Source organism: Barbus barbus, assembly GCF_936440315.1.
Source record: "Barbus barbus genome assembly, chromosome: 4".
Lineage (NCBI taxonomy): Eukaryota > Metazoa > Chordata > Actinopteri > Cypriniformes > Cyprinidae > Barbus > Barbus barbus.
The window spans coordinates 26,248,523-26,373,746 of NC_136732.1; the positions used below are offsets into that span (position 1 = coordinate 26,248,523).

Genomic DNA, 125,224 nt, shown 5'->3' on the forward strand with positions numbered 1-125,224 from the left:
AATCCAAGATATTCATCTACATCAGGAGATGGTGGTTCTGGAACTAGATGTCTTGGACTATGCAACGCAGCTCCCAGATCAGGTTCATTTTTACTTTTTCTGTGTTATTCCAATTCTTCATATCTGACTGGACTTTCATCCCCACATTTCAGCAGTGCAACATAATGTTTAACTCACCTGGTACTACTAATATCTATTCTTGGTACTAATAATATCTATTCCTGAGGCAATTTTGTGGATATAGATTTGCACCAACAAGTGCTCCAGTGAAATCTAAGGTAGAATTACGGAGTATACTGTATGATCCTAATTAAATGCCATTTACAGATGAAAAAATATACACAACCTGCATAACTTAAATTCTGTTATAGGTCTGTATTGTGTATATTTGTCAACAGATAGGGGGTACTGTTTTTGCTTGTTTTTAGTTAATTAGATCATAACAATGATGTGAGCCAGTAGCTAGTGTTATGATATATTAAGCATCTTTTGTTTCTGCTACACAGTAAGAACTGGTCCACACTGATCAGATAATGCTCAATAAAGTACTTTTGACATATTGTAAATAGCACAGGTGTGTAAAAGGATTACCATTATTTTAAGGAATATGCTTTGAATCCTTACATTCACTTATACATTGAAAGTCTTTCTCTCGCTCTCTCTTTTAATATTTTTCTTCTGTTTTCGGTAAAATTCACAATATAAACAATAATATAATATAAGAATAGGACTTTACAATTCCCTTTTTATCTTAATCCTAATCCTTATTCCTAATATACCTATTCCGTCCTATTGGTCTATACCAGGGGTCACCAGACACGGTCCTGGAGGGCCGGTGTCCTGCAGAGTTTAGCTCCAACCCTAATCAAACACACCAGGAGCAGCTAATCAAGGTCTTACTAGGTATACTTGAAACTTCCAGGGAGGTGTGTTAAGGCAAGTTGGAGCTAAACTCAAGTTTCATCAAGTTTGGTGACCCCTGGTCTATACAAATGAATTATATGGGGACACCTACAGGCAATGGCTGAAAAATTATAAGGTAGGACCGGTGTTGTACCCATTTTTGACTCCCTGCCAAATTATTACCCTCCTTGTTGAAATCGCTACCTGATTGCCTAAAGGCTCGGGTATACTTCACTTTCCGCATTCCATTCCGTCTCGCACACAGCAGGGGCGGATCTAGAAAATATTTTTTTTGGGTGGCAAAGGGGTGGCATGGGGTCTATGAGGGGTGGCAACCCCATGCATAGTTTTTGGGGATTTATTGTCTGACATGCACAGTTGTGTTCACAAATATTGCCTTACCATTAAGTAATCAGCTATACTGTTTAAAATGAAAAATAAATAACAACATTTCAATATCCATCATGGCACGAAGTCAATAGAATATAAAGTGAATATAAAAACTTCAACTGGTTATAAATGTTTCTGAGCTTGTATCATTAAAGACGTGGTTCTATTAATATTATATAGGCTACTTAGATGGTATAAATCATGTTTCAGAGCAAATTTAAGAGCAAGTTTCAGAGTAACACGTTTGAATTTCCTAACATTATAAATAAATACAATAATATCACAGCACTGAAACTGGATCAGTTTTGAAAACAATGTTTGATTTTCTGTTATTACCAGAGGTGGGAATGTCTGTAATCACCCAGAACACACTATCAATAGTCTAGCAACACCCCAGCAACTGCATAGCAAGAGCCTAGCAACCACCCAGAATATCCTAGCAACCAACTAGCAACACTTTAGCAAACATCTTGAACATCTAACTGACCAAACTATTTATGTTTCTTAAACAAGACTTTAAGACAAGCCAGCATAAATTTGTCTTTCAAACTTTTCAATCTAGTTATTAGAGGTATTCTTAAATGCTTACACACAATTCAAATACACAGAAGACTTTCCTGCCCAGTGAACACTCATGAGATCAATAACACTTAACAAAAAACTCTTATTAGGATTCAGGAATTACTTTTGCAGCTCAATGTCTATTACAGTATAGGCTACAACATAAATTAAATTACAGATAACAATAATAATTCAGTAATTATCTTTTGGGAACAGATCATTTTCATTTTACAATTGTAAAGTAATCTTGCATTAGATGAAAAACACTATAAAAGCTCAAATACCAAAGAATTGTATATGAACTTGGTATGCACCACAATACAGTACAGGAAAAAAAAAGAAAGAAAATTCAGCACCCTCTGCACATTTGGTCAAATTTCATTACAGTATACAGTACTATAGCAGTTTCCTGGTCTCCTGACACAAGCCTATCTCTAGTCATTTCTCAGTTCTGCAAATATGCAGTACACATAAAAAATGGCACACACTTGAAGGTGTACAACATGTGCTACAGTTTACTATACATATGGAATAGTGAAATTTCCATCATCTAATGTACTGGTACTGTACTGTAATTATACTGTACGTATAAAACCCATAGGTTATATTATTCTCTCATGTTGTTAGGATGCAGAGATTCTGATTGGTGTCATCAGATTTATTTTCACAGAAAATTTTAATGGTTTACACTACAAATACCATTACAAACATTACAAACCATCAGCATTTAACCATTAAAAAAATGGTTTTCTGTAGTGTGTTTTGGGACATATTCCATGTGTAAGTAAAGGCATTTTGCACCTTTATAAATTGTTATTTGGTCTATAATGGGCGATGGGCAAAGTAGCCTAATACGGTAATCTATTAACTACGCATAAAAGCCATATAAAAGTACCAGATATGGGTGTCATGCCATAAAATACTTTTAATACGACTGACTTTGTATTTAATGTGAATTTAATAAAAACATGGTACGTTACTAATTATCCTATAATACTTGCATTGAACAAAAAGAGAGCAAAGAACGTTTAAATTATCAAAGAACATATTCACTTCAGTCCAGTGAGTTCAAGCACTCTCAAAAACTGTCGTCATAATCTCTAAAGCTGTTTACACTGTGAAATTAATATATTACTTACATTCGCACATCTTCACTTTGTTGTTTCTGATGAGAGAATGGCTGTGTTCGAAATGGCATACTTGCTTACTGCTCACTGCCCAATACACAGAACATACTGCCTACTATTTTTTAAAGAATAGTGTATGAAACAGTATACAATAAGCAACAAATAATTCCGAGTAGTCTGCTTAATTGTCACATGACAAACACAAGCATTAATTCAGCACAGATGTCAAGGTTGTTACCTTACAAACAAATGTGCTAACTATTCTTTTCACAAAGGCTTGTTAATAAGGCTTCATATTAGTAAACAATGCTATATTGCCAAATTGAACTCATTTCATAATTGAAGAACTTTACATAGGCTATTGGGCTGAACTGAAGGAGCTGTCTTTAACTGAACAATGATATTTTTGGCAGGTACACTAATTTGAAAAAGTTATATATTCTAGTTGCACTAAGTGCAAAAAATAATGAATTCTGTTTACACTAAAATAGCAGCATTTTCTTTAGCAACAGTCGTGCAAATAGTAGTTAGGTGGCAGATATTTAGCCTATACTTCAATACTGTAGTACATTATACTACAGTGCTGAAGTCGTGGCCCAATGGTTAGAGAGTCGGACTCGTAATCCAAAGGTTGCAGGTTCGAGTCTCGGGCCGGCAGGGATTGTAGGTGGGGGGAGTGAATGTCCAGCACTCTCTCCACCCTCAATACCACGACTGAGGTGCCCTTGAGCAAGGCCGAACCCCCAACTGCTCCCGGGGCGCCACAGCATAAATGGCTGCCCACTGCTCCGGGTGTGTGTTCACAGTGTGTGTGTGTGTTCACAGTGTGTGTGTGTGTGTGTGTGTGTGTGTTCACTGCTGTGTGTGTGCACTTTGGATGGGTTAAATGCAGAGCACAAATTCCGAGTATGGGTCACCATACTTGGCAGTATGTCACTTCACTTAAAATAGTATGCAATAACATATTGAGTAAAAATTATCATAAATTTTATTTGATGAACGAACGCCACTGAATAAAAATAAATAACTGAATAAATAGCTAATAATAACGCGAACTGAATAAAAATAAATAACTACCTCACACTGGAGGTCAACAGGTTAAACAAGTAGATTTGTTAAAATATGCTTTGAAATGAGCAGCAGAAAATATATAACAATAAAATAATTTAAATTATTTAAATAATTGAAATAAATTAATTGAGCAGCTCATTACCATTTTTCTTGGGATAGTTCACCCAAAAATTTTAATTTTATTTTTAGATTGGATTAGATTAGATTCAACTTTATTGTCATTGCACATGTAAGGTACAAGGCAATGAAATGCAGTTAGCATCTAACCAGAAGTGCAATAAGCAGTAAGTGCAGGATATACTGTTTCTAAAATATGTTACAAATGTACAATAAATATACAGATAAGGCAGTACTATGGACATGATTTACAGATTGTTAAATACTATCAGCATGATATACAGATGGGTGTACTATGAACATAATATACAGATGGATATGTAATAAGAGTATGTACACTATATTGAGTACACAATATGTACACTATATTGTATATACACTATGTTGAGCAGCTGGCTGTCTGGTGCAGTCTTAACAACCTGGAGCTTAACACGCTCAAAACTGTGGAGATGATAGTGGACTTCAGGAGGAACCCCCCTGCTCTCCCCCCACTCACCATCATGAACAGCACTGTGACTGCAGTGGAGTCATTCAGATTCCTGGGAACCACCATCTCCCAGGACCTGAAGTGGGACAATTACATTGACTCTATTGCGAAAAAGGCCCAGCAGAGGCTGTATTTCCTCCGCCAGCTAAGGAAGTTCAACTTGCCTCAGGAGCTGCTGAAACAGGGCAGAATTCAGTAAGGAGACAGCTGTAAGGAAAAAACTGTTCCTGAGTCTGTTGGTACTTGTCCGGAGGCTACTGAAGCGCCTCCCGGAAGGCAGGAGGTTAAACAGTCTATGGTCAGGGTGAAAGGAGTCCTTAAGAATGCTGCGAGCTCTACGTAGACAGCGTTTTCTCTGGACACTTTCAATAGCAGGAAGTGGTGTCCCTGTGATGCGTTGGGCAGTTTTCACCACCCTCTGCAGTGCCTTGCGGTCAGCAACTGTGCAGTTCCCATACCAGACTGTGATACAACTGGTCAGGATGTTCTCGATGGCACACCGGTAGAAGTTCACCTGGATGGCAGAAGATAACTGGTTCTTCTTCAGTGTCCTAAGGAAAGAAGAGGCGCTGGTGAGCCTTCTTGACCAGGCTGGAGGTGTTTGTGGTCCAAGACAGGTCCTCCGAGATACGGGTTCCCAGGATCTTGAAGCTGGAGACACGTTCAACAACCATCCTGTTAATGTGGATGGGGTCAAGCGTGCTTCCTTTCTTCTTCCTGAAGTCCACAATAAGATACTTTGTCTAACTGGTGTTAAGGAGCAGGTTGTTGTCAGAGCACCATGCGGCCAAGTGCTGTACCTCCTCCCTGTAGGCAGTCTCATCGTTGTCTCTGATGAGGCCAATCACCGTGGTGTCATCTGCAAACTTAATGATGGATTTGGATCCATGCACAGGTCTGCAGTCATGGGTGTAGAGGGAGTAGAGGAATGGGTTCAGCACACAGCCCTGTGGTACGCCGGTGTTGAGTGTGATGGTGGTGGAGCAGGTGTGGCCTGACATGCTGAGGTCTGTTGGTCAGAAAGTCCATAATCCAGTTGCAAAGGGAGGTGTTAATTCCAAGGTCTCCAAGTTTAGTTGTCAGTTTGGAGGGAATGACAGTGTTGAATGCTGAGCTGAAGTCAACAAACAACATTCGTACATATGTGTTGTTATTGTCCAAGTGTGTGAGTGTACCAAGTGCAGCACTGTACATACTGCATCCTCCGTGCTCCTATTGCTACGGTAGGCAATTTGGTGTGGGTCCAGTGAGGGTGGGAGGCAGTTCTTGAGGTGTGCCAGGACCAGTTGCTCAAAGCACTTCATAACAATGGGTGTGAGTGCTAGCGGGCGGTAGTCATTCAGGCACGTCGGGGAGGAGTGTTTCGGCACTGGCACAATGGATGTGGATGACTTAAAGCATGTTGGCACAGTTGCTTGGGTGAGGGACAGATTGAAAATGTCTGTGAAGACCCCCTGCGAGCTGCTGAGCACACATCCAGGAATGCCGTCAGGGCCAGCAGCCTTGCGTGCGTTGATCCGACTCAGTGCTGTGTAGACATCTGTGGAGGTGAGTTTGAGGGTTTGATGGTCTGCTGAGAGTGTGATCTTGGTGGCCGTCTCCTTATTGTGACTGTCAAAGCGAGCATAAAAGTCATTTAGCTCATTAAGGAAGGAGACGTCTGTGACCGTCAGGGTGGAGTTGCATGGCTTGTAGTCACTGATGACCTGGATGCCCTGCCACATGCGTCGGGGGTCAGAGTTGGAAAAATGTTCCTCTACCTTTAGCTTGTAGCAGTGCTTGGCCTTCTTGATGCCCCTCTTCAGGTTAGCCCTGGATTTGCTGTAGGCCTGAGCGTCATCTAATCTGAAAGTTTTGTGAAACTGTTGCGGGCTTTCAGCAGGAGCCGCACCTCCTTGTTCATCCATGGCTTCTGATTAGGGTACGTTGTGATCTGTTTCTCTGTTGTAACACTGTCAATGGTGGTGTTGATATAATCCAGTACAGAGGTGGTGTAGATATCAATGTCCGTGTGAGAGCCACTGGCAGCCTGAGAAGCAAACATACTCCAGTCCGTGTGTTGAAACTTATCCCATCGGCCACACTTTGATGGTTCTCACTGATGGCTTCACACGGCTGATGAGGGGTGAATACTTAGAGGTCAGAAACAAAGAAAGGTGATCTGACTGTCCCAGGTGGGGGAGGGGAGTCACGATGTAAGCTCCAGCAATGTTTGTGTAAACATGATCCAAAGTTTTGTCTCCTCTAGTGTGGCAGGAGACATGCTGATGGAATTTGGGGAGCACTGTCTTTAAGTTGAAGTGATTAAAATCATCTACAACAATAAATGCAACCTCCGGGTGTGCAGTCTGTTGTGTACTAATGGCCGCATGCAGTTTGTTCATAGCAAGCTTGGCATTAGCATCCAGGAGGATATATGCTGCAGTTATAATGGTGGAAGTAAACTTTGATGTTTATCTGCTTACACCAAGGACATCCAAGATGTAGGTGACTTTGTTTCTTCAGTAGAACACAAAGATTTTTAACTCAAACCGTTGCAGTCTGTCATATAATTGCAGTCAATGGGACTCATTAAAAAACATACACAGACAAAACCAAATTAAACCCTGCGGCTCGTGACGATATCAGTGTGGCGGATCATGGGTAAAACCCCCCGATATAAATACTGTTCAGTTTCTTGCACAAACCGATCGTTTCGTGTCTTCAGACGTCACGAGCGGGAGGGTTTAATTTGGCTTTGTTGGTGTATGTTTTTTTTTTTCTCTCAAAGCCGTGAGTCCCATTGACTGCCATTATATGACTGACGGACTGCAACGGTTTGAGTTAAAAATCTTTGTTTGTGTTCTACTGAAGAAACAAAGTCACCTAAAGCTTGGATGCCCTTGGGGTAAGCAGATAAACGTCAAATTTTAATTTTTGGGTGAACTATCCCTTTAATGTGACAAATACGTCACATCAAAATTCCACCTACTTTTATAAGGTTAATAGCCCAATGTGACATATGTCACCACAATATATTTGTAACTTGTTTTATATCAATTTGTTCAAGAAATGTATTAAAATGAGGTTAAGAATAATCTAAGATATTTCATTAAAATATTAGAATTGTTGCATGGGTTGAAACATACCTTTAGTAACAAAAATAAGCGTTTTAAAAATTGCTGACACTGCAACATTTGCTAACCAGACAGGACACCATTTTGGAAATGTTGCCATGGCAACAAAAATGCACACATTGTCACATGACTGAACCTGGGTGTTCATTATGTGTCACTTAGGGACTTCCTGAGTTGAAAGAGAGGGACAATGCTTTAAAAAGACCTTTCCAGATAATCAGTGTTTGTGACACCCGCGTCACCGTGGGTTCTTATTTAAAGTACAATTTATGTCCTACAAATGATATTGTTTTAGATACACAGTGATAGTTTGTAGTTTGTAGTTTACATGTATATGTATATACGTACATATACAAGTGTAACATTAATAATTACTATTCCCTGCCTCCAGTTCACTCACGCGTTTGAAGATGAAACTTCACATGGAGCGCGTTGCGTTCTGGGAAACAGTATCTTCAGATACATACATCAAATTTCAGCAAATGTAGCAGATAATCCGGGGATTCTATGCATACAGAAAATGTACATACTATTCACAGTATTCACACAGCATTCTGCAATAAATTAGGAGTTGTATGATAGTATGACATTCGGAACACAGCTTCTGTACTGATTTCAGTATACTTGAGTATTTAGCAGATTCTGGCAAATATAGTTGGTCATCCGGGTCTTTCATGCATACAGAAAATTTGCATACTATGCGCAGCATGCATACTGCAGAAAGTATCCACTATATCTTTCTCTCAGCCACTATCTCTCTCTCTTTCTCTCTCTCTAGCACACATACACACACAGTGATGTTTTTCTTTTTATGTACATATAGTTTACAGGAGAAACTGCTCATTTGACCCAAAATTGTTTGCTGTAATACGATTCCAAATTTAACAAGCTTGCCCAGCAACTGTGTCCAGTTTTTCAGAGTATCTGATGTCCAGCAGGAGGCAGCAATAGTTCTGTTCAGAGTCCACATGGCAATACATGTACTTGCCTCTGAGTCAACCAATCACAGAACCTGAACCTGAAACAACAAATGATTTAGAGGTGATTTAAAACGCATTTCAATAGTTATTTCATGTACTCAGATGAATATTAAAATTAGTAACATTGCTATGGCAATTTTCTATGCATTGCCTGAAAAGCTTGTTCTCATGGTTTCATGGCAATTCTGAAAACCACATTTTTAAACTATTACAATGCACAAATTTTAAGAGAAAGATGATTTAAGTTAATTGACATTACTGCACAAATATTATGATTTTATGAATTACACTGTATAAAATGTCTTCGCAGGAGTGGAGAGCTATAAGGCGACAACAAGACCAAGAGTACGAACAATCACTGAGAGCTGATCAGGAAAAGGTACGTCTTTTAACATTCTTTACAAGTGTTTCCATGTGTAAAATGTAAGCCAAAATATTATTGATAGATGCCAATTCACCTGTTGGCAGGATCAGAGGACAGAAGAAATAACTCAATATGAAGAGAGGCGCTTAAAGGTGCTTTGTATTTTTTCAACTTGCCTCTACTCAGGAAGGTGCTTCTTTTTAAAGTCTCGAGCACATACCAAAGTATTTTTTTTTCCAAACAACATTTGTCTGTGTCACAGATAATAGAGGAAAGACTTATGAGGACAAATGAAGAGCCAGCTGATGGCATACCATTGAAATTTACTTTCCCAGATGGCACAATGAAAATTAGACGGTTCCAAGTATTTGATCAAATGCAGGTAAAGCTGTTGAATAATTCAATATCAGTGTTACAATGTTAATGTTATGTTAAAAACTTATTGCCTTGTTTTATTGGACTCCACACCTAGACCTGAAATATCCCTTACATATACACAATCCAGTTAAGATGGTTGAAAAACAATGATTGAACAATGAAACAAGATTGCAATGTATCAGTGTTTCAAATTACAAAACACTGCATGTAAGACATGTCTGTGTTGTCCCTAAATTGTTACATCTTACAACAACAACAACAAAATCTTACTATGTCCATTGCGAGCTTTATGCCCACAAGAGACAGAATCTGCTTTCATTTTTTAAATGCACATATCTACAGAAAGTTGTTAATGGTTTACAGTATGATAGGGTATATGATGACCTTAAGTGTAGTACACTTAAATTGTATGCTGCATAAAATTAAGATTTTATGTATTTTAGGTCCTGTTTGACTTTGTGGGAACACATTCATCAGCCACAGAGTATTTTTATATAAGGGAAGCTACATCAGCAGTTTCAATATCCAGCACAGTTCCTGGGACTCTTCTGGATCATTACTTGACTTCCCCATTGAACATCCATGTTCGATGGATGGACATGTAGGATGTACAGGTAAACAAATTCCTATATGATCATTTAATAGTCAGACTTGATGACATAGCCTACCTTTTTTCAGGACTTTAGGAAATACTAACAAGTTATGTCTTAAATTATTTACCATAATATTTTCAGTGAAAGCATGAGGGCTTTTCAGAGAATGGTACATGTAACGTCTTTCCAAGGGAATAAAAAAATAAACACTCATCTCCCATAAATGCCAATGTAATCTTTTATATTTATTTTTCAGGCCATCTTCCACCAGCAAAATCCAGTTCTTTTGCCAGGTCCAGAAGAATTTGAGGCTTGTGAGGTTCGAGATGACCTTGAAATAATGGAGTCTATGATTTCAAATGAAATTCACAGTGAGGTTGACTTAGAAATCATGGATTCTGGTTCTCAAGAAGAAGTGTACACGATTAGCAGTGAAACTGCCTCAGAAATAATGGATCCTGGACCAGAAATATACACCAACTACATTAACATAATGCCAGAAAATGATTTACCTGAGCCAGATGACCAAGAACAGCAAGATGGTTCTGAAGTCATGTAAGTAGATATATTTTGAAACTGTTGCTTTGTTTAATTTTACGTGACCTCCTAGTTGTATTTGAAAAAAAATATTTTGATTAGTTGTTTACTTAATGGCTGACTGCTGTGTGATGGCATTGTCAGGTATTTGGAGGACCTTGTCTCTTCTGCAGAGGAGATACTTTTGGAGCTTGGGCAACAAATAAACTACAACTTAAGCTGCAGATTCAACATTAATCGAAAAAAAATGTTTTAGATGGTGCATTTGGACGAAAATCCTATGATCCCTTCAGGAGAATTTCTGTCCGATTTTCTGATGAATGTGGAAACTTTGAAGAGGCTGTGGATTTGGGAGGCCCAAGGAGGGAGTTCCTTAGTTTGCTCATGGAAGAAATTGAAAAATTTGCAATACTTGCAGGCCCAGATGGACGAAAAAACCTTGCTCTTGACTCAGTTGGTGCGTCCTTTAATTTGATCTTTGTCAATCACACAAAAATTAATTTCAGTAACTTAGAGACACCAATTCATATCTTTTTAAGTTAATTTTGAACAAAGGTAACCTGTTGTGGTTTATCCCCTTTTCACATTGTAATAATAATTGTCAATTTTCCACTTCAGCGGTCAGAGAAGACAGATACTATCTTGTTGGAAAAACTGTAGCTGTCAGCATGGTTCACGGGGGACCATCCCCAGGATTCTTTTCGTCCACTTTATTTGAATGCATCAGTAATGGACAAGTCTCACCCACCATAGAAGATGTGAATGACTTGGACTTGCAAGCAAAAATCAAAAAGGTAATTTTTGTATATTTATAAAAATATTTATACACTCAACTGCAAACTATTTTATAAAAATGTTTCGACTTTATTTAAAATGTCACTATTTCCATAGTAATGGATTAAAAAAATGTGTGCATGGATTTTTTTCCCAGATTTCACATGCTGCAACCATGGAGGAGTTATGTGAGGCAACAGAGTGTATGAGTGAATACCTGGCAAATGCAGGATGCCTTCGAGCTGTAAAATGCCTAAAAGACAAAGATCTGCTTTTACAAGACATCCTACAGTTCCAAGTCGTGAACAGACTCCATGGTCCACTTGAACGGTAAGAATGATATACAGGTCCTTCTCAAAAAGACTGCCGGCTGGTAAGACTGCCGACCTGACTGCTGTCCAGAAGGCCATCATTGACACCCTCAAGCAAGAGGGTAAGACACAGAAAGAAATTTCTGAACGAATAGGCTGTTCCCAGAGTGCTGTATCAAGGCACCTCAGTGGGAAGTCTGTGGGAAGGAAAAAGTGTGGCAGAAAACGCAGCACAACGAGAAGAGGTGACCGGACCCTGAGGAAGATTGTGGAGAAGGACCGATTCCAGACCTTGGGGGACCTGCGGAAGCAGTGGACTGAGTCTGGAGTAGAAACATCCAGAGCCACCGTGTACAGGCGTGTGCAGGAAATGGGCTACAGGTGCCGCATTCCCCAGGTCAAGCCACTTTTGAACCAGAAACAGCGGCAGAAGCGCCTGACCTGGGCTACAGAGAAGCAGCACTGGACTGTTGCTCAGTGGTCCAAAGTACTTTTTTCGGATGAAAGCAAATTTTGCATGTCATTCGGAAATCAAGGTGCCATAGTCTGGAGGAAGACTGGGGAGAGGGAAATGTCAAAATGCCTGAAGTCCAGTGTCAAGTACCCACAGTCAGTGATGCTGGTGTTGGTCCACTGTGTTTTATCAAGGGCAGGGTCAATGCAGCTAGCTATCAGGAGATTTTGGAGCACTTCATGCTTCCATCTGCTGAAAAGCTTTATGGAGATGATTTCATTTTTCAGCACGACCTGGCACCTGCTCACAGTGCCAAAACCACTGGTAAATGGTTTACTGACCATGGTATTACTGTGCTCAATTGGCCTGCCAACTCTCCTGACCTGAACCCCATAGAGAATCTGTGGGATATTGTGAAGAGAAAGTTGAGAGACGCAAGACCCAACACTCTGAGCTTAAGACCGCTATCGAAGCATCCTGGGCCTCCATAACACCTCAGCAGTGCCACAGGCTGATTGCCTCCATGCCACGCCGCATTGAAGCAGTCATTTCTGCAAAAGGATTCCCGACCAAGTATTGAGTGCATAACTGAACATAATTATTTGAAGGTTGACTTTTTTTTTGTATTAAAAACACTTTTCTTTTATTGGTCGGATGAAATATGCTAATTTTTTGAGATAGGAATTTTGGGTTTTCATGAGCTGTATGCCAAAATCATCAATATTAAAACAATAAAAGGCTTGAACTACTTCAGTTGTGTGTAATGAATCTAAAATATATGAAAGTCTAATGTTTATCAGTACATTACAGAAAATAATGAACTTTATCACAATATGCTAATTTTTTGAGAAGGAGCTGTATGACTACATGAAGAATAGTCCATTCTATTTGGTCAATTACACCTTTAAAGGGATAGTTTACCCAAAAATCTAAATTCTGTCATGTACTCACCATTAAGTTGCTCTAGACCTGTATGCGTTTCTTTCTTTTGATGAACACAAAAGATGATATTTTAAAGAATGGGTAACCAGACAGTTGTTTAGTCCCTATTGACTTCAATCTGCTTGTTAAGTGGTGACATAAGAAGTGCTGTTTCCGGGTCCAAGCCTCAACTCGCTTCACTTGAGAATACTACCTCAGCAGCCGTTTATGAGCACTGTTTATTAATATTAAACATTTAAGCTAAACGTTTTCAAACTTACAGTGTATACTACAGTCTCCATGCTCACAGCGTCCCAAACACAAATAATTTTTATATTTATATTTTCATTGTCTGGCTATCTGGGATTTCGGTATGGAGTTGAAGGTTAGGATTATAATGTGTTGGTAGTATTATATCACATTGTGAGTGTATATTAGCACCTTTTGTTGTTTTCTCGTGGTATCTGATGGAGCGTTTGGACACGGAAGCGGTGACGCATGACGTCAGGCTTAACAAGCAGATAGTATGAGTATAAGTTGTTGTGTTCAGCAGAAGAAAGAAATGCATACAGGTCTGGAGCTACATAAGGGTAAGTAAATGATAACAATGTTATTTTTGGGACAACTATCCCTTTAAGTCTGATATTTTTTGATAACAGTTGCATATTTAAAGGTGCCATAGAATGAAAAACTTTACCCTGGCATATTTAAATAATAACAGTTCTGTACATGGAAATGACATACAGTGAGCCTCAAACACCATAGTTTTCTCCTTCATATGTAAATCTCGTGATTAAAAAAGACCACTGAAAAACAGGCGAATCAGAACATAACACCGACTGTGACGCAACAGTCGGGATCACTACGCCCCCAACATTTGCATAAACCCGCCCTTGTTCTAAGCCGGCCGACCCATCAGAAGCTCTGCAGGTATTGTAAATAAACAAGCGCGGACAACAGCGAAAATAACAAAATTAATGTTATGTTCCAGGCCGTGCAGGGGGTGTGAAGTGCAGGGATGGGTTGGTGTCTGTATTCAGAAAGGCACAGAAAGCAAATAACGCGAGCCACTAAAGGGACATGGTTAGCTCCTTGCTAGCGGTAGCCTGTTACAGTACCTACGATTTCACTCTCAGTAAGGAGAGATGAGGATGATGGCGAATGACTTACAGATCCTGAGCACCACTGACAAGCATCTGATCTTGTGAAATGTGTGGTAAGTACTGTTGCTCCATAATGTAGCTGCTAAACATAGTTTGTGTGATCGCGTCTCTTGAAAGGGAAACTATAACGCGATCGATGGATTCTTCAAAAGCAGTTTCAATGCCTCGCATATTAATAACGGCTCCCTGATGCCCGCGTTTTATATACAGTATAATTACCCGACGATATAACTGCGAGAGAAAGTATTTAAATATATATTTTCCTCCCTGTGCTTCCTTCTTGCTGATGAGCCGTACTGTGAAACAGCCAATCAGAGCAGAGCTCATTATTATTCATGATCCTGCCAAATAAGCCAATAACAGACCGTTTCATTCTAGGGAGAAATCCTAGGGTTGTAAATGCACATGTAAAATCGTTTCTGGAGATTTTTTGCCCTTACCTAAGCCACATACCTTCTGTGTAGATATCAGAGAACAATTTAAAATGCTGTATCAATGCATTCTATGGCACCTTTAAACAGTAAGGCAGAGCTCTAAATAACTATTACTACTTTTTATTACTTAATACTATCCATACTACTTGTGCTTGTACTTGTATTTACTATTTAGGAGTGAGAGTGGTATGGGCAGTATGCCATTCCAAATTTAGTGGAAGTAATTTCATTTTTATGTAGCTATTGTATTCTTCCTTTTTTTCCTTTTTTTTTGTAAATGTGCTCTTGTTCTCTCATGTCATTACAGTCCTTAGTTAGTGTTAGGGTTAAGAAGCTAATAGATAAATAAACATGAAATATTGTTTGAGGTTGAAATAATATCATATATTTTGTTTGTCAAAAACACTTTTAACACTTTTTCTACCAAATTTTGTAGCATTTGAAGTTTTTTTTTTTTTTTTTTTTTTTTTTTTTTTTTGTTCTTGAAGGCTCAAGGAGGGCCCGAGGACGCTAGGATTGTTGGCGGCTGTTGTTAAACATAAAGAAGCCTTCAGACCCCTTTTTTGCAGCCCACATCAGCCACTTACTGCAGATGCCCTTGATCGGTTGTTTGATATTCGCTACTCCATTGCTGGAAGTAACAAGCGGGCAGAAGAAAACACTACAGTCGCCTTCTGGAGGGACTACCTTCTAGATGCAGAAGGCAAGTAATTTGACTCATTGGTATGTTGGTGGTTTCCTGTGTAATAGGAACTGTAAACACTTAAAACTGTATGCACCGTTTACACACACACAAAAAAGGATTCGCTTAATTACTTTGGCTTGATATCTTTAGTAATTAGACATTAAAATAAGCTTGAAAATTGAAAACATGCCATCCAACAGGACAGTAATTCCTCTTGTGTTTTTTTTTGTGCTAAAGCAGGGATGTCCAAACTTGGTCCCGGAGGGCCACTGTCCTGCAGAGTTTAGCTCTAACTTGCCCCAACACACCTGCCTGGAAGTTTGAAACACAGAGGTTGTCAACTCTGGCCCTCAAGATCCACTTTCCTGTAGGGTTCGATCTGGATCATATTCACCTGCCTGTAACTTTCTAGCAATCCTAAGGACATTAATTAGCTTGTTCGGGTATGTTTGATTAGGGTTGGAGCAAAACTCTGCAGGAAAGGGGACCTCAAGGGTCAGAGTTAAGAACCACTGTTCTAGCATGCTTAGTAATACCTTGATAAGTTGGTTCAGGTGTGTTTAATTAGGGTAGGAGCTAAAAGGTGTGTTAGACTTCATGCGGCGCTGCGCAGACCGATCAACTTGAAGCAGTGCATGCTGGTTATAAATTTTGTCCGACTTGAGACAATGCCGATGCCAAGTCACTGACATGAGCATCAAAGTACCGCAAGAGTGTTTTGAGAGTAGCCGGCTAAGTCAGTCAGCACAGTTTCTCCAGACCAACTGCAGGTGCTCTGATGACAACACAGCTGCTTTAGAATTCACCACGTTCACCACATGACAACGATGACATGTGTTTTGGGTTTATTCTAACATCTTCAATTGCAATAATGCACACAAATCTGTTTTTAGAATAGTAAAAGCTTTTTTACTGTTGTCGCAATGTTATTGAGTTGTAATCATCATAAAACACTGATAAAAGCATATATACCCCCACTTTATTGGTATTTAAATAGTATGTTTATACTGAATTTTACTCTTGAACAGACTTTCATTCAGTGAGTGACAGTCGTTGGTAAATTTCATTGCAGCACATTTGATATTTCAATTTCAAGTTTGCAATGCCTTCTGTGGCTCTCAAAACCTCTTCCTGTTGCTCCTGGCTAAGATCAACACTGGGTTGTTGGACGTTAACAGCAGGGAACTGGTCATCCAATTCAAGTGGGAAGCTGTGAATTCCATGTTGTGCCAGAAGTGCCTCTATATTGTGCTCTCTGAATGGATCATCACCAAATACATGGTTGATAGAGGTGCTATCTACTCCCATGTTTGTCAGCATCCCATCTGTCCAGATCTGAGAGGGTGTTCGGTTATTTTCTGTCCTTAGACGGTGATGATTCCATGCTTCACGAAACTTGCTCAGTCTACTTTGTATTTCAGGTAAGTACACAAGCTGAAGAGAAACCTTGTGAATGTCATTTTCAGAATCTAGGGTGCCACTGTCTTCAAGGCTGTAGAATTCATTGTAGAAACTGTGCAAAACATGCAGGAAAACATCCCTCCAAAGATGCTTGATCCTCTGATTGTGCACAGACTCCCCTGTGATGTGGGTTCTGTGCTCTACACCATGAACAAGATTCATGAACAATGCCACTTGTGTGTTTTCTCCACCATGATCTGACCGCACTCTGGCTGGAAGTCCATAAACACATGTGGCTTTTAAAAACTGTGAGCACTGTGGCAGCTTTGTTGTCTGTATTACAGTTTAAGTATGTTATCAGGCGAGAATATCCATCTATTGCTCCATGAATGACTAATCCCCATCTGGAAAAAAATAAAAACATGCACCAGAAAGTTATTTTGCAAGTAAAGAAATTTACAAAGCATTGAATAAATAAAACAAAACAATTTGTAATTTTTATATTTTTAGTTTAGGTCCAGCTTGCCTCAACACACCTGTAATGTCTAATGTTGTGTTAGTGTTGTAATGTTTAATTATAATACTGTTAAACAATACTAGGGAACCGGCAAGGGTGGGGGTTAGACAAATTAGAAGAAAAACAGCAAGGAGGAGTTAGTTAATTTGGGGTGGACTTATGATAAGAACATTATAACACCTTTTGTAAGTTTTTAGCATGCTTACCAAGACCTTGATTTGCTGGTTCAGGTATGTTTAATTAGGTATTAGTTAATACATGCAGAACAGTGCAGCTAACATGTTCTTTATTTTACAGATGACACATTCAATGCATGACAACTGTTTTACAGTTGAAATGTTGAACTACCTACAGTAATATCCAGCACTTAAGTTGTTACTGTACAAAGCACAGTAAACTATTTCTATAAAATATTGCACTACTGCTATTTTGCATAGAATACATTGTTCTATCAATACTTTGCACACTCATCCAGCTGTATTTATTTATTACCACTGTTCTCATGTTTCTGCTGTTCATAATGTGTATATATATAATCTGTAATCTATATAATCTACATTGCTCTGTTCATAATGTACATACAATCCCTACATTGCATTCCTATTTATATTCTGTATCTGCTCAATACTGTATATAGCAATTCCACTGTATATTCTGTAAATCATATCTTCACTTACTCTGCACTTATATGTATATAAAACACTATATTCTTGCACTTCTGGTTAGATGCTAACTGCATTTCATTAGCTCTGTACTTGTACTCTGCATAAATGACAATAAAGTTGAATCTAATCTAATCTAATCACTAGAAGGCGCGAGAGTACCACTCCCTCTAGTGGTACGCAGAGGAATCACTAAAATAAATTAAGGTTAAAACAATACATTGGAATTTAATCTTTATTTGAATAAAGTTGCTATTACATTTAAATACAGTACAGTTTTTATTTAACTTTTAGGTAAAACACATTTTAATCTAATTACGTTTTTTATTTATTTACCTGTATGTAAGCACAGTGCAGTGTTAATGTTCAAACATTGTGCAGAGCTGTAGCTAAATAGTTTGGTCTATTACTCTATATATTTTAATGTCATTATGGTTGTACTTGGACAGCCAAATATTTTCTGAGGTGGTACTTTGTTTAAAAAGTTTGAGAACCACTGATTTACACGATTCATGTGATTCCTAGCTGAATGTGACAAGAAGCTGAATGTGACAACTGCTCTGCATTTTCAACATATTTGGCAAACAAATAAAAGTGCATGAGTGCATATTTTAAATTATTATTTGCAAATCAGTTAAAACGATCACTCCCCAACTATAATTAGACCTAGAATTTATTTATTTGCTTGCTTTCTTTAATTTATTAATTAACAAAAAAGCCAGTCACACCAGAACATGGGGTTTAACAAAATTGTAAATACCTGATAAGGCGCATATTCCCATCCATGTGCCACAGACTGTTTGGATATGGCACATAATATGTTCTTCTGGCCACAGCAGCACTCCATCTACGTGCAGCAGCTGCTGGGTCAATGTTACTTAACATCACTCTCACTCTGTGTCGTGTTACCAGCAATCCCTCGGCTCGCAGTAATGCTCTCATCATCTGTGATATGGTATGCAAACAATGACAAAGAATTTGATTAAAAGTATTATAATTTAAGAACTTCAGTCTTAACATAAAAAAAATAAATAAAATAAAAAACTCACCAAATAAAAAGCATTTTTATAATTTACTCACTTTTATAACACACTCTGCAAACCGGTAGTTATGAATTCAAATTTATTTTATGTTTGTATTTGCATGTTCATAATTCCCAGTTGGTTTTATAAGATATAAAGAATATTGTTAACACCGTTTAAAAAAAATCAGTGGCTACAAAGTTCATATTTACAGTAATTTAATGTTTGTAGAACAAAACTTGAAATGAATAGGCTAAATGAAGTACAATGACAATTAAATTAAAATAAATTTATATTTAAAATGTAATTATCATATAGATGTTAAAAATTAAAAAAAGAAAAAAAAAAATTACCTCATTTCCAGATCTAGGATAGAGTCTATGAAGTCGTCTAACGTGCCTTTCCAACTCGTCGTCAGTCAGTGAACTTGATTGCCTAATTGACATCCCCAATGCTTTTGTCCTCTTATATAGAAATGATGCAGAACATCCCAAAAGTCGAGCCATGCGCTTGATGGTGTAGCCCTGTGCCATAAAGAATTCCAACTGCTGTCTCGTCACTGTGATTTTGGGTCTCCCTCGCCGACCTATTAATATACACAGAACCATTATACAAGTGCAATGGTTTCCTCAACTATATATTGGTTGAGATAAATCGGTTTCCTCAAGTATACATTGGTTTGTATATATATCGTTTTCTTCAAGTATGTTATGGTTTAGACATTGGTTGGCTCCGGTATACATTGGTTTGTTCAACTGTATATTGGCTTACATCGGTTTACTTAAGCTTATATAGGTTTTTTCAATTATATATTGGTTTATATACATCGGTTTCCTCAACTATGTATATATTGGTTTCTTCAAGAATATATTGGTTTGTATATATATTGTTTTTTTCAAGTACATATTGGTTTGGATACATCGGTTTTCTCAGCGATGTATTGGATTGTATACGTTGGTTTCTTCAAGTATATATTGGTTTATTCAAGTATATATTGATCTGTATATATTGGTTTCTTCAAGTATATTGGTTTGGATACATCGGTTTTCTCAACGATGTATTGGTTTGTATACGTTGGTTTCTTCAAGTGTATATATTGGTTTATTCAAGTATATATTGGTTTGGATACATCGGTTTTCTCAACGATGTATCGGTTTGTATACGTTGGTTTCTTCAAGTATTGGTTTAGATACATCGGTTTCTTCAATGTTGTTCATTTATACATTGGTTTGTCGAAATACATGCTGTTGGTTCAAATATGTATTGGTAAAGACACATTGGTTTATATAATATATTATTATTATATTATATTATATAAATAATATTATTTTATTAGTTTAAAGGAGTACCGTATAACTAAAAGAGTGTATAAAGTGCATATAATTTGTTGAAGCAATTAAATTAATATACACTCCTTTAAATATTTATTCATGGAAATTGCATTTCCTATATTGATTTCTTTATTACTCATGTGAAATTGTGGGAGTAGTTTATAGACTGATTTAGTCGTACACAGTAATAAAATAACAACACATAGACACGAGAAGTAGATGTTTAATAAAAACATTTTTGATCAGACCTTTTGATTTTGATTATAATTAAAGCATCAGCATATTTTGACAGTTTCTTAAAAAAAAAAAAAATGCACATACTAGTGATGGTTTTGTGCATTCATGACCAAAAAACAAATGATAATGAAATTATGACAATTAAATTATATCTGTTAAAAAAATATTTTTGGAGGATCTTTTCTGACTATTTGAGATGAGCATTGTAGGTGGCGAGGAGGGGGAAGATGGCACAACTGGATATGCCTACTGGAATAATTTGAGCAAACAGTTATGGTGTCACGTTAATGTTCTGGCTGTTTCATTATCATGGACTTTTAGACTGTTATTTTCAGTCACCTGTGTTCCTTTGTTCAGTTTCCCACAACTTATTACTATTATGGAAATTAATTTTATCATCACATGTGTTTGTCATTATTTCCCTCATTTGCTTTGAATTTAAGTTCCCCTTTTTCATTCAGTTGCTATCTGGTATATGTGTTTAGACACTCTGTTACGTTGCCTTCTTGCATTTGGATTACCTCAGCTTTTTTTTATTAAATAACTTTTTTTTTTTTTTGGAGAAACCTGTTTGAACATTTTTCATCATCTTCATCTGAACCAAACCGTGACATATGGTGGGATAGTCTTAAAAAACTATATATCCAAAATATAAGTAATAGAATTGACAATTCAAGGAAATAAAATAAATTATATTTTTAAGCAATTGAGGAAGTTATGATAATTTATATTTTTGTGCAAATACAAGCAAATAGGGTGATCACAGACAAAGCTTAAGCTAGTCCTAGACTAAAGTGCATGTTCGAGCTGTTTTAACTGAAAGCAACTTGCACTGACATATCTTACAATATCTCACTGCCATTGCTTTGTCTCAAGATTCACATTTTTTTTCTAAGACACATTTATAAAAGCTACTTAAATGTCCTAACTGAACTAAGAACCAATCCTGGCTTAATCTAAGCCTTGTCTGTGAAACCGGGCCCTTATGTCATACCAGGCCTGCAGGCAACAAGAAGCTAAATGGTTTAAGTGGAGATGTTGCATATCAGTTTTATAAAAAGCAGCATTATGCCAAAGATAAATGTAAAATTGTATGGCCAGGTACTGTATTTAGATACCTTGGAATTGTGGATAAACTCAAGGTTAACTTTTGGGATGCATGTTCAAGAGCAATTACATTAAAAAAAAAAAAAAAAAATGGATAAATGTTTTAAGATGTTTGGCAGATGTTGAGTTGGGTGCCAGTGAATTGTCTTTGAAACAAATATGTAATACAATAACTATGTCAGTTCTGTGCTGTTTAATTTTTTTTCTTTAGTTCATATCTTTGGAGCAGTAAAGCCTTAAGATATTAGGGTTAGAAACTCTGTTTGGACTGCAAAGAAAGATCCTTAGAATTAGGTACAGATAGTAAATTTAGTCCCTGTGTTACTTTACCAAATACCCCATGTACTGTGTGTTTAGTTGATTTTCAAGTGCATGATAAACTTAAGAATGACACATTTGACCCGTATTGATTTTTGAGTTTTCGTAAATATCAGTTTGTGACTTTTTTGACACATTTGTTGTGCAATGTGCATACAGAAATTTTATACGTTCTTACTGTTTGTGGGTCAATTTGAGCTATTCAAAAGCAACTGTACAGACCCAAAATACAAAACACTTCTGTGCTGTATGTCAGAGCTCTTCAACTGTAGTCCTGAAGTGACAGTGTCTTGCTTAGTTTAAAAACTTTTTATTTTCAAAGTGAAAATAAAAAGTTGTTTACCTGTCTGTCCCACGTTTTGAGCATAGACTTGAAAAGGACTTTTCCAACTTAATTGTTAAAAAATCTTGAATACTTCAGAGCACAGCCTTACGTTTGGTATCTTTTTTAAAGGGAACACTTCACAGATTATTGTAGTAGTACAAGTTTATGAAAATTTAAAATATATATAAAAATATATTTTTAGATTTTATATGAAAATATATATTTTGCAAAACATGTTAAACTTTGAAACATATCACTTACTTTCTCTCTTAAGAAAACCAAAGCTAAATATCTGAACAAGTTCTGTGACAAATTTTTGGTTGATAAAAAACTTTCAGTAAGGTTTTTTGTGCGCAGTACCAAACTTTTTCACTAGATGACATCCAGACTCCACCGGTGACTCTTCGATTTCCATATATGGTTTGAATGATCTGAACCATATATTTCCATATACTTTTCAAAATATTTATGAAGTAGACATCCTATTTAGAAGTATTTTGGGCAGTAATGTTAATATTTGGTTTGAATTCAATCTCTAAAATGCATATAAAAAACACAGAAAGAGTCAGAGTGCATCACAAATGAAGAATCTATCGCTATTTATCTATTGCTCTGTCATTTCTTTTGAAAATCAGTCACTAAATATGACAATTACAGACTGAAAGCTTTGAAATGCTATATAGTTTGTCAAGATTACTTTAGGTTTAGACTAAGACATAGTTTTAAATATATAATGGCAAGTGTCCCACAAGTGTCGGAGAGGGGCAGTCTTAAAAATAGTGGTTAAAAATATTTTTATAAATCATAAATACAGATATTTATTCTTTGTAATGTGTGAAAAGTATTGATATTAAAAGTTAATTGTTTTGTACCTGATTGTATGTTGTTGTTGTTTTTTCCATAGTGTGATTTTTGGGGAATTGTATTGAATCCAATTAGGGTCAGTTTGACCCAGACCATAATAAGTGTAACCAGAAATCAAACAGTGCACAAGGGTTAAAAGGTAATAACGTACAGTGTCACTGTATTTACAGTTGATTTATTTTGTTGTATTTAGTGGAGTTAATAGCAATTCTAATAGCCTTAGAGTGGCAAAAGTGGCAAAATGTTACCTATACAACTGACTTATTTTCAGCATTTATAAGCATCTTTAGTGGAGAATCACATCAAGAAAATGCGTAATATTATTTTTGTTTACTCTGCTGAGGCTTAATTTTTCAAAAGTTGCCAGCCAGCATCAGCATTTTTGATAATTTTCACAAAACTCTTAGGCCCCCAGAGTATTATTTTTTTTGGTTCAATATCTGAACATACAATATATCAAAATAAAGAACAGAGCCTCGGATGGGGAAGCGACATGTCATAAATGTCGGTAAAATCTTGTCAATGGCGGGGAAAGAGTAAATGTAAATGATAATATCGTGATTATAATCTAATCATAATATCCACACTCCAGTCCAGTTGGTGGCGATAATCCACGGTGAACAAATTAATCAGCTGCCTCAAGCCCCGCGAGGTTCGAACACGTGGTCATTCCTCAGAAATGCAAGAATGGTAGACAGGGCGATATCAATTACAGAGGCTATTTTGTGCAATGAAGAGCTAATTATTACACTGGCTCATGCAATAAGTCGACAAAATAATGTCGAAAGAGAGGTTGACTCTCTCCTTAGACACAGACATGTTTCTCCAACGTATACAAACCAATACATCGCTGAGAAAACCGGTGTATCCAAACCAATACATACTTGACGAAACCAACGTATACAAACCAATACATCGTTGAGAAAACCGATGTATCCAAACCAATATAGACTTGACGAAACCAACGTATACAAACCAATACATCGCTGAGAAAACTGATGTATCCAAACCAATACATACTTGACGAAACCAACGTATACAAACCAATACATCGCTGAGAAAACCGATGTATCCAAACCAATAGACTTAACGAAACCAACATATACAAACCAATATAGACTTGACGAAACCAATGTATCCAAACCAATACATCGCTGAGAAAACCGATGTATCCAAACCAATACATCGTTGAGAAAACCGATGTATCCAAACCAATACATCGTTGAGAAAACCGATGTATCCAAACCAATATGTACTTGAAAAAACCAATATATATACAAACCAATATATACTTGAATAAACCAATATATAATAACCAATACATAGTTGAGGAAACCGATGTATCTAAACCAATATATAATTGAAAAAACCTATATAAGCTTAAGTAAACCGATGTATCTAAGCCGATATACAGTTGAACAAACCAATGTATACCGGAGCCAACCAATGTATCTAAACCATAACATACTTGAAGAAAACGATATATATACAAACCAATGTATACTTGAAGAAACCAGTGTATACTTGAGGAAACCGATTTATCTCAACCAATATATAGTTGAGGAAACCATTGCATATTTGAGGAGCCCAATGTTTACTTGAACAAACCAACGTATACAGGAGCAAACCCACGTGCATGTGATCAGACCGATGTATCTAAACCAATATATGTCTGGTTATACCAATGTATTATAAACGAACGTGTTTGTCATTAAACCATACATTCAACCAGAGAACCAATCCATATTAACACAATACACATTAATTATTTCCTGAACGGCTTGCCATAAGTAACCCTCAGCGGGGAGCTTGAACTTCTTGTGCTGATGCTGTCATATGCCTGTTGACCATATCGATTGATTCATGCTTGTAGCTGAACCGCTATATATCAGGGTTGTCGCAGTCGATTATATTGGTAATCGATTATACAATGATGAATCCAGCATTGTGAGTTTGTGAACGTTTATAATAAAAACACATGCGGCAGAGATCACATAAATGCGTGAGGGATTGTATGAATAGGCTTTGTTAATTAATAAAAGTAGATTTAAACTAGGCAGTAGCGCCGATTATGCAATCCAGTGCCAATCGCGCGTCACCTTTTTTTTTTTTTACCTATATGAGCATGCGCATTAGCTGGGCAGCAAAAAATACAGCGTTTTTTTTAGCTTAAGGAACTCAATGCTCTCAAATTTTACACCTGATTTATGCGTATTTTACATATATACTACACATAGGCTACATTGTATTTATTTAAACGTAATATTGATTGATTTTTAATATTGAAACATTTTGATCTCCATCTACTAGTATGTCTATGCAGAAACACACACAGGCTGCCTGGCTACTGCGCTTATAACATTTCTAAACACCTTTTAAAGGGTTATGGCTTCTTCTTACAACACCACAGAAATAGTTCACCCAGATACTAACCATGTCTTTTGAAGTCGGTGTGACTTACTTTCATCTGTGGAACATAAAAGGAGATAATTATAGCAGAATGTCCCAATTCAGTTTCCTTGCATGGAAGTGAACGGTGTAAACATTCTTCAAAATCCCATTTTACGTTTCTTGAAAGAAAGAAATTGAGTTTGTAATGACATGATAATGAGTGAATGTGAATTTTCATTTATTTTTTCTAAACTATTGCTTTGAAACCGTCTTCGACCTCACTGATTTGACTGTTTTTGAAGCTGCTGCAAATGATCTGGACGAGCTCACAGAGACTGTGACATCTTATATCAGTTTCTGTGAGGATATGTGCATTCCTAACAGGACTCATCTAATCTACAACAATGACAAACCATGGTTCACTGCAAAACAGCTCTGTCAGGCCAAAGAAGATGCTTACAGAAAGGGGGATAAAGTCTTGTATAAACAGGCCAAATACACACTGGAAAAGGAGATCAGAGTGGCAAAGAGGAATTATTCTGACAAGCTAAGGAAAAAATTATCTTCCAGTGATCCTGCTTCAGTGTGGATAGGAATGAAGGATATCACCAGTTACAAGACACCATCCCCCAGCACTCTGGAGAATCAACACCTGGCAGACGACTTGAACAAGTTTTATTGTCATTTTGAAAAATCACACCACACCCGCCCTGAACACCTCTCCACACAACCATTAACACCTCCAGCAACCCCTCTCTCCCCCACACCTACAATTAGGGATGCAACGATTATAGATTTTGGTGGTACGATTATTGTCTGATGAATAATCACGGTTTTACGATTATGACGATTATTATGCATTTATTAATTTCCTAACATTTAATAATGTATAAAATCACATGAACACTCTTTAGATGTTAAAGTGTTATTTATTACTGGCTTTTGAAACAGAAATAACACAGTAACCAACAATACAGCACAAAATAATAATAAACAAAAGACAAACAAAAGTCCATCTCTCCCATTAGAATTAAAAAAGGTGACCACTGCTTGTAAACATCCATGACAGTATTTCTCTTTTGAAAATAAGAAATGGAAATAGATCACAAAAGTATTTAATGTTTTCAGTTTGTACATTCTTTACATTTCTTTTGGACCTGGGGTAGAGAATTTGGAAACATGGTGAAAAAACAAATCTAGTTGGTTTTTACTTATGAATAATACTACAACAGGGATAGTAAATACATTTAATGAAGTATTATTAATATACAACTAATATTAACTTTATTTATCCCACAGGGGAAACTGTTACTAATGATGGAAATAAAGTGAAATATTATTGTAATCAACTGTCATCCATACGTATTCATTTTAATAATCTTTATAATAACTCATATTATTTTACATGTAGCCTGAGAAAATCATGTGTATTGTTTTGGTTTGTGAGATCGGAGATTCATTCAGGAGGACACAAACGTCTTGAGAACGCTGCCCGTGACTTTTATTAATTAAATAAATTAAATAGCCTACAGGCTGTTTCTCAATATGCGTTCTTCAGCGATCTTGTGTACTTGTGTTCTCGTTCTACGTCATCATTAACCGCCGAAGTTCAGTTCCAATTCTCAAGAACGCAAGTACAGAGGATGCATGAAAGTGCCCGGATATGTTCTTGAAATTGAGGATGCATCGAGTGCAGACTTGAGAGAATCGAGCCGTTAGAAATCCCAGAAAACGCTGTGGGCGGCCGGTGTACGGAAGCCTGTAAGCTTTAACTCGCTCTCGCAAATACTTGACGGCTCTTGAAGTTGAAAGTAAACATTTATCGTTTTGTTTTGGTTAATTTTAATAAAGTTATAAGACCCGGAGAAAGTCTGTATTTTTATTGGCATATTAAAATGAATCTTAACAATAAAACATATAACGCTGTAAAATAAAACACAATACAATTAAGTAATATATAGTAATATATATATATATAATAGTATGAAATGTTTTAATAAATTGACATTTTGTAATATTGTTCATTGGCCGCTGCTTATGCTGAGACTATGCGGTCAGTTAAGCAAGAACGCAGTACATCTCAATTCTCATAAGTGTGCGTTCTGTGTTCTCGCGTCCTTCCGAGTTCGTTCTTCCAAGGAAGCTTGGCAAGACCGGTCTCCACGAGAACGCAAGTCCGTTCTTTGCGTTCTTGGAAACAGCCTTCACACAGGCAACTGTCACTTCTCTCTCCTTCTCTCGAATAATTAATTAAAGTAGCTAAATATAATATAATTAATTAATTCAAATAAATGTGATCTTACCGCACTATTTAATCTCTTTCTGGTCTGAAGCGGGCAGAATGCTGAGCTAACGAGCCGTAGCTTCGCGTCAGGTGGTTCTTGCCTTCATGTCGTGCATTAAAATCATTCAATGGACAGCTAGCCGTGCATTATCCCTTATGTATTCGCTCTTTAGCATTAGTTTTTTTACGGCAATATTTAAATGACTTCTTGGTGTACCAAAATGGTCCCACACTATCGACAGACATTTCTCTGGTGGAAATAAAGCTTTGCTGTTTAGTCCCTCTGTCACTAATCTAATGCGTGTAGTAGCCTTCGTGTCTCTGATAAGCACGTAATTTTAAGATGGTGCACCACTAGTGTGACTTTGTTTTCATTTTGCACAAGCTGCAACAGTTCAGCTCCGTGCAACAGAAACACTCGGTTTTGTGGAACCTTTACGATTAATTAACCGTGACGTTTTAAAGCGCGGTTAATAGCGGAACCGGTTAATCGCTGCATTCCTACCTACAATTCAAATCAGCGAAGAAGATGTGTGCCAGGTCTTCAGGAAGAACAAAAGAAGGAAAGCACCAGGCCCAGACGGTGTGTCACCAGCCTGCAATATCTTCCAGATCTTCAATAGATCACTGGAGCTGTGTGAAGTCCCCTCATGCTTCAAACACTCCACCATCATCCCAGTCCCAAAGAAACCCAAAATTACTGGACTTAATGACTACAGACCTGTGGCCCTAATGTCTGTAGCCATGAAATCATTTGACTGGTTTTGGCTCATCTGAAGGACATCACTGGACCCTTACTAGACCCCCTGCAGTTTGCCTACAGAGCAAACAGGTCTGTGTATGATGCTGTCAACATGGGACTGCACTTCATCCTGCAGCATCTGGACAGACCAGGGACTAATGTGAGGATCCTGTTTGTGGACTTCAGCTCCGCTTTTAACACCATCATCACGGAAACCCTTCAAAATAAACTAACCCAGCTCTCCGTCCCCACCTCCGTCTGCCAGTGGATCAACAGCTTCCTGACAGACAGACTGCAGTTAGTAAAGCTTGGTAAATTCACATCCAGCACTCGAACCATCAGCACTGGAGCTCCTCAGGGCTGCGTTCTCTCCCCACTGCTCTTCTCCCTCTACACCAACGACTGCACATCTAAAGACCCCTCTGTCAAGCTCCTGAAGTTCACAGACGACACCACACTGATCGGCCTCATCCAGGACGGTGATAAGTCTGCTTACAGACAGGAGGTTAAGGAGCTGGCTGTCTGGTGCAGTTTCAACAACCTGGAGCTCAACACGCTCAAAACTGTGGAGATGATAGTGGACTTAAGGAGAAACCCCCCTGCTCTCCCCCCACTCACCATCATGAACAGCACTGTGACTGCAGTGGAGTCATTCAGATTCCTGGGCACCACCATCTCCCAGGACCTGAAGTGGGATATTCACAGACTCCATTGTCAGGAAGGCCCATCAGAGGTTGTACTTTCTTCGCCAGCTGAGGAAGTTCAACCTGCCACAGGAGCTGCTGAAACAGTTCTACTCCGCCATCACTGAATCCATCCTCTGCACTTCAATAACTGTCTGGTTCAGCTCAGCTACCAAATCTGACCTCAGAAGACTACAGAGGGTAGTCCGGACTGCTGAGCGAATCATTGGTACAACCCTCCCCACTCTCCAAGACCTGTACTTATCCAGAGTGAGAAAAAGGGCTGGTAAAATCACTCTGGACCCCTCACATCCAGCACACTCCCTCTTTGAACTGTTACTGTCTGGGCGACGCTACAGAGCTCTGTGCACCAGAACGACCAGACACAGGAACAGTTTCTTCCCTCAGGCAATCCATCTCATGAACACTCAACAATAAACGTGGAGCACACAACTATAATACACTATCCATTCACCACACTCACTAATTTTATTTTTATTCTCTCATTTCTAATTTGCACATACTTGACCTGTACATACTAGTTGTCTGTATTATATATTGTGTTTTTGCTGCTTTGTACATTGCCTATTTGGTTATTTGTTGTTATTCTTTTATTATCTGTGTCCTGTTGCTGTCTTTCTGTTGCACTGCAGAGCTTCTGTCACTACAACAAATTCCTTGTATGTGTAAACATACTTGGCCAATAAAGCTCATTCTCATTCTCTTGCGGTTTAGCCTATTCTTTAAAGTCGCTTTAAAAAATTTTCAACTTATGTTGCAAAATTCTTCTCTACCGCAGAAGAAATGGATCATTTTTGCTTCCAGAGCTGTTGTGAAGTTTTGTGTTGTGAAGTCCATGTTAAATATATTTTCTCTTGGTTGACTGTCTTTTCCTGTGTTAAGGGAGTCAGAGGAAACTGTTAAATGCACAACAGCAAGTGAGATGGACAGAAATGCAACCCAGAACGGCGTAGTTTAATGCTGGAGCGGGGGATACAGTGTTAAGGTCACAGAGATCACCTGTGAGTAGTGATGCCCACCAGCTAACAGCATCCAGAGCAGCTTACCTGCTCTGCGCCCACTACGCTTGCTGCTAGTGGTCGCCCACGCACACACATCATACCTACAGTACATGCAGTGAAATCCTGCAATTTGCTGTCTTCTTTGTGAGTTTGTGCATTTTGTGAGAGAGGTTCCTCAAGACTGGAACCTCAGAAACCTATTGATGTAGTTTCTTTGTAAAATGTATTTGATTTTCAAGCACATCCATCATTGCAAAATCTTTCCTTTTTTTGTCAGCAGAGCAAAATGAATTCAACAAGATTAAACACTGCCACCTGCTGTTGGAATATATGTGGTTCATTTAAAAAATAAAAATTCTGTTTTGTTCCAAACATAGAGTAAATGTCTTTCTATTGTGGAACATAAAAGAAGATATTTTAAGGAATGTATCTGGTTTTTGTGTCTACAATAAAAGCCAGTGGTCACCAAAATTGTTCTTCTAAATATCTTCCTTTTGTGGTTTATTAAATCATACAGGTTTGGAATTGCGTTCTTTACTTTAAATTACTATTTTTATAGAGATTTTTGATAAACTGGTTGTTACTACAGTTGTTACAATCCACATCGAGATGAATATGATACATTCAGTACTCTTGAGATATAGGCCTACTGGCCCTAAAAATATGTTGCTGTAACCTTTTCTAGTGTCTGATCTCTGTAATGCTCTGGAGTTAAATGGAATAATGTTAGTCTTTTTCCCTAGGCTTGCTATGGAGATGTGTTTGAATGAATGAATGATGCATTTATATAGCGCATTTATTGTGTATTGCCGTACACCCAAAGCGCTTTACAATCATGTGGGGGGTCTCTCCTCAACCACCACCAGTGTGCAGCATCCACTTGGATGATGCGACGGCAGCCACAGTACAACGGCGCCAGTGCGCTCACCACACACCAGCTACAGGTGGAGATGAGAGAGTGATAGAGCCAATCACGTGGATGGGGATTATTAGGAGGCCATGATTGATAAGGGCCAGAGGAGGGAATTTGGCCAGGACACCGGGGTTACACCCCTACTCTTTACGAGAAGTGCCATGGGATTTTTAGTGACCACAGAGAGTCAGGACCTCGGTTTAACGTCTCATCCGAAAGACGGTTTACATAATGATAAATATAGGTTGATCACATCCTTTAAAACACTTGGGATTTCGGTTCTGCTAATGAAGAGCATAAATATGCAAAAAATCTTAATAGAATAAGGCAATTAGAATTTTGTTCATTCAGCTATTTTATGCGTCCATTACAGTACTTGTTTTTAAATACTTTTTCTCAACTCTCTGTAAATCATTGTCTAAATTGTTTTATGGTCAGCATAATCTAATGTAATATGGATGCAACTAAATAAAAAGCTAAACCCCAAACCAGACAATAATATGTCTGGAACTAATATAATGTGCTTATCCACGGAATGAAACAAAGCACTACTGAGGTTAAATGGATTCTGCTACAGAAGGGGTCAAGTCTGAAGGGCTTCATATTAGAGTCGGATTACTTGAAGATCCAGAACTTGATTTTACAAAGTTTTTAAACTTTTTTTATATCAAGGGGAAAAAAAAATTGAGTTTTCCCGATTTTGTACATTTCACATCTAATTATGACGGTGATTGCAATATGAAACTGTTTCAGCATTACAAATAATGTAAGTCACCATACAGACAACCCAAATAGGGACCTGAACTAGTATTCAGCATTTTAATATTAAAAACAAAGTTAAAAAAAAAAAAGAAAAAAAAATTACTTTAAAATTTAAACTCAAAGCCAAATCCATAAACCACTAGACAAATGAAAAAGAACAATGTTTAAAACAGACATAGAAATCACTTTATTGAGGGAATACCTTCCAACAATACAAAAACACAATAATCCAGAGGCTTAATGTAATGCCATTCCATGTAGATATCTGCTGTGTGCTCAATCTGTTGCAATGGAAAATCATGAGTACTAGCATGCCTTTTTTTTTTTTTAAAAGTACATTACAAAAAAAACTAGGATGAGAGAGAGAGAAAAAACAAACAAAAAACAAAACAAAAAAAACTACAGCCCACATACTACTCAACTAAAACTGTGAAAGGATGAAACAGATATACCATAAAATAATCGTGCCATAGGTAGATAAAACATGGTAAGTGATGTCAAATAACCTTGCACTTCGGCTTTTCGCAAATGATTGGTGACTGCAGGATGCGTCACATTTTATTCAATATTTGCACACTTTACAATGATAAAACAGCTTTTTAATGGCCATAAAGCTTGAGAGAATTCAAGTGGGCTTGTAACATCAGGGTTAAACGTGTGCCTGACTGAATGAGTGTATAACGCCAACTAAAATTCTGCTGTCCTTCCAAAACATTTCACTGAAGAACATTCAGGGAGGGGGGAAAAAAGCAATCATGTTTCCCTGTTCTCACTCACTGACTGGCGGGTCATTGGATTACAAATCCTAGAGGACAAATGACTTTATACAGAGTGAAGTGAAACTTTGTAAATGAACATGAAGATTAGGAGCTGGGGTTATTGTGGCTGGGTGGGCAGCCGCTCTTCAGGGGTGTCCGATGCCTGGGGTTCTGCTGGGGGTCCAGAGCTGCTCTCAGACGGAGCAGTGCTGTCGCTGGTGCCCTCATCTGTAGCGCCCTCTGCAGGCTCAGGTTGGGCCAGTTTGTCTCCTGCTGCAGCTGGGGTGCCTTGCTCAGCCTCCTGAGATCCTTCAGAAGGTTCAGCCAGAGACTCTGCAGAACAGACAGTTAAAATTCTTTTACTGTATTTTTGTTGAATATTCAAAGTTAGAGAACATAATGGTGCAGGTCTGACCCGTCTCCATAGGGGTGGGCTTGTCTTCTCCATCCTTGGCCTCGCTGGCAGAGGTTTGTTCAGGGTTGGCATTGGCCTGGGCGCCGGCGGCAGGCTGCTGCTCTTCTTGAGCGGCTCTTTCCACCTGCTCTGCTGCTTCCCGCTCCCTCTCCTCCGCCCTCCGGCGAGCCGCCTCCTCTGCAGCAGCCATTTCGGCTGCCAGCTTCTCCATGTCCACCTCCACTTTCAGACTGCACAGCTACACAAACCGCACATCAATCACTGGCAGTGCATTTGGCATTTGAGCTCAGGCTAAACACAAAGGCTATTAGTTCAGCGATCAAACTGAATTTCACACCCGTTTGAGCTCGTTATTGAAAGAGTCTGTGCTCTCCAGGAACCTCCTCTTCTTCTCCTGGTGCCGGTCCTCAATTTGAAGCAGCTCTGCTTCAAGCTTCCTCTGTTTGGAAGTCAAGGTACGATGATTAAACTATGTGTCTTGAGTTTTATGTCTTGTGTGTTTAACATGGCCAACATACCTGGTGCACCATGAGGGACTGGACTTGGCGTTTGAGGACCTGCATGCGAGCAGTGGTCACCACCGAGCGAACATCAGGCACCACAACCTCGCTTAGGATGTCACTGATGAGCCGGTGGTTCCTCTGGAAACGAGCTGCCGCTATATGCTTCATGGAGAACCCGTCGTCATAGTCTGCAGAGACATTTCATATTTGAAAGCAAGCAATTCCCGCACACTATCGTAACTTGCAAAAAAGTAATATTTATTAATTAACACAACGTTTCGGTCACACGACCTTCATCAGGAGTATACAAATGTTCAAATTCATCTCTTTTAAGATGAACACATGACCACTTAAAGCTCCATCTGTAAACAATTAAGCTCATTAGGAGTATAGATGAACATCACATCGTAAACAGTTACAAATTATGATAGTTACAAAAACCAACAAAGATCCCACTACAAATTCACAAGATCATCTAAAATACATAACACGTTGTCTTCAAAAAGCATCAAATTATTACACCAACCAGTCAAAACTCCATAACCACTCAAACTCATTATAAATTCATAATAGAAACGGCACATCATTCAAAACAATTACACCACTATAACATTACATTAAATGGTGCTTCATCGTTCATACCCATAGGTGATAAAGTTTGAAGGGTATAAATCCAAAACAATTCACGTCTCTGTAGAAGTAATTCAATGTCTCCACCCCTAGGTGGCAAAGTTACTTTCTCAATCCCACAAAAACGTAAAGAGGTAACATCGTGATTCAAATTTAAAAAATGTGCCGCAACTGGATAATTCATATCTTTTCTTCTGATCGAACTCTTATGTTCACTAATTCTTTGTTTCAATTGACGTGACGTTTTTCCCACATTGCCTATACCACAAGGACAACGGATCAAGTACACAACATGAGTGGAAACACAAGTAATCACAGATTTGATGTTATATTTTTTACCAGTTCTAGGATGACAAAAAAATGATGTTTTAAAAGTATTATTACACTGAGCACAATTCCCACACCGATAATTGCCCTTCTGTATAGGACTAAGTAAACTCTGAGATGCACGAGAACTGGCGCTCTGAAAACGAGCATGTACCAAGCTATCTTTTAAATTCCTGGCGCGTTTATATACAATCAAAGGAGGATATCTAAAAATATCCTTCAACTCCGAATCAGAAGACAATAAATGCCAGTGTTTTTTAAAAATTGATTTTATCATGTAAGACTTAGGTGAGTATGTTGTAATACAAGCAAAGGAGTACTTTCTTGTTTTCATTATCTTCTTTTTTAGCAATTCAGACCGTGTCTTTTTAAAAGCTGTATTATATCCATCTTCGACCCAGTCCAAAGGATAACCTCTGTTCAAAAAATTATTTTTCATGATTTTCGATTTCTCAATAAAATCGGAATCAGAATCCTCCTCAATCACAAACACAAGATAGTGTGCGGGAATTGCTTGTCTGTTGAGGCGATCCACCTGGTTGGTCGTTTGTCCTACGCATTAGTTTGATCACTAATATTTGAAAGCAAGCAATGGAGAACACAACCAGCGTGCTTTCTCTCAAATGCACAAGTTTCAGAACTTCCTTTTACAATTTAGTGCCATTCAGATAATTACTTCAACAGGAGGCTTGTAAAAGAAAATCTGAATGGCTTAACCATTACAAACTCAAGAATTGATATGCTTGATATTTAGATATTTAAACCCCTGGCATTTGCAGAGAGCAATTAAAAAGAAGTTGCTGCCATTATAATTGCCCATTTTGACTAAATTGTGCTCTGCATTTAACCCATCCAAGTGTACACACAAAGCAGTGAGTAGTGAACAAACACACACACCGTGAACACACACCCAGCGCAATGGGCAGCCATTTATGGTGCGGCACCCGGAAACTGGAACCCGTGACCTTTGGGTTACAAGTCTGACTCTCTATATGTAAGACTTTTTAATAGAGATCGACCGATATATATTAATATTACAGTCATTAATGCACAAATTAGATGCATTACATAAATGCCTGATATATAGTTTATGCAACTTGGCTCTAAGAAATATGATAAATAAGATACTCTGTCAAGCCCTGTCCCTATAAAGATATAACTTTGCCTGAAATAACACAGTCATGAATTAGCACATGGTGGAAATAAAAGCGCTGAATTGAATTCTCTCTCTCTGTGGTCTATTAGTCTCGTGAAGTCGGAGTCACGTAGATAATCCGTCAAGTCCTCTCCCAATAAAGACGTAACTTTGCACAAATTAAATGATACAGCCAAGAAATGCTCAGCACGGCCACTGCATGTAACTTAACAAGATTCACTTTTTTGAAGCACCCTAAATTGTATTAACACTTACTATATAAACATTATTTAGTTTATAAACATCTAAATTAATACAACTCTATGGGAATTCTCTGCAATCGTTCGCAATTTGAGTAGCCTATAGTTCTGTGTAAATGCATAGATAAACCGCGCTGTCAGCAGCATAATTTAGAGCATGCCAGTTGAGAAATGCAATAAAATACAATGCTTGTTATATTCCAATATTCCAGAGAATATTATTCCGTGAATTAACATTATCCAGTTAATTATTCTTCACTCTTTAGCCTATTAAACAGCTTATAAACCTACTAAAACTGTAGTAAAAAATGAAGTTGATATGACTCCTGTTCTTTATTTATTTTCTCCATTTGAAAACATTAGCCATACTACGTTTATTTTGCTTACTGCTAATATTAGTGTTGCTGCTAAAGCTTTTTATTGTTGTAATACGAAGATTAAATTTAACATGACAGGGCTCTAGACTGCGACCAAAATGGTAATTTTTTGCGAGTTAAAATTTGACGTGGTCGCATTTGTTCGAGTGCCTGATCTATGCTGCTCTTCATATAGCGCGCGCTGCCAGCCGCAGCACATTATAGCAGGAGTCAGATTTCACTGATCACGTGAAGAGAGGTGCTCTCAGCGCGAGCGCTTCGTGGGTTGAGCCTGGTTTATACTCGGCGCGTCAGCACGAGCGCGAAGGTGCGCGTCGCGGACGGAGCGCAACGGAGGATTTTGTTTTCAAACTAAAGTAAAGGACCGCTGCTTAAACCAGAGAAGGTGAACATGCTGGTATTCTTGTAGAAAAAAACATGCAAGTCCTGTCAGCGACAGCCAGTTTAGTTTTACTTTTCTTTGTTTTCGTTTTGAGAAGCTTGTTATCTTTGCTGTTTACCTCACGTTATGCTATGTAGGCTTTCCTTAATTAAAAAAAAATATGAATATTTATTTGCTTCCTCAGAGTTTGCTAAACATTCTGTAATATACTAGGTATACAGTACAGCATGTGTTGTGTCCTGTGCCATGCCTCGTCTTATTCGTTTTTGTTGATAAATGTTACGTAAGATAGTTTGTCATTGTCAACGTACTGTTTTATTGTTGTTGTGCTTTTTAATTAAGAATAACAATGAATCCATCTTTTGTTTTAGTCTTAAAACGTGAAAGGTGTATAGATATAAACAAAACACAATGATCTTTTCTTGTAAAATGTGACACCAAGATCGCAAATTTGAAAGTGAAAGCGCACGAGAAAAGGAATTCCTGATCACAAAATTTAAATCACAAATAATAGTTGAATGTTGAACACTTTCGTTACCATATAACTATAAACTATGATAAAAGTTCATCAGCATACATTGATTAATCAAATGTGCAAAAACAAAAAACAAATTGCAAACAAATGATGTGCTCCTGAGACCAACTGAGAAAGTTAGTCGCAAAAGTGAGATCAGTGGGAAGAATGAGTCTAGAGCCCTGCATGAAAGAATGCTAATTCTCAAAACATGTTTTTGTTAAGATGACTGAAAGAAGGAAAAACCAAAGTGAAGTATGGACTTACTTCACGCAGTCATTTATTTACTTTATAACAGTAAATAAATATCGGTTCTGCATATCGGTTATCGGGCACATAAGCATGCAAATAATTGGTATCGGTATCGCTTATAAAAAAGCAATATCGGTCGATCACTACTTTTTAATTTAACGAAATTAATAATACTGAATAAAAAAAAACAAGCAATAAAATAACCACACTTTTACTGAGAGTAATGAAATAAAACTGGACAGAAATAATATTAATATCGGTAACACTTTACAATAAGTTTCATTAGCTAACATTAGTTAACTATAGTTAACATGAACAAAACTTCTTCAGCATTTATTAATCTTCGTTCATGTTAATTTCAACATTTACTAGTGCATTATAATCAACAGTCGTGCTTGTTAACGGTTAATGCACTCCGAATTAACATTAACAATGAACAACTTTATTGTCATTAACTAACATCAAGAAAGATTAATAAATACTGTCATAAATGTATTATTCATTGTTTGTTCATGTTAGTTAATACATTAACTAAAGGAACCTTAATATTTTATTTTTATTCAGAGGGTAGTGTTATTTTAGCAGTGTTGCCATTACAGTAGCGCTATTGCAAACAGTAACAAATATACTACATAGAAATTTCCTGTCAGCCCGTTATTTGAGCAGACTTTACGTTTCTGGTGAGCGGTACACGAGCAGAACGCAAAGAGCAGAACTTTGAACGGTGCGTCACACCACACAGTGATTAGCAGAGTGAAACCTGAGCACTGCTGGGCGCCTATACATACACATTTATATATATATATATATATATATATATATATATATATATATATATATATATATATATATATATATATATATATATATATATATATACACACACACACACACATATATATAAATAAAATAGGCTAGATAATAATATAATATATATGTGCTGTAAATCGATAACACAACTATTAACTAATTAAATCGCACATTTTTCTGAAATTAATCGCGATTAATCCCAACTAACATTAAAGTTTTTAAAGCTGCAGTCCGTAACTTTTTTTGGTTAAAAATGATCCGAAATCAAAATTTAAGAAATGACATAATCTGCCAGTGTTCAAAACTATCACCTTACTTTAGCCCGATTCACAACGGTTTGCTTATAATACTGTTTTCTAATTTGAGTGGTACGGGTAGGTTTCCGTGGGAAATTCGAGCATGGCACTGCGTCATTACATCACGTCTGTAAACAAAGACGTTTTCCCGGCTAGCAGGCAATCGCACATGAGGATCCTGCAGGTGCCGGATCATTTATAGTCTTCTCACAGCAGCTAGAATAATTAAATTTATCATTTTGATGGCGGATTGTAATCCAGAAAGGATTGCGTTTATGAAACATGTGAATGAAATTAAATTATATTCCAGTTTTAATTGAGCTTCTGATTACAGATAGCCAATGTGGGATTACACAAGTTTTTGTATTTTAAATAGAACCAGTTTGAAGGAAGATTAATTTGCTATTTTAATTTGTTAAAATAATTTCTTAATATGAATTTTGAATGGTAAAACAATTAGATATTAGACTGTACAGAAATTTAAATCTACACACTAATGCACACTATACTCATTCACGCAATGCTGATGTTGTTAACATTAATAATTTGAGAACAAAGTATAACAATGATAATACTTTGCACAGTTAGATGTGATATGAGATAACTGATCTTTAGATTTAAATCACCGTTGGTAGCACAATTTATTGTAATGCTTTTTTCCTCAGTTGGTCAGAACAAACGCGTGGCAGGCTTGTTACTTGTTCAGATGAAAATATAGATTGACAATTCTGATTTGGGTCATATATATTCATATATCATAGGCTAGAATCTGTGATTGCGAAGTACAGTAAATATCCACACATCCGCGTTGGAGCTGGGCCGGAACACCGGATCACAGCCCCGTGCACAAAAGATAATTACGCAAAAAACTGCAATTCCAGGTTTTCAAACATAGAGGGCAACAAAGAGGTAAAGGTTACAGACTGCAGCTTTAAATAATATATTTTTATATAGCAATAATTTCACATTCAATCTTCAAATTAATGTACAAACAACAGAGACAGTATATTTTTTAATATTTGGTTAATGGCATCTTTTTTTTTTTTATGTCTGAAGGCCAGTGTCACTGATGCCAATACTGATTTCTCTATAATAGAGGCATTTGCGACTGAAAACTATTGTGTTCTCATATGAAAAAATATTTAGGAGCACCAGTGCAACAGATCTAATCAGCATATTTGTGTTTGTGCTGAGGGAGCTTTAAAGGTTTCTAACGTACTTGCGTGTTTTTGCAGCATTGAGTAATGTTTCACAGATGTATTCTCTCGTTATATAAAAAAAAAAAAAAAAAAAGGTGTAGACAGTGTAAACAAGAGATCCATTGTGCAGTGTAAGGAGCTTCGTTGATTATAATGGAGTTTTGTGAGATCGCGATGAAGATGAGCGCCAGCTTTTAATGATTATTAAGGGAGTTTGCAAATGTGATATTGATTTAATACAACAGTTCATTAAACAAGAAGTTCATATTAAGTGACTTATATTGTCTGACTACAACACTATTGCCTTATTTTGCTCTATTTCATCAACGAAAACAGTTTCAAACAAAGTCCCAGCCAAGCCGCTGCGCATCTCCATTCAAACACAGCGGTGTTTCGTTTATGAATGAACTGCGTTTTTAAACAATCTAGTGAGTCAATGATTCAATTACCCATTCATAAAGACAGTCACATACTTCATTCCTGAATGAATCGGCTGTTCGAACGAATCAATTAAATTAATAATTCAGTGATAAAATCAGTGACATACCATCACCTACTGGCAGTTTTAGTTTAATTTTTAAAGTATCTTTTCTGTTATTTAAATCATTTAATATTTCTACATTCACAATTGTATATTTAAAACATTAACCTCAACATGAATTTATTAATTTAATTGCACTTATGCAACCTCTGAGCCTCATTAAACATCTGAAAATACACCAACAAGCCACTTGTGTGTTCTTCTGTGCCACCTCTGTAAAAATTTATTTCTTAAATACTGATTTCATTTAATTGGTATCTTATTCTACTTGTTTTAATTAGAAGTGATAAAAAGCGTATTAATATATTTTTTTGAATGACATAAAAGATGACATACTTTTAATAAAATTAGAAAAATGCCATTACAAAGGCAAAAACAAAATTCCCTGTAAATCACCAAGGAGTCAAATATCACCTCGTAATGGGAAGGTTAAATTTATCTGAATTTTTGATTTGAAGGTGCTCCTAAATTAACTAACTAACTAACTTAGATATATATATATATATATATATATATATATATATCTTGTATTTCTGGCCATTTTTCTCTTTTGGCAGATATATACCAAAAATTTGGAGTATCCCTACTGTTTAAAATAGACAATGGTCCTTTTTCTGCCTTTTTCAAAATTGTGTGGCTGCACCTTTACACTTAAAAAGGATTCTGCAAAAATACCACTTTCAAATAGCAATTGGCCTTTTTTCCCTATTAGCCACAATAGCTCTTAAATATGAAATACTTTGAAATTCAACATTTTTAGACCATGTTGAGTGCTCATATTAAAGTAATAATCAAGTTAATAATCAAATTATGTTCTTGCCAACCAGAGGCGCCATTAAGATGTCAATCTCACCATCAGGGTCCTCAGCAGGTTGGATGCTCATATAGGGCTCGCCTTTGTCTAGGCGTGACTGTCTCTGCCGGCTCTCTTCTTCTAGAGCAGCTTCCGCACGGTTCTTAGCGTTGACGTACGCCAGGTAGGCCGGAGAGTTGTGGTAGGCTTTCAGAGAGTCATTATACTCGATCTGTGGGGAGAGAAATTGCTTAGCGCTTGACTTCACGGGAACCTCACTGAAGGAGAGAAAAAAAAAAAAAAAAAAAAGTGAAAGAAACAAACCTTCTCGGCTTCGTATTCATTTAAATAGTCCTGTTTTTCCTCATCAGTGAGGTCCCTCCACATGCCACCAATGATCTTCCCAATCTCCCACAGCTTCAGGTCAGGATTAGAGGCTTTAACTTGGTCCCAAACCTAAGAAGATACAAGTGTCAGTTCAGAGTCGACAGAGCAGTCTGGATTCCCGGACGGAGAGGGTTGCATTTTCCCAAAAAGGATAGAGCACCAATTTTTGCCTTTTCTATGCAAAACTAAAGCACGAATGCAGGACAGGAGAGAAAAATAATTGATCTGAACATGTAAATTATCAAAATGAGTCATCTTATGGATTCAAATTGCATTAACAAACCTAACTGCTTTACGTTGATCTTATAAAACACTTTTTGCTCACAAAGGAAAAGGAGCATATAGTTTATGTTCTAAAAACAACAGATGTCAGTTTCCAAGCCATGTTGAAGAGAAAAAAGCAATGAAGCAATGTTGGGGTCTACCATCTGAAGGGGCAGAATCAGACCACTGACTTCCCCTCAGACTTCGAGCTGATTGCAGAAGCGCTCTCCTCAATTTACAAGCAGTAAAAGCAGACACCGTGGGTGTCTTACCTTCCTGCTTACCTTCCGGCTATACCGCATGTAGGGCATCAGCGGCTTGTCGGGCGGTTTGGGCGGCTTAGGAACGGTGATCCCTGAGGAGTTCTGTGGGAGAAGAAAAGAAGCCCACATGGACTGTTAGAGATCACAAAGGGCACACGCGGTCATCACAGAAAACAGTGAACTGTCATAATGGAGCACTATGGAGAGAAAGAGACAGGAGGCAAAAAGCACGACTGAAAGAAACGATGACAGTGTGAAGCGCTTCGCAAAGGGGGTGGGAGACGTACCTATATGGCAAACCAAATACAGCACATTAACATTACGCTGACAAGGCCATGCATTAAGCTCTTTTACTGTCTTTTACGCCTGAAAATGATTCTGCAGAGGTTTGGATGAAACCAGCCAACAGCTAAAATGCCTCAAGCTTGCTAAGAAGCCGTGCCAAGTTTCTGCGTTTGGCACGGGCATCTAAAGCCATGCGAGCGGATGGCCGGTAGCTCTTCTGCATGATGAGGTGATAGGATGGCCGACGGGGGAACAGTTCTGAGATGCAATCACTCTACTGCGTCAATCACATCCATCCAGACATCAGAGTGAGTGCTTCACAGAAGCATGAAGATTATGGAAGCTACTCGTTGAGAGCTACAAAACTACCCAAGACTAGACTCTACTACCCAACAGACACCTTCAACTATGATGTGAGACTTTACAGTGTAACTGTGCGTTCACACCACCGCCGGTGAGAGCGTCAAAGTGGCCGGAAGTCATTCATTTTCAACGTGAGCCGGTGGCGAGCTCCGGCGTGAGCGTCGAGGAGAGTTGAAGTCAGGTCAACTTTATGGTAATGAGCTATGACGTGGTTGGGCGGCAACCAATCGGAATGTAGAAGTCCTCCACTTGAAGGGTTCCAGAGAACGCAGTCCTGTAAACTTTGGTTCCGACCACATTAGTTCCTAAGCATTTTCACGCTAGAACCCTTGTTTTTCAGCGGAAATGCAATTCATTTCCTCAAAACACCGATTTCACCAATTGCATTTAGACTACACTTCAACCAGGACAGTTTGGATTGCAGGCTGCACACAAATTAATGTTAATTAAAGACCTATAGGCTAGTAAACGTCTCCTATAAACTGCATGTTGAAATTAGACTAACTTAGCACTTAACCATGAACACAAAAACGCCACACAAATGGCTTTTACTGGTTTATTTTGTTAGCAAACATGTAACTATAATTAAGTTCGTTCCATCGATCAATTTCTTACTTTCACAATTAAAATATTTCATGAGGTTAACTTATACCCTGCTTGTGGTCAGTCTGCACAAGATCAACCTGCTTGTTTCCCTTGCGGCTCCTTTAAATACAAGACCATGCGCTCGATCGTCAGAGCATCAACGAATCTTTCTACAGTGTCGCTGGCAGGGCGGCCAGAGCGAACTTTGACGCTCTCGCCGGCGGCGGTGTGAACGCACAGTAAGAGCAAAGCATTTCACTCTATTTCATATTCAGGCCGTATAAGTTAGCTTTAGCGTCCTCTCGTTTGGGCTTTTAGTCCCTCGGCTATCGCTAGGGCCCTAGTTGGCACCGGTCCTACCATTACCCTGTTGTTCCCGCCGGGGTTCCCTCCCAGCCTGTAGTTGTTGTAGGCCAGATGGCTGTATGGGTTGTACCCCACAAACCCAGGGGTGGTGGGCATTTGCTGATGGAGACAAATGAGACAAAACACGAATGAGAAATGACACAAACAAGGGAGGAAGGGACAAAAAAAAATGAAAAGGAGAACCTGCTTTCGTTTTCTGTCATGATTTGCATAAAACATGCAAAAAGCAGCAATCTTTGATAGCAGCACAACCCTGGCATTATTCTACATCCATTTGTAGCAAAGCCACAGGCACTATGGGTGGTGGTGGTGGGACGTAATGAGGTGCTAGAAGGCTGTGTTAACTTTAGGGATTCAGATCGGGAGTATTTGAGCCAAATCTCTCAGTGGCGTGTGACCTGAATAATCAGTCTTAAAACTGACAAAAATAACAGTTCTGGGACACTAAAAGTAATTAATTGGGATCTGGATCAAATATTTCAACCGTAAGGGACTCAACATTTCCAAGGATGCGTGCGGAGCGAAGCATCGATGCTAAATCACTGCGAACGGTTCTCTGTATCTATTTTGATGAATAATGATTAAATAATGTGTGAAAGCATAAAAGGAGGCTCACACACTTAACGCTCCAAACAGTGTTTAACAAATATCCAGGAAGGTTTAACATCTCATGAGTCTATAAAGTTAAGGCTGCAGAACATATCTAAATAAAATCGAATTGTGATATGACAAAAATATATATAAGAATAAAATTCTCAAAGCCTGCGATTTAATAAAATGAACACGTGCTGCGGGTTTCAGAGTGAAGCACGGCACTGTTCATTTACACGCATGCGGCTCATGATACAGTCACAGAAAAGACACTCTTGCTGAAACACCATATCATGGGCTGCATGTGTACATGTAAACATTATACCACGCTTCACTCTGAGCATGTGGAAGTAGCGCATGTGTTTATTTGCAAGGAAACCACCAAAATAAAAGCTTAGTTAAAATTTTAAAATTAAAACAAATAGTATTATAAATTCATAAAAGATTTGCATTAAATATTAGATTTTTGTCCTTAACTACAATACTAATGTTATAATAAATTTCTTAAAATACTTTTAAAATTACAACAAAAATAATTAATCACATTGAATGGATCAAGAACAGTGGGAATGTGGCTTATGAAAAGATAGGTAAAGAATACAGCCAAATGTGAACACCCACATTTTTTGATGTTTTCCCCAAATCAGTCAGCTCCAAAAGGAAGGTTCACACACAAAGTCAGATAAAAAGTAATTTTCCAACATTTTTGTGTTATATGCATATTCACTTGACAAAATCCACAATCATTCTAGAATAATCAACTCTTTATTTTTAACCCAATCTAGAATTTTTTTCATAATCACAGAAAAACTAAATATTGAATTTTTCCCCCAACATCATGCAGCCCTTATGGTTATTCATTAAACACATTCAGAGCCTATAGTAAGCTGCATCCTTCCGGATTGACAGAGCCTCATAATAGCACTTTCTGCGTAAAAATTCATAGCAAAAGCCACCACAAGTGATACTGTCCTTCCCACAATCCTCTCCTCTCATCTCTAAGAAACCTACGGTACATGTTTGTGTGATGGAGGTGAGGAGCCATATGGATGATTGGCATGTTCAGTTTACTTACGGTTGTGGGGGCTGGGGCGGGGGCTGGGGCATAGGGTGGCCGCTCTGTGTGAGAGAGATGGGGGGGGGGGGGGAGGGGGAGTTAATAATTTTTTTTCCAAACTCGATCAAAAATTAATAATCAGCGGTAAAGCCTACTTATTCGTCACATCGGCATCAGTTCAATGTATATAAAACAAGTAACACCAGAAATGTTATTGTCAATTACATCAAGATAAGCACACCCATATTTACAGATTAATTAGAGAAAGTGGTAATATCAAATAAATCAATGGTAAAGCATCTTTAGTAAAGTCATTTCTGAAGATCTGATGGGTGAGCTTCAATGGGGTCTAAACCAACTAAGTGGTCCAATCAATCAGTTGAAATGTGCTCTTACTTGACATCTTGTTTGTAGGATTGAGGATATCAGGCTATCCCCATCATTTGGCTCTGCAATAGGGCAAAAACTTATTAGACGAATAGGCATGCTTTTCAATAGGTGCAAAAAAACCATAACTTGATCAAGCTGCAAACACCATTATTTCAACCTGCTTTGTGAACGTTTAACAATAAACCCACCTGTTTAGCATTAAATGTGACATTCGAGACAATGTTTGATTGAACTGGCCAGAGTTTGTATACTTGTTATTAATAACAATAATATGTGGATTTAAAGAGAAGTACATGAGAAATTGTGTTTATGGATCTCAGGCCTGTACTCAATGCGGATAATGGCGCACACAATGAGGCGAGAGAGCTTGTAGCTCGCCAAGAGGTTTATTTAAAGATACATGTATTAAAATGACAGCTGCATGGCGAAAACAACAAATAGTGGTTATTAGCACGGAATATAATGTAGAGGTGTTGTACTTAGCGAGCTATAAGCATCCCGAGCACATGAATGCCAGTCGGTGAAGATGCTAGCATGCAAAATATCAATGAATGAAACTGGCTAACGCTAGCCGAATAACATAACAGTGAGATATCATATGAAATACAATTTATCTTCGCATTTCAGGCAGAACATGGGTTTTAAATTTTAAATTGAAAAATATTTAAATTGCGTTTGGTGTTTTCAAAAGCTTTTAATATTTTACAAACAACCCGTTGTCATCGAAACAGCATTAACTAGCGGGCTAACGTTATAAAGTTAACAACTAAGAGCCGGGCAACCGTTTAAGTTATTAAAATCAACATACGTGTCAAAGAACTGGGTATGTTTGATATATTATTACATATTACAACACGGATAAAAAGTTGTTTGTGGAAACTAATAATTCGGAATAAAATACACAAGGATAGCGAGCACTCACCCCCAGCTCCTTTGTTCCCTCAATAGTGCTCCGCCAGGATGTGACGCATTTTGAGCTGCACCGGACCTGATTCTGCAGCACATTTCTGTCCCCTAGTGGCCATAAACTAATACTGTACTGTCCACACGCCAGGAGGAGAGAGAGATTGTGGTCTCCAAATGTAAAACCACCCCATTCTATCTGATTTAGCAACAATATCCAAGTATAAAAACTGCCCAACATACTGTTCAAATGTACTTTATTCAGCAACGATGCGTTAAAATGATCAAGGCAATGGCTGCTAAATATTCAGAGGTGCCATCACCTGAATGAATCACATTTTAAAACAATGTAATTATTTACTTATACGTTTGAAAACAATGTGACACATTAAAAATAGAAAACAGATCTTGTAAATTGTTATGTTTTACTGATTTTTTTTTAATTGACCAAATACGTGCAGCCTTGATGAGCATAAGAGACTTGTTTCAAAAACATAAAAATCTTAGAGACCCTATTTTGTGCTGTAGTGTATATCAACAAAAACCTTTTATCATATTTATTGGAAAAAACTATTTGCCAGATTTTAAAATAGTTTTCTTTTAAATTTCTCTTTTCAGTGTGTTAAATAACTATAAAATCACCGCTAAATTTTTTTAGTATAAATATTTAAATCTAGCATGATGCATAAGTTTATATTTTAAATTATATATTCGTATTTATGATACATTTAGATGTAAAAGATTACATTGAATGATAACCATAAGAACTGAGACATTTGAAAAAAAATGCACTATTTATTTAAATGCTTATTATTTCGTTAAATCCAACAAAATATAGCAGTTTTTGATGCTAAATCTGACCAGATTTGTGTTTTCTGCAACACATTCTTTTACACATTCACCATCCTATAAATATTCATATCATCAATCCATCATATAATCCAACTGAAAGCTTGAGCACCATATCAACAGTTTTATAATATTATTCAACAGACTGAATTATTCATTAATTGTATTGACAATCCACTGGCTTCAACTTGATACCCATGTCTACGTGATACCCACGATTCAAAAACACAATTAAAAAAGTAAAGAGAAACATTCACCATGACCACTTCAAAGATTTATTGGGCAGATATCACTCAATTCATTTAGAACTGTAAACACTTACGTAAAGAAGGCAACATGCTCCGAATAGTCCAAGATATAGGCTTGAAATCCTTTCGTTTGCCTTGTGTCAAAGTAAAGTTTAAATCCCTGTGCATAGAGCAAAGGTAGTTTTCCATTCTCTGCAACAAGTCTTGATTGCACCTGCTGTTCAGATGCAAAGAACGAGAGCAGACAGTACTTCAAGACCCAGTGTCACTGAGAACCAGATTGAATAGTCTAAGCAACTGCTTTCAATGTCTTTGATATATGTTGTTAGAAACATATAAACATGTATAAAAGTAATTATATATATTTTTTTTTATTGAAGAGTCCTCTATTAAATCCGTTTTCTTCAACTTCAATTGTATTGTATCCCATTTTCCTGTCTGTTGGCCATATTCTTCAGTTGTTCCCAGATTGTTGTAGTAACTAATCCACGTCAAGCTGTTATTTCAGAAGCCATTCATTCACTGAAAATAGAAGTAGAGAATGTGCTGTCAGATAACTTTCTTTGTGAAGCACAACACTTTTTCATAAAGACAAATGTGTCATTTCCATCTGTTTCAAGAGCAATAATCGTAAGTGTCTAATTAGAGCGCTCAGCTTTATTGCGTGCAGCATGCATGCAGCAGTGCATTCGTGACACAAAGCTTGCGTATGTTATTGATGGGAAGTGTGACACAGACCTCTGTATTGGGGCCTCAGCACACGGTTGTTAGGACAGTCCCGTCTCTGACTGAAGTTGATGTTGGTGCGAATGCAGCGCTGGTGCAGTGGCTGCGTCGGCCGCATGTTGTCACCCATACTGAGGAAGATGTGAGAGGGCTGGTTTTGGCTGAGGAGACGAAGGGACTGCATCTGAAAATATAATATAATATACGATTTTTGAAAATATTAAATCACATTTTTTTTCAGCTTTTCTTCAGAAAAGATGCTTTAAATTGCTCAAAAGTGACAGTAAAAACATTTATAATGTTACTAAATATTTATATTTCAAATATACGCTCTTCTTTTGAAATATCTCTAAGAATGATGAAAAAAAACCTCATGATTTCTGAGGGATCATGTGACACTGAAGAATGGAGTAATGATGCTGAAAATTCAGCTTTGCTATCACAGGAATACATTTTAAAATATAAGAAAAAAAGAAAACAGTTTAAAGTTGTAACTTTTAAATTGTAATCATTTTTGGGAAAACTATTTTAATATTTTAAAGAGTTTTCAGCATTTCACCTCTATCTGTGAGATGTAAATTGGCTTATTCATTAATATCCAGGTTGCTGTCTCAAGGCACGGTGGAATAGTTATTGATCCTTCATATGTGATAAAACGGGAGGTTTCAGGATACAGCTCCTCAATATCGAGCCCCATCAGTAAGTATGCATCATCTGAAAAGATATGAAACAGTCAGTGGGATGAGGTGAATCACACACACTTACAATAAAGTATTCAACAGCTTTGATCGACATTCCTACAGTACAATACAGGATATTATTATTATTAATTTATTTATGTTCTGATGGCAATGCTGAGAGAAATAAAATATCACTTCTTATCCAAGACCACCAGGTGGTAATACAAAGCCAAGTTTGTTTTTCTAATCTTTTTTCATTACGAGTTATGAAGGCCTTTGCAGAAGCAATATTTCACACTCAGACTGTGGAAAGAGCTCCCAAGGCCACTGACATTAAGAAAGACGTGGGTATTTTGCAGACACTTACGTTTATATGTAATCCTCATAATGGTCTCTCTGTTCAGCATGCGGTTTAGAAATACATTTGTAGGCTCTGAAATCTGAAGAGTCAAATTTCAAAGAAAACATTACTTAAAGCCTGACATCTGCAGCTTTTCTGATGAAAAAGCAGAGTTTCATAAAACATGGTTTTGTTCAAGGCATTAATCACAAATGACATGACCGTTAACTTACTGCTGCGATATTTCATTACGACTTCACCATATCACAAGTATAATCAATAATAGTCTAGTAGAATTTATTCTAGGGGCATCTGGACGTGTTTTTTCCATGTACTGAAGATGAATGGCTTTCATCCATGTGCCTTCATTAGCAGCAGAATGCTGGAGGTTCCCCGTCAACACGATCACTGCGATCTGGGATGAAAGTGAACGGGGAGGCTGCAATATGGCAACACCTTCATCTGAACTGTGGCAGTTCTGCCCCAATTTACACAGTAGTCACAATTCACAGAGTCAGAGAGGCGACTCCTGCTGCGATCCATCATGCTGTGTGATGAGGTTAAATGCCAAGGATTCACCACCATTATCTCACTTTAGTGGTTAATCAACAAAAATCAAGACCAAAAATTAAGTCATTTACCAAATTGTCATTTAAGACCTCTTGAAATCTAAAATCTGCCATTATTTTAATATAGTAATTTACATACCTTATAAAGTATATTAAATGTCCTGGAACTCTCAGGAACACAAGTAATTCCAGAGCAGCTCTGAATATTGCATTTTATTTTTAGTTCAAATAGGCCTGTTTTGAAAAAAATGGATTAGTGGTAAATTCAATCCCATTCTCGCCTTTCCCAGCATGCACTGGGGCATGAATAATTAATATGGATTGACCATTTGCCAGTTTTATTTACACTGTTATTTGCAATCATGTGTGTGAAGCCAAACAGTTCAAGACATCAAGCACTTTCAAATCTTCATTACCTGTACATGTCTCATAGAAAATATAATATTGAACAATTTATGCAAGAAATTAAATATATTTCATAGAGCTTTTTTTTATTTAAACTTAAATAATATTTCTTTTATTTTTAAGAGTTAACATAGGAAAAGTACGTACATCTTAGGTCTTTTTTTTCCCACATCTACAAATATTTCTTTTTTACACAGCACCTTGCAAGCACACAATGCACACACATGAGATATTGCAATATTGATGATTAAGAATGAAGATATAACTTTGAATAAATCAAAAATCTTTTTGTGGTTATATTGCATCCTGGCTGTCAGTATTATTATTATTTATTTATTTTTCTAGTCTGGAATGCACATTTTTGCCCAACAGAATTCTCTCAGAAATGCATTTTATTCATTTTGCACCCATCAAAAATATGACTCTTATTTGTCATCAAGTAAACTTTGTTTTAAATCATTTAGATTCATATAAATAATTTAATTGTTATGTGGAATTGCTTAAAAAGGAATTGTTTGTTTCCTTCAAGAAACATAAGCAGCATTGATGCATAATGAATGTAGATGATATGAAACAACTGATGCAGAATGCTGCAGTCTTATTATTTTTTTTGTATTACTCGTTATTGAAGTATCTAGATTTTCAGAACTGAGCAAAAATTGAGTAAAAAATAATCAAGTATTAAGTCAAAAGTTTCAAGTATTTATTTACAGTTTGTAAGATGTAAAATGAAGAACATTAAAGGTGCCATAGAATGAAAAACTGTCTTTACCTTGGCATAGTTGAATAGTAACAGTTCTGTACATGGAAATGACATACCATGAGCCTCAAACACCATAGTTTCCTCCTCCTTATGTAAATCTCATGAATAAAAAAAGACCACTGAAAAACAGGCGAATCAGAACATAACACCGACTGTCACGCAACAGTCGGGATCACTACGCCCTTAACATTTGCATAAACCCGCCCTTGTTCTAGGCCAGCCACGAGCCAAACCATCACAAGTTCTGCAGGTATTGTAAATAAACAAACGCGGACAACAGCGAAAATGGCAGACCATGGAAATAAATGTTATGTTCCAGGCTGTGCAGGGGATGTGAAGTGCAGGGATGAGTTGGTGTCTTTATTCAGAAAGGCACGGAAAGCAAATAACGCGTTCTACTAAATTAACGCGAGCCACTAAAGGGACATGGTTAGCTCCTTGCTAGCTGTAGCCTGTTACACTGCAGTACATAAGGGTTCACTTACCACATAAACAGAGTAAAGAGAGATGAGGATGATGGCGAATGATTTACAGACCCTGAGCACCACCGACAAGCATCTGATCTTGTGTGGCAAGTACTGTCGCTCCATAGTATAAACAGAGTTCAGGCTCTCGCGTATCTTGAAAGTGAAACTACAACGCGATCGACCAATCGTTCAAAAACAGTTTCAATGCCTCGCATATTAATAGAAAGTATTGAGAGAAAGTATTTAAATATATATTTTCCTCCCTGTGTTTCCTTCTTGCTGTGAGTTACTGAAATGAGCTGCACTATGAAACAGCCAATCAGAGCAGAGCTCATTATTATTCATGACCCTGCCAAATAAGCCAATAACACCGTTTCATTCTAGGGAGAAATCCTACGATTGTAAATGGACATGTAAAATCGTTTCTGGAGATTTTTTGAGAACAATTTAAAATACTGTATCAATGCATTCTATGGCACCTTTAATATATTTTATAATGCTTAAAAAAACGATTTCACTCTAAAAAAAAAAATGCTGGGTTAAATACAACCCACCGCTGGGTAAAATATGGACAACCCCAGCGATTGGGTTGTTTTCAACCAACAGTTGGGTTAAATGTTTAACCCAACCTTCTGGTAGGGCTGGGCGATTAATCGAAAAGTAATCGAAATCGACATTCAGAACCTATAATCAATAAAAAAAATTCCAGGTTGATTATTTTTAGATTACTTTCCCTTTAAAACACTACCGCGTGTGGAGTCACGTGACCCCGCTCCCTTACATTACGTTATTCCGCCAACATGTCGAGCATGAAGAGCTTAATCACTGAGCAACAAGAGCAGCTTGTACCAAAGAAAAACGCAGTCTCTGTCATTTGGACACATTTTGGCTTCAGTAAGGATGACATCGAACAAAATTAAGTCAGATGTAGACACTGTAGAAAAACGTCCAAAGGTAACACCACCAATTTGTTTCAACACTTGGAGCACAATCACGTTACTGAATATGAACAAGAGTTATTTTATTTAGAAGAGATACTGCTTATTTTCTACTTTTAATAAGAAAAACATTGAAAATAATTTATTTTGTTTCCAAAAGTGCAAGTTATTTATTTTTACTTTTTTTATAAGAACAAAGTGACTGTTCGTTTTAGGCAATGCGTGCTTTAATTTCAGTTGTTTAACATTGATGTTCAATAAATAATCATAGATAGTAGATAGTGTGTGTTTCCTTCAATTATTTTAAAATCAAGTAATGCACCCTTCATTCAAAAATCTCTCACTTGTAATATGTGAGCATATTTACTGTACAAAACTTGTCAGTGAACTATGAGGGCAAAAAAATTAAAAATAAATAAAATAATCGTTCATTAATCGTAATCGAGTTAAAATGTTCAATTAATCGAGATTTTGGTTTTAGGCCAAATCGCCCAGCCCTACCTTCTGGACATTAATCCAACTGCAGGGTCAAAACAACCCAATCACTGGGTTTGTTAGTATTTTACCCAGCATTTTTAATTAACTGTTAATTCGTGCACATTCATATCTGACTGGACATGAACTTCTGATCTCTTAAGTCTATATAATCGTTGCTAAAGATTAATGCAGTATAAGGCTAATTAATGAATTATCACCTCTCCATTGTATAAATTTGAAGCAGCTGAGACTACTAACCTTCATGAAGATAGAAACAACTGCTATTCCATTAGGACTCCGGACGGCATCACTGTAATTTAAATACAAATCCTGATTATAATGGATGAGCTGCACCTGTGAAAAGAAAAAAAGAAGTGTGACTTCCAGTAAAAAAAACAACAACAAAAAAAAACCCTGGATAACAAACACCTGCTGTGAATAGGGGCCAAAACATTGTGATTGTATATCTGGCTGTGCTATACTTTACAAAAAACGCCGTAATGCATAAAACATGCCCATACATTATATGTCTATGACTGCATATAACTCCATTATGTCAGCTTGTAATCTCACGCGACACTGTAATGAGGGTCGGTACATTAATCCGTATAAATATTTTGCTGTGTGTTGTGTATAAATTGTTAATGAATTCTTAATGGGAACATTACGAAGCTCCTTTATGCTCCTCCATCCTGCTTTATCGTTCTTATAGCGCAGCTCAATGAAAGCAGAGAGACGGAAGCCAGGAAAGCTGCTGCTTAATTTTCAGTGGCTCAAAATTGCATTGGAACTCATTAGAAAATATGCTTCAGTCATCAGTTATAATGAGCTTGCTTGTCAGCTTCAAAATTAAGTTGTTGGAAAGCTGCTACCCATATAACCTCATTTGGATTAGGAAAATGAAGTGAAGCTGCTGACTTCAGTGAAATCAGAGGTGAGGATCAGAGAGGGCCAGACATCTTTGCTCTACAATAAGGTAAAGTGTAAACTCATTAAAATGACTTGATATTTCTGGCACAGACTGGTGGTCTTGACAGTTTGAAAGCTGGATCTTATAGTACATTAAGAATTGTTTACTGTTTCAGTATGAGGGAGTCTCAACAACAAAGAAAATAAACAGTAGATTAAATCGTTTAAATTTATAAAAAAAAAAAAAAAAACCTGGTATAAACACACACTTTTTTACACTTTTAAAGAAGTCTCTAAAGGCACGTTCACACCCAGCACAATAACTATAAAGAAAATGATAAAGATATATTCTAAAAATTGTTCTCAATATTAAAGGTTCCATGAAATTAAAATTGAATTTTTTTGGGTGTTAGTATCATTGTTATTGAATATATTCCTATTTGAATTCTACACAGAATGCTGTCAAATGCGGCTTTACGGAGCTCAACGGCTCTGAACGGCTTTAGCCCAAGCTGTGATATAAACAAATGTTATTGGCTATATTAAAAAAGGTTGGGGCCGCCCTGTCTTCCTGTATCAGTTAAAATGACGTCAACACATAGAATAACGAATAACGCTGCGTGTTTCAAAGCATTTGAGGCCACCTTTAAAGAATAGCATAGTCCACACCACAACTATAACGATAAAGGCACAGAGAAACGATATCGTTGGAATCACTTCCAATTTGAGAAAAATTACTTTAAAGTTTTTTTATTTGTCCAGCCAAATTAATTATAGGTAGGACACTGGAAATTTGGCAATTAGATGTTTTAGTAATGAAAGTGATCTACATTAAAAAAGTGTGAGCTCAAACTTGATTTTTACCCCTATTTTGAAGTTACTGCAAAAAGTGAGAAGCCACACCAAGGCAAAAGGCAGTAACTTCCACATTATCAATATTTGTTTGCTGATCACCATTTACAAAATCGTTACAGTAACACCTGTATAAAATCAACTGATCATGGGCTATTGATTTTATCGGGTTACAAGAAAAGGTAGGATATGGATTTAATTGCGAACTGTTAGTAGGCTACTGATTTTATAATTGATCATGCTACATGCTACATGCTACGGCATTCGAGGCCACATACGTCCAACTAGAAGTGACAGCCTGGTGAATAATATGCATTACAAAAAGTAAAAAAAAAATCTTTAAAGGTTATTCACGATTATGTATTGCTGCCAAGGCATCTAGTCTTTACAGTGCTATGTTATATGGAGCTGTTTGGTAGATCGCGATCAATCTAATTCGTTTGTCTACACCGTAATTTAAATGCGGCATACAGTAAAAAAAAAAAAAAAAAGGCAGAACACTGTATAACTCCAAGCCGTAACCGTAACTTCATTTTGACGTGCAGTTAAACAAAGGCGTAACTCAATTTGAGCGTTCCAAACAAAGTGAAAGAGCTGTAACTGGTGTTATACAGTGTTCTGCCTTGGTTTCCCCTGGGCTTTTTGAAGTTACGGTTGAGACCACCCATTATTTTCTTGGAAAAACAACGAAATTGACTCAAGATACTTATTCACATGATAAAGGATGTCTTGAATGTCCCAAAAATATCAATAACTAATTTTCGACCAAAATCGAAGTTACGGTCTTTTGCCTTTGCACGGCAGTATTGTTATCTTTATAGTTATCGTTCTTGATGTGAACAGGGCTTTATGCTCTCCAAGGCTTTTGGCTGCGTAAAAGTTTTGTGGAACATTATAACCTTTATCATAATAATTGTCTTTACTGTCACTTTTTTTAACGATTGAATTTTTCGCCTTTACCACGATAGGACAGATCATAACTGACAGGAAGCAAACTGGGAGAGGGATAGGGGCGGGATTGGGAAAGGTCCTCACGTCAGGATTCAAACTCGGGATGCCTGTAGCGCCATGTATGTCGACGCACTGCCCACAAGGCTATTGGCGCTGATTTTGCAGTCAATTTTGATAAATTTAATTAGTGCTGTCAAACGATTAATCGCAATGAATCATATCCAAAATAAAAGTTTTTGTTTACATAATATTGTGTATATTTATTATCTATATATAAATATATAAACAAAACAGACCCAGATCATTACGATCGAGTCAGTTAGAAATACCAAGGGTTCACACAAAACAAGGGGAGTCCGTTTTTAGCTATTATGCCGCCCGTAGTTGGAACCAGCTTCCAGAAGAGATCAGATGTGCTAAAACATTAGCCACATTTAAATCCAGACTCAAAACTAATCTGTTTAGCTGTGCATTTATTGAATGAGCACTGTGCTACGTCCAAACTAATTGCACTGTATTTTATGTATAATCATTACTCTTAACTGTTTTAAATGAATTTTAAATTTTTTTTATATAATTTCCTTGTTTTTATTGTTGTGATTATTATTATTTTTTTTTTTATTCCTTTTTTATTGTTGTGATTATGATTTTTTTTAAATGACTATTTCACTTCCTTTTATGTAAAGCACTTTGAATTACCACTGTGTATGAAATGTGCTATATAAATAAACTTGCCTTGCCTATAAATACACACACACATCATATATTTTGAAAATATTTACATGTATATATTTATATTCATATAATTTATTTAATATATAAATATATTTAATATATAAACGTAAAAATTTTCTTAAATATATACATGCATTTGTGTGTATTTATATATTCATAATAAATATACACAGTACACACACATATATTATGTAAACAAAAACTTTTATTTTGGATGCAATTAATCGCGATTAATCATTTGACAGCACTCAATTTAATGCATCTTTGTTGAATAAAAAATCTTAATGACCTCAAATTTGTTTATAAAATAACAATAATAATAATACAATTTCTGTTCAACAATTTCATTCTTATTCATTATATGACCAGGATAGTTGCCCTTACATTTTTGACTGTCACTACAAAAACAATTTTTTGAAAAGAAATGACATGCTCATCATATAAGTAATATATTCAAGTCTGCGTGTATGCGTGACTGTATGCGTGCATTGCATTTTTAATATAAGTGTTAATAGTGGAATAGATTCAGACAATCAAAGAGAGTCAAAAACTAGGCTCCACAAAAGCACCTGTGTGATGAATGGGGTTTTTCCTCACTATAAAAATTCCAGCACAAGACCAATTTATATCCGACTGTGCAATCTGGAAGATGACCCATTGGTTTACAGTTTTATTTAGTCCCTTCTTAAAGCACAATCACGTCTTAAGATAAGAATTTCCATAATCCTGACTTTGGCCTTTAATCCTGAATAAAAAGACTTTATTAATGCAAACTCAGTGACACTGTACAATGCACACATTTTGTGGGAAATCGTGAATTTATCAGTGAAAGTTGCAACAGTTGACTTGGCACTGGAATATTTCTCTCTGATCTCCTCAAATAAGATCTCAGTGTGGTCTTTGTCTAACTCTGTTTCATGTAGCCCAAGGAAAATGGTCTCAGGAAAGTAGATTTTTTATTTCTGGTGCAAAACTGATGCGATAAAAGGGATTAACTTCAGAATTTTGCTTATTTCATTAACTTCAGTGCCAGCACTTCAAGGGTTTGTCGCCCCATCCAGGCCTTTGAAGGAAGACAGGTTTAACTGAATCCCACAGAAGTGATGCATTTCCAGGCTTTATGTTGCCTCACCTCTCCAGGGAAGGCCTGGCCGTTGAGCAGGTGCTCGGAGCCCCGACTGTCCTCGGCGCCAAAATGAAGCCGGATCTCTTCCAGCCTGTAGCTGTAGCTCAGCGGCCCGCCAGAGATGTTCACCAGGTGTGACTTGTCTGGGCGCAGGGACACATGTCGGCCCGTGTTATACATCGTTCCACTGACCTGAAAAACAAACCTACACTGTAAACAAGCTGTAAAGAAAACAGATTATTGGAGTATGTTTCAAAAGAAAAGAAAAAAGTTTCAAACCTTGCACCAAATTAGCTTACAGATCAGATATTTTCTGCGATTCTCATTTCTGACCTTTCATGATAAAGTCATATTAAGTGATTCCATGTTTAAAGTGAGTACATTTATTATCCTATCCATATGAAGTTTTCATATGGATAGGCTAAAAGGCATTATACCCGCTGTTGGACATTGTGCCTCTCACACAGGAAATTCCTGGAAAAACAGGCACGAATGTAATAAACAGACTGTTTGATTCTGACGGACTGAGGTTTTTCCAGGTAAACCTGGTTGTCAGGTGCAACTGCAGAGGTAGGAGTTATGAAGCGAATGCATCGAAGCTGAAAAACGAAAACCTATAAATGGAAAACAACACCTGGAATGCTTTGTCTTTACTTTGTGATAACGTTGCTGCTTAGGATTTCTAATTGAGACCAAAATGTGTCTTGTTAAGGCATCCCAGCAATCAGAACATCTTTGTAAACAGCTGTGAGAGCATTCAAGAATGTATTCTAATGGGAGATTTCAAATTAGTTGAATATAGTTGGCTCATTTGTGATCTGGAGACAGTTTAAGAACTGCTGATCCCTCAGGAACATGAGAATGAGCAATACATTTAGCCTGACGTCTCATCTGGATAAATTCTTAGCAAGAGGTAATTACGATCACTTTGAACTGTAGCCCTGAAATAATTCAGAATAAAATGGCAACTTGGGCTGAACTACAGTACAAGGGGTGACACCCATTATTCACAGCATTAATCACAACTGTCCACCAAAACTCAAAAGACTATGGAAGCCTATTTCCAACTCAAAGAAAGGAAAATGTGATGTCAACCTTTTTCCTCATGACTGTGATTTTATTTCACACACTGTCAGAAAAATTTGAAAAAGTGCAAAAATTGTACCTTTAGGGGTACAACAGCTTGTCAGTGGGGCAGTACCTTCAAAGTAGTAATATGTTCTCTTACGGTATTGTTATGCACCCTTTAGGGGTAAAGCAAGTAGAAAGGTGTCTCTTTGAGGGTACTGACCCAGTGACAAGCTGTTATACCCCTTAAAGGCACAATTTTTGCCATTTGTTTCTGAGAGTGTGACTTAATATTTGACATTTGTGGCTGATGTTTTTTATTTCAATGTTATCTCTTATAACTGCAATTTTATATCTCACCAGTGTTATTTTTGTATTACTTATTTCAAATTTTATAAATATGTACAAAATATTTTAAATGGGCTTTTATATATGACCAGTTTTTAATTTTTGCATTTATAATTTGATTTAGTCATTTTCATAATTTTTGTTATTTTTATATTTCTATTTAGCTTTAATTTGTAGTTATGTCAGTTTTAGTTTTAGTAATTTTTAACACTTCAACTCAAATTTACTTTGTTTCAGTTGGAAAGGAAACATTTCTAATTTGAACATTTATATTTTATTTCAGCTTTACTTCGGTGTACAAAAACTTTCTTTAATACTTTAGTACAATAACAACACTGTATCTCACAGTTGCAATTCACAATGTCACTTTATTTCATATTTTAACCTATACCTCACATTCCCTGAACTCAAGAGATATGAGCAAGAACGAGTAAATCCGATATTTCAATTCAGTAACTTAAGAATGAATAAATGAATGCTTGCAGGTCACATATATAGCTAGTCCATCTAAAAGAGACCATACACTTTTCCATTACAGCCTTGATTTTCCATGTATAAATTCCATTATTAAACAGCCCTCCGGTAAGCAATGGAAAAGGCAACCAATCAAACGGACAACCAATCAACCAATCAAACGGACTTGAATTCATGGAGAACATTTAGGTCTCCAATGGAATTTTCTCTAGGAATAACATGCAACTCCCCACCTAAGAGTGCAGAGTCATAACAAGCTCAAAGGAGAAATGCATACATAAATGTAATTGGGTCTCCTGAAAATAAGAGCAGAAAAACCTCCAGAGGAAAACAGCAGTACACTTTTATTTCTGGCTCCAGACTAAGTCTAGGGTACTTCTGTATTATTGAGCGAAGATGAACTACGCTATATCATCCATAACCACAACCTCTTGGAGCTTCACTGGAGAATTCTTCACTGACAGCCCCTGTCAGCACAGATGGTGAGCCTGCCTAATCTCCCCCAGCAGATGCACAGCAGCATTAATCATAAAACAGGATGTTAAATGAGGAATTAACTCCTTCCTTTCCCTCTCGCTCTGTGGAATAAATCCCCCTTAGTGCTCAAGATCTGTATGGCAACAACCCCCGAATTCCTTCAGAGGTCAGAGCAATATCTGATGTACCCCAACCATCGATAAACAAACACTGGATTTGTTTTTGGCAAATGAGTTTAGTCACACTAATCTGCTGACTGACTGCAGGTGCACCTTATTGAAAGTAAATGGCAAGCAATTTTGCACGCCGGAGAGAATTAGCAATCTCATTACAGCACCGTTGTAACAAACTAACAGTCGTGGAGCATTAGCCGTCTTCAAATTTGGAAAGCTTCACTGTTGTGCTTGGCAAAAATAATTGAGGAGCCGCTTCATTGGCCAACAGAGGTGTATAAGAAAGTTATCCAATGAATTAAGACTCAACAAACCAAACAAGCTGTTTAAACAACGGCCACAGAAGTAAATACAGAATGTGATTAGATTTGACAAATGGACCGTTAAGCTGGCGTTACGCTGTGTGACCCAATCTTGTCAAAATCCTAGTGAATTATGGGACAGTGGTCTAAAGTGAACAACGTGTGACTGTCCATCTTCTACCAGTACGAATAATGTGAAAAATAGCTATTTTATGACCTAAAACAGAAATTATAAAAAGGATTATGATGCAACAGTCAATCATATTCTGTGATATTTTAAGAAAGAGCTTTATCCTTTCCAGTACTTACCTTACGTTGCCCTGCATTGAGCCGTAGTGGATTGAGGAAGGGGTCAAAAATCATTCGACTGGTTTCGATGTTGACTGGCGACTGTCTCTTCCCAATCGCGCACAGGTTCCAGGCAGTGTTAACTAGTCCCCAGAAAGATGGCACTAGCAAAATATAAACATAAAAAGTGAAGTTCAGAGCATTAGCTTGAATTTTCAGCCGTAGACTGTTGCATTTGCCGTTTTGTAATATGCTTGGATATGCTTGGGATTATCTCAAATTGCTCATCCCAAATTTCCTCTGTAAACCCCATCCATGGTGTGATGTTATTTTTGAGTTTGGATCTAGTGGTTGATATCCTTTGAGACAACCTTTTGACTAGCAATCAATTTTAACACTTAATTACCAGGCGCAGCGCCGGTTCTCTTTTGAAAACGAGGTCATTATCGTGCATCCAAATGAAAGAAGTGCATATTAATGCGATTCGCTTCGCAAAAACAAACTCATGAAAAAAAAAGAAACAGATGGAATTAGTCACATTAGCCACACAGCCAAAGGACATACTTGACCTTATATGATTAATTTATTCTCGGAGATGTTGCACAGTCCTAGAACAGTAAACAACTTTATTGCTGATTGGAATGACTTTTATTAGTGCATTGAACCTCAAACTTCATTTATCTTATTTAAAATCAACATGACAGATTAAGGGAGGAGCCCAACACCTGTGGTTTAAAGGGATAGTTCAGCTAAAAATGAGATTTTTGTCATCATTTACCCTCACCCTCATGTCATTCCAAACCTGTATAACTTTCTTTATTTTGTGAGACACAATGTTTCGTAGAATGTTGGAAGACAAACAACATTGGAGACCACTGAATTCAATTGTTTGGACAAAAACAAGCAAACAAAAGACATTTCCCAAAATATATTCCACAGAAGAATCGGTCATACAGGTTTGAAGCAACATGAAGGTGAGTAAATTACAGATTTTTGGGTGAACAATTTAACAGGAACATCTAGCATGAGTGACCGGAGTCCGAAAGCAGATGATATTGTGACCCTGACCTCCACACTAGCCACGTCATTCTCATTAGTTCGCCAAGAGCTCGGATGCTTCAATGTAAAGACAGTATCACCTTTTGTACCCATAGAATGAGATTAAAAACAGATTTATCCAGCATGAGCAAGTGATCCCCTGGCCTGATTTTCCTCTCATTATGTCCAGCTCTGTGGGAGTGAAACCGGACTGGTCTATGTGATGTGTTGCCGTATTAAATCAGAAAGAGCGAAAACACATTAGATACAAAGATTATGCTATACGAGGAAGCTGTGGAATAACACAAGCTCTTTTCCTTCGAATGCATGAAAGCTATTTACGCTGTATTTGTATTTATTTTCAGCATCTCTTTGTACAGTGACCTAAATAAATGATTGTTTCCAAGCCCGCGATCTAACTAAGGTGTCTGGCATCCTAACAGCTACTGAGTTCATTACGTCGAGTCGGTTTTTATTTTTTCACTTCTAAAATGTCTCTCTCAGTGCTTTCTTAATGTCAAGGACAGACAGAATATGCAACTGCTTATAAAACTGAGGGAGGAACGAGTAAGACATTTGTGCTTATTTAGAAGTAGGCTCAGCTCAGCCTATAATTCAAAATGTAAGATATCAAAATCCTGAAGTTGTCAGACACTAGTAATATCATGGATAGGAGAAATACAAAAACCGTAAATATGAACATACTCATATTTCAAAGGGGGGTTTGCACCAAAAACATTTTTTTAAATCTAATGATTTCCACGCTCTCTGATGCACCGATATTAAAATCCTGGGTGATTTGATAAGCTGATAATGGATGCCAACTGCCTATGTATTTCTGCTAAAATCTCAGTGAGATTCCAATAGTATTCTCCCATAGCAAACTGTGGTATAGCAAACTCTGTCATATTTCTATTAACTGCACATAACAATAACTAATAATATAACAACTAATTATATATAATAAGCTATTTTAATTAGATACAATATAGTAAACTATAATATTTTAGTAATGAGTCCAGAAATAAATTAGCAGGTGAATTGAATCAATTATTGCTTTGTCCTGTTGTGGGACACTTCCTAAAGATTTCATTTTGATTTCATTCCATACACTGTGCTACACCGGAGGTAAAGGCTAAATATGGAAGCATATTCTTGTGTACATATATTTTTATAAGATGATAAATAAAGATTATGATTATGACCATTATTAAAACATGAAAAGATTATGACCAATATAAAAATAAAAAAAAAACAATAACAGTCCCATTGACTGCCAAAGAATTAACACTGTCAAGGCCCAGAAAAGTATAAAAAACATAGTCAAAATAGTCCATCTGCCATAAAGTCGTTATTTTTGTTTTCTTTGCGTACAAAAAGTATTCTCTTCGCTTCATAAAGTTACAGTTGAACCACTGATGGCAGATGGACTATTTTGACGATGTCTCTCATACTTTTCTGGGCCTTGACAGTGTTATTTACTTGGCAGTCAATGGGACAGTCACAAGCCTCCCGGTTTTCATCCAAAATATCTTAAATTGTGTTCCGAAGATGAACAAAGCTTTTACGGGTTTTGAGCTACAAGGGGGTAAGTGACTAATGATATATTTATTTATAAATATAATAATAAATAAATAAATAAACTAGGCACAAACATATAAATCTAAGCCAATATTGGTTGTTATATATCCAGTATACCGATCATTTAAAAATATAATACTGGTCAATAACAATACAATACCAACATATCATGCTTTTGGTTTTAAATCAACTGTATGTAGTTTTGTGAATATTTTCAACTTTGGAGACCCCTACAATTACGTGAGCGCAATTCACTATTTTAAATATATTGCTGTGGTAATTTCAGTGGATAGCTGTACACATTCATGTGTTGCTGCTGTAAAGCATAATGCCCTTTTAGCGGATTTTTGCACCCGCTCAGCTTACCAAACTTACATGCTCCAAGACATTTGGAGAATGCATAGGAAAGAAATAAAAGCCATTCGCCGTACCATCAGAATGCAAACAAGACAGACAAAAAAAAAAAACACACAAAATAACAAGCCATGCATCCAAAAATAAAAAAAGCAACAGCAGCCTGAGTTGTTTATGTTTGAGGTCCCGCTGAGTCTTTGTATTTTTAGCTAAACTCATTCTGAATCCATTGTTTAGGTCCGCAGAGCATTTTGAGCTCTGATGCTACCAGCCTGTCCTATCCAGAGTGATATAGTGATTTTGCTGTAGCAATTGATGAGTGGTAGACAGATGGCACCCTCATCCTCAGGGATCTGTGCCAGATTTGGCTTTGGGTTCAATACATTAATGAGAACTCTCTTAAAGTGCTTTTTTGGTATGACAGGGGACAAATACATCAACCGAACAGTGTACAGTACAATGCGAGGCCGAACACTGCTGTTACATCATACTGAAAGTTGCATAAAGTCTTACATTTGGAGACAGCACATTAATTTTAATGCTACAAATATTTACATTTTACACGTTCTCTTGGCTTTACACATTTCTGCATCTGAGAATTTATTCAACAGTGCAGTTTTCCAGATGAAGAGAGAGGAATTAGGAATTGTTTTGTTTGTTCGGATTTGCTTACACAATGATTGTTCATCCCCCGAAGCACAAGTGCTGATGGGAGATAGCTGAACATATACATTTAATCACAGTATAATGGTGAATAGCTTCTTCAGTTTCGGTAATAGTAGCACATAAATGAAATCACCCGAAACATCAGACCAGCACTTAATTATGGCTTATTTTTAAATGTTAAAGCAAGCAAAAATCTCCACACTTTACATAGTTGAGGTTTGGAATGAAGACTCTTAGGCTCACCATTTATCTTTTTTGGGATTCTTTGATGAATAGAATGTTTTTACTGCAACTTTTGATTAATTCAATCCATCCATGCAGAAACAAACTTGCTGGCCCCAAACACTGTCTCTGATTTTGTTTGCGAAATATAACGTGTTGTTTTTAGTGCTAGCGAGACGAGTTATCAACATGAATTTCAAAAGTAGAACATGTCATGTAGCAGCTTCAGCGAAACCCTCAGGAGAACAGAAGAGATGTTCTCTTGCAATTAACAATGTAGAAACTTCCTGCCATATAATTAGTGCATTCCAAATTCATGAATATGCACACATTAAAGAAAAGTTAATCTCTCACTGGAGTGAATTGAAGTCCATGACTGAAAATAGCCAATGCATGTCAATCATGAGACTTTTTGGAGCATCACATTCAACTTATAAGACAAAATTATAAAATGAAAACGGGTTCTTCATCCTAAACTTAAACTAGTCTCTTAAACCTTTTAATTGTAAGATATGAAAGCTAATTTGTGTGACTGGCATGATCAAAAATGTGACTGAGAGTTACATTTTATTCCTGCTGTAAGTATGATGAATCAATCTTAAAAGCACTTTAGAGTTAAAGCTGATGTGCGTAATTTTTTTTCAAATGTTAAATACTTCCTCCTATTGCAGCTTAATATGCAGTGACAGCTATAAGGAAGCCAATTTGTCAAGCTGATTCTCCAAACTGAAAAGTGTAAACACTGTGGTGCATTCAAAACACTGATTTAAGCATCCAACTACAAGAACACAAAAGCAACAGCGACTAAACCAATGATGTCAGTTTGAGGGCGGGGTCATCTGTTTACCTGGCCAATGGCAAACATGGGGAGGGGTCAGAAAACACGTTTAGAAAACATACTATTTTTTTGTTTCATTTGATGCTGCAGAAATTCCACACTTCATATGTACTATGCCTCATATTTTACAATAAGATAAGATAACCGTAACTGATATTCTTTAGCAAGTGAACACATCACAAGCGCTTCAGGGAAACATTTAAGTTTAAAGGGGTCATCGGATGCAAAATTCACTTTACAAGTTGTTTGAACATAAATGTGTGTTGGAAGTGTGTGTACACATCCATCCTATAATGATAAAAATCCACCCAGTGTTTATTTTAAATCCCTATTTTAAAATCCCCTCAATTTTAAAATTCTCAAATCAGGCTGTTCTGAGAGTCCTGTCAGAATTACATAGTTCTGCACAGACTGCTCCCACGATAGTTGACTGACAAGACCATCTTACCTTAGACCCGCCCTGAGTGAGCTGAGAGCTGTCCGCCATTGTCAGCTCCGGTGCAGGGGAAGACAAGATGATTCCGATTAAGCGATTGAAGTGTTTAGTTGTTGGATGTAATAATGAGTAAAGCAGTCTCATTTACTCCCGACATCTGAGCCGCTGAAGAGCCAGTTTCGTGACTGAAGTTTAGTACTTCAGAGCACTTTTAGAGTTCATCCCACTCATTGATGTGAGCATAAGTATTGGGACAGTTGAACATAAGGCAGATATAACAGATTAAAAGCTATTATTTAGTTGCAGATCCTTTGCGCACAATCACAGCAGTGAGTCTGTGACCCATAGACATCACCAGACTCTTGGTCTCATCCTTTGAAATACTTTTCCCAGCCTTTAATGCAGCCAATTCCAATTGTTGCTTGTTTTGGGGAGTTTCTGCCTTTACTCTCCTCTCCAGCTGGTGAAATTCATGTTCAATCGGATTTAAATCTGGAGATTGACTTGGGCAATCTAAGACTTTCCATTTCTTTGCCCTTATAAATTCCTTGACTGAACTGGCAGGGTGTTTTGGGTCATTGTCCTGACACAATATGAAGCACTTCCCAATGAATCTGGTGGCATTTTCTTGAATATTGGTAGGCAAGATGGTTTTGTACCCTTCCAAATTCATTCTGCTACTGTCATCATACATTAAGTCATCAGTAAAGTTGAGAGGGCCTGTTCCAGAGGCAGCCAAGCATGCCCATGCCATCTTTGTCTCATCGGTCCATAAACACAGTTCCAAAACTCTTCTGGCTCACCTTTGTGCTTTTTTGCAAACTCTAATCTTGCCTTTCTATTTTTGGTGCTGGTCAGAGGTTTGCATCTTGCTGTGTTGCATCTGTAATTCTGTGTCAAAGTCTCCTGAGGACAGTAGATTGTCAGAGCATCACCCCAGCTTTCTGGAAGTTGTTGGTGATTTTACAGGCAGGTCTTTTAGGATTCATTTTCACAGCTTTTATGATTTGTCTGTCATCAACTACTGTTGTTTTCTCAGCCGATCAGGTCGTTGTTGGTTGCTGGTGTCATTGGTGGTTTCCAAACTCTTGATTTCTCCATGCCCTTTATTTTTGCTAGAGCTCTAACTGACTTCCAATTTTCATTTAGCATCCAAATTGCTTGCTTTTCTCTCAAAGTCAGCTCCTTCATCTTCATCCTGGTTTGTGTGTGTCATCATCGAATGCAAGATTCAGAATACAGAAGTAATGGATATAAATGATACGACACATTCCCTGCTTTTAATATCTGAAAAATTAATGCAACAGGACACAGCTGATCACTTAGAAAGACCTGTGAGGCAACTGTTCCAATACTTATGCTCACATCAGATGAAACTCTAAAAGTGCTGAACTTCTTAGCTGGTAAAAGATCTATGTGTTGAATCACCCAATAATAAAATGTGACATTCTGTAGTTTTGTCTCATATTCATCTTTTAATCATATTTGGCAATGAATTGACTCCACAGCCAACAGAGCAATTTTGTCTTTACTGTTCCAATTTGTTCCAAAATTTTGGAGGGCACTGTATATACCTAGATGCCTCATTATGGACTGTTTCTTTGGGCCATGATACATAAGCCATCCACCATTTATGGAACGATCTGCGAATCTTTGAGCGCATTGACTGTGTGCATCTGCAACAGCAAGTTATACGCTTGTATATGTTTGAATAGTCATTGATTATTATGGTGAATGCGAGATGGCTGATGCGCCAACGTATCTGGAGCAGTTGAACAGGGAATCTACACATATCTATGGTCTGCTCGTCACTCCATGGAAGAGAGGGGCAGAGTCAGCAGAGCTCACTAGGATTTAAAGCAACATGGACTAGATCAGCGTGCTGAATACAGAGCTGATTTTGACAGGGTAAAAAGGGTGTTTTTTACACTACCATTGAGAAATTTTAACCAAACTATTCATTAAGACCCTAAAGAATCATATCAACTTGTGTAAAATGGCCATCCGATGACCCCTTTAAAGGATTACTACAAAACCATAGCCTTTAGTGTGCTCAAACCATTTGGACAAGCAAAAATGTGTTTTCCAGTGAGGACTGTCGCTCACGCTCTGGGAAAGAGATGACGTTTGCTAATTGAATGCGTTCTCATCTTCTTTCTTTCACAGTCCTTTTTAAGTCTCAAGGACATTTAATCAATAAATCCAGAGAGTTTTTCTCCCTTGCAGAACACTTAATATAGAGGTAAATTTATGTGCAATACATATATTTATGAGTTGCTTTAGGGCTTACTTGATATCCCCTACAACGCAGACTGATGCTGCACTATATGTCCTTGTACAGTAAGCAGATCAAGCATTACTTTTTTTTTTTAAATATAAAGACCCTTCCTCATGAATAAGTAAGAATTGTATGGTTCTGTACCCTATGGATATCTTCTTTATTAAAAGCTTTTAAGCATACTAAAAGGAAATTACCATTACAGTCCTTGTCAGTTTTCAAAGGGCTCCTTTGCTGGCTACATACATTACTCTAACTGACTACATAATGGATTACTTAGAATAAAACTCATAAAATGTCTCAGACCTCTACTGCAATAGTAAGCATTAATCAGCTGAGACCACAAGCTGTAAAAATAGATTAAGCTATAACCAGGCCCACACGGGATCTGCGCCCACAGAACAAGATATGGGGAGAATTCATTCATCCACCATTCACAGTGTTCTGCTCTTGCATGTTCAGTTAATTAATATAATATAAAAAATATTTCAGCTAATTTGATTATGATTACAGTTTTTAAAACTATTCTGCATAATTCTACATTTTTGACACCAGAAAATTATACCATAAAAATGTTGGTCATGACATATAGGGTACAACGGGGCTAAAGGCCCACCTTAAGAAATAATGTGCTATTCACTGCGCCTGAAATGTATATTTGCAGAAACAACATATACGTTGTATTGAACACTGAATTTTCAGCAGCCGTTATCCAGTCTTCAGTGTCACATGAACCTTCAGAAATCATATAATATGCTGATTTGCTGCTCAAGAAACATTTATTATTATCATCAACGTTGAAAACAGTTGTACTGCTCAATATGTTGTGGTGACTGTGATTTTTTGAGGAATAATAAAATTCAAAAGAACAACATTTATTTGCAATTTATTTATTTTTTTTGCAACATTATAAATGTTTTACTGTCACTGGGAAACCGGTTTTAAAAACAATCATTATTTCTGCACACAATTCTGTTTGGTGATGCTATCGGCACAAAAAAATACATATTTCAGCCTTAAAGTTGACCTTTAAAATAACCTCGACCTTAAACGTATCCGGCTAACTAATGTGGTGTTGAAATGTTAGCACCACAAAACTCCCCATTTAAGCTCTAAATTATGATGCAGCATGTGCAAAGTACCGCTAAATAACTTTTCACCCTGATTTGTGTTAAATCATCTCCTTCACACCGCATACATACATTAAAGGTGTGAATCAAACAGAATAAAATATTCACTGGCACCCTGGAGCTTCATGTGCTACATGTCAACACACAAAGCCTCTGTGAATAAAGCGTCTATCGGCGCATATCTTGCGCGTCTTAGACACATTCTACATACTCTCACAGTGTTTTCTTTTCTTTTTTGAAAGGCTTACCTGGTATAAAGCTCCCATGGACAACATCTTTGTATGCCCACCAACCATCGTGCAGCTTTGATGACACTGGCTGTGCTGCGGGAAAAGAAGAGATTCACACATCACTCACCCACTGCTCTTTGAAAATACAGTCACACCTGTAATAGACCCCAGCTCCCCACGGAGAGAAGTTTCTGCTGTCAAATGAGAGGATGAAGTTGTCTGCTTCAAGGCACATTTAAAAAGTCTTTTTAAGGCAAAACTCGTGTATTTGACAAAGAAAACAGCATGCAAATTTATAAAGTCAATATTTGCCTAGCACCGCTTAACTGCACGCAAAAAAAGCATGATGGCGACAGATGCATCCTGGATGCTCTGCTCTGGGCCTTGTCGGCAGGAAAGTAGGTCACAGAGGCAGCAGACTCCTGCATTCTGAATTCACTCTGTTATCTCACATCACTATTCCCCTCACCTCTCTCCCTCTGGCTTGCATCATATCCACTGCCAAGTCAAGCACTCAGGGCTGCTCTTTAATACACCACACCACAGCTCTACTCTCTAGCCAGGTCGCTTTGATGTGCCCGTCATGAACGGGGCAGAGGATTGGAGCCTAATTTGCTTCCACCCCAATTTATCGACATCTGTATCTGAGATATGAGAAGCTTGTGCACTTTCATTAATGTGAATCATAGGAAGCCGCTATTTCTGAGGCTACAGTCTGCAGTATCTAGAAGCATCGAGAGCCGAGGATTTGATGTAAGTGCAGGTGCTGAGATTCATATGCCGGGAGATTTGCGAAATACTGACACTTGAATGGAGCCCCACTACCAATATATCCTGTCTGTTGTGTGTGGCTCCCCTGTGCGATACTGAGCTTAACATAAAAGGGCTTGTATATTATTTTACACCACACGTTTTTGACACGCATGAATCACTTTGATATTATTGGCTGGAATGAGGAAAATAAACCTCATGCTTTTAACCAGGTATAGTTTTTTTTCTCTCTCTCTCCACACAGCCGTCGTCCCCGTTGTACTAGCCTGACCTCAGATCACACGTCAACATCCTTTCAAACATATTACGAGCTTTTCTGTAGAAACCCTTCATGCACATACCCAGCTCTTTGAAGATCGAACTTGTGTTTGTGTTTTATAGATGCCCATCCTCCGGAGAAAGGATGACGTCAAACTCTGGACTGCCAAAACAAACTGGGTACTTCAATAGTGCAGAAGAACCTCACAGACTCTAGATGAGCTTTACTCTGAGGCTTATGACTCACTGACAACCTTTCTACATTGATTTTTTTTTTTAATACTCTTTTTTTTTTCTTAGCAATAAAATGCATTTTCTTGTGATGTTTAATATCACTATAAGATGTTTGCTCTCATTGGAGAACGATTATCTGAGAAGAGAATCACCAAAGATGAAAAGAACTGAGAACTAGTTGAAACCAGCCAAAGATGGTTTGCTGGTCTTCCAGTTTTAAACCTGTTGGCTGATTTTAAAAGGGTTTGGGCACTTTTACCTGAATAGGCTGGTAGAGCCTGTGGACCACATGAAGACCAGCTTGGCCAGGCTGGAAAGCCATCTAAAACCACGCTAAAGACCTGCAAACTATCTTAATCTGGTTTAAAACAATATTCTTCTAATCCCTGGTTATTCTTTTCTCAAAACTGTTTTTTTTTTTTTTTTTTAGCAAGGAATACAAGAAAACAACACAGCTTTGCAGGAAATGAAATTTATGGGAATAAATTTTTTTTCTCCGTATCCCTACTGTTACATTTAAAATCTTTTCATTTTTGAGATGACCACTCTGCTCTAAACCCAGACATGAGCTAAACCCAGCCTAAACTAGCTGGTTGGTCCTATCTAGTCTCACAGCCTGGTCAAATGGGATGGTTTTGAGTACTTTTCAGATTGGCCAGACCAGCTAGACCAACAGAAACCATCTTGGTTAGGCTGGGAGACCATGTTTAACAGCAAAAGCTTGCATAAACCAGATACAACTCGTCAGTCAGTAAACAATCACTTCAGGTAGTAAATTTCCAGCATTGTTTTATGAGCACAAGATGAATTAGGCTATCACTTTCAAACGACACATTCAATTCACTAGCTGTTTATCTTTGGATGTTTCTGCATTATGCCAGCATAATGAAAATGCCGCTATATTAACCACAGAGCTGTCAGCAGTTAAACATCTTAAGCGTCCTGAGAGAGAGTTCATATGTGAACACAGTTTACCTTCTACAAGGATGACATTAATGTTGAGAATCAGAATGAACTCCCAAACGTGCGGCATTCTTCATTTAGTCCATCAGGTAATTAACTTGATAACACTTGGTCAAAGTCTGAAGCATCATTCCCCGACTCGCGCGCTCCCGTCACTCTCAAATATGAAGAACATCGTCCTCTCCAAAAGACACGACCCACCGCGCAGATTTACTCTGAAATTTAGCAAACCAAAAACCACTTGACAGTCCACAGCGTAGAAACTTGCCGACCTGTCGTCTGGTATCGCGAAAACCGAATTAGACCAAAGCAGCGGCTTTATTTTTCCTAGTTTGTGCTCTTAGGTTAGTCGTGGACGGTGTTTGCGGCGTTACCTGACAGAGCGCGCGGATCTGAGGTTTAGCTCGTGCTAATCCCCCTGCAGGCGGGGCTCGCGCTCCAGTGACGCTCGCTTGAGAATGCGGTTAGTTTTGACATCTATTCAAACTCTAATGCAATTACTTTCCTGCTGGTGTGAGACTTAACAGGATTAGAAATAATCACATTCCTGTTCATTACTCACAAAATTAGTAACACGAACGCGCTTTTAGGACAAAACACGGAGTCATTGTCTTTTATTAAGCCATTACTTTATTTATTTATTTACTAACCCAGCTTTAAGAGTTAATTAATGCACACGCTTTGATAAACAGCCTTTAGCATGTGAGCACAGGATTTATTTTCTCCAAATGAACGTTTAAGTTAAAGACATGCAAACATCCACTTAATTTATAAAACATTTTAAATACAAATATAAATCACTGGAGTAGAAACATAACTACAAAATCATGACAGGTTATTGGACACTTTAAGACAAATTTAATCGTCACATTTACAACTAACATAATCCCCCACACGATCTAAAACACTTGACTGTAACATGAACAACAATCAGGGTATGAACCATACATATGTTCACGTCCCACAACATAGCAGCTCAGAGTAGAGCTAAAAAAAAAAAAAAAAAGGCAGAATTTGAAATTAGGCACTGTCCCAATTGCATAGGCGTGGAGTAGCCTATTTGTGTGCATGTCTGTTTAGCCTACTGTCCTGCACTGAACGATTCACACTCAAGTGGTGTCTTTTTTCTTTGAAATCCATCAGTGTTCCACATGAACGTGACCGGAGGCAAGATAAAAAAATATATAAAGCAAGAACCGAATGAGAGGGATAGTGAGTCATGACTGGGCAACAGATTTTTAGCATTATCGGAAAGTCGAAGAGAAAATGCAGTGCTATTTTCAGTACAGGGCACATAACATACAAGTCCTCACACAGACACAGAGCTCAACAACAAGGATGACCCACTAGAAAAGTGGATGACAGTTTTACACTGATTTCAAATTCACAATCATTGATTTTGTACATCCATTTTTATGCTTTTCACACTTAAGCGTTTGGCTGAATTCATCATGTTGGTTAACAGATATAAGGTTTTGTTAAATTTGAAAACAAAATGACCTGACAGAATCAAAATGTGTTGAAAACTACATGCCGATATGTTTTGCACTGTACGATGTAAAAATTAAAAGTTGTGAAAAAAAATAAAGATTACTGGAGTACACCTTAAAAATACTATTTTAGTCTTTCTACTTTAAAAATGCAGGTTTAATTCAATTTGTTACTTGCCGTTTCTCTGTGAAAATTGTTACAAAACCATGTTTGTATGTTTCGTCAGTGTAAGCCATTGTTTTTCATCAGAAATGAATTACAGTACATTTTAGCTATATAATTTCCAGCTTTTTGCATGTTGTCTTCTTTCAATTATAATAAAAGAATTTTACTCAAAAAAATAAAATGTAGCATTTAATAAAATATTATTTATAGCAAATATACAATAAAAACACATTGCTATTCTCTTAAGAATAAAGGTTAGGCTACTAGCGGTTTTTACTGTGACTCCATAGAAGAACTATTTGGGTTCCCCAGAGGACCTTTCAGTAGAAAGTTCTTAAAATAACTTTTTCTTATAGTGTAAAGAACATTTAAAAAATCTAAATAACATTCTTCCACTAAAGAATCCTTTGTGCATTGGAAAGATTCCATGGATGTTAAAGGTTCTTCATGGAACCATATGCCAATGAAGAACCTTCATTTTTAAGAGCGTAAATATAAAAATGGATCATCCCCCTTTGTGGTGGGTGACAGTGAAGATGTTGGCAGGCCAAGCACAAATATGAACTACTGAGCCAGCAGGAAAAACCCTTATTGTTGAGTCTGTCAGCACACAAAATACATGTATTCTTTGAAAAACTGTAACCAAAATAAACATCAATACAGTATGTAATTTCACACAGAGTCTTCTGTATAATCAGTTCATGTTTGACAGTTTTGAATGAAAATGTTCAATTATATCTGATATCCAGAAGAAGTTCCAATCAAATCAGGCAGAGTTCAGGTACAGTCAATTCCACTGTCTAAAAAAGACCATTTAAGAGTGCTTTCATCAGTAGTACTGTGTCTTTTCAGTCCAGTTTGTGATCCAGAGTTTCTTGTTTTTTGTGGTGTCCACAATTAAAAATCCCTGGTTTACCTGGTACTGTTCCTTCTTACACATCTTCACGCCTTGGTATTTTGACATAGTTCGAAAGTAGGCAGCCCGCTTAAAAAAGCCACTCTGTGAGAAAACATAAGAAAGAGCATTGTGAGCAAGCATCCTACTGCATTATTTTACCAAGATTGACAAGGTAAATAGCATGTGTTCAAAGAAGCTTTGAGAAATCAGAGAGCTTCAAATTAAGTAATTTTATGAGATTACAAAATTAACATTAAAAACCTACTGAGAGAAAGTATTCTTTATTAAAATCAAGTGAAATTATGAAGAGAGCAAATTATTAAGAGCCTCAGTTGAAAGCAAGCCCCAAATTGCAAAAAAAAAAAACAAGAACATGGCAACGCAGAAGGAAGTTATTAGTCTTGTCAAAGCAAGAAAAGGCGTTCAAGAAGTTGGATTAAAGCAATATACAGTTGATGTTTTAAAACATCATTCTATCTCTGAGATAACAGCATCACAAGCCTGAGGACATAACAAAGAGCCTCACATATCAATTTGTTTCAGGAAAAAAACAACCTCTAGTGTTTTTGAGAGCAATGATGAGAGTCGAAAACAGACAAGGCAAGTGTTGTGTCTCAAAAGGGAAGAGGAAAGGCAGTATTAGCGGAGCTTGCATGGAATACATTATTGTTAATTAAGTCGAGCGTTTTAGCTAGAGAGCTGTTGGCTGTGGCACCTACGAATTCGCTATTTGTGTCAGAGGCCCAAAATGGCCAGCGAATCTCAGTCCTCCTCTGTAAGGCGGTCATTTTCAGATGGCTGTGTTTTCATTTCTGCTTTCTGGGCCTTGGCCTCATAAAGCTCTCTGGTGTTGGCCCTCTTGAAGAAACCGCACTGGGAACAGGATTCAGATATGAGCGATCAAACAAAATAAGGCATGGCTGGAGAAACTGATCTAGGCTGGAATCAGCTGCTCTTCTGATACAAATGTTTTTATACATGGGTGATATATTTAAAATATATCTATGTGCAGCATCTATCGACACCATAAAACATTCAACATAAAATAAATACATGTAATTTGACTGCAAAACACTGTAAAAATGTGATTTGGGAAGTGAAAAGTATGAATTACATATGTATGCTTCTATTCTATTCAACAACAAAAAAAAATACACATACTTTCACAATAAAATGGCCTTTTAAATTTATTTTTTACATTTTATTAACAAAAATAATTATTGTTAATTCATATTTATTGGTGATTTTCATTTTTTTTATATATATTTTTTTTATGAAGTCTGCATGATGCATCACATTTGATTATATTATGATAGATTTTTTTGTTATTTAATTCATGCATACAGCATCATTTTAGTTTCATGTGTGTAACACTGTTCACTGACTATATGTATGTTCAATTGCTATTGTAAAATCTTAAATCATTAATTATGTGACCTACTATTTTAATAATGTAGGAAGGAATTTCAACATGTGATCAGTTAACAGAATATATGGATATGATCGGTAAATTTATGGGCACCAAAGTGGCATCATGAACATGTGAAATGATGCCTCACAGAAAAAGATGATTAAAATGTGTGGCAGTATGTGTTGTTGTTTCTCTCAAGGTGGAGGTGAAAAAAACAAAAAACTTCACACTTTGTTTATGGTCTCAAAGCGTGTTAATGTGATAAAAATAAACTTGTTGTTTGTGTCCTTCCATCTACAATGACAAGCAGATGTGTGAACAAAAGGAAAGTGTGTAGCATTGAAGTACAAAAGGATCCTCACCTTCCACAGGAAAATGACAATCAGACCCAGCAGAATCACTCCTGCCAACGCGGACACAATGATTATCCACAGAGGCACTTCATACTGAAGCTCTTCTGCCTCTGCAGGGTCTATAGCTACTGTAAACTAAACACAGAAAAGATGTTTACTGTCATTAATCTCTAATGCACCGGAAAACATATACAGGAAATTGCCTCATTTTAATAATTATTTGATTTTCCTTCACTTATGCTAAATGTATGCAAGAGAGAGTTCCAGATAGAAGAAGAAACTCGGAGATGTTGAGTTTGTACCTCACGGGTGTAATTGCTCATCATGATGCTTGGTTTGTCTGTTTTTAGAAACAGTGTGGCTCTACCATACACAAGTACTCTAGCAGCATTGTAGTCCTGTAAAAAGAGAACTGCAAAAATGTTATTTTCTGAACTTCAGAATGAGTACCATGTACAGCACTGCACATTTGGAATAGTGATGGGTCGTTCATGAACGATTCATTCATTGCATCTGTCACGTGGCAAATGAACGAAAGGCTAATCATTTGTGCTTCAACTTCATTATAATGATTTCCTAGTTCACGATATGATAAAAGACTGTGTATGTGAATGTGTATGGGGAATTTGAACTCAGTTCAAATGAACAAAAGAACCTGAATACAGATTAGTTCATTTTGCTGAACAAGGGAGTCAGTAAAATGATCCGTTTTCCCCACCATTATATTGGACACACTCAGCTCAGGACACGGAGTTCTCTACTAATCAGCTGATGAATTAATTCAGCTGGGTTAAATAAGGGAGACGTCTGAAGCGTGCAGTGCTGGTGAGGCTACAGGAACAGATTGAAAACTACTACAGGGCAACGTTTCTCAAAAATACTGTACCTAAACAGCTCATAGAGACCAGGGGTACTAATAAGGGGCTTTAGCACCGCATAGTTCTATGAACTAGCCAGCAGGGTCGTTCCTAGAGAACCAATTTCTCCCTTAGCTCTTTTTCCTGGTTGCATTTGCACCGGCAGCAAAACTCTGAAGAAGCCGACAGCAATGTCTTTATTCACGGCTTTTACAAACGTCAACAACTGGTGAATGGAGGACGCTGATGGGAACTGTTTTTGTTGTGTGTCATGGGTTTTGCGATAACGGAGATGGAATGTAAATGCACAATTTACGCGAGTCAAAGAGCAGGAGAATCGGACTATATCTCCCATGACAACTTGCAGTGTTACATATTACTGAGGTAGAGAAAAGAACAACACTGCAGACAACAGATACATGCCGTTTTCACAGTTTTTCATGTTCATGGAGTAAATATTTTTACATGGCTTTTTAAAAATGCCGGGTAGCCGGTGTTTCGTATGTGTTTGGCCAATCACTGTACACTTACGTCACTGGTAGTTCCTAGAAATAAAACCGTTTCTAGTTCCTGCGGGATGTGAACACACCAAAAAGTGGGAACTTCCAGTATGCATTATTTTGTCCTATGGTTTCCTTTAATGAAACACAGCCCCTATTCAGTAAATGCTGACAGATATTAAAGTGCTGCTAGAAAAATGTAAATAAGGCATTTGAACATTCTTAATATATATATCACAAATGAGATCACAATTACATTTTAAATTTCCACATACATCGGCCCCCAAGACATATTTGGAAGAACCCACAGGTAGAAATGTCTAAATTTCATAAATACAAAATATAAATTATGAAACCAAATTATATATAGATGACGGTTTTAGAGGATAAAACAATGTATACTATATACTGTGTTCAAAGTTAGTAGAATGTTTCCATAGTTAATGAGGCGATATGACTTCATACATCCACTAAAATCACATTGGGACCAGTTAATAGTCCCAGTTAAAACGGCTTTTCACAGAAAAAGTCTAGCATCATTTGTTTGAAGATGCCCCTTTGCTTCTAATGCAAGTTTTAAGTGTCCAAATACTTTTTGGGGCCACTGTATCAACTTTAAGCCAAAATATATTGCATATTTTGAAGTACTGCACCTAGTGTAACAAAAATTAAACCACTTAAACCCTCATAAACTCAGAAAAATGTCACAAAGCAAGTGTGGGATTTATCCTTGAGAGCCTGGCATGCAACAAGCCTGCAGTAATGAGATGAGGATGTGAAGTTTCAAAAGAAAGCGGAGCTCTGACCTCAAGCATCGTGCTGTTCCATAAGCGCGCTCTGACAGTGAGATTGGCCGAGGTGTCCATGCCAAGCAAGGGGCAGGCGAATGTCTGACAGAGGGCACTACCTGTGTCACAGTCCTGAGATTGAGAGAGAATGAGCAGTGACAGCCAAAACACTCTTAATTTCGTCTTTGTCTAGTCTCTGTTGCATACTACATCATGCAAAGTATCAGAGGAGACATGACATGCCAGTATCATCCAGTTGCCTAGCAACAAAACAATGGTTGAGGGAGACGGATATACTCACCAGGTTGGCAGAAGGTTTCCTCTGGATAGCCCGCGGGTTCGGGAGGGCCTGCGGTTCAGTCTGTTCAGACTCCAAGGAGGTCTCGTCTCTTTTCCTCCTTCTAGTCTTGCGCTCTGACACCTAATCCACAGGAGGTAACACGTTCATCACATTAACAAGTACTTTATTTTAAGTGCATGGCAACAAAATGCTGCAGGGATGACGTTTTTCTGATGTAAACCTGAAAATGAGTCAGCATATTAGCACATAGAGTTCCCTGGTTTCCGAAGTTAATGGGTTTTTCGAATGGGATTTTTTTTTTAGAAGCCTAAAATAAGGTCAGTGGTTAACAAAAGCTCAAGACATTATGTTTTATTCTACAATATTAAATACAGCAGTAATACCCTCTAATGTTTTTTTTAAACCTTTTTTTGTATCTTGATGAATTTGGTTGCTAACAAATGGCTAAACTGAATTACAAAGGTTGTTTGGCACATTAAACATCACACTGAACAGGAAAACTCATCTGCTTATTAATTCGCTTTGTTTATAATTGTACTATTCTAACTTAAATTTTCAGGCAAAATGTTTCTTATTGAAGGCAAAATGAACCCAGGGAGATACTAACTTCCAAGAAATATGTAATTCCTGCAGCGCTCTACTGGATTACTTTCCACCACATTACAGGTTTCTATGCCATATTAATACGTTTAAATCACCTTCAATTAGAATATTTTGATTGACTTAGTATGGTGTTTCTGTCTTCGTTAATTCTTTTCTGAGTTCTTGGATTTATTTGTAGAGCATCTAGACCTACTAAGCACACGTCGCACTGATTTATAGGCACAGAGAGATAGATAGTCTTCGAACCGCCCTCTGCTTCATATTAGGAGATGGACTTTTTCTGAAATAATTCCCACTAGGCTTTGTACATTGAGCGAGATTGCAGTGCGAGCTGTGGGTAATATAGTTCTGGGAAAGGAGGAGGTCTCAGTCCCAGCATGATTTCTGCTGCTGCTTCTCTCAAGGATTCAAAGGCTGGATTGTGCTAAACTGCTCTGTCATGAACACCATACTGCAGAAAAACAATCAGTGAAAGTCAGACATCTAATCACTTACACTGAGATTAAGGGGGTTTATGACGTTATTTTCAGGGACACAGAATGGCTTGGAGGTTCCTGTCATCTGAATCTCAGACAGATAAAGCAGCCACTTCTGATTAGCCACAGCATAAGGCCACTGAAAGACCACTTCCAGATACGCCAGATTTCCCAGAGGTTTTCCAGAAAGAGCCACCTGCAGATAAAGAATAAATAAAATAATTACTTTGAGTAACTGCAAACTGATTGCGTCAAGTAAACTGATTGTGTCTACTGACTTATCTAATAAAGAACTTGTTTTAGGTTTTTAAAAAGGGGGTCACATCACACCACAGCTAAGACAAGCACAGGTATCACACATAGGGTGTGTCACAATTGACAATGACCTAATTGACAAAGTATTTTCCATTTTGGAAAAATGGTGCCTAGTTTGTTTGAATTCATATTCTCATAAATCTCATCTGTACATTTTTGTGCAGTCTACTTGCGCCCCATTGATGGTTAAAAGGATAGATCACCCAAAAATGAAAATGCTGTCATTAATTACTTACCCTCATGTCGTTCCCATAAGACCTTCGTTCATCTTTGGAACACAAATTAAGATATTTTTGATGAAATCTGAGAGTTTTCTGATCCCTCCATAGACAGCAATGCAACTGATGCATTCAAGGACCAGAAATCACAACACAACAGTACCATGACAACACAAAGGTCTTTGTAAACATGTCTGGTACTCTTGTAAATATGCCTCGAAGACAGACACGGAAGAGAAGAAACTGTTGAATAAAGGAGTTTTTTTTTTTTTTTTTTTTTTTTGCGCACACAAATATTCTCGTAGCTTCATAAAATTAAGGTTAAACCACTGATAATTTGTGTTCCGAAGATGAACGAAGGTCTTACAGGAATGATATGAGGGTGAGTAATTAATGACAAAATTTAAATTTTTTGGTGAACTATTCCTTTAAGTTTAGGGGTGGACCTATATGTTTACTCCAATCCAGCTCAGCCAATCAAATTCGAAGATACAGTGTAGCCTTTATTCGAGCTGTTCAAATGGCTTGTTACAAGAACTTGTTACAGAAAAATTGCCTAGACACAATCTATCTTTTAGTCTTTGTTTGCATGTTATCTTGATAATGATTTGTTTTTTTTTTGAGGTTTTTGTTTTGCATTAGATTCGATGTTTCAAATTTTAGGGCACCATATATAATCATCTTCCTTTTACTTCTGTTGTGCGACCATCTTTACACCATTTCCTAACTAGGCATGATGAATAATAATAAGTATGAGATTTTGTCTTAATCAGTTGTGTCTGCGGCAAACAACAAGAGATTTTGTCAGTCGTTTGGTTTCTCCACAGCTCCGCCTACCATGAAATTTCATTAATCCAAAATCCCACTCCACAATCCTGTATGTTAAACATTAAATATGTTCTTAAAGGTTGTGCTGTGTCGCATAGTATTGCTTCCTTATGGTGTGGACAGACAAATTGTCCAACACTGGAGACTTGCCACATCACAGCTAATTAGGAATGTAGGCTGTAAAAAACATCTTGCCGTCAAGTTGAATTCCACTGGGCTTCCAATGTCACTGGTACTTTTCATGGCTGATTCTCCTGTTACTTTTCCACTGAATTCTGTCCTAAACTGGGATAAAGGGCTACAAGAAAAATAGAAATTTTCAAATTAATTTATTTGCAAAATTATTTGATTTTATGTAGCTCTTACTAAAGTTTAATATCAGGCAAAAAAGTGAAATGTCTGTATAATAATGAAGTGTAACATGAGTCATTCTGACATGGCTTTGAAAAGCGGTAAAGTAGACGAAAAGATCTGGTGAAATGCTCTAAGGATAGAAATGACACATAACTCACATATTAAAGAAGGGCTGTAGGACGTACTCCACCATCAGCACTCTCGACAGGGGCCGTAGATCATTCTGATCGCTCCACCTGAGAAGTGTAGATGAAATCATCAGCCAGAGTCCAAATCTGATTCATACTCTTTGAACAAACCTCTTTTACAGACAATTGTTCTTTCATATGCATATAAGCCATATGTTAGTGGTTAAAACTGCAGAACTGAACAGTGAATCACTGAATGCTTTTGACCCTGTTTTTATGCACTGGATTCCTTCCTGTGGGTGGGTTAATGATATTATTTCTATATACAGTTCTTCTCAACTTTGCATTCTCCTTCCAGAATTTGCCAAATGTTTATGATTTTTTTTTTTAAAACCCAGAAAAATAAGATAATTTTTATTTAGTAGTACCTTGAAATTATTTTATATAAATGACTGAAATTACACAGACTACATATAAAATTAAGAAAAATGGACATGTAAACTTTGAACAGCGTAATTGAAGTATTTTTTTTTGTATTCTGTATTATATGTAATATATTTTATGCAGCTTCTGAATGAATGAATGAATGAATGAATGAGGTAACGTATCATTAGATTTTCTCTCTTGAATTAAAAAAATGCTAAACATCTTAGAGATTCTGCACAGGTTATGTAAACTTATGCGCACAACTGTTTCTCTTCAGGATTCTGTGTCTTTAGAAGAGATATTGATTTTTTTGCGAGCTCATTTCCTGCAAAGCATCTCTCCCCAAACGTTCAGCTTATTTAAGAATCTGAAGAAAATAATGGAGATTTCTCATACGTTGAGAGCTGCAGTTCAGTCTGAATCTCCTGCATGTCTATTGTGATTCCTGTCGTTTCAAAGGTGATCTCAATCTCCACCTGTGAAAGACAGAAGTACCCACAAAAAAATAAAGACATCCATCTTCAGATTCATTACATTGATTCTAGAAATGATCTTCATTGCAAGACTGTTAATTAAATTCACCTCCTATTATATTACATTCTGTATCCAATAAATACTCCTAAAGTCTCCAATACCCGTTTAATATGATTGTTGCAGTATGTCTGCTGTTAAATCCCAGGGTAAGTGTGCTTAAAAGCTATGAATGTTAAGTCAGTGATACCAATGAAGACTTACCCTCTGATTGCTTTTGAAGGGGTCCCCCAGTGTACACAGAAGATAAGGCACCCCAGGAGATAATTCGACATTCAAGTTCTACAAGAAACAAAAACAAGAACCAAGTAAAATCAGTCGTGGCCTAGTGGATAGAGAGCTGGACTTGTGACCTGAAGGTTGTGGGTTCGAGTCTCAGGTCCGGCAGGGATTGTAGGTGGGGGAGTGAATAACCAACACTCTCTCCACCCTCAATACCACGACTGAGGTGAGACCCTTGAGCAAGGCACCGAACCCCCAACTGCTCACCGGGCGCCGCAGCATTGGCTGCCCACTGCTCCAGGTGTGTGTTCACTGCATTTAACCCATCCAAGTGTACACTCAGTAGAGCACAAATTCCGAGTATGGGTCACCATACTTGGCCACACACCACTTCCCTTTCCCCCTTTCCCCTATACTAACGTTAAAAAATTTGGGGTTGCTAAGATTTTTTTTAAGTTTCTGAAAGTTTCTTATGCTCACCAAGGCTAGATTTATTTTTATACAGTAAAACTAGTAATATGAAATTTTTATTTAAAATATGGTAATTGGTTTTTATTTCCATTTATTTGAATATATTATAAATTGTAATTTATTCCTGTGATGATAAAGCTGAATTTTCAGCAGTCATTACTCCAGTCTTCAGTGCACACATGATCTTTTAGAATTCATTCTAATATGCTTATTTGCTTCTGAAAAGTTTTATCATCAATGTTGTAAACAGTTGTGCTGATTAATATATTTGTGGAAACCGTGATGCATTCTTTTCAGGATTCTTTAATGAATAAAAAAAAAAGTTCAACAGAACAGAATTTATTCGAAATATAAATATTTTGTAACATACAAATGTTACTTTTGATAAATTTAATGCAACCTTGCTTCCAAACAAAAAAAGTCTTACTGACCCCAAACCTTTGAACCGTAGTGTATATGCATGTGTAATATAGAGCAGCAGAGGTATTCATTGTAAAGTAGAAAGAGGTCCAAGTACTGGGCATTTATAATTTCTACACAAAGTTACTAATATGGCTTGTACAGCCATGAAATGAAAATCAATGTGCATGTAAGGAATACTTATTGTAAATGTCCTAAATGATAGCTGCAGTATCCTAAATAAATCCTAAATAGACTTTCCACAAACTGCTGCTATTATACATTGCAAAAGGGATTTTTTTTTTACAGTTGTTGCTTGTAGGAGCTGCAATACAACAATTGCCTACAAATAGAAACAAAAGATTAAGATTGCATATGCTTTGTTTTACGATTATATTAATTTATGAGAAACATTACCAGATGTTATCAATTCAGGGTCTAGATCTGGGTCAATCTAGGTCTAATTGGTAATCTTTGATATAGACTATTACATGAGAAACTGTTATGGACTGTGTGCGGAAGTATTGAGAACCGTAGAAGGAACTACAAGGTATAATTTCTGAGGACATCTATTGATCTTACCTTGGGGCTTAGGCTGGAGAAGCTGAGCGAGGTGGGAATGGTGACATTTAGAGAAGCACTGTAAGCATCTTCTGCTTTCCTGTCCTGTGATGGAACATTGGACACATTCACAATCAACTTCAGCTTCTTTACGTCAGTAGTGTAGTGGAAAATCTGCAGGCCATTCCGCCTGTAGAAACACACATATTAGCAGTTCACATCATATCTATGAAGTAATGACAATTTCCATTCAAGTCCAGTCCAGGTGATTGGATCATTGGTGAGTGTTCATGTGCAAAAATGGGTCATACTTGAAAGGACCTAAGAATCATATTCTTCCTTTGTAGCATGATGGGAGAAATCTTCATATTCAATCAAAAATGTATTTTCTATTCAGTCATCTACTTTCCCTTTCACGTGAAGAACGGTAGTGAGCTTACGTGGGGAACGGCATGTTCTGCTCATCTGTGAATGCAGCCGTCATCTGAAGGTTGCTCTCACATTTGTTATCTAATCCACAGGCTTTCTGAATGTGAATCTAAAGAACGAGATGACATTGGTGGAATACAAGCGAGAATGTGAGCAAGTAGTGAAGGGCAGACATCGCGTTTCAATGAAAACATCATTTGTGTTTGAGTGAGGCAAAATATGCTGTCAAAGGTACCTCAGCTCTGTTAGTCAGAGCATCTTTTTGGCTGATCACAGGAAAAGCACTGAGGTCTTCCAACGTCTGCCCGCCTGAGGGAGGAGTCTCCACCAAAGACACCCTCAGCAAGAAAACTATCGGAGCAACCTTGTCTTGGATCATCTTGGACTGTGAGAGTCAAATGCAGAGGCAATATATCAGAGTTATAATAAGACATTTTGGTCACAAAGAATAAAATGGCAATTCAAAGGATGGCCTTATGTCATACCACTAGCTCGAGTTTCAGAGAATGACAAACTCCAGACAGATTAACAGACATTTTGCCGGTGTATTTGCCATCTTTGTTGTCAAGGAAACGAACACGAGGGCTCCGAGACGATTGCTGATCGGCTTCCACCGTATATTGAAAAGCTGAGAAAACAACAGATCTTTCTTAAAGCTACTTCATGTCGGACCTGAAGTCTGACAGTCAGAATGTGAAACAGCACATTTTGCATGAAAATAATATTTAGAGAGTGTGCATTTATATTTAGGGTAATAATCTTTGATGTGGGACTTACTAATACTCTTCTGGGGACTGGCACTGCCAGTGCTGAAGGTGTAGGACAAACAGACGTCTGCTTTAATACTGTATGAGGAAAACACAGCAGAATTTACTGATTTTTGTTACAGAGACATTTTATTGTGATTAATTGTGATTAAAACCCAATTACATAATCAATATTAAGATTACAGCTGTTGCAATCAAATTATGAAAAATATAGATTACAGCATACAGATTTAGATCTACTCTAATTACACTAGTGAAAAATAAACATTTATTTTATGCTAAGTATACTACATTTTAACTGTGCAGAAGTAGAGCTGAAGTCCAACTAAAGATATACTGAAGTATATTTGATTGTGCTTAAGTGGAACTATTGCAAGAATACTTCAGGTACACTTTAAATATCTTTCATTTCAAGACTGATATTAATCTTACAATCCTTATCAACAGTGACTTTAAACACATTTTAGGCTTAATATTAAGAAATGTGCATTGTGCAAGCAATATGTCTCAAGCAATATGTCAGGAAATGTGTTAATATATTTGAACTTAGTATGAAATAAATGTGTCTTAAATACAGTGTTGGGTAAGTTACTCTAAAAAAGTAATGAATTACTAGTTACTAATTACATCTTCAACAGTGTAATTAGATTACGGTACAAATTACTCTCTCCAAAAAGTATTTAATTACTTATTACTAATTACTTTCTAAATCCTATATCAACCTTGACAAGTTAATGATACAAGGATAGACATGAAATGATTCTTTTAATTCTTTCAAGTAACTACATCAATTATTCTGGTCACACTTTAGATTAGGGTCCAATTCTCACTATTAACTAACTATTAACTATGACTTTTGCCTCAAAATACTCCTAATTACTGTTTATTAGTACTTAGTAGAGTAGTTGTTAAATTTAAGAATTGGGTAGGATTAAGGATTTAGAATGAGGTCTTGCAGAATAAGACATTAATATGTGCTTTATAAGTAATAATAAACAGCCAATATCCCAGAAATATTCATGCTAATAACCAACTACGGTAGTGAGAATTGGACACTAAAGTGTTACCGATATTCTTATTAACTCACCAAAGTATTGAAAGTGACATGGGTACATAAAAAGCATGCATTTTAAGGTTAGATTTTAAATTTTGATGTTAAGTCCACTTTAAATGTTCTACAGTCTATACACAGTATTAAGTTCAATTACATAAGAAGTAACTGTAATTAAATTACTGAAAAAATAAGAGTAATCCCTTCACTTTTTCAAGGGAAAAATAATTAAATTACAGTAACTAATTACTTAGCAATTAGTTACACCCAACACTGCTTAAATATTACTTTTTTACTAGGGTATGCCAAAGGATTTTTTTTACAACCAGTTTTTGTTGACCATTGCATTGATTTGTGCAATTACATGTTTTTAAATTAGTCTATAAACAGTCAGTGTTGACAACACCTGAGATCCATCTATATTTCACGAGTTCGTGTGCCCATATAATCTTAGCATAGAGCAAACGGATTTGACTTGATGTCTGCAAACGAGGGCTCAGAGAGACTATTCTACTCGAGCTCCGATAGCCCCCCTATAGACAGAAGGATAAATGAAATAAATATGCATAAAGGAGGAGATGGGAAGGTGGAGGGAAGCCGAAAGAACTAACAACAGAAGTCGTAAGAGGCTGTTTTTATACTGTGATATTAATTGTAAGATTAGATGTGCGTACTCCTCCCGAAATTACATTAATAACTTGTTTTGAGAAATAATCAACAGTTATAATTTTGTGACACTGTAGTTTTCTGAAGTGACTCATTTCCATGTAAACAAACAAGAGTGAACGTTTGAGCGAGACGCTTAGGGATTCATTACCAGGCATCACAGTCTTCTAGGCTGATAACCTCTGGTGTCACAGTGAAAGAATTCTTTAGGTGAATCACAGGACGTGCTCTTATAAGGGGGAAAATGAAAGAATACACAGTGAGAAAGCCTGCAGGTCTGAAAAAAATACTAATCAAAGTACACTCATTTACAACTGTGATATAATAACTGATTGATTAATTTTGCTCTTTGTCTGCTACCTTGATGCTATACAACTAAAATATATAAAATAGTCAAATATTGTGACACGATCAAATCACCTTAGCAAGACCACGCGATCATCTAATGATCCAACTGCTATGTCTGGGTAACTGTTCCTGTCCACATCCATGCCACCACTGATGGAATAGCCAAACGTCTGGAATCCACCACCTGGGATGTCTTTTCCATCAATGACCTGAGGAATTAATATTAAAGCAATGAACTGACGGTCTAGAAAGCAATCATACAAAATAATCAGTGTTAACATCTTATAGTGTAAACCCAAACCTACACTACAGTTGAAAATTTGGGGTAAGTATAGCTTTTTTAAAGGAATTAATACTTTTATTCAGCAAGGATGCATTAAAATGATCAAATGTGACAGAAAGGACATTTAGAATGTTAAATGTTAAAAATGTTTTAATGCATCATTCCTCCATCTTGAGACAACCTCTTTAAAAGCAGCTGCTCAAAAACATGGCGCATTAAAAAAAAAAAGTCAAGCTGTTCGTGATAAAATGCTTATTAATGCATATAAATGATTATTGGATGCTTATGATTATTACGGTAATCTGCAGGCAGAGCAGACAACTCTAGAAGTGTTTTTCTTAGAGTGAGTTTATCAGTGAGTCTTCAGCAAGAACACCATTTATTAATTCAGATAAAGACTGTAATTTTCTTCTTAAGAACATTTTTAAGAACTTTAAGAGCTGCACTTATTTATTTTTAGTAATTGTACATCTTAACACTCTAAATACTTCTTAATATTCCCTTAATCTCACCTGACTAGGCGTTTGGGAAATACCCGTTTTGCTGCCCATCCATATCGATACTCTGCCCGTACTATGATATGGAGCACCAACAGCAAAATCTGTTAAGGGAACAGAGGGGTGAGAAACAATCACTGTGAAAATACTTCTTAGTAATGCCACAAGAAGGCAGCAGAGTAAAATGTCCTTTACTATATAATGCGCTGCTCTGATGAAGCGCTGCACACAAAAGTGAATTCTTGCAAATAGCCACAAATAACTAAATGCCACATGCATGTTACATGTGCAATCAAGAAACCCACAAACCTACCTTGAAAACCATCCTGGTTAACATCACCAATAGCAGCAACAGCCATGCCAAAAGCTGAGTCCTTAGGCCCAGTGAGTACCGCGTCAGCTTTGTCACGAAAAGAACCGTTCTGGTTCATATAGACATACACCGCCCCGCCTTCATCTTTTCTCCGGTCGAAATAGAAAGGGGCTCCAACAATCAGATCCTTCCAACTACATGGATAATAATGAAGACAAGTTCAATCTCCATGTCGAGATCTTCTGTTTCATTATTGACCTCTAGTTGAGGTGAAACAAGAAGCCAAGAATTGTCTTTACCCATCATTGTTAAGGTCAACAATAGCAATGCTGCAGCCAAAATAGGATCCAACTTGTTCCCCCATGACAGTGGCTTCTATTTTGACTCCTCCACTGACACCAGTTTTATGAACTTCAGCCATTATTACAGATCCTCTGGCTTCATCTCTTGGAGCTCCTGTTACTACTGTGCCTTTGTCTTTGCTCAACACATTTTGAGCCACAGCTATAGAGTAACCTGAAGAGCAATCAGTCAACAATAACCAAGAGCAACTTTCTATGTCTACATATTGACATAGTTGACAAAGGAAATGTAAAATTAATTAAAGAAAGTACATGTACATAATATATATATATATACACATGTGTGTGTGTATATATTATATTATATATATATATATATATATATATATATATATATATATATATATTTTTTTTTTTTTTTCCCTCACTTATTTATGATTTATATTATACATAAATATAAATTATATATTAGGGCTGTCAGTTTAACACCTTAATTTGATTAATTAGTTATGGAAAAATAATGCGATTAAAATATTCTAGTGCAGTTAGTGTACCCACCCTGTCCCCAGACCTGTATGTCATCTTACATTTCATACAGTTGACTGTTGAAGGGCAACAACTATGTAGTCCATAAAGGCAGTTATGAGCCCCTAAAACTCAAGACATTGGACCAAAAAAGGCGCTGTATGAGTTATCATCGCATATTTATATCATATGATAATCCATACCACACGAGCAGTGAGACAAATTCGCCTACTTATACTATGTCCTGAAAGGATGTATGCTTTTTGTGAAAAGTACATACTTTTGAGCATGTAGCAGAATAGTATGCTAGCTTTGGGACATATTACTTCATTATTACGTCTTTAACGGGCCGGGCGCTCTGTTGCTTAGTTGCATGCCCTGTCAAACATCTTGTCACAGTTAACATAATCCACATTGTTTAATTTTTTTCCCCTATCGTACTGAGAGAAATAAAGAGGCACGTTGGTCTGCCAGTTGCGCCTTTCATGCTGAGAACTCTGCTCATGTATTTGCATTATGATGCATTTAAAAGTTAATGATAAACCGTATCTTTTTAAAAGTTTATAGTGTTGTTACAAATGAAATAAAACAAGCATAACATTCAGGGATTCTGCAGGATTTTTAAGCTCAAATTTAAGACCTTGTTTAATAAAATTAAAACCATATTAGCGGGGTAGGGTGATGTCTTTAGTAACATATTAAACTGTAATATGACTTTAAAAAGCATGATTTACAATTCAGATACAAGTTTTCACGAAAATGGATGAGTCAAAAGTATTAATTATTATATTTAAACAATTATCAATAAATTATTATATTACTACCATATAAATACACTTTACTGTTTATATTTTTACTATGCATTATCTTCTTAAAGAAAAAATCGTGAGATTAATCACGATTAATCGATTTGACAGCCCTGAAATAATCAACTAAAATTATTTTTGTTGTTGCCAGAAAATCCAGAAAGCAAGGTTGTATCACTTCCTTACCAATGTAAATATTCCCTCTTTTTTTCATGTTTGGAAGCTTGCTCTTCACATCATCAATCTTATCTTCAGGGTTATACCACACCGAAAATGTGTTTCCTGCGTATAATGGAAAATTATTAGAGGAGAATGTAACATCATTCTTGCATGTAGAAGCAAAATGTTTACAGGAAAACAAGTCCCCTCACCTTGCCAGTTGAAGCATCCAGGTGCACCCAGGAAGATCTCCGTCTGAGTGATGGCAGCAGACATTCCAGCAAGACACATGCCTTCACTAGTCTGGTCATCTCTGGGGTCACACACCTCATTGTATGACTGCCATTGAGAGTCTGCTGTGTTATATTGTAAATCATTACCACGAACATAGCACCTCCCAATCATCCGAAAGTTGGTTGAAAACTTTCGTATATAACGATGGCCACAGGCCTAGTAAATAGAGTGAGGAATGCTTTATTAGGATGGTAAGAGCAATGCTTTTTGTGCATTGATTTTTCATAGACCAACATAAGAGTGGTCATTATTATAAACTCACCAGTACACGGCCCCCTGGTTCACTCTGACTGGCTAACGACACACCTAGCCACATCCCATCCATCATATCATTTTTAGGGTCTGGCATGTCTTCAGAATCTGCATAACAAAAAGCAATTATTCATATCTGTTCTTTCTGTAGTACCATGCAGACATGTGGGACACAACAGCAACAACAACAATAGTAAAAATTAAAAAGCTAATTTAAGTCTGGTATGAATGGTAGTGTTATAATTATTATTAAGCCTATTTATGAAATATTGTATGTTATCAAGTAACACGCAGACTCAACCAGAGTAAAACAACCAAAGTTTCACAAAAGTAAAATATTTCATTGTGTTTGGGGCAAATATCTGCACTCCTTGAATGCCGAATTTGGGGGCTGTAGCCAACTGCTGTAATCACTGTAAAAAAAGAAATATTAAAAAAAATAGTTGTTTCATCTTAAAATAATTTGTTAGCCCGCTGACTTAAAACTTTTAGTTTAGTCAACTAAAATATTCCAGTTGTCCCTTAAATTAACATGGAGTATCTTTAAAATTTCAAGTTGACTAAACTAAAAATTTAAGTCAGCAGGGTAACAAATTATTTTAAATTGAAACAACTTTTTGAAACATTTTTTTTTTTCAGTGTGTAGAGGCATCTTTATATTACTATTTATACTATAAGTATAATAATAAATAAATATTATTGTATTGTTATATATTATTATAAATTACATAATACATATTATGGTAATTAATATTTTAAAAATAATTATTCATTACTATTTTTTATTTGATAAATTATTAGTATTATTTACAAAGGGAGAAAATAAAAACATCTGTAATTTACAAATATCAAAAGATTCATAAAGGAAAACATTTACGATTTATTTATTTATTACTTTTTTTTTTAGAAATGTCAGATTTAATAGTTTTTTTAGTTAACACGTTTTTTATTTACTTTCTATTTTTCATGAATTTCATAAATTATATATGTGAAATAATTTCCCCTTTATGAAATGTAAGAAAGTAAACAAACAAAACAAACAAGCAATAAATAAAAAGTTAAGCCCTAAAAACCCTCATGGCTTGTATGAATGTCAGGAAAGTTACTTGAGCTGAGAAGGTTCAGTCTTCTGCAGTCTTTGCGGTCTGCAGTGATCGGACAGGCATATACATCTCCAGTCTCATTGGCTGACACTCCCGACTCTGCTTTCTCCTTCGGTGCTCCTACAAGAAGTCTGAAACATGTGCAAACCAGATTGAGCTCAAGTCTGTCTCGAGGCAGAGTATTATGCCACAGTTGCCGCAGTACCACAGTAATGCCTGTTTGAGACAAAAAAAAGGCTGTTTTTTTGTTTTGTTTTTTCACACAGCACTTTCAAGGATAAAGCAGAAATTCTCATCCAGCCTTGTGCCAGGTATTGCTTATATTTTACCTTATCCCCAGAATTTAGTGGACACTGCAGATAAACTCCAGCATGTGTAACCCTTATCTGTCTGGGCTTGTTGCGCTATGTAAACTGGTTTTGACTGGAACGACTTGTCAGAACCTATTACTTCCAGGACACAGTGCAACTATGGACAGAAGATGTCACTTAAAAAGCTACATGCTTTTAACTATCTGCAGAACCCTGCTGGTAAAAGAGATTAACAAAGCATCTAAAAACCACCGGAGACTGTGATCACATTTTAATCAAATGTTAATTTTCAGACAATATGGTGAATGGATTTGTGTAATAAGCTATGGAATAGGTAACTTCACATATTCATGTGTTTACTTCTCTTCCTCTCTTTCCATAGACAAGCTATTATGACACATACATTCTTTATCCCTTCCAGAGAAAAATCACTAACTCAAGCTCCACCTATGTAACCAATTTGATTTTGATTACAAAAACAAGGCAGCCTTAAAGATAAGAGTCTGGCCAACGATATCCACATCTGCCACCATGGAACAGATGTAATCCTCCAGAGCCCTTGAAGAAAGTGAGCAGAATTAAAGTGGCATTTCATTAAACTCTAATCACAAAATCAATGAATTTTATTTCAATATTTACGAGAGCACGACAGACATAATAATGACTAAAGCTGTGCTGCCTGCAAGCTCGATTCATTAATGTTTCATGATTTTTGGAGGCACACACCCTAGTTGCTATTTTATCCACCTTGCAGCCTGAGGCTTCATAAATATTCCACTCTGTGAGGGATGAGATCTCATCAGATCATGACTCGTGTCTAACGGGATTATGAATGGGCTTTAGTGGGCAATGCGGTCATTTCATCTTCTTTAAAATTCTGTTTGGTGAATTTTAACAGGAATGTATTATGTCTGAGTCTAATCATCATAGATTTCATTCCTTCAACACAGATCTTTGGTTGTAAGTAACATGATATTAGCCACAGTGGTATTTTTTTATTCTTGTATGCCAGATAAACACAGAGACAGTTATAAGTAAGCCCTTTGTAATGTCGAGTGCAAACTGCAAGATTTTAGTCTCGATTTTCACTCCCCGACAGGTTTTGCAAAATCGCTGATGCCCGTGAAATATTTGGCATGCTTAATATCTGGACCAGTCTGTGATTCAAAATCCTGCTGTGTGAAATGAGTTCTGACAACTCAAAGCAAGATACAGCAAGATACAGGGCAGCTGGAAGTTCGGGGAGGAGTTATATGAAACGTTACATAAAACAAAGGTAGTTCATGACCCCCTTTAAGAAAATGGAGAAAATACGATGTTCAGCAGCGGCAGCTCTTAAAGTCATAGCAGCCAAAATAACCTAATAACCAGCTGCTGTGATGTCTGTTAATCAAAGAACAAAAGAAAAAAAGGAAATCAATAACTTTTGTAGCTTTAAGGATACATTTATTTAGTGTATGACAACATTATTGAATTTCTGTATATTTCCTACTTGTTGAAGGGCACAGGTAGCTAAATACGACATTTATTATAATGGATTTATGTAAACATTGTTTTAAGTTCACTTAAGTTAGAAGTTGTTATATTTTAAAATCTAATAAATGTTCAAATTGATCGCTCTCAATTATACTGTAATGTTGAATGGCTATAGTCAATGGTTAAATATTAGGAAAAAAGAAATTTCATAGAGACCAGTATTGGTATCAGTGATACTCGCCTTCAGTCATAAAAAAAAGACGCCACTAAACAAATATATAAAAACTGTCTTTATGTTGTTTCTACATTAATTTGAAGATTGAATGTAAAATGATTGCAAAAGTATTTTTAAAAACGTCAGTGTTAGGTGGGATCAATCACAATTAATTGGGATTAATATCAGAAAAAAAGTGTGTGATTAATTAAATAACGATTTAATCGACTGACAGCGCTATTTTCAACTGTTTTTCAATCCATTTAATGAAAGTCAATGGGGTCCGTTGGGTTCCATTATACGGACATGAAAAGATATTTTAAGAAAAAAAAAAAAGTCATAGAAGTTTGGAATGACATGGGTTTGAATGCTAATGTTTATTTTGGGTGAACTATTCAATTAAAATCACAATTGCATGCTTATCATATATGCAAATGCTACAAGTGAACATTATTACTAAACTACACTGCCCCAAGTGAACAACAAACGCACATTCTGAAGTTTCCTTTGTGCTCATTTTGACAACCCTACTTTCAGTGGTGGTTTGTTTTCATTTCTGTACTTCTTCATATGCATCACACATTGTGGTGAGGTAGACTGTGATGAGGACACAGACTGAGGTCAGAGTCAAAGGGAGGGAGGGAGAGGGGGAAGACAAGGAGGGACAATGAAAGACAAAAGGTGAAGTGAAAGACATCCCTCCCTCTCCCTTTGAGCCTAATTTCATTTGGACCCCAATGATCACAACAAACCGCCATCACAAACAATCGGCTGGCGTCTCAGTCTCAAATCCTGTCACGTGACTCCAAATTTGCTTTCAGCAAGGACAAGACAGGAAATGAGAAAGTCAAGAGAAGGTGAATGAGCAAGAAAGAATGTCAGACTCTTCCTTGTCGCTGCATGTTCACCACCTTTTATGGGGGCTGTTGCTCATTTTATATGTAAAAAGGGCATTTACTTTTGCTTATGTCTTAAAGGTGCGGAAGCCTGTATAGACCTGTTTAATTCTAAGCAAAATGAGAGGGAGAGTGCTTATTAAAATAGTCATTGAAAACAAAATTAGGTTTTGGTGCAAAAACAAAGTGTGATTAACTTTATAGTAGACAACATGGGACAAGTCTGACTTATAACACAGAACATCTTCAAGCTTCATGCAGTTTGTTTAGTGAATCATACTTCCAGTGCATTACACCTGAGCCTGTTAATGCTTAAACGGATACCAGTCACATGACATGGGTTTTACCACTACAATTATCTACAGGTCTAGCGGTGAGCGGCACATACCTCAGAGATTTATGAACCACAAGCTGGTTGGGGGTTTGCATTCACTGGCGCTTCATTTTATCAAAGCTGCTCTGTTTGAGAGCATATGACTCAACCCGAATAGATTAATTTAATCTTTTCCACAGCATTAGTCTTCATTTTGCTTTTCTGTCAGATGGAAACATCCTGCAGTATATTTGAACTGCAAATAACACTGAGATTTCACTTTTATTTCTTGGTCAAGTGAATCTTTTGAAGATATATACTGACATTTGGCATTTTCCTTAAGTTTAGAAGCTGGAATATTTTAATAGAATTACTCTTTTACTTTTAAAAAACCCTTCTAGCCCTATTTATACCTTCTTTTGATTTACACGGTGATTGAGAATGTTTTTGACTTGGTTAAAAAAAACAGCTATGAGTCAGATCACAGAGAACACAACTTCCTGTAACCTGCTGAAGAAGGTGTGTCTGCTTCGACCGTTTCACTGAATTCATATCAGGGCCAGAGTTCACGTTGCACCTTTGTTTGATGTGTGCGCCTCCAAGCTGTTCTAAAGGCCTGAACTTTCAGTAAATAGTACTTACAGAAAAAGGTCCCACTGGCCACGCTCTGTGTTGGTGACTGTCTGGCCACGAACAAAGAGCTTGATCAGGAGAAAAAAAAATAACTTTCTGGCAGTGTTGCACACATTCAAGTTCAGGCAGGTGAAATTCGCGTCCCTTATCTCCCACATATTCCTATGAATAAATGGGAAAGCAACCAAAACGGAGTCAGCACTAAGCTGCGCAATAAATGACGTGCAGAGAGAGCTCATTACACTTTCAAGTGAGTGGGTGAGCAGAGATGAGAGGCAGCAGTTTAAGGCATCATATTTGTGCAAAATTTGTTTCAAAACATAGGCAACTTCCTGATGTCTTCTAAAACACCTTCTCTAGGCCAAATTCTAGGAAGCACAGCATATGTCCTTTGTAGAGAAGTCAGTCCAATAATGCACTGCGCTCAGTGAAAAAAACGAACAAATCCATCATGGTGGAAGAAAAAAATGCAACAAAGAAAAAAAAAAAAGAAAGTTGAATCTAATTGAAATTGATTATTTTACCCAAAATTTAGCCTGTGTGTTGTATATTTGTGAAGTGAAGTGACATTCAGCCAAGTATGGTGACCCATACTCGGAATTCGTGCCCTGTATTTAACTCATCCAACGCGCACACACACACCGTGAACACACACCCGGAGCAGTGGGCAGCCATTTTATGCTGCAGCGCCCGGGGAGCAGTTTGGGGTTCGGTGCCTTGCTCAAGGGCACCTCAGTCGTGGTATTGAGGGTGGAGAGAGCGCTGGACATTCACTCCCCCCACCTACAATTACTGGACTCGAACCCGCAACCTTTGGATCACGAGTCCAACTCTCTAACCATTAGGCCACGACTTCCCCTATTGTATTTTACCATAAGCTTAGCAAATATGCTAACATCATGTAATTTGCACATATGTTAAAAAAACTGTTCACCAATAAAATATATATATATATATATATATATAAAAAAATCGGTGAACAGTTTTTTAACATATGTGTAATATGCTGTATATTTATATAATATAAATATATATATAAATAATGCACATTACCATTCAAAAGGGGAAAGTGATCTTTTTTTACTTTTATTCAGTAAGGACAAATTAAAATAACTAAAAGTGACAGTACAGACATTGATAATGTTCTAATTCAAATAAATTATCTTCTTTTTATTCAGGAACTTTCTTTCACTGAACTTTCTATTCACCAAAGAATCCTGAAAATAATCATGGTTTCACAACAATATTAAGCAGCACAACTGTTTTCAACATTGATAATAATCAGAAATGTTTCTTGAGCAGCAATATTAGATTTAATCAGCATATTAGAATGATTTCTGAAAGATCATATGACACTGAAGACTGGAGTAATGACTGCTGAAAATTCCCAAGAATAAATTACATTTTAAAATATATTAAAATTAAAAAAACAGTTTTCACAACATTGCTGTTTTTAGTGTAGAAATAAACACAGCCTTAGTATGCTTATGAGATATCTTTCCAAAACATTACAAATCTCGCCATCCTTAAAATTTCGAACGGAAGTTTAAATTCACATTTCATACAACCATTCCTTCTTTATCATTTATCACACACATTTAAGCCTTTCTTTACAGGAACCGCATGGATCAGAGCTGCTACGGTCACTAAACTGACAATCACCCTGCAGCTAGAACATTCACAAGGTGACAAATCTCATTCTTGACGTTCCAGCTGTTACAGATTAATGGATAATATCTAATCCAAAAACCCAGGACGCTCCACATGCACAGCAAGTCATTATCCCTCTAGGCTTAACAGCCCAGAGGCGAGACAAACCTACTCTACTTCAGCTGAAAGTGTTTTATGACATGCTGCCTAGACCACTCAATGATTTTAAAGTAGTGGAACCCAAAGTTTTCATAGTGCCTACCGCCTACCCTTCTTCATTGACAACGCAAGCACCATAATGGCATTTTTAACTATAATACTCCAACATAACACAATTTTGTTGATTATTACTGGACTTTTCAAGACTTATCACGATTCACTTGTAGACACGATGTTAGGACGATTCTAAGGGCCCGACAAAGGGAGGGGGGCCCCAGGGGGGGAAACGTGATTTCTACCGAGGGGAACGCTAGAGCCCTGCATTTTGGCCTGGGCCCCAACTTTTTTACACCTCTAGGGCCGGGCTTCGGGGTGGAAACAACACGAGACTGTGCCGCGACTGTCAAGAGCGACTCGACGGTGTTTAGTCAAAATATAAAAACAATTATATAAAAAAAACGCATTATATAAAAACAATGAGGCAACCCTGCTGAAAAAAAAACCAATATAGACCATCACAGAAAATTCTAACACCATCACAAATAACATTACAAACCATCAACTTTTAACCATTAAAACCATAAAAAACTTTTCTGTAATGTGTTTTGGGACTTATTCAATTAGGATTAATTGGTTTTAACAAGCCATCAATAGAAGGTGACCAATTACCAGTAGAGACCAACAGGGTCCATTACAGTTTCCATTAAAACCAATACAAGTCCCATTATAACCAGTAAAACCATTACAAATGTTGTGATGGTGTCTATTGTTTTTTTCAACATTACATTACAAATGCCTGCAAAGGGAGCCAAAGGCCTGGTCAATGCTGCTGTTACACTTACAGGACGATCAAGTCCTTATTTAATATGCTTTTGTCCAAACATTTAATTCAAATATCCACTTAATCTTTCATTTTTGGCCACCTTTTTGCTATAGATGACACAGCCTCTATAATTTCTTCAACAAAAAACATGTGGACATCAAAAAATACTATGGAAGCCACTGTGGACCAGCAACTGGTTTTCCACCTTCTTCAAAATAGCGTTTATGTTTAGCAGAAGAAGGAAACTCAGGTTTAAAACAACTTTTTAATGAGTAAATGAAGATATAAAAATAAAACACTAGCCTATTTTAATTCTTGGGTGAATTATTCCTTTAAATGTAAAAAAAAAAAAAACACCAAACAGGTTAAAAGGTTTGAAATATTGCATACAATTACATTTGACTGAAATGCTTGTATTGAAATATTTTGCATTCTACTTGTGATAAAACTTTCACGGACTTTTACATTCACTGTTCCCTCCTGGTGGAATTACCTTCCCAACTCAGTCCTTAATCATTTTTAAGAAACGGCTGAAAACATCCCTTTCATCTTCATTTGACCCTCTAACTCTAAGACTCTCTATTCGAATGCTACTTCTAATTTCATCTGCTTGTTTTTTAATAAAGAAAAAAAAACTTAACCCTCTAACATTTGCACTCTTTATTCTATTCTAACTACTTGTTTTAAAAAGAAAAAAAGAACCTTTAGCACTAGCATTCTCTATTCTTTGTCTATTCTTTCTACTTATTTTCTTTTTATTTATTATAAATAATGACCTTCTAACACTAGCTTTATCTATTCTTTTTCCATTCTTTTGACTCGTTTTATTTATTTATTTTTTAAATAAAACACTAGTGTTTCCTATATTTCTATATATTCCATTCTATCTACTTGTTTTCTTTTTATTTATTATAAAAAAAAACCTTGCTACCTATACTGTGTTAGGCAAAACCCCACCCTAAACTGTCATCTTTTTGGAAAACTAAAATATGGTCACCCTAGTTTTCAACCACTTTAAATTCAACATGGTGTCTAACCCGATTAAGGTCTATTTAGTGTATTTTCATGCTTTGACATGTAAAAGAGAACTAAATACCAATTCAGGCAAAGCTTTAAATATATGTTAATCTGAGTTTAATCTATTTCACTGTGTTAAAAGTAAATATAATTGCAACTTTGTTTAGACAGACAGGCATTTCCCTTGTCTGACACCTATATCCATGACCCCGATAACCTCAGCCGGTAACAGAGCAAATACCACAAGCTAAAACAGACAGGAAATCACACATCGCATTTAGCTTAATTTTACACTAAAACCTGAAATCTCGCCTACTGACAAAACCCAGTGTGCAAAAGTTTTCACTGGGGCAGAACATTGAGATGACAAATACCTGAATTGAATATAATTATACAGCAGTTAGTAGCAGCCCTCTAATTCGAATGGCCAAGCAGCAGATCAGCGAGCCAGTGTACTAACTGCAAGCTATCTGATATGACTTTGCAGTTCTTGGAAATGTGTCAAATAAAGCACCTCAGGCAATCAGACCAATGATACGTGATATATCTCCTGGTTAATCAGTCAATGGAAAATTTTTAAAGGGGTCATCGGATGCAAAATTCACTTTACAAGTTGTACACATCCTTTCTATAACGATAAAAATCCACCCAGTGTTTTTTTTTTTAAATCCCCATTTTAAAATCCGCTTTCTCAAATTCTGCACAGGCCACTCCCACGAGAGTTGATTGACAAGACCGTCTTACCTTAGACACACCCTGAGTGAGCTGAGAGCTGTCCGCCATTGTGAGAAATTTTAACCAAAGTATGTTAAAGACTTTTCATCATATCAATTTGTGGAAAATGGGCATCCGATGACCCCTTTAAGTATTATATACTTATGTTATGATTATGGTATATGTTATGGTATATACATATGCTATGGTTTAAAAATATGGGGTTGTAAGACTTTTTTTTTCAAACATTTGGACGGTTTTGTGTTTATATGTATCAGCCATCATTCAGCACAAGCCATTAAAAAGTCCATAATTATCAACTATAATAAACCAAAAGACCTCCTGGAAGGCTAACACGCTCAAAGAGCATAGATGCACATTTCTACCCACGAGGTGGGGAGCCAAGTGCGAGCAGTTTATTAAGAATAGGAAGCAAAACCAGAGGAACATGCGAGGAACCCAAGAGAAACCAATAATGGATGCTTTTGAAGCAATGCTTCATGAATCTTTGAAACCTTTGTAAATAATTAGTTTTGAACCAGTGATTCGAAGCAAAACCGCAAAAAAGTCCTATGATTTCACAAGGCTTTGTTACATCACATCTGTTTAGAAATGTTTCAAAATTTCAATGGTTCACCATTAGTAATCAGTGAACCCATGAATCTCTGAGATCGCCCCCTAGTGTCAAACCATTGAAAAAGTGTCTACTGTGTTTTGAGACATTTATGAGACATTTGTGTAACTTAAGGGGAGGTCTAATGCTATTTCATGCATTCATATTTACACTGCTAATGAGTTGGATTCTCATCCTAAACAACGAGTTGGATGTATGACGGAGTATTTCTGTGCCAAAGACACTACTTCAGGTTTTTTTTTTTGTAAAGTTTTTAATAGTATGGCCCTGTATGACATCATAAAGGGCGGAATTCCTTGTATGGGAACTTCTCCAGGAAGAGCGCGCACACATCAACCAGAGCGAGAGCAAGAGCACTCCCGATCAACGTCGTCAGCAGCATTGCACAGGACTTGCTCGAGAAGGATTTATCATTTTGTTTTTAGACCACGAAATCAACAATGTCACCAAAGAAGTGTGTTCTTGGTTGCGAGGAAAGATAACCTTGTTCAGCTTCCCAGAGAATCCAGGAGTTAAAGGAAGAGTGGATGCAGTTTGTTTCTCCGGGGCTGCAATGGAGTTGTGCAAGAGTGTTTGTTTGTTCCCAACATTTCAGTGACGAATGTTTTATAAACAAATTAAATCAAATTTATGTCGATGTCACAGCTTGCAGACGATCGTTACACAAAAGTTTTGCATGCTTTTGACTCTTTAGCTCCGCCCACAGCACACCTCCAGGAGCTCGACTGTTTTCTGAGAGAAGCGTAAAGCTGTATCGGTCTTCTGTATAAATCTGATGAATCTAAAGACTCTTCAGAGATATGAAGAATGCAATACTACTCTATAGCTAATCAAGATTCACATGAGATTGGCAGAAACTGTGTGTGTGTTATGTCCACTTTAAAGGAACATTTTAGTAGTAGTTAATAGTCTCTTATTGGCCAAGGCTTCTATAAAACAAACAAAACAAGCTTTGCAAATTAATGAAAGAACACATACAGTATACAGACACTCCATATTTAATGGTATTTGATAATTGCACTTAATAAATTACACTTTCTTTAAAACATTAGCAATTGGTTTGTAAAAAGAGGAGAAGCTTCACTGCACTGAATAAAATGTTTTTTTTCGGGAAAAAAAAGGTTATTTAGTGAATCGACAGCCCATTAACTAATCTTCAATATGATTACCTTCAAACTAAGCACAACCCCCAGAAGTAGCTCGTTGTAGTCCCTACGAGCCGTTTTTGTAGGGATTAAACTGCCATAATTTTAAAAGAAGGTAAAAAAGATATCTCCGTTTTCATTGAACTTTCAGCGTCGTAACTTTGCAGATATTGTTACAAAGCAAACACAGTAAACAGAAAACTAAGCAACATAAAAGTCCCAACACAAAAAAGGCACTGTGCACCACCCACACTGACTATGTATTTTCTCACATCATCACCACCTAGGCTTTAAACATTTGCTGCAGTTGTTCAGCCGGTGACTGGATCTCAGTCGTGAGAATATCAACTAGTGGCAGCTTTGCAGTAAACTTAAGCATGATAAGAAATTGTCTGTGGTCAAGAGGATCTGAGAATCTTCAGCATGTCAGCAGCTACAGCACTAAAGAACCACTTCTGCATCTCTAGCTAATGCCATCACAGGAAGGAAAGAGGTTATTAGTCTATGAGAGTGTGTGAGTCAAACGACCAAAGACCAAGTCACAGAATCACAGGACGTCCTTGTGTGCCACTGAGCCAGTCCTTTATGGCTTTGGCAGGATGATGAATGTCTTGCCAGTCCAATTAATATCACCACGACTGATCTTGTTTCTCAAATTGTCGGTGCAGATAAGATCAAGAGGACCTCTGAATGGTTTATGCGTACATAAATCATTAATCAGTAGCACGGACATTTTCTCTCAACATGAAAAGCACACAACACATACAAATTACAAATAAAACCCTTGGTACAAAAACATAGCAGCTTCCTAAACAACTTAAGTGTTTTTCTTCATGTTTTTTAAATCAACAACAACCACGAAGATGCAGGGAAGCAGACAGCTGCAGTGCTCTTCCTCTTTTGTTCAATCAGGAACTTAACAGAAAACGTATTTAGCAACACAGACAGCCTCACATTAGCTTGGGATGACTTCTCTGGGACAATTACAAGGGCTCACACAAACACCGAATCTGTTTCTCCTTTGTTTGAACTTAGCTGCAATTAATATGACAAACAGCAAACATTTACACCACACTGTTTTTGAGACCATAGCACTACAGACCACAAAGAGAAATGGCCTAGACCAGACACCACTGCTCTCTTGTGTTATAGTTTCCAACATCTGTTCATAATGAAGAGACATCTTATGATTCATTTAGTCTGCTTTATGTATACTTCATCTATGTCTGCAGTGTGCCCAATACAGTCAAATCAAAGTATTATCAAATCAAATCAGACAATTTCATTATCTCTATTGTGCTTGCAGAAATGACACACGAAACATGTCGTAGACAGATTTGTGGTTTCATTGTGTATATAGCCTTAGGCCTTTATACATTTATACAAGTCTGCAATGTGTTGTGGTTTTTAACATGTTTATAAAATGCTGCCTTGTGGCTCCATCATATGCTGACGACTACATTGAAAAGTCAGGGTGTTCTATTATGGCGCCATATAGCTGTCAACAATTAACATGCTTCAGCAATACCTCAGTTTTAAATAAAAGCCCCAATGCACCAAATATTTTGCCTGAGCGCTCAGAAAACAAAGAGCAAATTGTTATTTTGCTGTTATGGTCATATTTATTGGTTATTTGCTCAAATGCTATTTCTCAAAAGTTGAGCTGTATGTTGTGAAAGGGCATTATATCCATCCATAATCAAAGAAAACTGCCTGCGTGAGTCAATGCAGTTACGCGGTTGCCTTTCATTGTGAAATCTGTGGAATTCTAATTTCCCGGGGAGATGAAAAAGCATTGTGTGCAAACCAGTATCTACTTGCCTTATTCTGCAAACTCACGATTTTCTGCAAAGCTGGTGTTTTTTCTACAGCTCCCACTGAGGGTCTGTGAAAAAGATTTTATGTCCCACTATAAAATGAATTTATAGGAGTTAGCGTGCAGATAATATGATATTGTTGTTGAGCTCAGTCGTCTCGCATACTAGTAACTCAACTCTGTACTAGTTATTGCTTTATGAGGCTAGTGATACAGGTCTCACGGCACTCATAAACTCCGATTCATTTAGTGAGAATCATAAATAAGTGAACTACAAAGCAAAATCTACTGCTTCAGTCATGAGCAAATCGGTCTCAGAGGAACTTACTGACTATTGTAAATGATCGGTTGGTTTCTAGAGATATTTCAATGCGGCAGGGGGTAAGTGGTCAATGTGTAGCTCAGAAGGCCTTAAGCAACACTAGTTATTGTGCTTTGTGTATTCAGTTTCTATGCCCATTTCACAGCTGTTGTTCCTGACTCTTTGGCCAGCAGTACCCATTAGGAATTTAATTAATCACTTTTGGTATTAAATCTCACAATAGGAGTTACAATATCAAAATTTGAGCAATAGTATTTGAGAACAAAGGCGGCGACATTTGTTGTAGTAACCATAATGGTTATAAAACATAAGACAAGCGGGTGCATGACCTGCCCAGCCCTAAGTCACAGTAAAGGGCTGCCTTATCACTGTCTCATATCCTCTTGTGAAATGGAGCTTTCATGTTAGGTAAATGATTAAGTTAATCAAGTTAATTCAATGACACAAAAACAGAAACAAGAAAATCATGAAAGCATTTCAAAAATTTCAACCAAAACATTCCAACATGAACCATGAAAATTCATATCACAAATTCATATCTTCATATCACGAGAGTCACAAGAAAGAAAACAAATAAGGTGTGCAGTTTGCACTGTAGTAATAATTTATTACTACTAAATAATATTAGTTTTAGATGCTACCATGATGTGCATTTTAGGTCACACAAGTTTCTACAAAAATTTAATTTAATAACTTTAATTATTAACAACACATTTATATAAAACATAACATTTTTTTTTTTTTACAAATATTATGATTTTTGAGTCATGAATATAAATTGTCTTAGATTTTCTCCAATCACCTACTGTGAAATTTTATTAAAAAAATTTCAAATATATCATATTTTAGAGAAAACCTTGACACAAGTCATGATGATGGTTTAAAGGTGTACTCTGGAAGTTTGGCAAAAATGGCATCCTGCATGATACTACGGACTTGGATTTGGTGAAAAATAGATGGTTTTAAAATAAAATGTCTTTACTGCTTTGTTTATAATAATAATAATAATGATTATAATAATAATAATAATAATAATAATATTTAATTTAATTGAATATTTAATTGTTTAAAAAGCTCTGAACAATTACACACTTATTTTTCGTATTCTTACTTTTTTTTTTACACTTTAAACTTATAAAAAAAACAACAACATCAAAATGACTTTGAATTTAAAACACGAAAATGTGCTCATTACAGAAAAACATGCACCCAGGTAATATGAATAGCATTTTACAAAAATTACAAAAAAAAAAAAAAAATAGGCGTCATTGACCCATATAAAAAGTAAATGCATTATAACATCGTTAATGCAGAGGTAAAACGCTCAACAGGTGCACAAACGTGAGTAGATCGTGTCCTTCTCATGACATTTCACCTGGGGTCAGGAGATAATAATACATTAAAAATATACTTACAGGTGTCTTTTCTCTCCTACGACCTGCTCGTGTAGTGCAACAGAAAGTCCAAACAAACTGCCAGCTGTTTGTCCCTCTTTGACGACTGGAGACCTCACATCCAAGTTGAACGCTTGACAGCAGCGAGCGGCGCTCAACACGAACACCAAAACAAACAAGAGTCTTTGCTGGTGAAATACATTCATTTTTCTACAAGTCACTCCAATGTTTTTGTTAGGCGAGACAGAAACAGAGCGCGGAGGAAGCGGAGTCTGCCAGGGTCTGAACAGGAGCTGATTTGTCAGACGCTGTGAACTGATTGCTCATGTTCGTCATTCTTTCTTCCGGGGTTCACCCAGTCATTGGTGAAAACCTGACTGGAGGGCACTGAAATACAGAGCGCGCGCACCTTGATAGAGGACGGACTCACACATGCTAGCCCACACTCACACTTGCATTCTGTTACAATGTCTAGAAAAGGGCTTTTCAAACTTTTTTAATGTGGTCGCCTGAGGGAGGCTTAAGTTGAAGCTGTATGGATAAAATAGCCTACATTATGCATTGCTTTTCTTATTGCTTTTTGTTTTATTTATTTTATTAGGAAAAGAATGTTCTAATAACTTCTGCTGTTGACGTCAAAAGTCATGTGTTAAATTTAAAATTTGTATTTATTAATTCTATAGAAATTAAATACAGTATTTTTCACTATTTAAAAATAAAATACAGCATTTCAGCTCAAATTCATCAGTCACTTTGTAGAAGCCAGCTATGTGTGAAAAACTTCTACAATGTCAAATCTGCACCTCGCAAAATAGTTAACAGAACAGCTAGGTTCCGTAAACCACCTTTGACCAGCAACAAACCGAGATGTTCCTCGCTGCAGAACGTTAGATACAGAGGGTGTGGTTGAATCTAGTTCCAACTCCTCCCACCTTACATATACCTAAATCTACCTGGGGCACGTTTAGACTCACACCGGTACCCAACGGTTTGCTCCGATTTCCAGGTTGAACGACATGTTTCCTGGAAACGGTGTGCAACAGGGTTTGAGATATGTTTTTTCTTGTTTGGTGGGTGTGTCAGAAATGTCAGGCCAATCAGCAGCAACATGTATATAAACCACGCGGTATTAAAGAGACAGGTCGCACAATGGCTCCAAGTGAGGTCATTTAATGTGTCCGCTGCAGCTCGGTATGGGCAACAATTGAAGATATTAGAAGAAGACATGTTTGTCGTCAGAGTTTTATAGTAACATAGCATATCAACATAATAATGATAAATTTGTAAGTAAATGTAATCAAAATAAATTCACAAGAGCAAGTATATTGTTTGCACATGTTTATTGACATTAAAGGCAAAATAACTGAAATAATAAGAGCACAAGTATAGATCTGGAACTTCTTTAAGTCTGTCTAAATATGTATTAATTGCAATGTCTTCTGGTCCATATCCTTTCCTCAGGAAGGTGTGCTAGACACTGATTAATGTAACTTAAAAATACTATACATTTATATATTTTGCTATTGTATTGTGGAGTGACACTTTCATAAACTTTTCTATGCTCCTCTGATTATATAATGGTAAATATTACAATATCATAGCACAACAACAGTGATCAGCAATAATGATAAGCAATAAAAATAATAAGGTCATATAGATCATAACACAGTTTCGGAGGTAAGAAGTGGATATCCTTCACCTGAAATTTCTTTTCATCCTGAAATGCGAGGCAAATGTTGGATCACAATAATTAGGAACCACAGTTTCCACAAATCCCGTCACTCGACTGGGATGTTCTCTTTTATTCTGAACGGCAAGGGCAGTGACTGTAAAACGAGCGTATTTTGCAGCATTAAAAATGTATTCATACCAATTTTATCAGGCTCCGAAAATTATTAAAAAAGAACACAAAGAATGGCCTTCTCAGCTGCCATGGTTGCTACACTTGTGTCATCAGAACAAGGTGTTCAACGAACCACCGTTTCCGTTTAATAAACGTTTTGCACCGTTTTTTCGGGGCTGAACGTGGCCCTGGTCTCATAAACATACTTACCTCTGTACACGTTCTGTACGACACCGTTTTACGTACCTTACTGCACGTTTCGCCGCAGTTTCAAAGAAAAATGTCCACTGAGTGTTGCGAAAACACAGGTTAAATACGTGAACCCTGGCACGTTTTTATTATGTTGATAAAGGTACTTATTGCTGTGTTTTTATTATGTTGATATAGGTACGTATTGCTGTGTTTTTATTATATTGATATAGGTACGTATTGCTGTGTTTTTATTATGTTGATAAAGGTACGTACTGCGGTGGTTTAGAATTCAAATATCAAGGGTCTACTCTGTCCCTAAAAGTTAATGCTCTATCGTGTTGGAAATATATGCCCTAAACCAAACCAAACCCAACCCTAAACCTACCCAATAGTGTTTACAAATGCAAAACTGGTATAAAAACGTATTTGTTGATGCAACCGTGCCATTTCAACTTCCTTTTCTGCCAGTGGTCTCAAACTCAATTACTGGAGAGTTTCACTCCAACCAGCTCCAAATCACACCTGCTCGGAAGTTTCTAGTGATCCTGTAGACCTTAATTAGCTGAATCAGGTGTGTTTGATTAGGGTTGGAGCTAAACTGTGCAGAGCTGTGGCCCTCCAGGAATTGAGTTTGAGACCAATGTTTTATGCAGATTTGAACTGTTTTGTCAGACTGTAGTTACCGGAGCTCCTCGTTTTCTAAGTACGGCTCCGTACTCCGAGCTATCAAACAAACTTACCGTGTATGGAAAACCATAGATATGAGGCTGGATACAGTCAGGTCCATAAATATTGGGACATCGACACAATTCTAACATTTTTGGCTCTATACACCACCACAATGGATTTCAAATGAAACGAACAAGATGTGCTTTAACTGCAGACTGTCAGCTTTAATTTGAGGGTATTTACATCCAAATACTAAATGTTTAGATATCCTTTCTTTTAAGTAATGCCCTCTGTCTTTCTCTTTTGTCTTATTTTTGTTTCTTTTATTTTATTTACATCACTATCTAACTGTTTTTTGTTTTGTGCGTTGATATTGTTGAAGTGTGTTCTTTCATTATTGTAATATTTTTGTTATTTGTAATAATTATTGTTGTGTTCTTAGTTTATTATTTTACATTGTAAACTGAATGTTCAAATAAAGCATTTTAAAAAAAAAAAATCTCTAACCGGCATGCACATTTGCCAACCGCCATTAAACTTGAGAAGAAGAAGAAGAAGAAGAAGAACCGGCATGCACTGCTTCAAGTCAGACGCCGATCGGTTTTTATGGCGCTGCATGAAGTCGAACACACCTAATGCCATGAGACTAGGTTGACCTAAACCTACCTGTCTCCACCCCCTGATCCCTAAAACCCACCCATCCCCACCCCTAAACATACCTATCTCCACCCCCTAGATGTGGATCCAACCCCACCCCCTGGATCTTTGTTCTACAGTGAGGGGCTACTGCACAAACCAGCCACCAGCTTATGGTTGTCAGGGTGGTTTTTGGGCCAGTTTGCTGGATTTTCCAGTATGATTTAACAGCTTCTCTTGCTCCTCATATATGAAGTAAATGATTCATTTTCTCTGTTTTGAATGATCTTTTGAATAATAGAACTGATATGACAACAGATCAAAGCTTCCACAATAGTTGGTGGGAGAAGTTGTGACTAAACTGCAATAAATCAGTAAAACAACCTTCAAGGCTGCAAATATGCAGCTGCTTATAATGCATATTAATGGAGATCTTAATCCCCATTTAAGGTCCCCAGATGCCCAAAAAGGGTCAGAAAGGAACCATGGGATTTTGGGTATCACTCATTGTTCATGTATCCATTCTGAGCTATCAGCCCTCCATATTTGCTGACATACTCTCTCTAGCATGCTCCAGGGCAGGCTACTGACCTAATAAGACCAATGCGCCCTGTATCCTGGGAATCTATGACATTTGCACATTTTAAAGAATCAGTCATATCACTTGCCCTCTATTTGGATTCCTTCATGTTAAACAACAGATGTTGCGATAGAGGTACAGAAAAAAATATGGCCGTCAGCTTGCAATTCATGCAAAGACTCCTGTACTACTGGACATAAAATATTGATTTGAATTATAATTTCACCTATATATTATCTTGAGGCCAATAAATGTACAAAACAACCTAGCAGGCCTAGCAAAAAGACAAACAAAAAGACACACACTGCACCTAGTGATGTGTTTTTTTCAAACCACTGCTTCATGAAGCTGTGAAATCTTAACTAATCTTTTATTTTGAATAAGTAGCAGAAATAGTAAAAATAGCATAATTTGAACTTTTAAATTCAGCCAATATTACGGTAATGAACTGCATCAGCATACTATTTGTCGTAAATAGTATTTGAAATTAGAATTAGTGTGTCCCAAATCGTTGTAATCATTACATTGCATGAATAAATTGGAACAACAAACATGAAAAGTATTTAAAAACTACAAACATTGTGATGTGAGACTGTGCGGTTTAGATAAAGGGGTCTAGGTGTTTAATAATCAAAATAATCATGATGACAAAAAAAAACATGCTATCTGCATTATTGTTCATCTATAACAACACCGTGAACTTTCACAATGACACAGTACATTTGGTCATGATTGACAGGACAGTTTAAACAGTGACACAATGCTACACATTCCAAAGTATGTATACTTTTAGGGCATAGTATGAGTAGGCATACTGGGACACAGCAATGGAGTCATTTTCTCTACATTCTGAGTCACAAGATGATGCTAATTGCATATGAAAAAAAGAGTGTCCTTGTGTTCCAAACGGGATAAATCATGGCTGCCATATTGAAGGGTTGTTCCAAGCTGAAGAGCTCAAAACCGACCACTTCAAAGGGCCCTTTGGAATAAAGGGCATGACTGATGGAAACTTAGATGATGGAAATTCTTTGCACAGGTTAGTTCACCCAAAAACGAAAATTCTGTCATTACTCACCCTCATGTCGTTCCAAATCCGTAAAGCATTTGTTCATCTTTGGAACACAAATTAAGATATTTTTGATGAAATCCGAGAGCTTTCTGACCCTGCACAGGAGCACAACTGACACGTTCAAAGCACAGAAAGGTCGTAATGACATTGTTAATATATATAGTCCATGTGACATCAGTGGTTAAACCGTAATTTTATGAAGCTATGAGAACACTTTTTGTGCGCAAAGAAAACAATTAAAATACAAAAAATACAAAATACAAAAAAAAGACAATTTCTTCTCTACTGTGTCAGACTTCGAAGCGCTTTCATGACAGTACCACGTTGCATGTGTGTATTCCTCTGCTTACTAACAAGGCGCAGCACATCTAGGTTCTACAAAATGTTGGCTGCTGCATCAGCAGCAGTATACGTATGCATTATGTTACTCTTGTGAATGCGCATCGACTGACACAGAAGAGAAGAACTGTTGAATAAAGTCGCTATTATTGTTTTCACCACTGATGTCACATGGACTATTATATTGATGTCCTTACTACCTTTCTGGGTCTTGAACGTGTGAGTTGAATTGCTGCCTATGGAGGGTCAGAAAGCTCTCGGATTTCATCAAAAATATAGTAATTTGTGTTTAGAAGATGAAGAAGTCTTTTGGAACGACATGAGCTTAAGTAATTAAATGACAGAATTTTCATTTTTGGGGAAAATATCCGCTTTAATTATGTGACGGTGTACCCTGCTGAACTGGCCTGGAAAGATGACGCAGAAGTGCATTCCAGGGAACATTTTTTGGTCCCCTGCACCCTTCATCACTTCAAAGCTCTCACTCTGGAGGGCAAACCCTTCGAAGTGATTAGGGCATCAGGATGAGCACTTCAGAATGGAACACAGTGTGTGATACGAGAGACATGAAAGCAGAGTCGGTTTCGGTTACTCAAATGAGAGGATGGAAATACAGCAGTCGATAGATGATGGTGAATTTTGGGAAATATCAGACTGCTCAATGTCGCAATTGACCAATCAGAATCAAGTATTCCAGAGAAACACTATGCGAACACTAACTAAGAAAAAAAATTATCAAAAGGATTATTAATTTTAGAATTTAAAAAGAAAAAACAACACTCGACATTGTGTTCATGTGAAAAATACTTTTATTTATTTTATATATTAACAATCTTGATCAAAATGTCTCCAACGCAAATTTTCATTTCTATGCCGATGATACTGTGATATACTGCTCTGCATCAACTCCAAACCAAGCTCTTTGTCAGCTTCAACTTGCTTTTGATACTGTACAACGTACTTTGCTCGATTTAAAACTTGTTTTGAATGACGACAAAACAAAACTTATGTTGTTCTCAAATGCAAAATCAAAGTCACGGAACCTTATAACTATCACTACTTCTCAGGGCTCCGAGATTGAGTTTGTATCTCAATACAAGTATCTTGGTATCCTAATTGATGATTCACTCTCTTTTAAACCTCACATTCAACAGTTGGTAAAAAAACTAAAGCTGAAATTGGGTTTTTATTTTAGAAACAAGTCATGTTTTTCCTTTGAGGCCAAAAGGAGGCTTGTTGCTGCCACTTTCTTGTCAGTGCTGGACTATGGCGATGTTATATACATGAATGCTTCCATCACATGCTTGAAACTGTTAGATACTGTTTATCATGGAGCTCTTAGGTTTATCACAAACTTTAGAGCACTTACTCATCACTGTTCAGTGTATGATCGGGTTGGTTGGTCTGCATTGTCCACCCGCAGACTTATTCATTGGTATATTTTTATCTATAAGGCAATTCTTGGTCTGCTTCCCCCATATCTCCAATCTTACATCGAAAAGAAATGTACAGGAAGATATTGTCTTCGTTCTGAGGACTTATTATTATTATCTGTCCCTCAAGTCCGGACTGAACTGGGAAAAGGGGCGTTTAAGTATGCGGCCCCCTGCACTTGGAATCAGCTGCAAAATGTCCTGATTCTTAAGGAGCCAGTTTCATTGGTTGATTTTAAAATACTTTTAAACAACATGGCAGCTACACAAACTGGCTGTAGATGTTATGACTGACTCAGTTATGACGGACGATCCTTGTTGTTGTTTATCGCTTGCGATAATATGTGAAATTCTGATTTCTTTTAACTTTATAATTATTTATTACTTGTATAAATTGTTATATGTTGATGTTATATGTTACATGTTTTTATGTCTGCAACCTTGTTAATTGTGCTGCTGCCTGTCTTGGCCAGGACGCTCTTGGAAAAGAGATTTTTAATCTCAATGAGTTTTATTCTGGTTAAATAAAGGTAATAATAATAATAAAATCTCTGCCTGTTGACCTCACTAAAATGTAACACCTCACCATGTTGACACACAGTAATTAGACTCTGGGTTTTTCATTCTTGTTAGGTGTACTCAGGATACACAGTCAGTGATTAGAATCAGAACATGCCGTGTAAAGCTGCTTGATTTACCCACTTGTCCCAACATGCAAGATTGCATAGCAGTTGCCAACATGTTTTTGTACATGCCAGATGTGTTCTGAACTTCTGATGTTTTAAGAGTCTGGTCTGGTCTGGAGTGTAAATCATAGATAATGTACCTGCTTTTCCAAAATGTTTTAGTTTTCAAGTTGAGATAAATGCAGAGGTAGTACGTAAGAAAGACTTTATTCAAAATCCCAAAATCCCTAGCTCAAGAAATCCTTCATTTAGTTTGAATATAGGCTAACATACAATATTTGAGTTTGCAAGAGAATTGATACTGTACTGCTTATTTTATTTTATAAGAGAAATACCTTGAACGCTAAAAGAAAGCACATTACATGTCCAAGTGTCAAGCCTTTGTACTTATTGTAGTGTTTCATTGTTTTCATGATTTTGTCTTATAAGTGTTAATTTAAGGAGAAGAGTAGGCCATAAAAATATGAACCCCAGTATGAAAACACATTATATCTTAATAAAGAAAAAATGAAACCAGATTTAGACAGGACACATTCAGAGTGTGCTATGCCAAGCAATGGCATCAGAATAAAGCTGAAGATTTATATGACATTCTCATAAATGTTTGATGTGTTTATTAAATAACAATACAATTAAACTTTGCCATGGCTTGACGTAGCCTACTTTCAGTGATGTTTTAACATTTCATCATTCTGGCAGAAAGAAAAGAAAATTAAAGTTACAACTTGAGTATAGTGATAAAGGATGCTGTTTGTCTGAGGTAAAGCGCAGAGTGTGTCACATCCAAAGTTTTCTGATATCGATCTCAGTCTATCTCTAAATTACTGCCAGGCAAAGTTGAATAAACAACTGTGAGAACTCAGAGGAACAGACCACAGCGTGAATTAGAGAGTACTGTGAAATGACCTCATTTTCATCTATTTAACACCTCATCTATTTCCTCTTGATAGTCTAGTGCTGTAGGGTAATTGTGTTGACAGGCTGGTGAATTAGTCATTTTGTTTTGTGTGTGTTTAAAAGTCATGGCTGAAAAAGGACAGTTAGCGTTAGCATGTTAATTTTAATAAACCGAGTTGTTTTTGAGATATTAACTGAATAATCGGGACAGAATAATTAGAAAATGTTAATTACAGACAATATTACTGAGCCCTAAAGTCTTCTGCAGCGACACATTTTTCGCCAGTAATTTATCGGTTCAATAATTCAAAAGTTACTGCAGCATTTAGTAACGAGTAATATTCTTTCATTATGAGGGCTCAGCTTTTCCATAAATCTCTCCAAATGTAGACCTACATGCAACAAATGAACAGACTTTCAGAGACTGTATTTGTCACACTGACAAACTGACAGACACAATTTAAATGTAAATGCAGTGCATCAAATGTTAGACTGAGTCAGATTCGACAATGAAGGTTCATTATATGTTATTATACAGCTATATTATAGTCTAGCAAAGATATGTTAAGTCATTCCCTGATTATTTAAGGCGTGCCATGTCTGTAAGTGTGAGGAAAACACTGCAGATTCATATGAAGTCATCCATTTGAGGCCAGCTCTGCTGAACACGTGCAGTTTGAGTGCCACCTTCTGGCCATTCAATGTATTATACAGAACAACAATGTACCTATTATTATTTTTTTATAAATATGTTACATACATCCACATTATATAAACATGATTTTTATTGCCTAATAAAATGCAGGTACCACATGCAGACACATGCATTTTTTTCTGCTTTCAAGAGAATGAGTCTGCCATATGCCCGGTTTACTGGCTGTGCTGTGTGTGCTGTGACAGTTATTGCTCTCTATGACAATCTGTTGTGTGTCTTTTTGATGTGGCTGCAGTTCCATTTGTGTTCTGCAGAGTGCAGAATATTCAGGAACAGCTGGATGTTTTAACAGCTGGCTTACAGTGTCCATGCTCTCATGGGTATTCTGCTTACAGAGACTTGGTCAGCTTGTCATTAAGTGTGTGTATAAGCATGCAAGCTACATTAAGAAGCATTTCTTCTTATGCTTCACTTATACACAACTGACATTTTTTTGACAGTGATAGCTGATATATGGTAAGAACAATGATTTCAATAAATGAACGTGAACTGAAATCAATATTTCTCCTTTGGCTGCGAATGTGAATTCTGACCCTTCATAATATTTCTTTAATATTTTCTTTATTAATCTTTATTAATGTATTATTGTTTTTGACATTGTGTGCAACCATAAGTTATCTGAAATCACAGTAAAGAGAAATGTTCAATTAATCAATTTAATTAATATGAGATATACAGTTTAAAGGCATTTATATTTTGATGTCTAATATCACATATATTAAAAACAAAAAGTGATATAAGGACCAATCAGACAGAACAAAAAAAAACCATCGACTCTACCGGGCTGGGACACCGGCAAAGGATATAAGTATCGCTTTTTATTTTAATTTTTTTTTTTTTTTTTTTTTTCCTTTATATGTTTACTATTGAAATGTTGTTGTATGCATTTGTCAATTTTATTTAATTTCTGTATTTTCTTAAATGGGTGCATATAGAGTATTTACAGAGTGTTAACTTTTAGTTTTAGTTACTTTTTCTTATTTGTAAGTCGTTTTGGATAAAAGCATCTGCTAAATGACAAAGTAAAGTAAAGAACAGATAGGCCAATCTAAGTTTTGAGAGACAAATTCAGAATATTGCTGAATTTGAAGACATCACTGACATCTAGCCAATGTAATTTGGATTAAAGTGTTACTTGTGTTATTTGAATAACTGCTTTGGATGACAGTTTTATCATCATTTAAATACTATTATTATATATTTTTAAATTACCTTTGATTTTTATATTTTACTTTTTTATTTTAGTTTTAGTGATTTGGTTATTTTGTTTGTCAGTTTTAAAAATCTTTTTTTTTTAATGCATTGCTTCATAGCTTTTTCATAGCAGGGAAACCTGTTTGGAAACAGTAGGCCTAATAATTTTGTGGTGGCACCATTAACTCGTCCTCACTGTGTGTCAATAGCGTTTGATACTTTAGCTACAGGTAAGCCACAGAGCACTCTATGAACCTTGCAAATTAGACAGTAATTAAGTGGCGGGAATACATTTAAGGCTGTTTTACATCTACAATAACCGCGACGGGAGAAAGATGACAGGTAGCAGAACATAGGCGGCGCTGAAAGCTTCACCTCATCCATATAGCTATAAAATACAACCTACTGATATGAAAATCCAAGCTTTTTTACTCAATCTGTGAAATGTTCTCCAGCAGATGGCAGTGTGCCGCATTGTGATGTGTACCTTACTGAGTTACGTAATACTGCAGTTGCCCCTCATTATTAGTCAATGAGGTGCCCATGCTTGTCTTTTTAAGTGTAATGTATGGTCACTGAATTAATAAAAGAAAATGAAAAAAAAAAAAAAAAAAAAAAAATATATATATATATATATATATATATAGAGAGAGAGAGAGGGGGGGGGGGGATATTATAAATATATAAGAAATTAATTTGTGTTGTGCAAATATATCAAGCAGTAAGCCATTTGTTAAAAATTAAAAAAATTTAAGATAAAAATTATAGGCCTTTATATATATATATATATATATATATATATATATATATATATGTGTGTGTGTGTGTGTGTGTATATATATACACACACAAATATATGTATGTTTTATATATATATATATATATATATATATATATATATAGACACATATACATACACACACATATATATATATATATATAAATGTATGTGTGTGTGTATGTATATGTGTCTATATATATATATATATATATATATATAAAACATACATATATTTGTGTGTATATATATATACACACACACACACACACACACATATATATATATATATATATATATAGGAGAAGCAAAAGTATATAGTAAGCCATATGTATACAACATAGAATAAAAAACAAGACACATAATTGATGTTTTTGCTTGCAAATGCACATTTTTATATAAAGTAGATAGAAGAGTTGACTAAAGTCATTGCACAAACTCACATTCATACACACCCATATACTGTAACAGATTGCTTCTTTAAATATATTAGTTACATCTCATTTTTGTTTCATTTTGATCAACAAAGTTCACACGTGAAACATAAAGAAAAGAGAAAACCATTTTCAGTCTTTTGTTGCTATACAGTTTGTTTGTTTTTTCTTTTGAAGAATGTTACATCAACCACAAAAATTGTATAAAACATAATAACACAATTTTGCCTCTTTCATTATCTATGACAAGAACAGAGTTGCTGTAATTAATGGCCTTTTGCCACCCCAATCTGTTATGGTCTGTTATCATCACATCCTGTATCCTGTTCTACCAATCGAGCCATTGTAGCATCAATGCAAGTACAGTCTTTTTGCCCTATGTACAAAACTTAACTACATTCAGCTAACCAATGAGAAAGGTCTTGGTATGGGTAAAATGTGATATCTGCATTAATAGCACCATAAGAATGTTTTATCAGAATGAGGCCAGACACAAAATATGGGGGATAAATGTAAATGCAGTATCAGCAAATGATCAGAAATATGTAAATAGCCTTGTGTTTAAATGATCCCATACATCAACTGAAAAAAATTATAATAAAAACTTACAAAAGACAAATAAATGGGTTTAAAGACTGTGGTCTGTTAGCTTTTTGTTAGCTTTAGCATTGATCTTTAAAACTTCAAATGTGCATGTTGCAAAACAGTGCAATCAGGTCACAGATGACCTGCCATCTGAGTTGATTTGATCAGTTTTTGTGTGCTACAGGTAATTCATCTTAGTATCTTACATTTCATCAGTATCTTATCATTTGCATATTGTAAAGCTGCTGTACTTCTATGGAGGCCTCTTAAGACTCAAAAATCTATTCAAACGCAAATGTTAAACCCCTTTGCAAATGTTAATATTATACCTGTGAAGTCCCTCATTCATCACTGTTCATCACCTTTAACAAAACCTGCGTTTGTCCTCATGTCACATACTGAAGCTTGAATAGTGAGTGAACAATGTATGGAGAGAATGCTGATGAAACTCTCTCATTCACAGGAACGACTGCACCTCGTTCTCAGGATGATTACTGATTACATCACTTCAAAACATCTCATCAGCAACCAATCTACTTTTAACACTGGTTTGTAATGTGTGTCAAATTATGGAAGTAAAATCAAATCAACTCTGCTCTCAAATTTGTTAATACTCTATCTCAGATATGTGAGAGCGCATTCAATTGCAGAAAAAAAGAAGACTAAAAATGAGTGTTTTGGCCAAAATTAACATTTATAATTTTTGTTAGTGCTTTCTTTTACCAGGCTGACTTAAAACTGTAAAATAACCCTTTTCTGACTTAAATAACAATTAATTAATTATTTTGCATGTGACCCTTGCACTATTATGTTTTTAGAGTTTTTTTGTATCTGATATAGGGCTTTCATGTATTTAAAATAACTGTAGGGTTTTGTTTTTATGTATGCATAATAATGAAAATAGTATTCTGAATCTATTATGGACTGAAAACAATGGTGATTTTCTAACAATACAAGCAAGTTTCCCTTTCTTTTTTAACAAAATATTTGTGACATTGTATGTCTCCTACACAAGTCTTTCTATAATGCCCCTTCTCCTTTGCTCCTTCAAAAATATCCCTTTCCTAATGAGAAGGCTACAAAAACTTAGTGTACTTCTAGCTGACTTTTATAACTTTTATGTCTTTATGGCACATTATTTTTGGAACACCGTCCAAAGGGCGTAATACAAAAATTGTGACCATCAAATCATAAACAAAGATCTTTTAAAAAGGTGTGTGGTCAGTCAAAGAAGCATGCATAACACCCGTATAAGAACATACAGTACTTGCTGTTGAAAATACATAAAATATCTACCTCTCCATTTGTTTGTTCCCTAGAAGACATTTCAGTTCTTTTCACGATGCCAATAGGTAGCGCAACTTGGAAAACAAGTCTCCTTCTCAAGGTGAAAGTTGGAAGCGGTGCGGTCACTTCTTCATCAAAAATTGTGAATCATTTTAGCTCATAAAGCACAATAAATTTCCTTAATACAGAATGTTATTAACAACAACAACTGATGTATGTTTGGACAGACCACCTCAACAAATGGCCTCGAACCTGCAGCAGTTTAAGACCCAGGCCTTCTTTAAAGGCCACGAAGATATGCTAAACAAACATAACGTGTTGAAAACGTGATGTCATGCAAGAGCAGCAGTTCATGGTTCTCAAATATATCACTTCATCAATGTGTAAGATTTATGTGAATGTAGAAACCGTAGAAGGTCAAACTAGAGTCTTTGGTTTGTATAATTTTGAAAGTGTTGCTAACTTGGCTCTCGTTTTCAAACTACTCAGTCTGTTGTGAGCACGGCAAGCTGTAAGAATACAGCACAAGCTGAGCTTTTCAATTCATGCCGTTCAGTCTTTATTATGAGTCAAGAAGCATTTTTTATTGGGAGTCATAAAGACTGCTGCTCATGTTTGTGTATGGATGGAATCACTTGGAAAGGTCAACATGCTGCACGGTCGGTATACCCTGCAGTTGATTCGTTGACCTCAGGAACGCTACATGACCAGTCAAAGAACACCTTGTTGTTTGGCAAGGTGTCGTCCTGCATCTTGGTCAGATCTTAAAGGAATAGATCGCTCAAAAATGAAAATTTGCTGAACATTTACTCACCCTCAGACCATCCAAGATGTAGATTAATTTGTTTGTTCATTGAAACAGATTTGGAGAAATTTAGCATTACATTACTTGCTCACCAATAAATACTCTGCAGTGAATGGGTGCCGTCAGAGAGTCCATAATGAGTCAAAAACGTCTTTGTTTAGAATGGTTTTGAACAGTTTTTGGTAAATGGTGCTTTATTGGTGCACATTTCTCTCTTGATTTCTCTCCTGATCACTGGAGAAAGCAATAACATGGATAGAGGACTCATATTTAAGATGAAACTCTTAATGATGAATTTGTTTATTAAAAACACAGCTTTTAACACAGCTTTCGCAAGACATTAATTGATGGACTGGAGTCTTGTGGATTACTTGTGGATTACTGTGATGTCTTTATCAGCTGTTTGGACTCTCATTCTGACGGCACCCATTCACTTGCTCATTAGTGAGCAAGTGAAACAAACTCATCTCATCTTGGGTGGCCTGAGGATGAGTAAAAATGTAAAAGATTTTATTTGTAGGTGAACTATTCCTTAGAATGGCCAATCTAGTCGCATTCATTGCAACAAATATGCTTCAAAACTATGCTCTGAAGCTTTTTAATACTAATGTCACTAATACTAAAGTGTTTTTGTAAAAAAGAAAGAAAACAATGTTGTTGTTGTTTCTGTGCGCAAACTTTTTATGCACATTCTTGTTCTGTTTATGCACAAGCACCTTACTTATCGATCCAGGCCTATAAGCAGCCGGCTCTCCTCCTCCTTTTGACTTTCGTTTTTCAGGTCAGCGAAGACCTGTGTGAAGTAGTGTGGGTCAGAGTTAAGCTGGAGCATTCTGCTACTCATGCGGTTGATGATCGACAGACTGCGATTCCAGAAGGCATCCTTATCCGTCTCCACCAGGAAGGGCTTGAGCGGGTATGAAATCTCGTTTCCCATGTAGGAGTAGGACAGGTAGAGGCAAGTGAGCAGCTCGGCCTGTAGCTCGCGCTCACTGGACACCTCGGCCGAAATGACCTCACGGCAGAGCATGTAGAGGAAGACCACGTTAGCCGGGGTGATGAAGCCCTGGTCCTGCCAGCCCTGCAGCAGAAGGGAGCGGTCCACGCTGCGCAGCCACAGAACAGGATCAGCGGGGGAGAGGCGCTTCAGTCGGTAGCAGCGTCGGCACAGGAACTCACCCAGGCTCCTCAGGAGCTCGCTGGTGGAAGCCTGCACGATCACTCTTTTGGGTGTGCCCACGTTGGTCGCTTGGCCCACTGATCCAGTGATGGAGGTCCTCTTCGCAGTGGAGGCCACATTGGCGGTGGTTTTGGAGGTGGGAATGGAGCTCACGGCTGGCTCCTGGGTGAAGCCGGAGAGGTTGGCACAGGACTGGGACTTCTTCAGGTTTTGGCTGTTGAGCGTGCCCACACTCTCTTCATCCTGACTGTCCCCAGAGGCCAGCTTCTTAGAACCTTTTCTCTTGGCCGAAGCTGCCACGATGCGCTTCCATGGCAGGACATTGATGAACGACTGACGCTTCAAGCTCTTGTCCTTGGCATTTTTACTGTTCTGCACAGCTGTATAATGTGCCAGAGGGGGTGGTATTTCATCAAACAGGCCTGCCTTTCGGTAGCTCGGGGAGACTGAGAGTACAGTTCCCATGTTGCCTTGATAATTACGGGGTCTTTAAATACAGAATCTGCCCATAAAAGAAATAAATATGAATGTTTAGAAACACAATTCTGTTCTAAATTAAGCTGTGATTTTGATGAAACCACCATCATCACTTAAACAGAACATACACACGCGTGCATAACATGCATGAATTTATATATATATATATATATATATATATATATATATATATATATATTGTATAGCAGGGAAACCAAATGTAAAAATATTAAAACAATTTTTTTTGATACATATGCAGGTAGATTTCTCTCTTTTTTTTACTGAACTCTACCGCTGGTATGCGATTCATCAGGAGATTCTGCAGAATATGCGAAAGCATCCATCTTAGCATCAAAATGGAAGGCGAGAATGTAAACACTTCATTCCCAATTCATATCATTTGTAAGAAAAATCCCTCTCGGTGCAAATTGGTCATTGTTTGCTGACTTACAAATGATTACATTTAAGCCTTAGCGCGTTTTGGTACTCATAATTTATCGAGCTTTTTAAAATTTTTAGTGGGTCAACACGAGGAAATGAGAACATCACGCTTCAAACAAAACGAGCAGTCGTAAATCAAGATAGCATCTTTATAACGACGGGCTCGTGTGCACGGTACAATTGAGTTTTTCACATTTTGTGAACTATTTTAGAGCGAACCTTTCAAAAGCGTTTTTGAAATTAACATTATTTGATTCAAAAACCAGCATAAATAGGTTATGTATATAAAATGTTGCTTACTTACTAATCAATACGTCTTCCTCGCGGTGATAAATGTAGATACAGAACAAGAAGAATAGGTGAATATAGATATATTCGTCGATTATCCCCTTTTTCCCTCAGCTTGTCGCACTGTGGAACGTGCTCGTCGTTGTCCAAGGTTCTGAAAATGGGACGTCAGCGATGAAATAATGCTTCTACTTAAAGCAACTATGCAGGGTTCAGGATTCTCCGGTTGCTAAGGTTGCTTCCCAGATGCCCGCCACGTCTTCCCACATAAACCCTCGATACAGGGCAATTTTGTTGTTTCTCGTTCATCACATTCAATCTCGGGTCTGTTTCACATCTGCCAGTCTGTGATCTTGTTGTTGAACTGCGCAGGCGGAGGAATAACACGCTAGGCTTGAATGTAACTGCAAATACGTAAAAATAAAGGTCCGTGCCAACCGACTAATCCTTAAATGAAGTCGATGAATTGCGTTCATTGAGCGCTATTTTTGTCGAGAGGGGGGCATCGGTGCTCTCTCGTGGAGATGCTGAATCTCAGATGGGTGGCTGAGCTCCCTCTGGTTATCTGTCCATGCTTCATGTGTGCGCTGTCCACAGCACCAGCATCTGTTATAGCGCTACCTGAGCTTGAACATGAAAGGTAGACTTTTAACTTTAGACGCCCTGCTTTTGCATGACGCGCCAGCTGTTGACATTGCAGTCTTTAATCAAAACCCAGAGAGTGTGGAAAGTCTCACACACAACGCTCGAGACAGATTAAGTTAAATAAATTAAATCCTGATGTGCTGTAATGTCGCCGAGGCTTTGTAGACCTCAGTGGCGCAGTGACATGAATGGGCAACCCCATCCCCCTCTGATCTCTCTCTCACACCCACCCACACACTCTCTCCATCTCTCATGCTTATCCAATCATCAGCTCTCACTTTTTAATAGTAAGCAATAGTTTTCTTAAATGTCGACCCATCTGAGTGTCTTACACCATTTTATGTTAATATTTTTAAGCTTATCCCATCCCACCCATAACCAGGATCTATCTATCTATCTATCTATCTATCTATCTATCTATCTATCTATCTATCTATCTATCTATCTATCTATCTATCTATCTATCTATCTATCTATCTATCTATCTACAGTGGTGTGAAAAAGTTTTTGCCCCCTTCCTGTTTTTTTTTTTGTTTTTTTGTTTTTTGCATATTTATCACACTTCAATGATTCAGATAATCAAACAAATTTTAATTTTACTATTACACAAAGACAACCCGAGTAAATATAAAATGTAGTTTTGAAATAATGATTTTGTTTATTAAGGGAAAAAAGCTGTCCAAACCTGCCTGGCCCTACGTGAAAAAGTAATTGCCCCCTAAATCTAGTAATTGGTTGTGCCACCTTTGCGATAACTGGCAATAAATCTTTCACATCGCTGTGGATGAATTTTTTTTAATTCAGCCACATTGGAGGGTTTTCAAGCATGAAAGGACTGTTTAAAGTCATGCCAGCATCTCAATCGGATTTAAGTCCGGACTTTGACTCCAAAACCATAATTTTGTTTTTCTTGAGCCCTTCAGAGGTGGACTTGCTGGTGTTTGCACTGTAAAAAAATAAAAAATAATAAAAAAGTTGAGCCAACTTAAAATTTTAAGGCAACCAGCTTCAGCAGATTTTTGAGTTTTCTCAACGTATTTTTGTAGGAGATTCTCAACTTTTTGTCGTATAAACTTAAAACATCAAGTTGAGAAAACTCAAAAATCTGCTGAAGCTGGTTGCCTTAAAATGTTAAGTTGGCTCAACTTTTATTTTTTACAGTGTGGGATCATTGTCCTGCTGCATAACCCAAGTGCACTTGAGCTTCAGGACACAAACTGACGGCCGGCCATTCTCCTTCAGGATTTTCTGATAGAGTGCAGAATTCATGGTTTTATCAATTATGGCAAGTTGTCCAGGTCCTGAAGCTGCAAAGCTGTGATGCAAACCATCACACTACCACCACCATGTTTGACTGTTGGTACATTGTAAAAAAAAAAATAATAATCAAAAAGTTGTTTCAACGTAAAATAATTTGTTACCCCCGCTGACTTAAAATTTTTAGTTTAGTCAACTTGAAAATTTAAGATACTCAATGTTAATTTAAGGTACAACTGGAATATTTTAGTTGACTAAACAAAAAAATGTTAAGTCAGCAGGGTAACAAATTATTTTAATATGAAACAACAATTGTTTTTTTCAAAAAACTCATAAATCCAAGGCACTCGAATAGTGTGAAAAAATTTAAAAGCCTTTATTCACATGGGTTTAGAATTTAAAAACAACATATTTGTTTATGCGTTGCATAGGCGTTGCAGCTAACTCGCATTCATCAGGGTGTCAATTTACAAACACACAGAGTTAATTTAAGCAATCAGTTCATCACATGACATAGTCACCGGAACAGGTATCGAAGTAACAATGAGAGAATTACTTATCGTACTCATAATCAATAGATTCAAATCAATTCAAAACACTGTAACAAATATTGAAGTCAAGAGAGAAAAAAAAATATATAATATATATATATATATATATATATATATATATAAATCTCAAAGTAATCAAAAAATCTTTCATAATTAAAGGAAACAAAAAATCTATTACAAAAAAAGAGGAAAAATGCAATTCTCCGTTTAAACCTGGAAATTGTGTTGCTTTCAAAGTGTAAATCCAGAAAGACTCTCTCTGTTGTAAACTTTTTATCCTATCTCCTCTTCTTATTGACCTCGGAATTTGTTCTATACCCACTATTTTCAATGAACTGGGGTTACCATGATTTGTATCTCTATAATGTAAGGCCATGGGATATTGAGGATTACAGAGTTGTATAGCATTCTTATGTTCTGCTAATCTCAGCTTTAATTTCCTTTTAGTCATCCCTATATAAAAGCAACCACATGGATACTCCAACCTATACACAACAAATGAAGTATTGCAATTAATAAATTCATTTACTTTAAACTTATGTCCTGATGTTACATCAATAAATGTATTTGTCTTAACCATATTCTCACAATGATTGCAATTACCACATCTGTAATTTCCCACATTTGAACATAACCATGTGATTGGTCTTATAGGGGAAAGAAGGCTTCTCACCAGTTTATCTTTAATACTTTAATAGTAATAATTTATTATTAAGTAATTAATAATAAAAAAGTATAACTTAAGTGAATTGTCAATTGCCACTTAACTTTAATTTTTTTCCAATTATTAGTTACTTAATGTTAAGGCAATGGGTTTCCTCAATTTTTTAAGTTAAGTCAGCATCACTTTTTACAGTGATGTTCTTTTTATGAAA

General features: G+C 36.8%; 4 protein-coding genes across 8 annotated transcripts; all 4 read right to left on the bottom strand.

Annotated features, from left to right (window-relative positions):
- Positions 1–32,106: 32,106 nt before the first annotated feature.
- Positions 32,107–46,657, bottom strand: LOC306867889 (SWI/SNF-related matrix-associated actin-dependent regulator of chromatin subfamily E member 1-like). Of its 4 annotated transcripts, none has more exons than XM_079413826.1 (11): positions 46,613–46,657; positions 45,697–45,749; positions 45,319–45,362; positions 43,653–43,751; positions 42,075–42,155; positions 41,464–41,595; positions 41,200–41,371; positions 33,639–33,811; positions 33,458–33,559; positions 33,121–33,358; positions 32,107–33,038 (listed from the first exon to the last, which is right to left on the bottom strand). In XM_079413826.1, the coding sequence occupies exons 2-11, from the start codon at positions 45,701–45,703 to the stop codon at positions 32,824–32,826; spliced, it is 1,263 nt and encodes a 420-aa protein (XP_079269952.1). In that variant the 5' UTR covers positions 45,704–45,749; positions 46,613–46,657; the 3' UTR covers positions 32,107–32,823. The 4 variants fall into 4 exon arrangements, with proteins under 4 accessions (XP_079269952.1, XP_079269949.1, XP_079269950.1 ...); XM_079413823.1 differs by having other exon boundaries at positions 42,063–42,155; positions 43,647–43,751; XM_079413824.1 differs by having other exon boundaries at positions 42,063–42,155; positions 46,613–46,655.
- Positions 46,658–47,371: 714 nt separating this feature from the next.
- LOC306867628 (carbonic anhydrase-related protein 10-like) lies at positions 47,372–72,219 on the bottom strand. Its single transcript, XM_079413402.1, has 9 exons — positions 71,770–72,219; positions 69,550–69,624; positions 60,780–60,922; positions 57,635–57,820; positions 53,314–53,409; positions 49,464–49,536; positions 48,976–49,130; positions 48,429–48,600; positions 47,372–48,212 (listed from the first exon to the last, which is right to left on the bottom strand). The coding sequence occupies exons 1-9, from the start codon at positions 71,825–71,827 to the stop codon at positions 48,190–48,192; spliced, it is 981 nt and encodes a 326-aa protein (XP_079269528.1). The 5' UTR covers positions 71,828–72,219; the 3' UTR covers positions 47,372–48,189.
- A 154-nt stretch (positions 72,220–72,373) lies between these two features.
- Positions 72,374–105,729, bottom strand: LOC306867617 (integrin alpha-3-like). Of its 2 annotated transcripts, none has more exons than XM_079413382.1 (26): positions 105,387–105,729; positions 91,852–91,979; positions 90,756–90,853; positions 90,412–90,649; positions 90,227–90,322; positions 88,707–88,923; positions 88,408–88,601; positions 88,110–88,198; positions 87,387–87,523; positions 87,118–87,195; positions 85,260–85,327; positions 84,968–85,110; positions 84,718–84,867; positions 84,494–84,591; positions 84,075–84,243; positions 82,605–82,682; positions 82,266–82,345; positions 81,474–81,551; positions 81,157–81,259; positions 79,620–79,796; positions 78,522–78,641; positions 78,239–78,352; positions 76,378–76,473; positions 76,085–76,210; positions 75,027–75,184; positions 72,374–74,413 (listed from the first exon to the last, which is right to left on the bottom strand). In XM_079413382.1, exons 1-25 carry the CDS (start codon positions 105,569–105,571, stop codon positions 75,074–75,076), a joined length of 3,171 nt encoding a protein of 1,056 aa, XP_079269508.1. In that variant the 5' UTR covers positions 105,572–105,729; the 3' UTR covers positions 72,374–74,413; positions 75,027–75,073. The 2 variants fall into 2 exon arrangements, with proteins under 2 accessions (XP_079269508.1, XP_079269507.1); XM_079413381.1 differs by having other exon boundaries at positions 72,377–74,413; positions 75,031–75,184.
- Positions 105,730–120,231: 14,502 nt separating this feature from the next.
- Positions 120,232–121,155, bottom strand: LOC306868692 (cyclin-dependent kinase 5 activator 1-like; the record flags this gene model as incomplete). The annotated part of the gene is made up of 1 exon (XM_079414982.1): positions 120,232–121,155. The coding sequence occupies one exon, from the start codon at positions 121,153–121,155 to the stop codon at positions 120,232–120,234; it is 924 nt and encodes a 307-aa protein (XP_079271108.1).
- Between the last annotated feature and the right edge of the window lie 4,069 nt (positions 121,156–125,224).

Excerpts from the sequence above, each read along its gene's own strand:
- LOC306867889 (XM_079413823.1), bottom strand. Across the intron at positions 41,596-42,062 it reads GCCGGAAGGTAAGCAGGAAG|GTTTGGGACCAAGTTAAAGC; the intron begins GTAAGACACCCA and ends GTATCTTCTTAG. Across the intron at positions 33,359-33,457 it reads TCAATAACGAGCTCAAACGG|CTGTGCAGTCTGAAAGTGGA; the intron begins GTGTGAAATTCA and ends CGGTTTGTGTAG.
- LOC306867628 (XM_079413402.1), bottom strand. The coding sequence starts at position 71,827 with ATGCCGCACGTTTGGGAGTTCATTCTGATTCTCAACATTAATGTCATC. Across the intron at positions 57,821-60,779 it reads TCAATGCAGGGCAACGTAAG|GTCAGTGGAACGATGTATAA; the intron begins GTAAGTACTGGA and ends TTTGTTTTTCAG. Across the intron at positions 53,410-57,634 it reads GCCAGGCCTTCCCTGGAGAG|GTGCAGCTCATCCATTATAA; the intron begins GTGAGGCAACAT and ends TTCTTTTCACAG.
- LOC306867617 (XM_079413382.1), bottom strand. The coding sequence starts at position 105,571 with ATGAATGTATTTCACCAGCAAAGACTCTTGTTTGTTTTGGTGTTCGTG. Across the intron at positions 87,196-87,386 it reads GATCGCGTGGTCTTGCTAAG|AGCACGTCCTGTGATTCACC; the intron begins GTGATTTGATCG and ends CCCCCTTATAAG. Across the intron at positions 82,683-84,074 it reads TCTCCAGCCTAAGCCCCAAG|AACTTGAATGTCGAATTATC; the intron begins GTAAGATCAATA and ends TGTTTCTTGTAG.